At 40.2% G+C, this 144,179-nt stretch overlaps 4 protein-coding genes, 1 long non-coding RNA gene and 2 pseudogenes across 6 annotated transcripts; all 7 read left to right on the top strand.

Moving 5' to 3' along the window:
* Positions 1-5,703: 5,703 nt before the first annotated feature.
* Positions 5,704-7,346, top strand: LOC118501491 (interferon-induced very large GTPase 1-like). The gene has a single exon (XM_036030204.1). The coding sequence runs from the start codon at positions 6,181-6,183 to the stop codon at positions 7,039-7,041; it is 861 nt and encodes a 286-aa protein (XP_035886097.1). The 5' UTR covers positions 5,704-6,180; the 3' UTR covers positions 7,042-7,346.
* A 43-nt stretch (positions 7,347-7,389) lies between these two features.
* On the top strand, positions 7,390-8,654 carry LOC118501490 (interferon-induced very large GTPase 1-like). Its single transcript, XM_036030201.1, has one exon. It carries the CDS (start codon positions 7,496-7,498, stop codon positions 8,453-8,455), a length of 960 nt encoding a protein of 319 aa, XP_035886094.1. The 5' UTR covers positions 7,390-7,495; the 3' UTR covers positions 8,456-8,654.
* A 92-nt stretch (positions 8,655-8,746) lies between these two features.
* Positions 8,747-9,496, top strand: LOC118501446 (interferon-induced very large GTPase 1-like). The gene has a single exon (XM_036029993.1). The coding sequence runs from the start codon at positions 9,083-9,085 to the stop codon at positions 9,494-9,496; it is 414 nt and encodes a 137-aa protein (XP_035885886.1). The 5' UTR covers positions 8,747-9,082.
* Positions 9,497-9,849: 353 nt separating this feature from the next.
* Positions 9,850-12,404, top strand: LOC114498943 (annotated as a pseudogene).
* A 20,487-nt stretch (positions 12,405-32,891) lies between these two features.
* On the top strand, positions 32,892-91,522 carry LOC114499991 (interferon-induced very large GTPase 1-like). 2 transcript variants are annotated; one of them, XM_036030144.1, is made up of 2 exons: positions 32,892-33,030; positions 84,044-91,522. In XM_036030144.1, exon 2 carries the CDS (start codon positions 84,046-84,048, stop codon positions 91,333-91,335), a length of 7,290 nt encoding a protein of 2,429 aa, XP_035886037.1. In that variant the 5' UTR covers positions 32,892-33,030; positions 84,044-84,045; the 3' UTR covers positions 91,336-91,522. The 2 variants fall into 2 exon arrangements, with proteins under 2 accessions (XP_035886037.1, XP_028372351.1); XM_028516550.2 differs by lacking the exon at positions 32,892-33,030 and adding an exon at positions 69,832-70,002.
* Positions 48,551-50,228, top strand: LOC114498942 (annotated as a pseudogene).
* Positions 91,523-91,531: 9 nt separating the features above from the next.
* Positions 91,532-109,173, top strand: LOC118501494. Its single transcript, XR_004904118.1, has 3 exons — positions 91,532-91,917; positions 102,386-102,389; positions 109,162-109,173. It is a non-coding gene; the product is annotated as an uncharacterized LOC118501494 (long non-coding RNA).
* The last annotated feature ends 35,006 nt before the right edge of the window (positions 109,174-144,179 follow it).

The raw sequence follows: 144,179 nt of genomic DNA, 5'->3' as shown, positions 1-144,179 counted from the left end.
AATGAAATAAAATAAAATAAAAGGTCAGGATGACCAAAGGACAAACACAAAAAACATGCCCAGATGGAGTATTAGAACACTGTATCCCAGAACAATCTCTCATACCCATACATACTGATCAGTAATTCTCTCTTCTTCCCAAGAGTTTACACTAGTCACTATTCTGACTTCTCAATTAGAAATTAAAATTTGCCACTTCTTTAACGATATTTATGTAGAATCACATTGCATGCATTTTTTTGTGTTTGGCTTCTTTCTCACAACTTAATAGTATGAGATTTTAGTTGTGATATTAGCTGTGATATTTGTTTACATTATCATATAACATTCCATTGTTGGAATACGCCACAACTTATTTACCCATTTGACTGTGAATGGACATCTGAGCTGTTTCCAGTTTGTGACCTTGATGAGCAGTGCTGCTATGAACATGCTGGCTGATATGCCTCGATGCACATGTTCATGCAGTTCTATTGGCAAATATGTAGGAATGAAAATATTGGCTTATTTCTGTCATTTTATTTTGTTGATGTCTATTACATCTTCTTTTGTTTAGATTTTTTCCTGCCTTTGTGGTACAGATTGATATTTATTTAATGTTATTATTGCATTAGTTAAGAAGCAATCACCCTTTTTTGTCATAACTAATCTCCATTTTAACCCAAAAATATTTTTTATCAACCTGGCACACGTTAACTCTCACTATGCATGCACACACAATTTTCACACATGCTACAATTTTCTATGTAGAACCAGTCAGAATTTTAATTACAGATTAATCTAAACTTACACTTTACACAAAGATATTTACAGCACTAGTTTTACTGGCTTCTCTACTAATTTGGTTGACATATAATCTTAGGTTTCAAAGCATAGTCCTTAAGAGTATTAAAAATAGTGGTGAAATATGTAGTATCCCATTTTGCTGCTGAGAACTCTGATATTACTTTGCTTTTAACTCAATGATTTTCAACCAGTGTGCCACAAGAAATTTTAAGACATGAAATAACTATTTAGTTAGGGATGTCCCTTATGTTGTCAAATAAAAAAAAATGATAACAGCCAACACAACAATAGTTCTCTGGTGTGAATGAATCAAAATTAAACCTATTTTTGTAAGATCAACAATAAAATAATGTATTTTTAGTAGCTGCAGAATTTTAGTGATTAGTTTACGTGTGCCATGAAATGAAAGAAATTGAAAATTGCTGTTTTAACTACTCTGTAAATAACACAATTTGCTCATTTGATTTTTCTGTTTCTCTTTGTTTTAATTAATATGTAATTGATTTGTTCATTCATTTATTCAATCTTTTTTTTCAAAGATTTTATTTATTTATTTTTAGGGAGGGAAGGAAGGGAGAAAGAGAGAGAGAAAGAGAAACATCAATGTGCAAAGTTTCCCCGTTGCTGGGGGCCATGGCCTTCAACTCAGGCATGTGCCCTGACTGGGAATCAAACCTGCGACACTTTGGTTTGCAGCCCATGCTCAATCCACTGAGATATATATGCCATCCAGGGCTCATTTATTCAATCTTTAAACGCTTTACTCTTTAAGAGAATGAAAATGTTGCAAGGACATATCTAAATAGAGTTGATGATGATGAGGATGAGGATGATGATTTATTATTTTATAAATTCTGGTCAACATTTGATGTATATTTTCATTATAAAGAATTAGGCCATTGCAGCTCTGAGAAATGTTCCGTTATTTTTTAGTGATTTTTCTTCAATTTTCTTTCTAAACTCTCCTTAAGGAAACTGTATTGGAGTCAGTCAGATTTTGGCAACATTTCTGGTTCTAGCATACAGGTTTCTCTGAAGCAATTAATAGCTCTTTGCACCTTTTATATTCCTTTATACTTTGAAGCTACATTCTGTAAAATCTTCAGTTAAACATTCTAGCATAATAGTTAAACCTTCAGGTGTATTCATTCAAATATTAGGCCAGAAAGAAAGAAAGTCTTCAGATGGGCTATTCTGTTTATTGGTGCTGTTATATCTGGATTTTCTCTGCCTTTCTATGGGTACACCTGCTCCACTCTTCTTGGTCTCTCTTTTAGCAAAATTCTTTTTGTAAGTATACTTTACTGACTGTGCTACTAGAATTTTCCCAATTTTCCCCCTTATCCCCACTCTGCCCTGCACCCCCCAACCCTCCAGTTCCACACCTTTAGTTCATGTCCATGAGTTGTACATATAAGTTCTTTGACTTCTGTTTCCTACACCATTCTTAACCTCTCCCCATCTATTTATGCATACCAATTATGCTTCTTATTCCCTATACCTCCCCCCACCCAGTTCTTCCCTTCCCTCTCCCCACAGAAAACCTTCCATGTGATGTCCATTTCTCTGATTCTGTTCCTATTCTAGTTGTCTGCTTAGCTTAGTTTTTTTTTTACTTTTTCAAGTTCAGTTGTTGATAGTTATGAGTTTTTTGTCATTTTACTGTTCATAGTTTTTGATCTTCTTCTATTTCTTAAATAAGTCCCTTTAACATTTCATATAATAATGGCTTAGTGATGATGAACTCCTTTAACTTGACCTTATCTGGAAATCACTTGATCTGCCCTTTCATTCTAAATGATAACTTGGCTGGAGAGAGTAATCTTAAATGTAGGACTTTGCCTTTCATGACTTCAAACACTTCTTTCCAGCCCCTTCTTGCCTGTAACATTTCTTTTGAGAAATCAGCTGATAGCCTTATGGGCACTCCTTTGTAGGTAACTGTCTCCTTTCCTCTTGCTGCTTTTAAGATTCTCTCTTTATTTTTAATCTCAGGTAACTTAATTATGATGTGCCTTGGTGTGTTCCTATGTGGGTCCAATTTTTGGGGGACTCTCTGGGCTTCCTGGACTTCCTCGAAATCTATTTCCTTTACCAAATTGGGGGTGTTTTCCTTCAGTATTTGTTCAAATAAGTTTTCAACTTCTTGCTCTTGTTCTACTTCTGGCACCATATGATTTGGATATGGGAAAGTTTATAGTTGTCCAGATGTTCCTAAGCCTCTCCTCATTTTTTGAATTCTTGTTTCTTCATTCTGTTCTGGTTGGATGTTTATTTCTTCCTTTTGTTCCAGATCCTTGATTTGAGTCCTGGTTTCCTTCGCTTCATTGCTGGTTCCCTTTATGTTTTGCTTTATTTTTCTTTGGGTAACCTTTATTTGTTCCTTCATTTTACAACTGAGCTCAATCAGTTTTTTGAACATCTTGATTACCAGTGTTTTAAACTCTGCATCAGGAAGGTGGGTTATCTCCTTGTCACTTAGCTTGTTTTCTGGAGTTTTGATCTGTGATTTCATGTGTGCCATATTTTTTTTGTCTCAGCACACCTGTGATGTTGTAGGGGGATGGGGCATTAGGTATTCACCCAGGCGGTACAATACTTTCTGCTGCATTGTGGCACTGGCTGTGGGTAGGGGTCAGAGAGGGAACACTTTGGCTTGTTTGCTCTGCTCTAGCCCCACTTTCCAATGAACTCTATTGTGTAAGACTGGGAGTTTCTCCACCATGACAACCCCTGCAGTGGTTTACAGCTTCCTTGAGTCTTTAGTTTCCCATTCAGCCAGCTCCACCTCGCTGGAGCAGTTCTGGGTCCTCTCAGCCAACACCACCTCACTCTCTTGGGCTGTTGCTTTGTTCCCTTAGTCCTCTGCCTTTCCAGGGGTCCTCTCTGCCTGCCCAGTTGCCCATCTCTGCCTCTCCTACCAATTTGGTGAATGTTTCTTTAACTCCTTGTTGTCAGAGTTCCATGCAGTTTGATTTTCTAGCACTTCTGGTTGTTTATTGTTTTTAGATTGGTCATTATCTTCCTTTTGGTTGTACACAGAAGTGAAGGCTTTCAACCTACGCCTCCAAAATTCTTAACCTTTTATGTCATCTATTGTTCTTATAATTCACGTTGGCAATTGGAAACTTCTCTTGTTCAACAGAAGGTGGTGCTATAATCCAAGTATGTGTTTTCTCCCTAGCACACAGATCCTAAGGTGTTTTTCTGATCCCACTGCATTTTCCAGATTACCTTTCACTGCTGAACACAAGGGGGCAGTGACAACTGGGGGAGTTCTGAGTTTAGCACTGGGGTTATTGGTAGTTCTTGCAGCTCCACTGGGGAGATCTTCAGGTGAGGTTCTCTCACAGGGACATGGGATGCCTTCCTGATGAAGTCCTAACCAAAACCACCAAAAACCTTGACTTTTTAATGCCTTTTGATATTCTTCTCTTCTTCCTTGGCATCTCTTCCTTTACCCTGGTCATGAATGTCCTGCCATAGTTATCTAGGCGCTGCTGGAAGGCAATGTGTTTCTCTAACCATACCCCACTCAATTGAGGTAGCCCGTCAGTCACTAACCACTTTCCTTTTTCCCCACTGGATAGACTGCCATCATCAGATATGGCAGCCAATGCAATATCAAGAAGACTGAACTTCTGTAACTAATTTTCTCCCATCGTTGGTTATCTGCCTAGATCAGGATTCTAAGGGTTCTTTCCAACCATGCCAAGGTGGCTGGGGCAGAATCACTGGCTCTGCTGCTTCTACTTCCCACACTGAGGTCTTCTGCCCATTACCAGAAGCACAGTGGAAGAGACTCCTTTCACATATAAGGGAGGTCCTCAATTAAACTAGGTACTATTTATAAAAAATTGTGTATTTTTTCTTAAATGTTTAATTTCAGTTACCATCAAAACACTTTCCATATGATACAATCTGAGCATTGAGACATTTTTGAAACAGTTTTTGAACTCATCAATTTCTACGCCTTTTAGTGTTTGTCATTTTTCCTTTTACCTCTTCTTCATCAGCTAAACATTTCCCTCTGAGGAGTTTTTTCATTGGGGGAAACAAACAAAAAAATCTCACAGGGTTAAATCTGGTGAATGGAGAGGGTGGGGCACAAGGGTCATGTCATTTTTGGTCATAAACTGCTGAACACTCAGTGCAATGTGGGCAAGAACACTCAAATCACCCATCATGAAGTGGGCAAATGCACTGAAAGTAGGCAAATTCACTGAAGCCAGTTGTGATGGCACACTGATACAGATGGGTTTCTAGAACACTCACTACCAGGGAAAGCCTGTACCACAAGGGACCTGCCCTCCAGAAAATACTTCTGGTGGGGTTTTTTATGTTGTTGTTCCCCTTTGTACCGGGCATTTGGTGCTAGATCCACCAATTTCCACAGGGGCATATTTGTTTGTGAAAAAGTGTCTAATTAGATGTAATAGAATGGAGACAAATCAGGAGAAATATACCATCATTATGCAGAGGTCAAGAACTGCATTTTAAAGGACAGGGGAATAAATAAATACTATAAGATAGTATGATAAGAAGGGACAGATAGAAGAAGGAAAGTGTTCTAAACACATTTGATAGAAACTAATGGAATAATAATAACTAGTGTTGTCCCTTTTGTTTTTAAAGTAAACATCAAGCTATCAACTGCATGTATATTTTTTACCCTGCAACCTACAGCTTAAAATTGCTTCATGCAATTGATTCTGTTTAAATTGGAAGTACAAAAAGCCGAGCTATAGAGCTTCAACTCATCTTGACAACTAAAAACATTGTTCACCTTGAAAACACCCACAAAGATGTTTTGTGCATGTACGTACACCAAAATTTTAAAAATATTAACATATTTATTGAAGCAATGAAATGAAATGATGACAAAGCCTTAAAGGATTGCATTTTTAGTACTCTTTACCTTTTTGCCATGTGGCTGACACTTCTAAGTCCATGACACAAACTGACTGTCTTTTCTTTCCACAGCCATAAACACAAGAAAGTCCCTCCCTGATGAGCCCTTTCTCAGAGGAAATAGGAGGAAAGATCTCCAAGACATGCTGAGAGAAGTAGGACATGCTAATGAGTTCTGGTTGCCCAAGCTGCAAGAACAGCTGGGTGTGACCTGTATCCAGACCTTACAGCACCTAGAAGAAAAAGACCTCCAGAAGCTGAAATCCCAGGCACAATATTCCTGGGAGGAAAGAGCCCTGGAGAAGCTACTCAATCTGTCACACGCACGTAGACTTTCAGAGTTTCAGCACTCTCAGGAGAAAATGATAAAGAAAAAGCTGAAGAATGCAGATCAGGCACTGCAGGAGATGAGACTTACTGTCAGGAGGGAGGCAACAACAGGAAGAGATAGTGGAGAAAAAAGAGGCAGAGCAGAGGCAGGCAATGGAGATCCCTCAAGGGGACTGGCCACACCCTGAAAAAACCCTAAGAGAAGTCAAGGAAAATTTGCAAGGTCAAGTCAACCTCATGAAGGGGACACTGTCTCACAGGAAAAACTTCTCAGATACAAATCTGGTGAGATGTGCATCTGGAGGGCTGCCTCTGCAGGGAATGTACAAAAACAGCCACCAAAGGGGGCTTATAGAGAAGAGAGAAGAGCAGGGCACACTAATGGAAACAAAACAATCTACATCTTCTCAAGCAGAATCCATGTTTACCCAGACAGTAGAGGAGGGCCTTAATGTGACTACTTCAGTCAAGAATGGAGGTTGGAGATTTAACTTGGAAATTGGTAGGGACCACAGAAAACATTCAGAATCCAAAGCTCATTCCATCATGTCATGGATGTTCCAGTCAGAGTCAGAGCAAGAGCACATCAGCATCTCCCAATTTTCTGAATTAATTAAAATCTTACGAGAAAATGAGAATGACCTCATGAAAGTGAAAGCCAAATCTGCTTCTGCAGAAATAGTGGAGAAAGTACAAAGAAAGACCACTTATGATGTCAGTTTGTCTCTTGGCCCCTTTTGGCAATACTTCCAAGAAACCAAGAAGCCAGACACACAGCTCTTGCTATGTTTTATTGCAGCTGGTGCAGGATATCATGTGGTAAGCAGTACTTTTCAGTACCTCCTGGGATGTGATGAGTTGAACTTTCTACTGAATGAAATGCAAAGTGCCCAAGATAAATACCAGGAGCTCAAAATTATTTGTCCCTACAGGACTCAGGCATTCCTGGTGCTCACAGGTCTGATAGCTACTGTTGGAGTTACAGCTATTTCACCAGAAGAGAAAACAGAATGACTTGCATTAATAAAAGAACACATGGGCCAATCTTTGTAGAAGGAAGGTGTATATGTCCTCTCCAAACCTGGAGCAAATCATGATTGGGAACACTTAGAGAAGGATTTGAGATTGGTCATTGATGGCAACACTGAAGCCACCACCTCTTTGTTGCAAATGGATGAGGTAAGAAAAATCTTGCAAAGTACTTTCCATGAAAAGAAACAATCCCATGGACCACAGGATAAGGAAAATAGCAAATTCAAATTCAAAGATACAGTCTTTCTAATATTACTACAGCATCTAGGCCTAGAACAATACTACCCCAAAAAGATGACCAGAGGTAACTTCCATCTAATCTACAAGACGTCTGTGTACAACAGCCAGCCCAGCTCTGAAAGGGAGCTTCCCTTGTATTTCCTGCAGAAGCTACTCATGCTGGATTATAAGCTGAGATACCTGGTCTTCAAAGGGGATGGAAACACACAAAATCAACTTCATCCAAGTGTCTCAGATAAAGAAAATGAGGCCTTTAATCCATATGAAGACTTGTTTGAAGGTAGTGAAACTCCCACTATTCCTAAAGCCACTACTCCTTGGCCCCATATTTACCCTATGGATATTCAGATGGCAATTTTGCAGTGTGCAGATGATCCTGCCAGACAATATATTTTCTCCAAACTTTCCATATGCCAGTTTCCACCCCCTTCTCACACCCAACCCCTTCAATTCTGAAATTGAATTCTCTCTCTGGTCTCTCAGGCAAATTAGAAAAAGCTGGCAGGAAGCAAGTAAATCACCAAAATATGAGAATATCAATTACAAGAATAAGCAGATGTGTTGTGTCTCAACCCCCATTGTGTCCTTTATTAGAGTTGGAAATAACTTCTCTTCTTCCAAATCTCAGATCATGAACAGTCTTCTCAGTAAGCATAAACACGATGTCTTTTTTCACCTACATTGCAGAGGGAGCACTAAAGACTGTCTCTTGATGAAGGGTGTGGTGGAAGTCTCCTGGTTCTGTCCTGGAGGGGAAGATGAGGACAGATTTGACAACTGCTTGACCTTCACCAATCTTTATGGAGATGCAAAGGAACATAAGAAACAACTCAGCTTCCTGCAAGAGGTCTCTTCTCTCATTGTGGTCTTCGTGTCATCTTGTGATTACAATAAAGAAAATTGTGAAATTGTTTGTGACCCGGGTCAGTCACCAAAACCTTTGATTTGTTTACTTGACAACAAAGAAAAAACCATGGTCAATAATGCTAACCAAAAAGTGAGAATAGGAATCAAAAACAGAAATGAAGCAGAATTAACACAGGAGCATGTTGCTACAATTAAATTTTTGCTAGAGTTGTCAGACACCATTCTCAGCTTAGAGGACTGTGCCCCATATGCTCACAAGCAGGGATTCCTTATTGATGAAGACCAATGAGAATGCAAGGAAACCAAAGAAAATGCAGAGGTCATAATGGCCCTGCTGAAGGAAACAGATATCTCAGGTGAAGGAAAAATTTCTACCCCTTCAGCGACACCTGTGGCATCTCTGGTGTAAAAAGAACAAAGAACTCTACCACCTGAGAGAAAAGGGGAATCAGAGCATTGAGCAACACAAGAGTGAAGTTGACACAGAATACAATGTCAGCAGTTGAACAGAGCCATTCCTCTCAATGATTTAATGGGAGCTATCCTTCAAATTGTCCAAAATCATTCATAAACGCTAATCACACTCTACTTTTTGGAATGGTTGGGCAAGTTTTTGGACAACCTGACATCAGGATATTTGGGTGATCTAAATACAAACAAAAACACTTTGCGGTCACTGATACAAACAGAAAAGCAAAAGAACCCAAACAGTGGCAATCTACAATGTTTGCAAAAAGAGGTAGAAGCTACCTCGATAGAAATTGGTGACTATACATTGGAAATTGAGCAACTTCTCAGAGAAGTTGGCCAAATTTATGAAGCTCTAGAAGAAGTTTCTGCCACAAAAGATAAACTTTTCCTCTCCCTTCCCCAGATTGCTGCAGATCTGCTGATATCTGGTGTTCCCATTGAGCTGATGGATGGGGATGCTGCCTATGTGCCTCTAAGGTGGGCAGCAGCCCTTTTTGACAAGGTCTCTGAGAAACTTGGAAACAAATGGCTGTTTATTCTCTCCATCCTTGGCCTACAGAGTTCAGGGAAGTCCACCCTGCTGAATGCACTTTTTGGGCTGCAGTTCACTGTCAGTGCTGGGAGGTGCACCCGGGGGGCCTACATGCAGCTGCTGAAAGTAGAGGAGACTTTCACAGAGGAAATGGGCTTTGACTTTGTGCTTGTTGTGGACACAGAAGGACTTCAGGCTCCAGAACTCAGCAACAAATCCAAGAATCATGAGAATGAGTTAGCAACCTTTGTCATTGGACTTGGAAACTTGGCTCTGATCAATATTTTGGGGGGAATCCATCAGAAATGCAAGATATTTTACAAATAGTTATCCAAGCCTTTATGGGGATGAAACAAGTAAAACTCTCACCTAGTTGCCTCTTTGTCCATCAGAATGTGGGGGAATTCACAGCTAAAGACCAGACTATGGAAGGACAGAGGCAGTTAGAGCAGAGACTGGATGAAATGGCAGCAATAGCAGCTGAGCAAAAACAGTGCCCATGTGTAACCCATTTTACTGATGTCATTAAGTTTGATATCAATTCTCATGTTTACTACTTTGCCCACCTCTGGGATGGCAATCCCCCTATGGCCCCTCCCAATCCTCGCTACAGCCACAATGTCCAGGAACTGAGAAGTAGAATTTTCAAAACTGCTCAATAAGAATCTAGGGAAAGCATCATGAAGATATCAGATGTAAAGCTCCAAGTTCAAGATTTTTGGAGAGCCCTAGAGACTGAGAACTTTATTTTTAGTTTCAAGAACACCAGAGAGGTCATGGCCATGAGCAAATTAGAAACTATATACAACAAGTGGACCTGGGAGCTGAGGAGTCATGTGCTAGACTTGCAGAACCAGCTGATCAAGCAGGTAAAGAATGGAATGATCCAGACACTCACAACAAGTGCAGTTGAGGTTCAAGTTAGAGTAAAATATGAAGCCATTGAGCAAGAACTTGAAAAATATTTTAATGAAGATCCTCATAGTGAAATATTAATTCAGCAGAAAGCAATTTTTGAAAATAAGCTAACAAATCTTAAAGATGCAGTTATTTTAGAGTGTAAACCTAAAGCCAAAAGACATTAGTTATAAGAAGAATCAAGAAATACTGGATAACAGTCAGGTTATGAAAAGGAATTGTTGCAAAGAAGCAGAACATTGGCTTTAACTCTAAAGGGCAAAGAACTGAGTGAAAAAGCGCTACGTGAGAAATTCAATGAATTTTGAAAAACATGGGTCAATAATTTGTCTCCGACTCTCCCTCCAGTCCCAGAGCCTGAAGTTGATGTGCATGCTGTAGACATTCTTTTAGAATATTTTAAAAAGGAGACAGGCATGGGGAACATAATAAATGAAAATTATGGGAAAAAATTTCAAATAAATTATGATGAACATGTCAAAATGACAAAAAAATCACATGTATAGAAGGCAATTAGAAGTACGTGATAAAGAGTCCATAGATAAGACCACTGAACACATTGCTTCAAAATTTCATGAAACTATTAAGAACATTGAGAAGGAACAGAGTGATTATAATAAAAGTTATTTTATGACATCCTGAGAATAATAGAGGATGAGGTGAAATCTGCACCCACTGAGGAAAGATACAAATTTACAAATAAATATCTAATTGACTTATCTTTGTGTTTATTCCAAAGAGCATCATAAACATTTAAAAAAATGCACAAGGCATTCAAAAGAGCAAATGATCCTGGAAAGCAAGAAAGGCGATTTCTTCATGAGTTTTAAGATCTCTTGTCAAGGAGCAAGCTCAGTCACCACATTTGTTGATTTTCTGTGGCTCAAACTCACTTCTGCTGTGTCTACCACCATTTGGGGAAAAATGGTTTTTAAAATTGCTGGGGACATGCAAGCTAAGTGCCCAGCATTCATAGGTAACAGGGCTAACCTGGAGAAACATTCTTATCTCTCTGGCAGAAAAAGAACATTTTGATGATTACTGGCAGTACATTAATCACCCAGAATCATTTTTTAAGAATTACATTCAGCCCTGGCTGGCATAGCTCAGTGGATTGAGCACGGGCTGCAAACCATACTGTCACAGGTTCCCTTCCCAGGTGGGGTACATGCCTGGGTTGCAGGCCATGACCCCCAGCAACCGCACATTGATGTTTCTCTCTCTCTCTCTCTCTATCTCCCTCCCTTCCCTCTCTAAAAATAAATAAAATATTAAAAAAACACTTTAAAGAATTACATTCAAAACCATATTAAAAGGTATTGTTCAGAAGAAGGAAGTGAAAAAATAGAGAGTTTTTTAAAATATAAGTTTAGATGACATCAAGACTACCATCCTCTATGCTATTCATGAGTCCACAGCAAGAGCTAAAGATCAAAACTGCACTGTATCTGGGTGGTTGGATTTGTTCTGTGATCACCTGGGAAGTAACTTGATCTTTCCAAGGAAAGACTTGATAGGCACTGAACACCCAGAGATAAAAGATACTGAGTTTCTCAAAGATGCCATGAGTGAAGGATCGGATCCCACAATGAACACAGTAGAAAAGGAATGTTTGAATCCTCCTGCAGAGGAAATGTTTCCTGAAATCCAGAAATTGCTCTCTGAACAACTCTGTGGCTGCTGGAAACAGTGTCCCTTCTGTAAAGCAATTTGTACAAACATAATCCCTTCACATGATGGAGATCACAATGTTCCCTTCCACCATCCTCAGGCTGTCAATGGATGGAAATGGAGGAACACAGAAGAGTTCATAATTGAGTACTGTACTACTGATGTTGCAAGTGATTGTGTATTTTATTTGAGACATGATCGTAAGTTCCCGTATAAGAAGTATGAGAGGCAGGAGGGCAATATGCCACATGGAGCATCACCCCAGACACATCCACCCAGCCATACTGGAAATGGTTTGTCTGTAGCTTCAGATCAAACCTTGAAGAAAAATACCAGAAACAATTTGCAGGTAGAGGTGAAATCCCTGAGGCCTGGACCAAAATCACAAAGAAGGATGTGCTGGATGACTTGAAAAAGCAATAATACTCAATGACCACAAAAGTATACAGAATCTGATCAAGACTCACTATAACCAAACAATCCTGAAATACATCCTTCTCGTAATGACAATCTTCATTATTTATATTTTTCAAGTGAAACATTTAAAAATAAATCAATTGACATTTCAAGAGTTCAAGATTTCTGTGACAGGACTTTATTTTTTTGGTGTCAACATTTTCTGGTTGAAAAACAAATTATTAAAATATATGAACATTACTACAAAAATCATATAATAACCACTTAAGTGACCTATTTCATATTTTAAACTATTATTCAGAATGATTTTTATTTTATAAAACTCATTGAAAGTTAATTTCTTTTTTATGTGTGTGCTATTTTTATTGCATTTTTCATTACCATTTATCCCCCTCTACCTTCTTCCACATGAAAGTCATTTTCATAGAGATAAATAAAAATCATTGCAGACTGTAGCAAATTTTTATAGATTAACTATATGGATATTTTAAGCCATAATACTACAGTTCTTGGCTAGGAGCTACAAGTTGCCTTTATTTTTCTTTTCTCACCTCTTAAACTTAATAATCCTAGAATGGAAAAATATTCATGGAAAGTTGATTCCCAAACACAGTGAAAATTTAGACACATTTTGTTCTGGGAAAGAATGACACAGACTTGATCAAGTTAAAACCTGCATCAATTCAGGAAACACTATCAAGCAAATATAGAAAATAACAATAAAATAACTTTTTCTTACTGAACCATCATCCTATTCTTCCTTGTTGTTTTCAAAGTTCTCTCTTCATGCTTAAATAATGGATCATAAAAGCTTAGTTATTCAAATCCTGGTATTCACACAAGTCTAAGAAAGATGAGCTTTTGGAATAAGATTTATGAGCAGGTACAAAGGGCCATTTTAATCAATGCTGTGAAAATGGTCAGATTTGATTAAGCCATTAATGATTTTAAAAACTATTTCTCAAATAATTAAATGTCAAAAATATACAGTTTTTAGGTTCTGACATTTTGATAAGATTTTTTTTTGTATTTAACTGTAAGGAAGTGATTATATTCAAAACAGACACCCATGTTATTGAGACTTCATGCTATTTAAGCCACAGCATTATGATGAGAATAAAAAATGAAAGATACTCTAAAGCCAACCAAGAACTTCAGAGGAAGATGAAATCACCCTCCTGCAAACCTATGCTTCCTGAAGCAATAACATACTAGATTCTCAAAGCTGATGAGTTATAGTTACAGGAGTCTTGATACAAAGAAGAGAATTTCTTTATGGTGGACATAAGAATATCCATTAGCTTCCACTTACAGAAACACTCTCTCTCCCTCCATAGCTAGTGAAAACTGATGGTGCAGAGACCAACAGCCTAAGACTTGGATCTTCAGAGCTGGGTGACAGTGCTGATTCTTCTATCTTTGTTCCCTGAAAGAGCTCAACCATACTCACAGTTTGAGGTCTAATGACCCATGTCTTCAGAAGAAATCTTGGAATAGAAAATTTATAAAGGTAACAAGTGTTCTTGAACAGTATGGTTTCCCTTCTGTTCTCTGGCATTTAGTCTCAGTAAGGATTGGAAGTACCTCCTAATTTGATCACATGCAAATGGTGACAGAAGAAAGACCCCTGCAAGCATGGTGCCTTTCACATTACTGCATCCTCACAAACTGTACTGTTATTTTTCATATTTACCAACTGCTTTTTGTCTTTGTTTAATGAATCCATAATGACTTTTAATGAATACCTATCATATATCATATATTCACTTTGATTTATCAACCCCAAACTTTTGTGCATAAATAAAAATGATTTTTGATAAATTCTTCTGATATTTAAGCATTATGATTATTATATGAGGTTCCGAGTCTATTCCAAGTGATCAAAAGATTGGTATAGAGAGAAGATGACCATAGAGAAATGGGGGTTCTGCAATAGTAGTAGAGACAGTAAAGCTGCCATCAAGATGGGATCAGGAGAAGGGGATTACAGTGTCATTGGATTGGGGTCACTAAAGGGGAAGCCCTAAGGACCAGTGAAATAGGAGGAAAGGGAGTCAGTAAAGATGAGAATCACATGATTATCAAGAGTAGAAGACACTGGACTCAGTAATATTTCACAGGATTAGCTATACCAACTCTGTAACGTTAGTACAGGTAAGGTTCACATGATTAGTGAAACAGGTCTCTTAAGGGTCACTGAAAGTAGAGAACATAGAAACACAGAAATCGGGTGACCACAATAGTAGATTAAAGGAATTTCCACAGTAAGTTAAGCAAGAGATCTCAAGTGCAATGAGAAAGAATGAATCACGAGAACTTTGGGAATGGGGTTAGGAGAGTGATACATTCTAATACCACATCAAATGATATTAATAAACTGCAAGTTTCCTAAATTAACTGAAAATTTGCACTGAGAAATTGTAAAATAGTCTCTCAGTGGAAAGGGATAAAAATGTGAGGAAGCCTAGGAAGGGGGTGTGTTATGGACTAAATGTTTGTGCTCCCCAAATTCATACATTGAAGCCCAACGAGAAATCATTAGGGTGAGATGAGCTCATGAGATTGGAGCCTTCATGATAGGATTGGTGCTCTTATAAGAAGAGACTTTAGAGATCTCTCTCTCCTCACTTTTATGAGTACCCACATGAAAAGAAAGTGGCAAGCAGCAAAAAATGTGGCCAGATAAAGAGCCCTCACCAAAAACTGAATCAACCAGAACCTTGATCTTAAGTGCTCCAGAACTACGAGACATAAATTACTGTTGTCTAAGTCTATGGTTTTTATGTTATGTCAATCTTAGTTGATTATGAAACAGTATGAATAAAACTTCATCCTGAGCTTCTGGCCAAGATGGATGCATAGGTAGACACACTGTGCCTCCTCGAACAACCAAGATTAAGAACAACAAACATTTAGAAACAAAAAACAACCAGAACAGACAGAAAATTGAACTGTATGGATGTCTGACAACCATTCATCCACACTGGTAAGAAGGGCAGAGTCGTTGGCTGGCGGAGAAGGGTCACGGCAGTAAAAAGCGGTGGCTGGCAGACTCAGGCACACAGGGCACAGGCAGCTGTTGGCACACCCCAGATGCACAGATGGTGGCTAGCAGACCCCAGGCATATGGAGGCAATGAGCAGACCTAATGAGGTGCACAAGGCAGCTGGCTTTCCACAGTCACACATTTGCAGGCAGATAAACCAGGTGAAAACAGGCAGTGAGATAGACTGTGCAACCCAGGGATGCAGCGCCTGGAAAATAAAGCCTAAAAGCACCGATTGAAAACACTTGTGGGAGTTGAGGTGACAGGAGAGAGTCCCAGCCTCACAGGAGAGCTCGTTGGAGAGATGCACAGAGTCCTAGAAGTTACATAAGCCCACTCACCCAGGAACAAGTGCCAGAAGGTCCCAATGTCCCAATTTGCTTGCGGGAAGGAGCAGAGGAAACTGAAATCCGACAGAGAACAGAGCAAGCACCATCGTTCCCTCTCTGACCCCGACCCCACATACAACATCACAACCCAGCAACTGGTTTGTCCCACCCTGGTGAACACCTAAGGCTCCACCCCTCATATGTAACAGGCGTGACCAGACCAAAAAGAAAAAAAAAAGATGACTCAAACAGAAGAACAAATGAAAACTCCAGAGCCAACACTTTTAAGTGACTAAGAGATAGCCAACCTATCAGATGCACAGTTCAAAACACTGGTGATCAGAATCCTCACAGAATTGGTTGATTTGGGTCACAAATTAGATGAAAAATGAAGGCTACAATTAGTGAAATTAAGAAAAATGCACAGGGAACCAATAGTGATGGCGAGAAAACTGGGTCTCACATCAATGGAGTGGACCAGAAGGAAGAAGAAAACATACAATCAGAAAAGAATGAAGAAATAAGAATTCAAAAAAATGAGGAGAGGCTTAGGAACCTCCAGGACATCTTTAAACATTCCAACATCTGAATTATAGGGGCAACAGAAGGAGAAGAGGAAGAGCAATAAGTGGAAAACTTATTTGACCAAATAATAAAGGAGAACTTCCCCAATCTGGCAAAAAAAAAAAAAAAAAAGACTTCCAGGAAGTCCAGGAAGCTTGGAGAGTCCCAAAGAAGTTGGATCCAAGGAGGAACACACCAAGGCACATCATAATTACATTAACCAAGATTAAAATAAAGGAGAGAATCCTAGAAGCAGCAAGAGATAAGGGGACAGTCACCTACAAAGGAGTTCCCAACAGACTGTTAGCTGATTTCTCAAAAGATACCTTACAGGGAAGAAGTGATTGGAATGAAGTATTCCAAGTCATGAAAGGCAAGGACCTACAGCCAAGATTGCTCTATCCAGCAAAACTTTCATTTAGAATGGAAGGACAGATAAAGTGCTTCTCAGATAAGGTCAAGTTAAAGGAGTTCATCATCACCAAGCCCTTATTATATTAAATGTTAAAGGGACTTATCTGAGAAAAGATAAAAAGTATAAAGAGTAAAATGACAGCAAATTCACAGTTATTAACAACCACACCTAAAACAAAAGCAAACTAAGTAAACAACTAGAATAGGAACAGAACCACAGAAACGGAGGTCACATGGAGCAACAGAAGAGTGCGAGGAGGAGAGAGGGGGAAAAGGTACAGAGAATAAGTAGCACAGATGTTAGGGAGAAAATAGACAGGGAGAGGGCAAGAATAGTATGGGAAATACAGAAGCTAAAGAACATATGACACATGGACATGAACTAAAGGAGAGGAATGTGGGTGGGAGGGGGTGTGCAGAGTGGAGAGGAATGAAGGGGGCAAATGGGGCAACTGAAATAACATAATCAATAAAATATATTAAAAACACAAAAACTTGAATCTCTTAAATTTTGACATGCTCTTTACTGGCCTATGGGGGAAGACATATAAAACATACAACCTTTTCCCCCTTCCCTCAAAATTACAATTGTCTTTAATCATTCTGAACCTTCTCTAAGGTCTGAAAAAGCCTTTTAACACTGTATTGTAGCACTGTGGTGAATGAGTAGAAAGTGCAGTGAAGAAAAGCATCTGTAGTAGTGTTAGACAGGATACACAGAAAACTGATGCAGGGAGGAGAAGGAAGATATGTCTCACTCATTGACCCAGAAATTCTAAGCCCAAAGTCCCCAAAGATTTGCATTCCTTGAGGGGGGAATGTTACATGGCAGCTAGGAGTGAGTGGCCAGAGGGGAAATAAAGGCAGGGTCCTCACCATTGCAATCCAACAAAGAAGGAGGATAAAAGCAAAGGAAGAAATGCCTCACCCATTGAAAAAGTCCTCCTGAGCCTGGTTCAACAAGACTGCCAGGCATTCTGAACAACACAAGCAAAACTATGATAGTACAGATAGTATAGATAGTACAGAAGGTGTGGGGGTATAGCCCTTGAAAGTCTGAGTGTATCATCTCCACTACATGGGAAGAGTAAAACCTTGAGACTCTGTTTTCATCCAAAAGTCTAGGAGGGTAGGAGGAACAGAGTGCCCAAAGAAAAAGCCCAGAAAACAACTTTGGTTAATTAAATTGCCTGCCTCCTGTCATGTATGTAAAATGAAAAAAATAGAATCTGCAGCAAGATAAGGATTTGGGCTAACAGACCTCCACACATAACTACATTTGCGTGGTCACATCCCCCTGGAAGAGCTGGCACCACTTTTACCTGTCAATCAATATGTAACTCCCTTACCCTCATCTCACCAATTATATAAGTCCTCAGAACAAAGATCTCTCTCTTTCCTTCGGACCTTTTGCCACCTGGAGGGCCCCTGTTTGGTCAGCCTCTAACCAGGGGTCCCTGGCCAAGGGGCCTCTGGCCAGGATATGTCTGGTCACCTGGGTGCTGGTCACCTGGCCTCTGGCCACCCTGTTCCTGCCACCCTTGCTTTCACTCTCCCATTAGAATTCAGCACTAATAAACTTCACTTGCATGCTAATAGGCTTGCTGATCTGTAATTCTTCACTGCATTGGTAAGAAGTAGTAGTTTCTGGGGTTTCTCCCATAACATTATTGTTGAAATTTTTGTGATTTTTACTAAAACTACTATCTTTGTAACAGTACTCTGTCAGAACTTGGCCATGTAATGTAGCCTCTCTGTGCTCAAGTGCCCTGTCTGTAATGGTACATTTCTCATGCTGTTGTTGGGGAAGAATAAATGAATTGCTATGTAGAAAGCATTCAGGAGAGTACCATACACTGAAGAAGTCTTCTCTAAGTTATTGTAATATCATACTGTTTCTCCCAAGTTCCATATTCCTATGCTTCTGTGTAACATCTTATTGGAACCACATTGATAAGTTGAGATAGTCTCATCTGGTCTTCACTTGCAGAAATATTCCCAAGGAGTCCTGGGGAATGCACACTAGAGAACATAGTGAGTTCTTCAAAATAAGACAAGCTAGTAAGCAAGGACAAGGAGAATAGGGAAACTGAGACAGATAGTTAAACAACCAAGCATTTTAAAGTTATGTAGTAAATTTAAACATTTCATCTGCTATAAACAAAGACACTAAAGAGTAAATGGTTTAAATTTCACCCCAATCAGAGGGTAAGTAGCTTAAGTGACCCTACTCAAGGAGACAGAGAGTGGAAGTCCAGTTAGTGCCACTTACCAACCACACCCAAGGACAGATGAAGTTAAGGGAATGAAGCTCATTTTGACACATCAGCATAAAACTGATGAACATTCTATTTAGAGCCTCCCCTAAGACATCCCCTAAACACCCAGACTTTAAAAAGCCCTCAGAATGAAGGTCCCAGCACACCTGCACCTTTTCCTTCTTCCTCTTCTTCCCCCAGGAGCATGCATCTCCTAAACTCTAAAGGTTCCCATGAAGTTTGCAAGCAGGAGAGCAATGGGCAGCAGCAGCTTATGCTGGACTAATCCACTGAACCTGTCTCCAAGGCCCCCTTTTCTCTGACTTCCCAGTGAACTAAAGCACCCCACATAGGCTCATTTCTTTCCTAGAACATTTTCAGAGAGATGTAGCAGCTGCACCTAGTCTTTCCTGTTGCTTCTTCCACACTAAGCCCTTCCTTGTTTCACTGTCCCCAGCTCTAATAACCATACTCTCAAAATCACCTAAACTTGTATTATGAAATCTTTCCTGCACTAAGTCAAGATCCAAACAGTATTGTATGGCTCCAGACAGACCCACTAAGGGCCAGGTCCTCTTTGCAGTAAGAGAACCATGTTGTAAGGTTGAGATAGTCTCATCTGGGCTTCACTTGCAGGAATATTCAACAAGGAGTGTTTGAAGAAAAACATTGGAGAATATAGAAAGTTCTTAATTATGTGAGATTTTTAATTTATACCTCAAAATATACCTCAAGGTATTAATGTCCTTTGGTACTTTATCAGTAGTTACAACTATTTTAAGCAGTAATCTACCAATCAAAAACATAGAGAATCACTGTGACAATTCTTTAGCAGACTGGGAAATAATAAGTCTTAGGTTCCTCAGAATCATACCTGAGACATGGATTGACAAACCAATGATTAATTAGAAAAGCTATACCACTAAAATTAAAAAGGGGACACAAGAAGATGTAAGTAATTTAAAGTGAGGGGATAAATTAATAGATACAAGTCAAGTTTTGAGAATTAGGAAATGCCAGCATGCAGAAGTGGTAAAAAACACAAGCTCAGAAGTTAGATTGCTTGTTTTTGACTGGAAAGTTTAAGGAGACTTGAAGATTAGACAGAGAGAGACTGGAAAACAACTGCCTGGTTTTATCCCATCATCCTGGTCTGGCATTCTCACAGAAACACCCTTCTTTATTTCTAAGGTCCCTTCATCAACATTAAGAATCTTCACCATTCTTTCAATATACATTCACAGAGCACCTTGTATGTACAGTGTACTTTGGCAGGTACAATGTACTATCAACTGTTAATGTCCTCTTCTTATTGAAACAAATTACCACAAACTCTGAGACTTAAAAAATAAGTTAATTATCACCTTGGCTGGTGTAGCTCAGTGGATTGAGTGCCAGCTTCAAACCAAAGGGTCGCCAGTTTGATTCCTAGTTAGGGCACATGCCTGGGTTGTGGGACAGGTCCCCAGTATGGGGCATGTGAAAGGCAAACACACACTGATATTTCTCTCCCTCTCTTTCTCCTTGTCTTCTCCTCTCTCTAAAAATGAATAAATAAAATTTTTTTAAAAAGTTAATTGTCTTACATTTTTGGAGGTGTAAATTCCCAAACTAGGTCTTATAGGGCCAAACACCAATTTTTCTCAGGGCTGCATTCCTTTTGGAGGCTCTAAGAGAAAGTCTGTTTCCTTGCACTTTCCTCCCAAAAGGCAGGAGAGGCAATTGCTGAAAAGCAATGGTAAAATCATCAAGGGACACAGACAAAAAAGAAATCAAATTTCTCTTTTCTGCTAACTTGTACTGAAGACTTGAGGGAAAAAAGCAGAGCACTAGGTTGGGGGTGATGGAGGGGGAAGAGAGATGGAATACTAGAATCAGAGTCCTTATCTGACCGTGTAGGTATTTATAATCTCTGCAGCAAGGAACTCATGTCACTAATAACAAAATGAAATGAAGAAAGGAGGGGAAAAAACACCCTCATGAAGAACTTAAGTCAGGTTGAGAACAGCCAGTTACTATTTCAGGAGAAAAACATGAACACAGAACGTTATGTTGATTTCTATCCAAACTCCATGCCCCTCCACAGCCCTGGACCACCTCAATTTTAGCTGGATATAGATGCAGGGTTTCTTGTTTCCATTTGGGATATGTTAGATTTATTGTTATCATCAATATTCTAGTGATGATTCTAATAGTTGAAAACTCACTTTGAGCCTAATATGATTGCAATTCTATGTTACCAGAGACAAACTCTGACTTTGTCCAGTATTTTCAAAACCATTGGATCCACAGAAGTTTTCAGACACCTCCCTGCGAGTAAAAAATATCAAGAAGGAGGTAGTTCCTCTACTCTACGCCTTCACAATGATAGAGAAAGAGCCAAAACTTGGCTTGAGGTCCAACTGACAGTTGATTCCTCATGTTACAGAACAAACAAGGGGGGCCTGGGATGATATACTATTACTGAAAGAAGCCCCCAAGTCCATTATGTCTGCTGCCAGAGGAAAGATGTCCTCAATGCCAGAGATTTGTGAAAAGGAAAGGAAACATTTATTTAATGCTATACAAACTTAAAGTAGGGACCTAATGTCTTCACCAAAAATCCTAAAGTCCCTTAAAGCACCCACAAACAGACACAGTCCTTCCTTCCTTCCCCCTTTGCCCAGTCCATAGTACCGTATCTCCTAAAGCTATGGGGGTCCCTACTCTGGCAAAGGCACGTCGTCCTCTCTCCCCGGACCACGGGAGTCTCTACTCCATCAAGGCCACATGGTTCTCTCCCTCAGGGCCACTAGAGTCTTCACTCTGCTAAAGCTGTGTGGTTCTCTCTTGCAGGGCTGCGCAGGGTTCTCCTCCTTCAGGGCTGCACAGGGTTCTCCCCGCTCAGTGGCTGCCATGTTTCAGTTTAAATCCCAGTGCCAATCTACCTCTGAAGCCCCATTTCTGGCTCCTCTCACAATTGGCTACAGCTGCCAGATTCTGGGCAGGTGTGGCCCTGTGGTGTGGAGCCAATTATCTCCAGGCTCTTCCGGAGCTTATTACAGATCCCTATTTGAGGCTCCCCTCTTGGCTGCACCCTGTTACACTCACATCACCTCTAAATCTCTATGTGAACACTTGCTAGTGTCCCTGTATTGGCTCCAAGGACACTGCTTCATGAAGGCTTCAGCTCAATAAGATGCCGTCATTCAAGGTAAAGCAAAAACCTTGTTTCTTCACTTACATCACTTCTGACACCAAACCCCTGGGTTCTCCACACCAAAAAGTTCTCCAATTCTTTCTAGGTGTCCTATAATTCAACTCTAATGCTAACTGCCTGGGATTAACACAGATCCCACTTTCTTTTCCCTTTTGTTTCTCTCTGTAATAGTTTGGTGGTATTCTATACTCTTTCTCCTATTTATTTTCTTTTTTAAATGTGTGTCAGTGCTCAATTTTTTTGTTACTATTTGGTATATGCCAAAGAAACTTCCATATACACAGTGATCCTTTCCCTTCTGATTGCATCTAATCTCCATTCACCTGTGCAAGTTGAGTTCTTGACTCCCTCCGTTTTTGTTATTTTTGTCACAAGTCATCACTTTTTATGGGTGTGAGTTTATTTTAAAGTTGCAGTATCTATTGTGTTCTTTTCTTTAAAAATGTTTTTACCTTCTTTAATGTTTCTGTTATATGAAGTATTTAATATTCTATTCTGAATAAGGGCTGATATTTTCTGCATTTGTCAATCTAAAATCATACTAATGGTCTTGTATCCTTTTATCTTTTTCGTTGCAGGTAGAAGAACATGGTGGCAAATTTCCTCAGCCTTTGTATGTCTCCAATATATTTATTTCTCCTTGAAATCTAAAGGACAACTTTGATGAATATATTATACTTGGCCTATGATTTCTTCCTTTCAGAAATGTGAATATTTGATCCTTCTCTGTCTTAATTTTAGGGGCTCTGCTGAAAAACCCATAAAAACCTCATGGAATTTCCTTGCAAGTTACTTTCTCCTTTTCCTTGGCTTCCTTGAGAATTACTTGCCATTATCTTTTGACAGTTTTGAATAACATGCATTGGAGAAGACCTTTTTGGATGAGATAGTTAAGTGTTCTGTTACCTTGTTGATTTCAAAGATCCAGTTCTTTCCATTACTTTGGGATGTTCTCACTGATGATTTCTTTAAATTGGCTTCTCTGTTCCCTTCTCTGTCTCTCCCTTTTCTGGTATACCTATTATTGTTATATTGCTCTCTCTGATGGAGTTAGGTAATTACTATACAATTCTTTTAATTTTTTACCCTCAAACCTCTCTCTTCTTCCATTGGAATCATCTTCAATATCACAAATTCTTTCCTCCATCTGGTCTGCTCTATTTCCTAGGCTTGCTACTTTATTCCTCAGCTTGGTTATTGAGTCCTTCAGCTCCACAATTTCTCTTTGTTTCTTTTTTTTACAGCTTTCATATCTTTAATAAGGCACTCTTTTGTTCTTTGATTATATTTCTGAGTTTATTAATTTGTCTTTATGAGCTTTCTGTATCTTGTTTAGTTTCTTCAGAACTACAATCTTGAATTCTCTATCATTTAAATCAAGTCTTCCATGTGAAGTTTATTTTCTAATATTTTTTATTTTCCTTCTGAACTACCTCATTACCTAGGTTATTCACAGTATTTGATGGAATGTTTCTCTGAGTAACTATTTACTGAAATGTAGTCTTCTTTTTAAAAATTATTTGACACTTCACTTTTCACCAGGTTGTAAGTAGAAGTATTTGTCTTGTTTCTGATATAAGGTGCAGAAGTGAAAATTTTTACTTTCTCTTACCTGCACTGCTGGAAATTCTGGGATCTTTGTGGAGTTGTGTGCCTCACCTTAGGGAAATGTGTCATATTCCCTGGAGAGTTGAGCACCCCACTGTTACCAAGTCACCTCAGTCTCAAGTCAGAACCCCCATGGGAGAATGTGGTGGATGTTTGGGTTCTGGACCTGCAAGTTCCCAGCGCTGCCTTCTGTACATAGATGCTGTGTGTGGTGCTGTGCTTTCTGAAGTAGCCCTGCTACCTCACAATACTCTCTTCTAAAGAGTGAGGATAGAAGAGAACGTAGGTAGGAAAATCTCAGATATTTCACGCAGAAACTTTTTTACTGACTTGTCTCCTAGAGCAAGGGACATAAAGGAAAGAATAAACAAATGGGACCTCATCAAAATTAAAAGCTTTTGCACAGCTAAGGAAAACAGTATCAAAATAAAAAGAGAACCAACTGTATGGGAAAACATATTTGCCAATGATACCTCAGACAAGGGTTTAATCTCCAAAATATATAAAGGACTTACACGACTCCACTCTAAGAAGACAAGTAACCCAATTAAAAAATGGGCAAAGGACTTGAACAGACACTTCTCCAAGGAGGACATACAGAAAATTCAAAGACACATGAAGTGATGCTCAATATCGCTAGCCATCAGAGAGATGCAGGTTAAAACCACAGTGAGATACCACTTCACACCAGTCAGAATGGCCATCATAAACAAAGCAACAAACAACAAGTGTTGGAGAGGATGTGGAGAAAGGGGGTCCCTAGTGCACTGTTGGTGGGACTGCAGACTGGTACAACCATTATGGAAAGCAGTTTGGAACTTCCTCAGAAAACTAAAAATGGATCTGCCTTTTGACCCAGCAATTCCATTGCTGGGACTCTATCCTAAGAACACTAAAACACCAATACAAAAGAACCTTTGCACCCCGATGTTCATAGCAGCACAATTTACAATAGCTAGGTGCTGGAAGCAACCTAGATGCCCATCAGTAAATGAATGGATCAAAAAACTATGGTACATTTACACAATGGAATTCTATACAGCAGAAAGAAAGAAGGAGCTCATACCCTTTGCAACAGCATGGATGGAGCTGGAAAGCATTATGCTAAGTGAAACAAGCCAGGCAGTGAAAGACAAATACCACATGATATCACCTTTAACAGGAATCTAAACAACAAAACAAAACAAAAAACTAGCAAAATATAACCAAAGACACTGAAATAGGGGATAGTCTGACAGTGGCCAGAGGGGAGAGAAGAGGGAATTTCAGGGGGGAATGGGTAGGAATTACAGGAACAAATTTGGAGGACACATGGACAAAAACTAGGGGTGGGGGGTAATGGGGGGAAGAGGGGAAGGGTTGGGTGGAGGGGCTGGAACGGGAGTAGGGGGGAGAAAACTGTACTTGAACAATGATTGAAATAAAAAAAATTAAAAAAATTAAAATTAAAATTAAAAAAAAAGAGGGAGGATAGGGTGGGCACTGGAGGAGGCTGTTTCATATCTCTGCAGAAATTCCTTTTTCTTAGTAATGTTGGTTGCCAGACCTTGCCTGGCACAGCTGTACATCTCCTTCTTGTCACAGGGTTAGCCACAGTGTGTGCCTGCTGTTCAGAGAGAAATGATTCTGCCCCTCCAATTCTCAATGCTGAGTGTGGGTGCTCTATCCTGACTCCTCCACATCTACAGATGTGCTGGGGTTGCCACTAGCCCTGTGAGGAAGAGGGGTAAAGCCAAGGGTATAAGTCTTTGTTTTCTGACTGGTAAATGTGGCAGCTAGACCACAGCTGCCAAACATTTGTGTTCTGTCTCTGTCCCTGTTGCTGTCTGTGGAAATGAGACCATTCCAGGGAGACACAAGAAAAGCTTTTCTGGGATTCACGCATGGGAGGAGGAGGTTTAGTGGTAAAGTTTATTGGGGTTGCTATAAATGGCTCTTCCCCAGTTACCGATGTCTTATTTCCATTTGTTCCTCTGTGGAAAATGTCCAGCCTTCTCTGTATCAAACTCAGAAATAGGGCCAGTGTCCAGAAATTTCATTCCATTCATTCAGCCCAGTTCACTTTCTGTTCCCATCACACCAGCATAGCTTCTATTTCTGGCTGTATTCTACCTAGTGTTTCATTACTGTTTCCAGGCCCTGCTTGGCATCTGCACTTGGAGACTATTTGTATGCAGACCTCATGGCACCTGCACTTGGAATCTGTCTGTTAGGTCCACATGGCTGCCATAGAAAGAAAACATGTAGTACACAAATGTTTGAATGCACAAATGCCTGAACAAAAGCATTTTATGAGGCCAGAGAAAGACAGAGTTTCTTTTTATTAGCTGATTATTCTTTCTCAAGCTTGGAAAGGACTAGATGCTTTCTCAAAATAACCAATCAACTGCCAATAAACTGTATCCTAGCACTGGGCCCTCACAATAACCAATCTATTTCCTGGAACTTCTGGGGTTCTTTGTCCTTCATCCTATCTGACATTTTCTCAAGCTAGACTCCTCTTCTTTCGGGTCACCATCTGGACTCCTACTGTGCATGCCATGTAGTAGAAGTACCTCCCACTGCACTCTCATGACTTCAACTGTGCATGTGCTTATCTCCCCCTGACCCTACTTGGCTGAGCCAAAAAATATTTATTGGACCCCAAATATGTTCTAGCTACTATTCTAAAAGTTCAGCATCATGATGATACCTCAGACAAAGGTTTGATTTACAAAATATGAAAACAATTCATAGGACTCAACATCAGGAAGTCAATCCAGTTAAAATAATGGGCAAAAGACATGAACAGACATTTCCCCAAGGAGGCCATACAGAAGGCCCAGGGAAATATGAAAAGATGTTCAACATCACTAGCCTTCATTAAGAGGCAAATTAAAACCACAATGAGATACCACCACCCACCAATCAGAACAGACACCATTAACAAAGTAACAAACAACAAGAGCTGGCCAGGTTGCAGAGAAATGGGAACCCTACTGCACCAGTGGTGGAAATGCAGACTGGTGCAACCACTATGGGAAAAAGTACAAAATTTCCTCAGAAAACTAAAAGTGGAACTGCCTTTTGATCCAGTGATTCCACTGCTGGGAACACACCCTAAAACCTGAAATACCAATTCAAAGGAACATATGCAGTCTTATGGAAATAGCAGTGTTATTTACAACAGCCAAGTGCAGGAAACAACCACAGTGCCCATCAGTAAACCAGTAGATCAAGAAACAGCAGTATATTTACATAACACAATACTACCCAGCAGAAAGAAAGAAGGAGCTCTTAACTTTCAAAAAAGCATGGATGGAACTGAAGAGTGTTATGGTAAGTGAAATAAGCCAGGCAGTAAAAGGCAAATACCATATGATCTCACCTATAACTGGAACATAAAGAACAAAACAAACACATGAGGAAAGTAGAACCAGAGGCATGGAAACAAGAAACAGACTGAGTGACCAGAGGGAAGGAGAGAGGGGGATAAGGGGAGAGAGAAGAGGAAGGGTCTAATTAAAGAACAGGTATAAAAGACACATGGACAAGGACAAAAGAGTCGGGACTGACTGTGGGAGCTGCATGCTGGGTGGGCCAGGGAAGAATGAGGGGAAAGAATTGGGACAACTATAATAGGACAATAAAAAAAAGTTTGGCATCAAATAATAATTTTAAAAAACATAAAGTTTTTATGTTCATAAAATTGACACTGTAGTAGAAAGAGACAATAAATAAACAATAAAGTAAATACTGTATTAAATTGTGGTAAATGCTAAGAACTCTTATTGCAAAAAGAATAGTGAGTTCTAGGCATAGAAATTTGCTACTTAACAGAGGGTCATGAAGGAAGAGATTTTCAGGTAGAGTGAGTGAAATTTGAGCAGAATTCTGGGGAAAGAGTGGGTATGGCTGGGAAGAAGGTTTTTTGAAGAAAGGGCACTACAGCAAAGACGCCAAGGTGGGACTGTGGCTGGGGTGACCAAGGACCATCAAGGAGGCTTGTGTGACAGTAACACAATACACAAGGGAGAGAGTGGTCAGAGATTAACTTGATGTGGAGCCTTGTGAGACATTGGAAGGATTGCCACTTTTGCTGAGAGTTAATTGCAGAGCAATTGGAGATCTGTTAGCAAATAAGAGAACTTTTACTTTCAATTTTGAAAGATTGTTCTCAATACTGTGCAGAGGACAGACTGAGAGAGGAGTGGGGTAGAGTACATTGGCAATGACAACTCAGAGGACTGAGTTAGAAGACTAGTACAACAGTCCAGGGAAAAGATGGTAGTAGCTTGGACTAGGATGGTGGTTAGTGCCTTACACAGGCAAAAGTGGTCTAATTCAGGATATATTTTGTGGTACAACCAATAGAAGTTGCTTAAATTGGGTATATCAACAGTATGCCTGGGTTAAGCAGCTTGAGAGTTCAAAAATGTTTTTCTAAAATTGCATCACAAATAGCATCATTTCAAGTCTCTCTTTGACCAAACTAACAAACATCCTGAATAAGCTTCCTTCTCAAATATGACCCCCAAACCAGGGGTACTTTTCATGTTCCTAAAAAGTTTTAAGGGTTCCTAAAGAGGTTTAGAGGTTCCAAAAGGGGCTTAGAAACCTCTTTAATGATCTCAATATTCATCAGTGGTACTTTTTTGGTCCAAGAGGGTCCACAAATGCTGCCATATTGGTGGTATCTCTTCCCTGAGCCCCACTTACCACATCCCTGGTGCCCACTTTTGTGAGATAAGCTCCTGAGTTGATTGCTCTTTGTACTGTGCCTGGTCATGTTGAATATTGTGGCAGCTTCTTTGAACTTCAGTTTCTCTTCTGCACAATTTATTTTAAAATCCCCACATGAGGCTGAGCTAGAGTTTATGCAAGGTGTCCCTTAAGTAAGTTTTAAATGGGAAGAAGGGTGGAAAGAATTATCGTATTTTGCCATGTATAGTATGCACTTTTTTGCCCAGATTTTTTATGAAAAAAAGGGTATGCATTATACATGGGTAGTACTGATTCTGTATCTATATAAATATTTTAATTCTTTTATTTAAATGAACAAATAAAAATGTAACTCTAGAAAGCAATAACAATGTCTGTACACAAAGTAATACCTGGAATGTGATAACCAGTTTTGTTTCTAAATATAAATGAATAAAAATTGACTTAAAAATGGACACAAAGATTATTTTTCTGAAAGTCTGGACCAAAAACATTAGTCCACATAATATACAGCAGTGTATTATACATGGTAAAATATGTAATTTCTTGAGCCCCTACTCCAGGTTAGGCACTGGAATTATCTCATTAGACAAATACAACTATAAGTGTTAAGATAAAAGACTGAGAGATTAAATGAGTGACCCAAGATGACACAGAAAGTACTGAGAAAGGATTCTGAGTCCTTTTCCATGTAAATACAGGATTTGAGATGACTAGTGACAATAGTTCTCTCTTAGGGGGAAAATCATCCCAAATTTTCCTGTCCTTGTCATCTGCAAGGGTAATGCTCCCTGCAATCTTGCTGAGAAACTCATGGCTCATGAAGTAAGCAGGATGGAGTTAGATCAGACAGCAGAACCAGGAAAAACTCAGAGTTTATGAGGGAAAGAAGATGTTTTTTCTTTCCATCTCCCCTAGCAAGCAAAGCCCTACTGGTTACAGCTGGGTGCTGTTGAGAGGTAGGAAGAGAAGTCCACCAAAAGCAGGATCTAATACCTCTGTGTCTTTCTCTAGTGGGATATTATGATATAATAAGAAATGTACATTTAGTCTCCATCCCAGTTCCTGACACAAGGCTTCTCAAATCCTTGTAAAACTTCATATATTATGAGCTTACTTGGAGCATCATTTGATCTAATGAGGTTACTCGAGGTGAGTTTCTGGATGGCTCCTGAGTGGGGCTGGTCACCAGAAAGTCAAAGCCATGATTAGAAGCTTGGTACCCTTAGTTGAACTCCCATTTCCCCTCCCAAGAGAGGACAGGGTTGGAGATGGGATTCGTAGTATGTTTAGCCTACTAGAGAAAGTCTCCATGAAATCCCAACAGCATGGGCTTTAGACAGTTTCCAGGTTGGTGAGTACAGCCCTTTACTGGGAGGGTGATGCAGCACACCTGCATGGACACAGAAGCTCCTACAATCAGGACCCTCCCAGACGCTGCCCTATGTGTATCTTCACTGTATACTATACCATATCCTTAAATAGACTGCTTAATATAGGAAAATGTCTTCCTGAGTTCTGTGAAACATTCTAGAAAGTTCATAGACCCTGGGAAGGGGTTTGTGGGAAGCTCTGATTTACAGTCATGTTGTTCAGAAGTTATGAGTACACCCAGGGCACCTACTCCTTGGGGTCTGAATCTGAAGCAGTGAGGAAGTACCAAGGACTGAATCCTTCACTTGTGGGATCTGACACCATATCCAGGTAGATACTATCAGAATGGGCAAAATGTTAGGATGTCTGGCTGGTGTTGCAGAATTGCTTGGTGAAGACAAAACACTTACACAGCTGGTGTCCAAATAAAGAAAAACTAAATTGTTACAAATACATACTGGTTATCTGATTTTTCTTCCTCTTTTCCCTGTCTTTCTTGGTTGCCAAGAATCTTCCAACAGGTTTCAGAAAAAGGCTAAGAGAGTCTCTTGGAATATATGTTTTCTTGGCCCAAGATGAGCCTACTGAAAAAGAAACAGTCAAGGGGAAATGCCAGAGAGTAATCAGTGATCTCAGCTCTCCTTTTCTCTCTAATTAATAGATTAGAGGTAGATTGCCCCTCTCCACAGGACTCTCAAACAAAGCTGGGAGTAGGATTGAAACCAGGGTGAGGTAACTGAGGGACCTCGAGTGCAAAACTTAAGGACTCCCTCACTCTCAATTACCCTTGCACCCTAAGTATCTCTCTGACCTCTCCCTCCACCCAGCCCTTGGTAGGACCCTTGCATTGGCTCTCTCTAATATCTCTAAGGGGGTCCAGGTGAATTCTTGTTCCCTTATTTTATTCAGAATGAGGCTAGAATTTTTAAATGGAAATAATGTTAGGAAATTGGCAGGAAATCAAGAAAGCTAAAAATAAGGGCCTACAAAGAACATTCATTAAACACTTGACAAACATTCCTTCCTGTGGAAAACAAACATTTCTGGGAATTGAATGAGAACCAGAAATGAAAACAAAAGTCTTTTCTCAGTACTGGGCATTGACCTCAGTCAAAAGGAGGCAGCTGTGTCAGAACAAACCCTTTTGTGAATCTGGTTTTTGAGGCCAGTAGAAATTTACACAATATCTACTAAAATTTCACCATACACAGAAAATGTGTTCAAATGTGACAGAATCTGAGGTGGGTGAGACACACACTCTATCATCTGGAGACTCACAGACTCACAGAAGGTGCTTTCTGCTGCCTGCTGGGATGAACTCCTGAGACAGATGCTACTGAAAAAGAGAAAAGTTGATTCAGATGCTGGTGACCTGAGAAGATGACAAACTCCTTTCCTAAAAACCATCTTAATATATGTGGTTGAGCCGGTCACTTGCACAAGGAGACAGAAGGAAAGTGGGGATATGGAGGCAGTTTTCTTGCTAGTTTCAGTAAAAGTTTTCTCATCAGCACTTTACATAGACCTACATCAGCCTGACTTCTGTGGTCAGTCATCTCCTATATGGACAGGAGCTGACACTGCTGATCCCTGCCATTACTACACAGAGGCCCAAACAGAGGTTGTTAACTAAATATCTGGTTGCTGTTTTGTTCCCACAGGTTTGTTAGTTTATTTAATTCTGGTTAGTACAGTATTGTGCAAAGATTGTATACTTTTTATTCTCCATCACAATAGCATAGCAACAGACAGGATATAGACATTGATACAATACCCAGAACATGCCTGCAGAAAAATGAAAAGAAAATCTCCCCATGCTGTATGACAGTGGCACTCATATAGAAAACCTCAGAAACGTGAATTACACACTTGGGATATTGTAGCTGGTGACATTCCCTCAATGCTTCTTGTTTGATTGATATGATCTTCAAACAAATTGTGTGCCAGGAAAAAAATCAGAATTTGAATCATTACTTTAGGCTAAGCATTTTATCCTCATTAACATTATGTGAGGTAGGTAGTACTACTGGCAAGAATTTACACCATTACTCAGCTGTTCTCATTCCTTGTCTTGTCCTCCCCACACCCAAGATTTAATAAATATAGCTATTTATGGCTGGGTGCTGGATTCAAATCTGTCTTTGACCAGCTTAAAACTCTTCCTTATCAGAAACACCAATACTGCAAGGGAATATAATCAATAATATTTTAATAACTGTATAGCGCCCAGTGTGTACTTCAGTTATTGGGGGATCACTTCATATATTATGTGATCATCTAACCACAATGCTGTGTCCCTGAAACTAACATGACATAATGTTTACTGTCAACTGTAATGGAAAGTAAAATTTAAAATAAAGACAAAAATACGAATGCTATATCTAAGGGAAAGAGTAGAAAAAGGGATGATGTGGGTAGGAATTGTGGAGGAACTGAAAAGAATGAGTATGGAATTCACCTTGGAGAACACCTGCACATCCGACTATAAAAGATTGAAATGCAAGAATAATAGGACAGGGGATAGTGGTCTGCAATCAGTACTATAATGCATTATATTCAGAGAAAGATAATAAAACAAAATGCTTTATGTGGGTTTAAGTTTGAGGAACAACTGTCAGAAATAACATGACTAGGAAGCTCTAAAAGATAAAGAAGAGTAAAATTATCTCTTTCTCACCATAAACACAGAATATGCTCTTGCATAGATTTCTTGCACAGCACACATTTAAGAGCTTCGCCCACCTTAGAGTTAAAACATCCGAACCAGGTAATAAGATGGAAGATTTGTTCACTTTCAAGCTAACCATTTTTGGAACCCAGAGCTTCACGACTTGAAACTAATTCTAGCATAAAGGTCTTTTATAGGAAACACAAACTAACAAATTGCATTAGCACTGGGATCATGAGATTTAGAACAATAAAGCAGTTAAAGCACATTCCTGAGGTAGACACTGCTCTAGCAAATGTGTCCAGGTCTCTTCTTCCAAATTCTTTCCTATCCTGTTTCTGCTGTGTTCATTATTTGTGCTCACCCCTGTCCCCATTGGCACACACATGCACACACAAACACACACACCAACCTTAGTCTTTTAACTGCAGGAATTTGAAAAGCCAAGGAAATGCAACAAGAATAAATGAATAAATGAGTCCTCTTAATCATCTGAATTACTGTAAAAAGAAAGCAAAAGTGAAACAGTTTTGAACTTCTTGCTTGGTGTATAAATTCAGGCACCTCCACCACAGCCAGAGTCCAAGTCTGGGCTGCAGATGGGAGTCAGCAGCCTGCCAGAATCTGGGAAGGAACCTACATGCAAGTTTCTCTGGAGTCACCTGAAGACAGGAGGTTGACCTCAAAGAAACAGGTAGGTGAAGAGGAGGGGAGGAAATGGGTAGACATACAAATATAGATTCAAAGACATAAACAGAAACAAAAAATAATGGAAAAGATCAGAGATACAAGCAGATTAAGCCATGTTAAGAACACTGCCTGAATCTGGTGTTGTCATTGGACAGAAAAACAACTCCCAATCCGAAGGAAAGGGAATACAGTATCTCAACAGACAATTAAACAACTTAGTTATTTGTATTATCAATTAGAAATAACTCTAGACTTAGGTTAAAAAAAGACTTTCTTTGAAAAGGTTATGATAATAAGGGAAAGAAGATGACTGCAATCAGGAAGACAGTTCAACCTTGGAGCTACAAGCATCTCACAGGCCAGGCAAAGGAATTTTCATTTCCAGGGTAAGGTCAAGGAGGTTGAGCTAAAAAGAGCAGGATATGGAGTGAGTGGGGTACTCAGGGGTTATTTTCCCCTGGTTTTGATGATTCTTAGGCAAGATCTTTTGGGGGCAGGCTGTTGTTTGCTGCGTCAGAAGGAGAGTGGATCAAAATTTAAGGACATGGAGAAAGAAGAAAAGTTGAATTAAGGTTTGATAACAAGCCCTATGTTTCAATTGATAAGTAGAGGCCAACAACTCAGCTCATTTTCTTTTTGAAGCCACAAAAAGGGGAGCAAGTGGAATTTAAAGGGTCAATGCCTGGCCTCATCATAAGTGAGAAGGAGACATGTCCTTGAGTCTTACTTTTCTAAGTCAAATGCAGAAGGGTGGTTCTTTGCAGTAAGCCATATTTAGAACACAAAAAGGTGGATAGGTATTTTTAACTGTTTTCCTGAAGTAAAGGGCTCAGGGAAGCTTAGCATGGTGATTAGAATTAATATAATAGGTGCTGTTGTAAGCACAGAGAAGAGAGGTACTTACTCAACCTGGAAGGTAAATGGAAGGCTTTGCAAATGAGGAGAAACTTGAACTGGGTCTGAAGTATAAACTCCTGAACAGGGAAGATGTAGAAAGACTCATGGGATATAATATCATAGGAAAGGATAATTTTTCCCCTCTTTCCTTCCATTTTGTTGGCTGTTCTAATAATCAAATTGACTTAAGACAGGTTAACAAGAGAAAAATATAATTACATACATTCAGGAGCCTCATAAAGACATGAAGACTCAAAGGCAGTCCAGCAATTGACACTTATATACTATCCAGAGTCAAGGAGAAGAAGCTAGAAGCCTGGAGCTTCAAAGAAAACAAAGAAAATTCACAGAAAATGAAAAAGAGCAATTGTTTGGTAAACAAATGTTTGCCCAGCTATGCCAATAAGTCTTTCAGATATATAAAGTTGTCTCTGCTATAGTTATCTTCCTGGTATAGGCCCCATATCTAAATTCTTTCAGGCAGTTAAGGAAAAGGTTAAAAGCTTTTCCTCAGTCTGCTGGGTCTTAATTGCCTTCAGCTCAAACCAATCCACCTGCCAAAGTGGCACATGTGTCCTGCTCCATGGGATCAATACACCAGATAAAGAAACCTCTGAGGTTGAGGGATAGCAGAGTGTTGGTTCTAAGGGAAGAAAATAAAGTAGAAAGTAAGAAGAAGAAAAAGAGTGGTTGTGAAACAAATTAGGTTAACTGTTGCCATATTATGAGAATTCTTAAATGTCAGGGCCAAGTAATTTTATTATGTCATAAACCAATAAAGCATTTTCAAATTTTTGTGAACAAATATTTTGATGAGTTTTAGGATGCAATATGAAAGATGGACCACACTAGGGAGAAAGATAACAAATTCAAGAGCTTTTCATTCAGAGAGTCAAATAAATATGGTAAACTAATGCCCCATATTTAGAAAGTATTCAACAGGGACTACAGTTTAGGGGAAGATATAAAAAAGGGGGTGCCAAGACATAAAGGGGTCTACATCACCATTACCCCATCAGAAGTGGATGGATACCCCACGAGGGCTAGAGCCAGGAAGTATGGATGAGTTTCTAATTGCATCAGCCATTCTACATAGTTAATCCAACAAGTGCAAAGAGCAGCTCCAAATAAAAAAGACCAAATAAGATCTAGGAGGGAAGGCAGAGATGTAGAGGACAGAGAAAATTTTTTAAGATTTCTATTGGGGTATAAATGACATGTAACATGATAGTTCTTGTTGTACTATGTACTGATTTGGTGTATGTATATAACAAAATCATAACCACAATAATTCTTACTTGATATTCATCACCATATATATTCAATATTTTTTCCTCTTAATGGGGACTTTTAGGGTTTTAGTCTCTTAGTAACTTTCAAATACACAACACACTATTGACTATAGTCACCATGCTGTATATTACATCTTCAGGACTCATTCATTTTATAACTATAATTTAGTACCTTTTGACCTCCTCCACCCATTTGGCCCCCACAACCTCCATCCCTGGAAACCTCTGATCTCTTTTCTGTGAGCTCAGTTGTTATTTTATTTGTTTTTACTTTTTACATACAAGTGAGAACATTACACCTGTCCTACTCTGACTGACTTACCTAACTTAACATAATGTCTTCGAGCTCCATTAATGTTGTTGCAAATGGCAAGATTTCCTTCTTTTTTGTGGTTGAACAGTACTCCACTTTTTGTGTTCACTTATCCATTGGAGGACACTTAGGTTGTTTCTTTGTTTTGGATATTGTACATAATACTGCAATGAATGTGGGTGGCATGTCTTTTTAAGTTAGTATTTTCATTTCCTTCAGATAAATACCCAGAAGTGGAATTTCCAGGTAATAAAACTTGAAAGACACTGGACAAGGTTCAATATGGCCAGAAGGGTCTAAAGCAGCTCGTGATGAGCACCAGAGTCACAACTCTTTATCCACATGTTCTCTAACCACACAGTCAAAAGTAGCCTCAAGTTACTCTCCATCTCATTACCTGCTATTTTCTTTATTAGCACTTAAAACATTCTGAAATTATTTTGCTTATTCAAGTATTTCCAAGTTAATGGCCTGTTTCCCCCTATTAGAATGTAAACTCTCAAAGAAGAGGAATATAACTGATATTATCCACCAATCTCCCTACAGCACCTACAACATTTCCCAGTGTGCTGACATCCTTACAGATGTGTAGAATAAATACTGGAATTTTAGACATATCTTTGCTAAGCCTTGATTTACAGTGCCTGTATGAGCTTCTTTGTTTGGACACACATTATCATGATGGGGACAAGAGAGGAGAGATAGCCAACACAGAGAAGTTCCCTAGATGAAACAGCATGAATATGATGGAGAGGACTTCTGGACAGGGTAACTTGAGTATGAGTATGGGGCTCCCAGAGAATTTTTCTTTAAAAGAAGAGGGCAGAAATGAGACAAAATGATAAGTAGATGGGATACATTCTCTAGTTTATTTTATAAACAAACATTTATTGAGCCAAAAGTCCTATTTTTTTTGAGAAATCTGATAATAAATGGTCTATAAAGAAAGTAAAAGTACATGGAGGAGTCAGGGTTCAATCTTTATTTAAATGGAATGGGGAAGCTTCAGCCTGCTTTCTTGACCAAAACAAAGCAACCATGAAAGGGAGGTACTCAAGATATTTTAGATATGGGATACAGAACAGAAGACCCAAGGGGAGGTGAAAAGGAGCAAGGTTTAGAAGACAGTATTGCAAAGACATTAGGGACACTTCTTCCTTGGGGCTCAAAGAAAAGAACACAAGGGTGGAAATACATTCTTAATCTGAAGGTGAAAATATTGAAAGGTGACAATTGCCTGACAATGTGATTTCTGTGTGGTATAATCCTTTCTGCTGTCCTAGCCCCATCTCTGTGCTTAAGGATGGTGGGTTCAAAATATTCCTGGATAAGAATCAGTCAGAGTTGTTCTGCCTCAGGCCTGTCTGTAGTGTATGAGTGACTGACTTTGTGTAGAAAAGATTTCACAACAGTCCAGTGATTTTGGTTGTATTTTTACTAAGGGCAAGGACAGTTAAACAAAGGAAGGGCTTAGGGAAGAAGTAGTAACAGGAAAAAGCCTAGGTGGTGCTCTGCTTTGATTCCCTAAAAATGTTATAGGAAAGGAGTGAGCCAAGGCAGGGCTGCTGTTAGCTCACTGGGAAGTGAAGGCACAGAGACAGAAGTGAGCCAAGGTCAGGCTGTTTCCACCTCACTGGGAAGTCAGAGAATGAGGAGCCTTGGAGGCAGGATAAGGGGATAAGCCTGGGTCGAACTGCCATTGCCCACCACTCCCCTGACAGCAAGTGCATTTGGGCCCATTTGGAGTTTAGGAGGAAATAGAAAGTTCATGTCCAGAAAGGCATACAGGCATACATGCTCCAGAGTGAGCCCACAGTGAGGGCTTTTTATCTTTTTTTCTGTGGTAGAATCTTAGGGGAAGTTTTCAGCAGAATATTCATCAGCTTTCTGGGTGCATTTTTAATATACTGATGCATCAGAATGAGCACATAAGGAGTTCTGGGAATATTCTTTGGTCTGCTGTACTGGTTTACTTTTATCTTGGGTCTGTCTAGCTTTTAATGGGGTTTTTGTTATTGGTTCCCTGACTTCATCTCTCCTTGGGTTTAGCTGACATAAATGACATTAATTGAGTCACTATTGTTTATTTTTCAGGCCTGGGAGACTTAAGCTATGTATTCTTTGATTAGGGAGAAGTATAAACCATTTGGTCTTGAGTGTCCTTGGTTATGGGAGATAAGGTCTTGCTGTTCACCAGTTGGCTATAAGTTTCTCAGACTGTTTGGCCTTGTTTAATTTTTTTTTATGTCAGTTTCTGTATTCCACTTGCCCAGGAATTTTCCTAGCTTGTCACTATCCTGTCACAAAAGGATGCTCTCAGAACATTTCTTATTTATTTCTCTAACCACATTGTTGAGCAAAGTGCCTGCAATTAGGAGAATATCAATAAGTATGAGTCAATTACATTTAAAATTATGAAGATGTGATATCTGATTGTGTAACCGGAAGACACCGGTGTTCAGGCTGCCTGTCACTACCAAATCCAATAAGCAATGACAGTGATTGAATCTTTTATAGGCGCTTTTCAGATGGCCGGCAATCCAAGAAGTTGGCGGGTTCATACCCTAACAAACCATCTTACTCTCTCTTTCCCAGCCAGATCTTTTTTAAGGGGGTTGGGGAAGGGCAAACAAGGTGTCAGCAAAAGCCTTTGAAATTTAACAGTTGCCTCCAAGGAGGGAAGGGTGGTCCCTTGCTTCTTCCTCCTACAGATGTCTCCAGGAGGTCAGCTGCTTATTCTCAGACGCCAGGATGGTCCTTATCTGTAGTTACTGAAACAAAAACTTAACACACACATTACTTGCTAGATTTATGACTATTTGCCTTAAGCTAAATTTTCCCAAGTCTTAAGCTCCTATCAATTGTGAGGAGTGAAAGAGAAAAAAGTCAGAGATGATTCTCTTTGAGGTCTGAGACACTGGGAAGATTGGAGTAGGATGAGTGTGTTGAGGCAACAGAATGAAGAGATTTGAAAAGAAGGAGATGGGTGCAATTTGGATGCATTTATTTATATCCCACCTCAAGTTCCCCTGCTGTTGAGAACTACATCTCTGTTCCAGGCTGGTCCTGAAGGGGTTTCATTCCCTTGGGCCTTTGGGATTCTCATTTCTTCCTTACTCTCCTCAATTATCCATGAATACCCTCCACACTCTCAGATGTTTCGGTCCAAGGTCCAATTCAGTTCTTTTCTGTCCTCAGAATAATGCCTCCTGCTTCAACTGTAGTTCAAGAATTTACTACTAATCATGAGATACACAAAGACAAAAATGTTAAAAAATGGGAAAGGAAATTATTCCCCTGCTAAGTGCCTTCAGAATACATCAGATACAGTCCCAGAGCCTCTCTACTCTGGGAGCAAGTTAGAATATAAGGTTTACTGGTCTCAGGAATGTCATGTGTAAGTGTAAGCACACCCCCCCCCATGTAAATGAGCCCTGTGTTCTCTCATTGGAAGGTCTCATAAAACATGGTGTCAATTGACTTCCTCTCTCCTGCCTTAAAAATTATTTTTTATTATTTTATGTCAACATTGTTGAGAAATGATTCATACACAATGAAATGTATCCATTTAAGATACAAATTTTAATGAATTTGGCTGATTGAAACCACTGAAACCTTGCAACCATTTCCAAAATCAAGACATAAAACTCCTTCATCATCCCACAAAATGCCTAGTGTTCTATTGCTATCTATGCCTCCCTTTGCCCCATCCCCAGGAAACCACTGGTATGCTTTTTGTTATAATAAATTAGTTTGCATTCCATAATGGTGGGGTAATACAGCTATGTATTATTTTATTGATGGCTGTTCTCATTCAGCATAATAATTTTTAAAGGTTTTATTTATTTACTTTTAGAGAAAGGGGAAGTGAGGGAGAAGGAAGGGAGAGAATCATCCACGTAGAAGAGATATATCCATCAATTGCCTCTCTCATGGCCCCAACCAGGGACCTGGCCAGCAACCTAGGCATGTGCCCTGTTGGGAATAGAACTCGCAACCTTTTGGTTCACAGACCAGCGTTCAGTCCACTGAGCCACACCAGTCAAGACTCATTCAGCACAATATTTTTTAAATTCATCCATGGTGTTGCATGTATGAGCAGTTATCCATTTTTATTTTTGAGTATTACATCATTGTGTACTGTATTTTCTTTATTTCTATACCTATGAGTAGTCACTAAGGTATTTCCAGTTTAGATTATTGTAGTGGACTATTCTGCATGGTGTGGGCCCACCTCCCACTAGGAGATGCACAGGACCCATGCCCACAGATAGGTTCTCCTGTGGAGAATCAGACCTGCAATGTACTTAAGCCACTATGAGTCTTGCTTTTTGCTAAAACTCCCTCACCTTGAATTGAGGACATTTACTTCAAAGTAAACTTCCTAAAATCCATGCTAAACTTTCCAAGGATGAGTGTAACTGGTCCAACTACTTTTACGTTTTCATTTGCAAATATCCCTCTTCTGTGATGTGATTAGTGGTGTCACCTCCTTTGTTTTCTATAAAAGGTAACCACCTATAGTGAGCCTGTGCATAGTTAATGAGGACCTTCTTGTAATGTGTCCAGTAAGACAATAAAAGTTCATTGCAGCAAGGGTGGAGGCTTTTGCTCCCCTTGAGAGAAAAGCCGTGCCTTCTCTTTTCCTCCACTGGATTTGGTTATCCTTGTGAATGTTTCATTTCATCCATAATGACACAGACACTGCAAGACAGCGTCTGCATCAGATTATTATAGAAAAAAAGCTACTATGAATATCTATAAGTAAAACTTTGTTTGGACACATATTTTTATTTTTATTGGGTGGATACGGAGAAGTAATATATCTGACTTTTATGGTGGATGCATTCTTAACTTTTGAAAAAATGTCAAAAAACTTTCTAAAATGGTTACAAGAGTTTATGAGAGTTGTAGTGGCTCTACATCCTCCCTAATATTTTATATCATCTGTCTTTAAATGAAAGCCATTCTAATGAATGTGCAGTATTATCTATTTGCAACTTTAGTTGGTGTTTCCCTGATGACTATCCTGACCATCTAGCCATGTGTTTGTTAACCACTTATTACCTTCTTTTATGAATAGTCAGTTCAAACTTTTTTCTATTTTTTATTACATTAGATTAGAGCTATAGGAGTGTCCTTTTCCAGATATAACCATTACAAATAATTTATTTTATTTCTTAGTTTGGCTTTTAATTCCTTTTTAAATTATATTTCATTGATTATGCTATTACACTTGTTCAGATTTTCCCCCTTTCCCCCCCTCCACTCATTACCCCATACCCCTTCAGGCAATTCCCTTATCATTGTTCATGTCCATGGGCCATGTGAGCATAAGTCCTTTGGCTACTCCATTTCCTATACTGTACTTTACATACCCATGGCTATTCTGTAACTACCTATTTGTACTTCTTAATCCCCTCCCCTCTTCACCCATTCTCACCATCCCTCCTCCAATACGGCAATCATCTGGTAACTAACTTCTTTTCTCTTGCCACTTTAAGAGTCTCTCTTTATCTTTAACCTTTGCTCAGTTAATCATAATGTGTCTTAGAGTGAGTCTCTTTGTATCCATCATAATTGGGATCCCCTGTGCTTCCTGGACTTGTATGTCTATTTCCTTCCAGCAACATAGGGAAGTTTTCTTTCACTATTTTTTCAGATATATTTCCAATTTCTTGCTCTTTCTCTGCCTCTTAGCACCCCTATGAATCAATAGCATCCCTATGATTCAAACTTTGGACCTCTTGATGTTGTCCCAGAGGCTGTTAATACTATCCTAACTTTTCAGAATTATTTTTTCTTTTTGTTGTTTTGCATGGCTGTTTTTTGCTTCCTTATGTTGCAAATCATTTATTTGATTCTCAGCTTCATCCACTCTACTGTTGTTTCTCTGTACATTGTTCTTTATCTCAATTAGTGTATCCTTCGTTTTTGACTAAATCTTTTTTATGCTGCTGAAGTCCTAAGTTCCTTGAGCATCCATATAACCAGTGTTTTTAACTCTGCATCTGATAGATTGCTTATCTCTATTTCATTTGGCTCTTTTTATGAAGTTTTGATATGTTCTTTCTTTGGCACCACGTTTCTCTGTCTCCTGGTTTTCTCTCCTCATTTTGTCTCCTGTGTTTGTTTCTATGTATTAGGTAGAGCTGCATTGATTCATTGACTCATGTGTTGGTAGTGTGGCCTAATGTAGTAGGTGTTCTGTAGGATCCAGTGGCACAGCCTCCCCTATCACCCAAACTAGGTGCTCAAGGTACACCCTTCATATGGGCTGAGTACACCATCCTCTTGGAGTTGAGCCTTGGTTGCTGTTGGCAGACCAATGGGAGGGGTTTACCCAGGCCAGTCAGATGCAAGGACTGGCAATGACCATTGACCACCAACCTCCACCATCAGCAAAGGATCAGCTGTGCAGGGACAGGGTGGTGGTGCTCCCATGTGGTGTGTAGCTGTCCACTGGGTGCTCTGGCCCTGGGGTTTTGTGGGTGGTACAGGCCAAGGTCAGCCCATTCCTTTGTTTTGCCTGGGGTACTCTTCATGAATTGTAAAGCAATCTGAGAAAGCTGCTAGTCATGCTGTGCTTGAGATTCCCAGGCAAAGGCAAGCTGTGAATCTAATCTGGCTGCCACTAGGGCTTACCAAAGCCAGCTATGCTTATTTGATAGGATTTAGGAGCCAATACCAGACATTCCTGTGGAAAAGCAGCTTGAGTAGGCCCATATTTGGTGCAGCAGAGCCTCTGGGGATCTCTGTGGAAGATCAAACAATGTTAGCCAGGTTGATGAAATCTCAGATATGGCACCATCTTACTGGCTCTGTGAGGGAATGATTTAGCAAAGGGACAATGGCTTCTACTCACTTTGATGCCAGACACTTCAGTTTCTCCCTGCATATAACTGGTGCTTTTCAAGCTGCTACCTGGGTGCTGGAGCTCAGAGAGAGTGAGTCTGAATAAGTAAGTCCACGTATAGGTTCCTGAGGCAGACACTGGCCAGCAGTATCCATTTCTGCTGTGGATGCTCATCGGAAACATAAGAAAAACATACACAGAGACAACCAGGTCCTGTGGGGAAATAGGGACAGAATGGCCACTCTCTCTAGTGGAGAGCAGGCCATCTTCATTCCCAAGCAGATTTTTATTGAGAATACAGACTTAGTTTGTGGATTCACAGTCTGGCAGAAAAGATCAAAAGAAGTAGGTGACTTACAAAGGTGCAGGTAGAACCCCTGCTGTGATTCTGGGCACAGCTTGGAATTTTATCATTTGAAAGGTCTAACAGGGCTCAAAGGGCTAGTTTTGGTTTCCTGTCTGTGCCTTCAAATTCTAATCTAATAACATCCTCCAGCAAACAGATCTCACAGGATCTTGCATATTCTATGTCTCAGGCCCGATTACCCTGGGGGTCCACTGTTTCTAGTCTGGGCTGCACCGCCCCTGCTGTTTCCGCAGGCCTGAGTTAACAGAGAAGACAAGGGTAGCCAGGAGACTTGGATTACTCACTTCTAAGAACAAGGACTCAGGCTTTGACAAAGCCAAGGGGGCAGGGGTTGATGTCCATCACCCCTTCATTTCCACATCCACAGGTCTCTTTCCAGAAGCCTCCACATGATCATACCTGTCTTAGGCGATTCCCTCCATGGGAAATCTTACCCATCATTGGCTAACTGATCAAGCTTAGGAGGACAGGCACAGAACAGGCAGCATTCATGCCAGGGAAATAAATTTTGTCTCCTTAGTGGCTCCTGGTCCGGAGGTCTCTCACTTAACCTAAGTCATGGGGGGGTTACAGCTTCCTGAGACCAGGCAGGGTGCTCCCTAACAGGTTCCTTAAGAGGAACTACTTGGGGCTTCAGCAGTTTTTTTCCACTGACTCAATTTCCACTGGTCTTTGCAGCCAGAAGTTGTGGGGACTTATCTTCCTAGCACTAGAACCCTACCAGCCTGGATGGATGTGGTTTTTTAAAGTCCAAGGTTGTCAGACTTCCATTCAGCTCAGTTTCTGACTTTCCTAAGTGATGGTTGTTTTACATTTTAGTTGTAATTTTGATGTGGTTGTGTGAGGAGGTGAGCCATGTCTGCCTTCACCGCTATCCTGACTGGAAATCGCGCTTCTGAATTTTCTTAATGGTATTTTTCAGAGCAAATTTTTTCATTTTGTTTAAATAGAACTGATCGATTTTTTGGTATGGTTTATAATTTTAGGGTCCTAAGAAAGTTTTGCGTACTGCAAGGCCATGTACATTACTTACTATGTATTCTTTTACAAGTTTTATAGCCTAGCTTTTACATTTAAGCCTTTGGTCTCCTTTGAGTTTTTTGTGTGTGTGGTATGACATAAGGTCAACATTCATTATTTTCCACCCAGATATCCTGTTGTCCCAGCACCTTTGTTGAAAAGACTTTCTTTTCCAATTTGAAAATCAATTTACCATATCTGTATGTGTCTACTTCTGTTGTTTTATAGTCAATCTAGAAATAAGACAATGTAATGGACTTTTTTTTTATAAGCTCACTTGGCTACATATACATATCCAATTTCCTTAGAGAACACAAAAATCTCAAAAGCAAACTTCCTAACTATGTCAAAAGAAATCATTTTGACTTATGATTCTTCATGTCTCTTGTTAATATCAGGAAATTGGAATTAACATTTTTCTTGTTAAACAAGCTATTGATCAATGTTTTACAAAAACAAGCGATTATCTAAAATTTTATAACATCTATGTTATGAAGTATATCCTTCCTCCAGGCAAATTTCTGCTGAGTAGAGGCCAAGAGGCCTATTCTCCCCTTTGTTCCTCTTTACTCACACAACCTGAGAAGCTTAGGTTGTGTAACAGGAAACTTGGAGTTAGGGGATGTGAGAGAAGATCACTGAACAAATTCTTATCTCATGCAAAATTCTGGCACATGGGTGTCCATGCTATTTTTAATGATTTCTTAAATAACAAGAAATTAAAGAAAGAACTCTGAGCCCCTTTTCAGAGAGGGTAAGTCACTTAATAAGAAGCCTGTGCATATCTACCATTATCTGAAAAATTACCATTTCCCAGGGGCCTATCCCAGTGGCCTATAAGTCTTTCTCTCCTTCCAGAAAACATTATCTTCATATCAATCTCAAGACTTTCCAAGCCCAGGCTTCTCAGACAACTCAAAAAATAAGATACAGCTCTAGCCAGGTGGCTCAGTTGGTTGGAGCATTTTCCCATGCACCAAACTATTGCAGGTTCAATTTCTGGTCAGGGCACATACCTAGGTTGTAGGTTCACTCCCCATTTGGGGCAAGTATGTGAGGCAACCCAATGATGTCTCTCTCTCTGTCTCTCTCTCCCCCCCTCCCCACCCCCATCCTTGCTCTCTAAAATTAATAAACATACCCTCAGTGAGGATTTGAAAAATGAAAGAAAGAAGATACAAGTTCTTATATAACTTCTCCATATAAGGTCTGATGTTGCCTGCTTTTTGTTTGTATGGTTACAAAAGTTTTGAACACCATAATTACAATATATGTGCCTGCAAAATTACTAAATTAGAGAGGACACAGATTAACTTGATCATCCTGGAATCAAAACAAACACAGCTTTGGTACTCTCCCCTGATCTTTGTGATCAATCCTACCCCTGCCAATGACTTTACAAGCCATAAGGAATATCATCCCAATCACAGTAAAGCCTACTAGGATTTACAGGTCAATAAATTACCACAAATTAAATGAGCAAGTAACATGCCCAGATGGAGCATGAGAACACTGCCTGTATCCCAGAACAATCTCTTATACCCATGTATACTTATTATCATCAATCCTATCTACTTCCCAAAAGTTTATATTGGTCACTAATCAGACTTCTAACATTCTATGTTAAATTTTGCCGCTTGTTTAACTATCTTTATGTAGAATCATATTGCATTCATTCTTTGTATTTAGCTTCTTTCTCACAACTTAAATTGTGAGTTTATTGTAGTACTGTGATATTTGTTTTCATTATCTTTTAAAAAAACTAATAGATAGAACATTTTCAAGGTGGGCAGCTGAGTAGGAGGATTGAGGGATGGTGACAAAGACAAAAGGATTAAAATGTGCAAATTGCCAGTTAGAAAAACAGTCACCAGGATGTAAAGTACAGCAGAGGCAAAAGAGTCAATAATATTTTAATGGGTATGTATGGTGTCAGATGGGTACTAGAATTATCAGGGTGATTGCTTTGTAAATTATATAATGTCTAATCACTATGTTGTACACCTGAAGCTAATATAACATTGTATGTCAATTATAACTGAAAAATTAAAAATTAATTAAATAAATAAAATATCAAAAAATCTCCCAATGAAAAATAGTCCAGATGACTTCACTGGTGTATTTTACCACATGTTTGAAAAATAATAAACACCAACCCTTCTCAAATGTTTCCAAAAATTCAAAGAGGAAGAAACACCCGAAACTTTTCTTTTGATGTCAGAATTATCCTCATACTGAAACCAGAACAGGATACTGTTAGAAGAAAAAAATACAAGCCAAAATCCCTGGTGTATATACAAGGGAAAATTATCAGTAAAATTCTACAAATAAAATTCAACAGCACATCAAAAGGATCATTTATCATGATCAAGTTAGATTTATCTCTGGGATGCAAGATGGTGCAATCTATGCAAATAACAGATATATCATATGAACAGAATAAAAGAAAAACAATCATAGAATCATCTAAGTAGAAGAAGAAAAAGTATTTGACAAAATTCAACATCCATTCATGATTTAAAAAAAAAACCTGTTAGCAAACCAGTCATAGAAGAAATGTAGCTCAAAATAATAAACACCACGTGTGACAAGTCCACAGCTAAGATCACGTTCAATGATGAAATGTTCAAAGCTTTTCCTCAAAGAACAAGAGAAGGATATCTATTCTAACCACTCATATTCAATATAGTACTAGGTGTCTTAGCTAAAACAATCAAAAAAGAAAAATAAATAAAAGTTGTAACAATTGGGAAGAAAGTTGTCTGTTTCTATTTGCAGATAATATGACTTTATATATAGAAAATTCTAAAGATTCAGCCAAAGATGTTAGATGTCATCAATAAATTCAGTAATATAGCAAGACACAAAATTAATGTACAAAAATCAGTAGTATTTCTATACACTAACAATACATTTTATGAAAAAGAAATTAAAATTAATCCCATGTGCAATACCACCAAGAATAATAAAATGTTTATGAATGATTTAATTAAGGAAGGGAAAGATCTGCACTCTGAAAACTATGACATTCATAAATGAATTTTAAAAAGACACAAATAAGTGGAAAGGTATTCTACGTACACGAATTGGAATAACTAACATTGTTAAGATGTCAAAACTACCAAAAGTCATCTAGATATTCAATGAAGTCCCTATCAAGATTTCAAGGGCATTTTATCAGAAGTAGAAAAAGACACTCCTAAAATTTAGTGGAAGCACAGAAAACCATGACTAGCCAAAGAAATCCTGAGAAAAAAAGAACAAAGAAGTAAGCATCACACTTCCAGATTTCAACCTATACTATAAAGCTATAGTAATCAAAACAGTATGGTAATGGAATTAAAAAAAAAAACAACAGAAAATTGACAAACAGAATAGAGTCAAGAATTCACAAATAAATCCAAATATATATGGTCAACTAACATTTGACAAGGGATCCAAAAATAGTAATGGAGAAAAAACAGTTTCTTCAATAAATGATGCTGGGATATTGGATATTCACATGTAAAAGAACTTAACTCCTATTTTACACCACTCATAATAATTAACTTGAAATTTATTAAAGACTTTAACACCTGAAACCATGACGCTCCTAGAAGAAAACATAAGGATAAATGCCCTTGATATGAATCTTTGTAATTATTTTTTTGAATTGATGCTTAAAGCACAGCAATAAAATAAAAACTACATCATCAGACTACATCAACTACATCAGACTAAAAAGTTTCCACACAGCAAAAGAAACTATCAACAAAGTAAAAAAACAACCTACACAATGGGAAAAATATTTGCAAACCATATATCTGAGAAAGGTTTAACTCCTAAAATATAATATTATAAAACTATATAGCAATAAAATAAAATAATCCAATTTAGAAACAGGAAAAGACCTGAATAAACATTTCCTCCCCCCAAAAAAGATACATGAAAGGCCAACAGACACATGAAAAGATGCTAAACATCACTGTTCTTTAGGGAAATGCAAATTAAAACCACAATGAGATAGTATGTTAGAATGGCCATCATCAAAAAGACAAGAGATAACAAATGCTGGGGTGGATGTGGTGAAAGGGAACTTTTGTGCACTGTAATGTCCATGAAATTTGGTAAATTGGTATATCTGCTATGGAAAACAGTTTGTAAGATCCTCAAACAATAAATGTAGAAATACCATATGTTTCATGCAACATGTCAGCAGGACACAGTCTCTGCCTACCTTCTTTCTAGTACTTGCATCTCTTCACCTTCAAGGTGCCTGAGGAAGTGAATCATAGAGAAGAAATATGGAGACTTTTGCCTTTAAGAAAGAAATTACCCAATTCATGTTAATCATCATAAATACCTTCTATTCCACCAAGAAAATTTTCATCCTAAAGTTAATCAGTAATGCTTCTGATGCCTTACAATATACACTATGACTGACCCTTACAAGTGGGACAGTGGTAAATAACTGAACATTGTGATACTCCTTGATCTCTGGGAACACACCTAGACTTGGTGGGCACAGGCTTTGGCCTGACCAAAGCTAATCTCATAAATTACCTGTGAACCATTGACAAGTCTGGTACTAAGGCACTTATGAACGCTCTTCAACCTGGCACAAACATCTCTATGATTGGACAAGTTGATTTGGGTTTTTATTCTACCTACTTGGTTATAGAGAAAGTAGTTGTAATTTCAAAGCACAATGATGATGAGCAATATACCTGAGAATCTTCTGCTGGGGGTTCCTTTGTTATACCAGCTAACCACAGTGAGACCACTGGCTGGGGTACCAAAATGATCCTCTACCTTAAAGAATGCCAAACAGACTACTTAGAGAAGTTGGTAAAAGAAGTGGTAAAAAAGCATTCACAGTTCATAGGTTATCCAATCACCCTTTAATTAGAGAAGAATGAGAGAAAAAATCAATGATGATGAAGAAAGGTGAGAAAGAAGAGGAAGATAAAATTGATGACAGAAAGCCAAGATTGAACACATAGGCTAGTTGAAGATAACAGTGCTAAGGATAAGAAAAAGAAAACAAAAAAGATTAAGGAGAAATATATAAGTCAGGAAGAACTAAATACCAAGACAATTTGTACCAGAAACACTGATAATATCACGCAGGAAGAATATGGAGAGTTCTACAAGCATCTTACCAGTGACTGGAAAACCACTTGGCAGTCAAGCACTTCTCTGTAGGAGGTCAGTTGGAATTCAGAACATTGCTATTCATCCCATCAGGCTTCTTTTGACCTCTTTGAGAACAACAAGAAGAAGAAGAACATCAAACTCTATGTCCTATCTGTGTTCATCATGAATAGGTGTGACAAGTTGATACCAGAGTATTTCAACTTGATCCATGGTGTAGTTGACTCTGAGGATCTGCCCCTGAACATCTCTGGAGAAATGCTGTAGCAGAACAAAACCTTGAAGGTCATTCATAAAAATATTGTTATGAAGTGCCCTGAGCTCTTCTCTGAGCTGAAAGGAGACAAGGAGAACTATACACAAATTCTATGAGCTTGGAATCCATGAGAACTCGGAATCCCTTCTGAGCCTCTGTGCTTTCACACCCCATATTCTGTATAAGAAACAACTTCTCTTTCAAAGTATGGATCTCACATAAAGGAGACCCAGATTACATCTATTACATCACTGTTAATAGCAAAGAGCAGGTTTCCAGCTCTGCTTTATTGAAGCCAGTGCAGAAGTGGGCTACCAGGTACTACATACCTTGTATATGATGAAGCCTAAGAATGAGCAGTACTACATGCAGCAACTAAAGGAGTTTGATGAGAAGAGCCTGGCCTTAGTTAACAAGGAGGGCCTGAACCTACCTGAGGATGGAGAGGAGAACTAAATAAAAGACAGTAAGGCCAACTTTCAAAACATCTGCAAATTCATGAAAGAAATCTTGAATAAGAAGGTTGAGAAAAACATCTCCCATTGTTTCTTCATCCTAGGCTTGTATCTTCACCCTCCTTCATTGTGACCAGCACTTGTGACTGAACAGCCCACATGGAGCATATCATGAAAGCCCAGGCACCTCAGGACAACTCTATGATAGCCAAAAAACACCTGGAGATCAACCTCAACCACCCTATTATGAAGACTCTGCAGCAGAAGGCAGAGGCAGATGATAATGACAAAGCTGTCAAGAACTTGTGGTGCTGCTCTTTGAAGTTTCACCACAGTCTTCTGACTTCTCACTTAAGGATCCCAGATCCACTCCAACTCCATCTACCACATGATCAAGCCAGGTCTAGGCACTGATGAAGATGAATTGACAGCAGAAGAACCCAGTGCTTCTCTTCCCAATGAGAACTACCCCCTTGAGAATGATGAGAATGCCTCTCTCTCACCAGGAAGAAGTAGAGTAAGAGTTTCTATCTACAGACTTTGTTCCCTCTGTATAGTATCTTCATGGCTCCCCCAGGAGCCCTCTGTTGCTCCTGCAGGTTTCCTCTGCTGATTTCTTGTGTTTTTTTTCTATCCCATCTTTCTGCCTCAGGCAGGAATCAAGGGCCTCAAGGCACCACTTCTCACATCTGACATAGGATTTGGATGTTGTGTATGGCAATTTTTTTGTTTATTTTGTTCTGAAATTAAAGTATGCAAAACAAAAAAAGATGCACCTTAAAAAAATACCATATAGTCCAGCAATTCCATTTCTAGGAATATATCCAAAGGAAACAAAACACTAACTTGAGAAGATATCTGTACCTCCATCATTATAGCAGCCTTATTTCCAATTGCCAAGATGTGGAAACAATGTAAGTGTCCACTGATTGATGAATGAATGAAGAAGTTATGCAATTTGGACTTCTGGCCAAGATGGAGGTGTAGGTAGACATACTGTGCCTCCTTGCACAACCAAAACAAGGTCAGCGACAATTTAGAAACAAGATAACAACCAGATCTGATAGAAAATTGAACTGTATGGAAGTCAGATGACCAAGGAGTTAAAATGTAAACATTCATTCAGACCAGTAGGAGGAGTGCAGTTGGGCAGCTGGGTGGAGAGGGGTTGAGGCACAAAAAATGGTGGCACCAGGCACATAAGGCATCCCAAGTGCAAGACTGCAGTGGGTGGACCCTGGGTGCACAGGCAGCCGGCAGACTCAGAGAGGCAGCGACTGTGAAGAGATACACTGTGCACAGGGCACCTGGCTGTCTGGGCCACATTCGTGCACAGATAAATGGGGCAAAATTGGGCAGTGAGATAGACCTCGCAACCCAGGGTACCAGGAAATAGAGCCTCAGGGCACTGATTGAAAACACCTGTGGGGGTTGAGGTGCAGGAAAAGACTCCCAGCCTCACAGGAGAGTGCGTTGGAGAGACCCACAGGGACTTGAACTTGTACAAGCCCACCCACATGGGAATTAGCACCAGAAAGGCCCAATTTGCTTGGGGGAAGTGGCATAAGGGACTGAAATATGATGGAGCGAGGAGCAAGCACCATTGTTTCCTCTCAGACCCTACCCCCACATACAACATCACAACAAAGCCACTGGGTTGCCTCGCCCTGGTGAACACCTAAGGCTCCATCCCTCATACAAAACAGGCACAACCAGATTAAAAAAAACAAGGCTCAAACAGAAGTACAAATCAAAACCCCAGAGCCAATACTTTAAGTGACCAAAAGATAGCCAACCTATCAGATGCACAGTTCAAAGCACTGGTCATCAGGATGCTCACAGAAGTGGTTGAATTTGGTCACAAATTAGATGAAAAAATGAAAGCTATGATAACAGAAATGAAGAAAAATGTAGAGGGAACCAATAGTGATAGAAAGGAAATGTACTCAAAACAATAGAGTGGACCAAAGGGAAGAAAGAAACAATCCAACATAAAAAAATGGAAAAATAAGAATTCAAAAAAATGAGGAGAAGCTTAGGAGCCTCCAGGACATCTTTAAACATTCCAACATCTGAATTATAGGGGCAACAGAAGGAGAAGAGGAAGAGCAACAAGTGGAAAAGTTATTTGAACAAATAATAAAGGAAAACATCCCCAATCTGGCAAAGGAAATAGACTTCCAGGAAGTCCAGAAAGCTCAGAGAGTCCCAAAGAAGTTGAACCCAAGGAGGAACACACCAAGGCACATCATAATTACATTAGCCAAGGTAAAAATGAAGGAGAGAGTCCTAGAAGCAGCAAGAGACAAGGGGACAGTCACCTACAAAGGAGTTCCCATCAGACTGTCAGCTGATTTCTCAAAAGAGACCTTGCAGGCAAGAGGAGGTTGGAAAGAAGTATTCCAAGTCATGAAAGGCAAGGACCTATATCCAAGATCGTTCTATCCAGCAAAGCTCTCATTTAGAATGGAAGGGCAGATAAAGTGCTTCTCAGATAAGGTCAAGTTAAAGGAGTTCATCATCACTAAGTCCTTATTTTATGAAATGTTAAGGGGACTTGTCTAAGAAAAAAAAGATAAAAAACATGTATAGTAAAATGACAGCAAACTCACAATTATTAACAACCACACCTAAAACAAAAACAAAAGCAAACTAAGCAATCAACTAGAACAGAAACAGAACCACAGAAATGGAGATCACATAGAAGGTTAGCAACAGGGGAGTGGGAGGAGGAAAGAGGGTGAAAGGTACAGAGAATAAGTAGCATAGATGGTAGGTAAAAAATAGACAGGGGGAGGGCAAGAATAATATGGGAAATGTAGAAGCTAAAGAACTTATGACACATGGACATGAACTAAACAGGGGCAATGTGGGTGGGAGAGGGTGTGCAAGGCAGAGGGAAATTAAGGGGAGGAAATGGGACAACTGTAATAGCATAATCAATAAAATATATTTAAAAAGAAGTTATGCAATTGAATAGTATTCAGCCATAAAAAAGCAAGGAAATCCTTCCATCTGTGACAACATGGATAAATCTGGATGTCATTTGATTGTTTTTATATGTGGAATGTGAAAAAATTCATAGAAGAAGAGGTCATACTTGCAGTTACCAGAGGTGGAGTGGGGAGAAGGAACTGGGGGAAGGTAGTCAAAAGGGACAAACCTATAAGGTACATAAGTACTAAAAATATAACGTACAACATGAAAATTATAGCTAACGCTGCTATGTGCTATATAAAAAAGTTGTTATGAAAGTAAATCCTGAGTTCTCATCACAAGGGGAAAATGCTTTTCTTATTCTTTATCTTTTCTGTTTTTTATATCTATGTGAAATTATGAATGTTAGCTGAAACTATTGTGTAAATCCAAATATCATGCTGTATGCCATAAGTATATACAGTCATGTATGTCAATTATTTTTCAGTAAAACAGAGGAAAAGAGAAAAAAAACACCTTCTTGCCCACTAGAAAACATCTTTGCTCCTATACTAAAGGGGGAAAGTAGGAAAAAGGTCAGTCTCAGTGCTAACACACTAGGCCAGCCCCCTTATATCCTCTTTGTTCCTCATGTCAACTCACTGAAATAGCTATTGAGTTTTCAATATATGTGTAAAAACAGGTTCATACAAATATAATAATTTTCTTATTCAATCTTCACAAATTTCTTGAATGAATATATATATGTAGGGAGACACTCAAAAAACAGAATTTATTTATAAAAATTGTGTGTATATTCTTACATGTTTAAACTTCAGTCACCTTCAAAGATAATAATCAAAGATGGCAGTGAGGTAGGAGCAAGTGGATTCCACTTACCCCTACAGATGAGAGAAAAACCTAGCCAATCTATGGAACAGAGCAAACAGCCAACAGTACCCCAACATGTATGAAGATAGGAGACCAAAAAGTGTAGTAAACATTGAAAAACCAGATGGTAAGGAGAGTGCTTCAGGACAATAAGGTCCCTGGGACTAGGACACCTGCAGGGTCTACCACAGGGTTCTTGCGAGACAGCTGGGTCAATGGCTCCCTCCCCTGCCAAACAAGTTTTGAGCAGGACTGGGAGAGACCTGATTGCTTGAAGTCACAGAGCAGGGAATAAGGACTAAGTGGCAAACACACAGGGGCTGTGAGCACCCACAGAGTCTGTGGACACTGGCTGGGGACAGTGGAGAGCTGGGCCATGACAAACCCTGAAACGGATAGTCCCTGCTCTGGTTGGAGAATTGGGTAGTTTGAGAGGCCAGGCCTCTATATGGAACAGCTCGCTTGAGTAGGAGGAATTTCTCAAAAAGAAAAAGTGAAAAAAGAGACACTGTTTAGGGAATTATCCTGCAGGAGCCACTACGGCCTCCTCTCTACCCAGCTGGGCAATACTCCTGAGGTAGAAGGCCCTGAGCACCCCCATAGTTCTGGGAAGAGAGTGCACCTGAATCTCAGGGACCAGAGGCAGTCTGTCCAGGTGAGCACACCTGCAACCTGGGGAGAGTGCGCTCTGCGGAAGGCCCTGAGCCCACACCTGTAACACCAAAGAGAGTGCACTCTGAGGAAGGTCAGGATCCCACACCCAAAACCCTGAGGAGAGTGCACCTGAGGTTGACTGAGTGGGATCAGGAAGGGAGAAAATTGAAATCAATTGCCCCTCAGCCTGCTGCAGCCAGCAAGACCAGCAAAACAGGTTTGGCCAGTTTGAAACTAGCAAGAGGCTTTTTATTTTTAAAGTAATTCTTTTTTTTAAGATTTTATTTATTTATTTTTAAAGACAGAAGGGAGGGAGAAAGAGAGGGAGAGAAACATCAATGTGTGGTTGCTGGGGGTCATGGCCTGCAACCCAGGCATGTACCCTGACTGGGAATCGAACCTGCAACACTTTGGTTCACAACCCGCACTCAATCCACTGAGCTATGCCAGTCAGGGCTTAAAGTAATTCTTTATTTTTTATTTTTATTATTATTTTTTATCTTTCAATTCCTTTTTCCTCCCTTTCCCTCTTTCTTGTTGTAGTCTTTCTTCCATTCTTCCCAATATTATCCGCTCTATCTTCCTTCCTCTTCTTCTTATTGTTTTTTAAATATCCAGAAGTGAGACAAAAAAAACTTGGAACTGTGAAAAGACCAGAGTTGGACCCAAAGAGGGGAAATCCGAATAGCTGAGGCACTGAGACAAATTTCACTTTGCTATTACAGAGAACCTGCAAATTATTGCATATTTGTATTATTATTTTTTTCATTATTCTTACATCTTTTATTTTTTTAAAGATTTATTTATTTATTTATTTTTAGAGAGGGAAGGGAAGGAGAAAGAGAGGGGGGGAGAGAGAGAGAAACATCAATGTGCGGCTGCTGGGGGCCATAGCCTGCAACCTAAGCGTGAGCCCTGACTTGGAATCAACACTGCGATGCCTGGATCACAGCCCATGCTCAATCTACTGAGCCATGCCACCCAGGGCACATCTTTTATTTTAATAACATTTTTGTATTCCTCTTCTTCTGTTTAGTCTTCTTTGCTTGGCTGGTTAAATTGTATCATTTGACAGGTTTCCCCTGTTCTCTCTTTTATAGAGTATTGCAAATTAACTGTCCTTCACTTGTGTTCCATTAGCACACTACTCAAGGACATATACTCCCTATCCTTGTTATCCAGATCACATAGATTCTGCCATATGATTGTTGCTCCATTATATTATTGTAAATAATTGCTGTTCCATACAAATGTCAATACTACACAACACCCCTGCAAGACCTTAGCCAACTTCACAGTTTCCTGAACTCTATTACTGTAGTGGTTAACTCCATTCTTTCACACACTACACCTATTTACTATCCTTTCCTCTCACCTTACCTCAGAATCTGACCTCCCACAACTTCACTGCTTTCTAGATCCAACTCACAATCCTTCCCTCCCCAACAAGAGTCTTATCTTCTTTCCATCCTTTCTAAAAATCAGCTAGTTGGGTGGAATATCACGGTTAACATTCTACATAGCCAAAGGATCTCCTATCTCTTCTCTACTGGCTGCTACTCTAAATATCATAGAATACACTCTTGCTGTCTTAAACCATTTTTCCTTCCCCCTCCAAATAATCACAAAAAAAGAGTAGGTGGAAGCTGTGAACACAAGGATACCTGATGGAAGAGAAAACCTAAGAACAAAGGAACCACTAACAGATAACAACAGAAGAAGGTGAAGGAGGGAGTGGAAACCACACAAACCTCAATCCAGGACCCATATGGAAATACAACTAAATAGTGGAAAAATTACCCAGAACAAAAAACTGAACAAGAGCAAGAGAGAATCCTTAAAAAATTGCACACATGGAAGAATCAGCTTCAACACAACCTGCCCACACCAGCACAACAAAATACAAGAGGCAGTGGACAGAGTGACCCTCAGTTAACCAGCTGGCGGGAACAGCCCACCAAAGAAAGACCCAACAATAATCAAAACCCAAGACAAACACAGAGCCAACTTAAATGACAGGCCACAACCAGTGAGCTCGAGAGATCAAGGAGACTGCACTACTGAATCTCACAGGTATTCTACCATACAAGTTCACACCATAAACCCAGGAAGTCAGAAAGATCAATTTAAGAAGCTGAGGGTAACAAGAAGAGTCTCACGAACAATGGAAAGAAAAAGAAACAATCCCCAAATGAAAGGAAAGGGGGAAGCCTCAGAAATAATGGTAAATAAAATAGAGCCAACTCAGTTATTAAAAATTGAGTTCAAAGCAATGGTTATCAGGAAGTTCAATGACCTCATGGTGAATTACCAGAAACTACAGTGAAACTACAATAAACTCACTGCAAACTATATTGACATGAAATAGGAAATAGAAACTACCAACAAGGGCCAAGAGGAAATGAAGAATACAATTTCTGAACTGAAGAACACAGTAGAAAGAATCAAAAGCAAGACTGATGAAGCAGAAGATCGGATCAGTGAGCTAGAGGACAAAGTAGAAAAAAAAAAAACACCCAGAAAGAGCAAGAAAAGGAAAAGAGTTTCAGAAACAATGAAGAGGGATTAAGAGAAAAGCAAAACAATATGAAATGTAATAATATCCATTTAATGGGGATACCACAAGGAGAAGAAGAAGAGCAAGTGATAGAAAACCTATTTGAAAAAGTAATGGTGGAAAACTTCCCTAATTTAATGACAGAAAAAGTCACATGAATCCAGGAAACACAGAGAGTCCCAAAGAAGAGGAACCCAAAGAGTCCTATTTGAAGACATATCACAATTAAAATGGCAAAATACCAAGACAAAGAGAGAATCTTAAAGGCAGCAAGGGAGAAACAGGAAGTAACATACAAGGGAGCCCTGATAAGATTAGCAGCTGACTTCTCAATGGAAACACTGCAAGCCAGAAGAGAATGGCAAGAAATATTCCAAGTAATGAGAACCAGAGTCCTGCAACCAAGCCTACTTTACCCAGAAAGACGCTCAATGAAGATAAATGGCCAAATAAGGAGCTTCCCAGACAAAAGAAGTCTAAAAGAATACACATCCTCCAACCCTGCTCTGCAGGAGAGGCTAAAGGGACTGATCTAAGGAAAGGAAGGAAAAGAGAGAGACAGAGAAGAACACAGGTATGAAAATGGCAGTGAATAAGTACCTATCAATAATAACCTTAAACTTAAATGGATTAAATATTCCAATCAAAAGACATAGAATAGCTGAATGGATAAAAAAGCATGACCCACATATATGCTATCTACAAGAGACCCACCTCAGAACAAAAGACCTAAGCAGACTGAAAGTGAAAGGCTGGAAACATATTTTCCAAGCAAATGGACAGGGAAAAAAAGCTGGGGTAGCAATATTCATATCAGACAAAATAGACTTCAAAAAAGGGCCAAAAAGAGAGGCCCAGAATGTCACTTCATAATACTAAAGGGAAGAATCCACCAAGACAACATAAACATTAAAAATATACAGGCACTCAATGTAGTAGCACCCAAATTTTTAAGGGCAATCTTGGAGGACTTCAAGAAAGATAATGACAGCAACACAATTATAGTAGGAGATTTTAACACCCCACTATCAAAAATGGAGAGATCTTTCAAACAAAATATCAACAAAGATATTGTGGCATTGAATAATGCCCTAGAGGAAATGAACTTAACTGATATATATAGAGCCTTCATCCCAAAGAGGCTAAATACACACTCCTTTCAAATGCACATGGAACATTTTCAAAGATAGACCATATGATAGGACACAAAACAAGCCTCAAAAAATTCAAGAAAGTTGAAATCGTATCGAGCATTTTATCCAACCACAAGGGACTGAAACTGGAAACGAACCCAAAGGAAAAAAACCAAAACACTCAAACTCATGCAGATTGAACAGCATGCTATTAAACAATGAATGGGTCTAGAATGAAATTAGGGAAGAAATCAAATCTGAAAACAAATGAAAATGAACTCACAATGACCCAAAACTTATGGGACACAGTGAGGACAATCCTGAGAGGGAAGTTCATAGCAATACACGCCTACCAAAAAAAGATAGAAATATTTCAAACAAACAACCTAACCCTATGCCTACATGAATTCCAGGAAAAACAACAAAGACAGCCTAGAGCAAGCAGAAGGAAGGAAATAACCAAGATCAGAGCAGAATTAGATGATATAGAGAAAAAAAGCTCAATTCTAAAAACCAATGAATTCAGGAGCTGGTTCTTTGGAAAGATAAACAAAATCAACAAGGCTTTCAGCAGGCTCATCAATAAAAAAAGAGAGAAGACCCAAATAAATACAATCAGAAATGAAAGAGGAGAGATTACAACTGATACCACAGAAATAGAAAGGATTGTAAGAAATTACTATGAAGAATTGTAGGCCAAGAACTTTGAAAACCTAGGTGAAATGGACAAATTTCTAGAAAAATATAATCTTCCAAAACTCAATGAAAAAGAAGCAGAAAGCCTGAACAGACCAATAACAACAAAAGAAATTGAAGCAGTAATCAAAAAACTCCCAACATACAAAAGCCCTGGACCAGATGGTTTCACAGGAGAATTCTACAAAGCATTTAAGGAAGAGCTAACCCCTATCCTTCACAGACTATTCCAAAAAATCCAAAATGAAGAAAGACTCTCAAACTCTTTTTATGAAGCCAGAATCATCCTAATCCCAAAACCAGATAAAGGCACGACAAAGAAAGAACACTTCAAACCAATATCGCTGATGAACATAGATGTTAAAATCCTCAACAAAATACTGGCAAACCACATCCAACAATACATTAAAAAGATCACACACCATGACCAAGTGGGATTCATTCCAGGGATGCAAGGATGGTTCAATCTTCACAAATCAGTAAATGTAATACATCACATAAACAAAAGCAAAGACAAAAACCACATTATCATATCAATATATGCAGAAAAAGCGTTTGATAAGGTACAGCACCCATTTATGATAAAAACACTCAGCAAAATGGGAACAGGGGGAGTATTCCTCAACATAATAAAGGCCATATATGAGAGACCTTCAGCCAACATCATACTCAATGAGCAAAAACTAAAATCTTTTTCCCAAAGATCAGGAACAAGACAAGGTTGTCCACTTTCACCACTTCTATTCAATAAAGGATTGGAAGTTTTAGCCACAGTGATCAGACAAGAAAAGGAAATAAAAGGCATCCAAATTGGAAAGGAGGAAACAAAACTGTCTACAATTGTTTGTAGATGACATGATAGTGTATGTAGAAAATCCTATAGACACCACCAAAAAAACTGCTCAACCTAATAAATGAATTTGGCAAAACAGTGGGATAGAAAGTCAATATCTAGAAATCAAAGACATTTCTGTATACCAACAATGAAACAGCAGAAGCAGAAATGAAGAAAAAAAAACCCATTCGTTATAGCAAAAAGAAAAATAAAACACCTAGGAATAAACCTAACCAAAGAGGTAAAAGACCTGTATTCAGAAAACTGCACAACACTGAGGAAAAAAATCAAGGAAGACACAATCAAATAGAAACATATACCATGTTTGTGGATCAGAAAAATTAATGTCAACAAAATGTCCATACTACCCAAAGCAATTTACACATTCAATGCAATACCTATTAAAGTACCAATGGCATATTTCACAGATATAGAACAAACACTTCAAAAATTTATATGGAACTATAAACAACCCCAAACAGCTGCTGCAATTTTGAGAAAGAAGAGCAAAGTAGAAGGGATCAAAATAGCTGGGCCCAAATTGTACTACAAGGCCAATGTAATCAAAACAGCCTGGTACTGACATAAAAATGGGCACATGGACCAATGGAACAGAACAGAGAGCACAAAAATAAACCCAAGTCTCTATGGTCAATTAATATTCCACAAAGTGGGCAGCAACATAAAATGGAGTAAAAATAGCCTCTTCAACCAATGGTGATGGGAGAGCTGGACAACTATGTGCAAAAAAATGAAACTCAAGCACCAACTTACACCATACATAGAAATAAATTCAAGGTGGATAAAAGATTTAAATATAAGTCGTGACACCATTAAAGACCTAGAAGAGAACATAGGCAGTTAAATCTCAGATATTTCACACAGCAACATTTTCACTGATATGTCTCCCAGAGCAAGGGACATAAAGGAAAGAATAAACAAATGGGATCTCATCAAAATTAAAAGCTTCTGCATGGCTAAAGAAAACAGTATTAAAATAAAAAGAGAACCAATCATATAGGAAATCATATTTGCCAATGATACCTCAGACAAGGATTTAATCTTCAAAATATATAAAGAACTTAAATGACTCCACTGTAAGAAGACAAGCCAATTAAAAAATGGGCAAAGGACTTGAAGAGACACTTCTCCAAGGAGGACACACAGAGGATCTAGAGACACGTGAAACGATGTTCAATATCGCTAGCTATCACAGAGATGCAAATTAAAACCACAATGAGATACCACCTCACACCAGTCAGAATGCCATCATAAACAAAGCAACAAATAAGAAATGTTGAAGAGGTTGTGGAGAGAAAAGGACCTTAGTACACTGTTGGTGGGATTGCAGACTGGCACAACCACTATGGAAAAGAGTATGGAATTTTCTCAGAAAACTAAAAATGGAACTGTCTTTTGACCCAAGATTCTACTGCTATGATTATATCCTAAGAATTCTGAAACACCAATCCAAAAGAACCTATGCACCCCAATGTTCATAGCAGCACAATTTACAATGGCCAAGTGTTGGAAGCAACCTAGGTACCCATCAGTAAATGAATGGATCAAAAAACTATGGTACATTTACACAGTAGAATTCTATGTATAGCAAAATGAAAGTAGGAGCTTCTACCCTTTGTGGCAGCATGGATGGAGCTGGAAAGCATTATGCTAGGCAAAATAAGTCAGGTTATGAAAGGCATATACCATATGATCTCACCTTTAATAGGAACCTAATCAACAAAACAAACAAACAAGCAAAACATAACCAAAGACACTGAAAAAGAGAGCAGGCTGATAGTGACCAGAGGGTAGAGGGGAAGGAATTTCAGGGGAAAAAGGGAAGGGTTTGCAGGAACAAGTATAAAGGACACATGGACAAAAACAAGAGGGGAGTGGAAAAGGAAGGGAGGTGGAGATGCCTGGGCAGGTGGGCTGGGGTGGGAGTAAAAGGCAGAAAACTGTACTTGAACAACAATTAAAATAAAATTTAAGAAAAGATAATAATCAATAAAAAACAAACGCTTCAGGTGGTTCTGGGTTTCACAGTGTCAAACAAGAAAGAACTGAAGATACAAATAAAAAAAGTTTATTTGGGGTCTTACAAATTTGAACCCTGGAGACACAATTTCACAATGGACTTGGAAAGTGCTCTGGGTGCAGAGAGATGTGGGAGAAACAGGTTATAAAGGCAAAGCCACAGGTTTACATGACTTGCTTTTGAAAGAATTATGACTGGTGTAGGCAAAAGTAACATTAGTCTATATAGGATAGGTCATTATGTTAGCTGCTTGGTTGGAGTTCAGTGAAATCAGCCTCATTCTGAGAACTCCAACAGGATATAGCCGTTTGTGGCTTGCACAGTTGAAAAGTTCACATTCCATCTCAGTGTGAAGGTGAATAAAACCAACTTCCCCAGTGATTTCACAGCTTCACTTTGGGGCCTCTTGACATTAGTGACTGCATTTCTTACGTTTCTGTTCATGAGGAAAAACAGTGAGAAAGAGAAATAACATTACTAAATAGATCTAATGTTAAAAGAGAACAGTGAAATTCTTTCTCACAATAAGCACTCATTATGCTTTTAGCTCACTTTAATGCTAAATCATCCAAGTCAGCTAATATGATATTAAAAACTTTGTTAGTTTTAAAATCAACCACTGTAGAAAATGATTTTTTCTGCAGCTAAGCCCAGGAAAAATGCCTTTTATGGGAAATAAAAACTAACAAGTTTAATTAGTACTCAAACATGCTCCTCTCTTTGCTTCTGGGTGACCTTAGAATTTGAATATTAAAGCACTTAGTGTAATTTCCCAGAGAAAGAAACTATAATGTGCCCTTATCTCTTCTCCAAAAATCATTTGCTATCTTGTTTATGCTTTGTTCATTATTTGTGCTCACCTGACTCCACCACTGACACATAAACACATGTCAACATTAGTCTGCCATTTGCAGTAATTTTAAAACCCAGAAGTCAAAATAAAAAAGAAATAAGTAAGCCAACAAAAATATCATTTTAATTAAGTAATTTAAAAAAATAACCAACAAAAAGTGTGAAACCAGCCCTAGCCAGGTAGGTCAGTTGGGTAGAGAAATACCCAATGCTCCAAGGTTGGGGGTTTGATCTCTGGTCAGGGCACATACAAGAAGCAATCAGTGAATGCACAGATAAGTGGAAAAACAAATCAATGTTTCTCTCACTTTCAAAACAATAAAAAAGTGTGAAACCAGTTTTTTTTACTTCCTGCTTAGTAGATAAATTTAGCAACCTCCACCACTTTAGCAGAAACCTCAGTCTGGGCTTCAGATGTGAGTCAGCTGCCTACCAGGCACTGTGAAAGAATCTACTCTACATGCAGGTCTCTCAGAGTAATCTGAAGACATGCGTTTGACCTCAAGGAGATAGATAGGTGAAGAGGGAGGGAAATGGGGTAGACAGACAGATGTGACAACAGATTCAGAGACTAAAAGAGAAACAGAAATTGATGGAAAAAGTTTTAGGGAACAGTTAGAGACACAAGGAGATTAAGACATGCTAAGAACACCAAGATGAACCTGGCATGGTCATTTTCCAAAAACAGCTCCAAATGTGAAGGAAGGGGAGTATATTATTTAAACATACAATTGAACAATTTAGTGATTTATATTATCAAATAAAAATAAGTCTAGACTTAGGTAAAAAGAGACTTTATTTGAAAGGATTATTTCAATGAGGAGAAAGAGACTATTGCAATAGGGAAAACAATCCCACCAGAGAGCTGCAAGCATCCAAACAGCCAGGAAGACAATGATTTCTTTTATGGGAAAGGGTCAGCGAGGTTCTAGAAAGAACAGGATATGGAGGGAGTGGGGTAATAAGGGAGATATTGCTCCCAGAGGTCTGCTGATTCTTAGGAGGTATTAAGGAAGGGTTGTATGCTGAGTTAAGAGGAGATTGAGTCCAAGTTCAGGAGCCCTGAGAAAGAAGAGAAGCTTAACTCATGTTCAGGTCATATTATGAAAATTTAGTTACAGAAGTAACTTTGTTTCAATTGATCAGTCAGGATAAACAGCTTCAGCTAATTTTATTAGTAGGACAAAAAGTGGGAATTTCAGGGATTTGTGTCTGTCCTCATTGTAAGTGAAAAAGGGAGACATTGTTGAGCCTTATCTCTCTAAGACATAAGGGAGAGGATGCAATTACCTATTTATTAGAACACAAAAAAATGGTGTGTTGCCACCCTACAAGGCCAGGCAGGTTCATGGTATTCATGCAAAGGGAAAAAATAGTTACAGAGCCATTGGGATATCTGGTACCTTTTATTCATGGGTGGGCAAGCCATGCATGCTGCAAGCTGCGTGTCTATCTGCATGCCTCATGTCATGGCCCCTGCTCCCCAGCATGGCACCCATCATAGCACCTGTCCCCTTGTGTGTCTCTTATCATCATTATCCCCAGCAGGGAGTCCCTACCTGTTTCAATACTAGAGGGGAACAAAGCCGGAAAGTTGCCATAACACTGTATAACATAACATAATTCTGTGCGTGTGAGCCCACTTCATGTTATGGGAACAGTTTATCAGGCCCAATCTCAAGGCTATGAGAACACTGGTTATCAGGCCACTCCAAGGCTATGAGAACACTTTTCCCTTTAGTTACCCAGACACCTGGATGTGGAAGCCAGACTGCCTCCACTTACCCTACAGATACGCAGATTTCTTTAACTGTTTTCCAGAAGTAGAGGGCTGAAGAAAAGTTTAACATTGTTTTTATGGTTCATGTACATAACAAGTGCTGTTGTAAGCATACAACAGAGGGGTACTAATTAAACCTGGAAGATAAAAGGAAGGTTTCACAAATGAGGAGAAACTTCAACTGGGTCAGAAGTATAGAAACCTGAGTGAAGAAGATGTGAAAAGGCTCGTGTGATATAATATTGTAGTGGAGGATAAAAATTTTCCTACTTCCCATCTACACTCATTGGCTGGTCTAATAATTAAATTGACATAAGACAAATTAATAGGAGAAAACCATACATAATTACATACACATGGGAACCCAAAAAAGACGTGAAGATGCAAAGGGAGTCAAGCAATTGAGGCTTATACACCATCCTGACCTAAGGAGCAGGGGTGGGAGTCTGGGGCTTCCAAAGGAAGAAAGACAATTCACAGGAAGATGATAAAAACAAATGTTTGGTAAACAAATGTTTGTCATGACATGTAGGTAAATCTTTCTGATATATACAGTTATCTCTGTAATAGCTCTCTTCCCAATATAGCCAATACTATAATAGCTGTTTGATGTCAATGAATCATGACTAAAACTATTTTTTAAGTTTTACCAAAATACAATAATTTCATAGTGTGTGTAGAATTTTAATAATTAGTTTATGTGTGCCATGAAATTAAAAATGTTGAATATTGCTATCTTAACTTACTCGTAAATAACAAGATTTGCTCATTTGGTTTTTCTACATTTTAATTGTTTTAATTAAAGTATAATTGACATGCTAATTCATTTGTTTACTCTTTAAACTCTACTATTTATTCTAAGAGAATGAGAATATTGAATGAGAATATTGCCAGTATATATCTAAATAAAGTTCTTATTGTTGTTATTATTATTGTCATTATTACTAATTATAAATGCTGGTCAACACTTAATGCATATTTTCACTATAAGGAATCAGGTCATTGCAGCTCTTAGAAGTCTTTCAGCTTTACCTTGACAATTTTTTGATCTCTTCTTGTAGAATTTGTATTAGTCAGTCAGATTCTGGCAACAATTCTGGATCAAGCCTACATGTTTCCTTAAAGATCTTTATAGCTCTTTATAGTCTTTTAAATTTCTTTATACTTTGAAGCTGCATCTGAAAAATTCTTAGGTGAACATTCTAGCATAGTACTTGAAACTTCAAGGATATTCATTCAGATATTCAGCCAGAAAGAAAATTTCAATTGGAAATTAGATGTAAGCAATCTCAAATGAGTTTATTTTTATATAAATTTTATATGTACAAGTTTATAATATAACATCTGTATACTCTGTTGTGTGTACCCGAAATCCAGTCTCCTATAACCATGTATTTGACCCCCCCTTACCTTTGTCATCCACCACCCAACACTTCTCCACCTAATAAAATGGTAACTACCATTCTATTGTCTCTACAAGTGTGTAGTTTTTGTTTGCTTATTTATTAGTTTTATTTGTTCATTGGGTCCTTTTATATCCCACATCTGAATGAAATCATATAGTTCTTGAATTTTCCTTCTGACTTATTTCACTTAGCTTAATACTTTCAAGACCCACCAATATTATTGTAAATAGCCATGTTTCCTTTTCTATGGCTGAATAATATTCCATTGTATACATGTACCACTTATCTTCCTTATCTGATCACTCATCAAAAAACACTTATATTGTTTCCATGTCTTGCTTATTGTGATAATGTTGCAATGAATATAGGAACACACATATCTTTACAAGTAAGTGTCTTCAAATTTTTCAAGTAGATACCCAGAAGAGGGATTGCCAAATCATATGGTAGTTTTCCACAGTGGCTAAAAATTTACATTCCCAGCAGCAGTGTACAAGTGTTCCCTTTTCTGCATATTCTCTCCAACACTTGTTATTTCTTGTCTTACTGATAATAGTCAGTCTAACAGGCATAAGGTGGTATCTCATTGTGGTTTTGACTTCCATTTCCTTTATAACTAGTGTGGTTGAGCATATTTTATATGTCTGTTGGACATCGGTATGTCCTCCTTGGTAATGGGTCTATTTAGGTCCTCTGCCCACTTTTAAATCAAGTTGTTTGCTTTTTGTTGTTGGTTGCATGTGTTCTTTATACATTTTGAATATCAGACACTTATCAGAGGCATCATTTGTTAATGTCATCTCCCATTTGGTTGGTTGCCTTCTTGTTTTGTTGATGGCTTCTTTTAAAGTGCAAGAACTTTACAGTTTGATGTAGTCCCATTCATTCATTTTCTTTTTTCACTTTTTTTGCCTTTCGGGACAAGTCCACAAAAATCCCTCTGAGACCAGTGTCCATAATATTAATGCCTATGTTTTCTCCTATGTATTTTATTGTTTTGGATCTTATATTCAAGTGTGTAATCCATTTTGAATTAATTTTTGTGTATGGTATCAGATAGTGATCTACTTTCATTCTTTTACACATGTCTTTTTGTTTTTCCAAACACCATTTATTAAAAAAGCTTTCCTTCCTTCATTGCATGTTTTTGGCTAATTTGCCAAAAATTGATCACCTGAATCAATTAATATGATACATACATTAACAAAATAAAGATAAGAATCACATGATTACATCAATAGATGCAGAAAAAGCATTTGACAAAATACATCTGTTTATGATTAAAGCACTCAATAAAATGGCAAAGAGATAACATGCCTTAACATAATAAAGGTCATATATGACAAACCCTCAGCTAATATTGTATTCAAAGGTAAAAAACTAAAATCTTTTCCTCTGAGTTCAGGAGCAAAACAAGCATGCCTACTCTCACCACTAATATTCAGCTTACTAGTAGAAGTTTTATTGAGAGCAATAAGATAACAAAGAGAAGTGAAAGACATCCAAACAGGGAACAAAGAAGTAAACTTGTCACTGTTTATAAATTACATGATTATGTATATAGAAAACACTAAAGAGTATGAAGTTGTGAGTACCTAGGGGACCTGCTACTTGTGATTAGAATCTGAAAGGGGGACTGACCCCTTAACCTGTGGGGCCTGACACTGTATGTACAGGTACGTAGTATCAGGATGAGTTACACATATATTGTAGGATACTCGGTTGGGGTTGCAGAATTGCCTGGTGAAGAAAAAACCATCCACATATGTAATGTTGAAAAGAAAGACTAGATTATTGCTAATACACCTGGATTATCTGATTTTTCTTTCTCTTCTCCCTCTCTTTTTTGGTGACAAGTATCTCCTATCAGATTTCAGAAGAGGCAGTTAGAAGGAAAAAATTAGATAAATTCCAGGCAGGATAGACTCAGTGATCTCAGCTGCCCTTCTCTCTCTAATCAATGGTTTAGAGGTGTGATGCCCTATTGCAGAGAGCTTTTGGCCAAAGTTGGGATTAGAGTGGAAAAAGGTTTGAGGCAAATGAGGCAACTAGAATGCAAAATTTAAAGATTTTCTCTCTCTTAAGTTCCCTTGCACACTAAGTGCCTCTGTGGTCTCACTTTTCTCTCAGTCCTTGCTGGGCCATTGGGTCATTGGCTTTCTCTAGTATTTCTATGGAGGTCTGGGTGAATTCCTTTTCCTTCTGCTTACTCAGAATAAGGCTAGAATTCTTCAAATGGAGTGTAAGTTACAAAACTGGCATGACAGCAGAAAAGCCTAATTGTTTAACAATCATTCTTGTCAAGAATAAACATTTCTGGGAATTGAAATGAAAATGAGAAATGAAATCAAAAGTCTTTTCTCAGTATTGGACATTGACCTTAGTAATAAAAGGCAGCTGTGGTGGAATGAACTCATTTGTGAATCTGATTTTTAGGCCTCAGTCAATACAACATTTAACTGAGATCTTACCATACACAGAAAATATGTTCAAATATGGCAGAATTGAAAGTGAATCAGACAGAGACTCTATCATCTTTAGACTCACAGAATAGCAGTACACAAGACATAGGCACTGATACAAGACCCATCAATGAGTGCAAAAACATATGTATCTCCCAAGAACTGTAACAAACAACAAACAGAAAATCTCATAAATTCAATTACACACTTACTGGAACATTCCAAGTGGTGACATTTCCCTTGATGCCTTTTTTAAATAGCTTTGATCTTTAAACCAAATATGTGCCACAGAAAATATTCTGAATTTGAATAAGTACTTCAGGCTACACATTTTATATCCATTAACTTTATGTGAGGTACTACTGGCAAGAATTCATTCCAATATTTAGCTGTTCTCATCCCTTTGGTGGCCTTCCCCACAACCAAGACTGAAGTAAATATAGCTGTAATTGTTGGGTGCTGGATTCAAATCTGTCTCTGACCAGCATTAAAACTCGTGCAAGCCCTGGCTGGCATAGCTGAGTGGATTGAGCACGAGCTACGAACCAAAGTGTCACAGGTTTGATTCCCAGTCAGGGCACATGCCTGGGTTGCAGGCCATGACCCCCAGAAACCGCACACTGATGTTTCTCTCTCTCTTTCTCTATCTCCCTCCCTTCCCTCTCTAAAAATAAATAAATACAATCTTAAAAAAAAACAACTCGTGCTTATTTGTATATTACGTAATTGCCTAACTGCAATGCTGTGTACCTGAAACTAATACAATATTCAATGTCAACTCTAATTGAAAAATAAACTAAAAAAAAAGAAAAAAGAAAGATAACACCAATGCTCCTCTCTAACAAGAAAAGGATAAGGAATGATGTAGGTAGGATATCTGGAGGAACTGAAAAGAATAAATTGGAAGTTTGCCTGGAAGAATGCCAGTTTGACATAAAAGAATAATAGGACAGGGGATACTTGTCACCAATCAATATTCTAATACTTTATATTTAGAGAAAGATAACAATACAAAATGCTTTACATGGGTTTAAGTTTGAGGAACACTGTCAGAAATAATATTACTATTAAGCTCTAATATAAAATATTAAGGAGAATCAAATTCTCTCTTTTTTACCACAAACACAGAATAAACTTTTTAGATTTTTTAATACGACACACCTTTAATATCTTAACCCAATTTACAGTTATATAATCTAAATGAGGTAATAAAATGTTGGAAGTTTTGTTAATTTTCAAACTAGCCATTTCTAGAAAACAGAGCTTCAAGACTTGAAACTGTCTAGTCTAAAAGACTTTTACAAGAAATAAAAAATAAATTTCATGAGCACTGAGGGCATACTTCCCTCTTTCTTCTTGGGTAACATTGTTACTGTAGACAGTCAGTCAGCTGGAAAAATCTCCCCCAAATGGACAAGATGGGGCATGGAAAGGCTCTTACAGAGACCATGCCAAAAGCTAGAGATATGAATGGATTGCGCCAAAAGCTAAAAAGGAAATTAGACAGGAAAGAAGTACTCCCCTCCCTATCCTAGGAAAAGTTGCAGGCTGGGGCAGAGAGTAAAGATGGTATTTGAGGTGGGAGTCCACCATTCCTCTAGGTTGTTTGGCACCTGAATAAAAACCCTTTTCTCTAGCATCTGCCTCACAAGTTTGGCTTTTGTGATGTCAAGCAGCCAAACCTCCATTTTCGTTCAGTTACAACATAAGAATTAGAACAGTGAAGCATTTAAAGCACATTCCTGAGAAAGACACTGCTCTGAAAAATGTGCCTGTTTCTACTCCCAAATTCTCCCCCTATCCTGTTTCCACTCTGTTAATTATCTTGTGCTCACACCTCCTCACAATGGCACACACACACACAGAAACACACACCATTTATCTTCTAACTGCAGTAATTTTAAAACCCAGGAATCACAATAAAAATAAACAAAATTAAATAATCTGAGTTAATTTATAAAGAAAAAGGTAACAAAAGCAAAAATGAAACCAGTTTTTCAATTCTTGATTGGTGTATAAATTCAGGCACCTCTCCCACAGCCAGACCTTCAGTGTGGGCTGCAGAAGTGAGTCAGCAGCCTGCCAGACTCTGGGAAGGAACCTACTCTACATGCAAGTCTGTCTGGAGCCACCTGAAGACAGGAGGTTTGCCTCAAAGAGGCAGGTAGGTAAAGATGAGGGAGGGAGATGGGTAGACATACAAAGACAGACTCAAAGACTAAAACAGAAACAGGAGTTTATGGAAAATGCTGGATAAGCCAGCCAGAGACAAAAGCAGATTAAGACATGCTAAGAAAACTACTTTAACTTGGCATTGGCATTATTCCACAAAACAGCTCCAAATCTGGATGAAAGTGAGCAAACTGGGTAAACAGCCAGTTAAACAATTTGGCAATTGGTATTATCAAATAAAAATAAATCTAGACTGCAGAAACCTCTCCAACACTTGTTGTTTTATTATCAAATAAAAATAAATCTAGACTGCAGAAAACTATTGCAATGAGAAAAACTCTCCAACCTTAGAGCAACAACCATCTCACAGGAAGGTTCTTTTATAGCAAAATATCAATGAGGTTCTGCTAGAAAGAACAAGGAATGGAGGGAGTGGGGTAATCAGAAAATGCTTTTCACTGAGGTTTGCTGATTCTTAGCAAGATTTTTATTTTTCTTATTTTAATCATTGTTCAAATACACTTTTCTCCTTTTTACTCCCAATCCAGTCCCCCCTCCCACCCTCCCCACTTCCCTCCCATTACCACCCTCCCCTTAGCTTATGACCATGTGTCCTTTAAGTTTGTTCCTGTGAACCCTTCCCACTGTCCCCTTAAATTCCCTCTTCTCTCCCCTCCGGTCACCGTCAGCCTGTTCTCTATTTCAGTGACTTTGGTTATATTTTGCTTGTTTCTTTGTTTTGTTATTTAGGTTCCTATTAAAGGTGAGATCATATGGTATTTGTCTTTCACTGACTGGCTTGTTTCACTAAGCATAATGTTTTCCAGCTCCATCCACGCTGTTGCAAAGGGTAGGAGCTCCTTCTTTCTTTCTGCTGCATAGAATTCCATTGTGTAAATGTACCATAGTTTTTTGATCCATTCATTTAATGATGGGCATCTAGGTTGCTTCCAGCATCTAGCTATTGTAAATTGTGCTGCTGTGAACATTGGGATGCATAGGTTCTTTTGAATTGGTGTTTTAGTATTCTTAGGATAGAGTCCCAGCAGTGGAATTGCAGGGTCAAAAGGCAGATCCATTTTTAGTTTCCTGAGGAAGTTCCATACTGCTTTCCATAGTGGTTGTACCAGTCTGCAGTCCCACCAGCAGTGCACTAGGGTCCCCTTTTCTCCACAACCTCTCCAACACTTGTTGTTTGTTGCTTTATTTATGATGGCCATTCTGACTGGTGTGAAGTGGTATCTCATTGTGGTTTTAATTTGCATCTCTCTGATAGCTAGCGATATTGAACATCGTTTCATGTGTCTCTGGATTCTCTGTATGTCCTCCTTGGAGAAGTGTCTGTTCAAGTCCTTTGCCCATTTTTTAATTGGGTTGTTTGTCTTCTTAGAGTGGAGTCATGTAAGTTCTTTATATATTTTGGAGATTAAACCCTTGTCTGAGGTATCATTGGCAAATATGTTTTCCCATACAGTTGGTTCTCTTTTCATTTTGATACTGTTTTCTTCAGCTGTGCAGAAGCTTTTAATTTTGATGAGGTCCCATTTGTTTATTCTTTCCTTTATGTCCCTTGCTCTAGGGGACACGTCAGTAAAAAGTTTCTTTGTGAAATATCTGAGATTTTCCTACCTACATTCTCCTCTAGGACCTTAATGGTGTCACGTTTTATATTTAAGTCTTTTATCCACCTTGAATTTATTTTTGTATATGGTGTAAGTTGGTGCTCAAGTTTCATTTTTTTTGCACGTGGCTGTCCAGTTCTCCCAACACCATTTGTTGAAGAGGCTATTTTTATTCCATTTAATGTTGCTGCCTCCTTTGTCAAATATTAATTGATCATAGAGACTTGGGGTTATTTCTGGGCTCTCTGTTCTGTTCCATTGGTCTATGTGCCTGTTTTTATGCCAGTGCCAGGCTGTTTTGATTACAGTGGCCTCGTAGTATAGTTTAGTGTCAGGTATTGTGATCCCTCCTACTTGCAGCACAATTTACAATAGCTAGATGCTGGAATTTAGACACAGATTGCATTAAATCTGAAGATTGCTTTGGGTAGTATAGACATTTTCATGATGTTAACCCTGCCTATTCATGAACATAGTATATGCTACCACTTAATTGTATCTTCTTTAATTTCTTTCTTTAGTGTCTTACACTTTTCTGAGTACAAGTCTTTTACTTCCTTGGTTAAATTTATTCCTACATATTTTATTCTTTTTGATGCAATAGTAAATGGGATTATTTTTTTAAATTTCTGGTAGTAAGTTGTTGGCATATAAAATGCAACCAACCAATTTCTGAGAATTAATTGTGTATTATGCTACCTTACTGAGTTCATTAATTAGTTCTAATAGATTTTGGTGTAGTTTTTAGGGTTCTTTATACACAGGCTGGACAAAAGTAGGTTTACACTTGTTCATATGGAAAGACATGCAGGTTGTGATTATTACAATAGCTTTGTTAACTCAAAGGAATGTGACAATGTGTTTTGCACACTCACAACTGTGAACCTACTTATGCCCACCCCTGCACAGTATCATGTCACCTGCAAATAATGACAGTTTACCTCTCCTTTACAACTCAAATGTACTCATTTCGTTTGTCAGATTATTATGGCTAGGATTTCCAATACTATGTTGAATAAAAGTAGTGAAAGTAGGCATCCTTGTCTTGTTTGTGATCTCAAAGAAACAATTTTAGCTTTCCTCTGTTAAGTATGATGTTAGTTGTGGGTTCGATATATATGGCCTTTATTATGCAGGGGTATGTTCCCTCTAGCCCCACTTTGCTGAGAGTTTTAACTATGAGTGGATGTTGAATTTTGTCAAATGCTTTTTTAAAATCTATTTATGTGATCATATAATTTTTATTTTTCATTTTCTTTATGGGGTGTATTGTATCATGTTAATTGATTTTAAAGTATTGAACCAACCCCAAATCCCGGGAATGAATCCCACTTGATCATGCTGTATGATCTTTTATTGTAGTAGTGAATTCAATTTGCTAATGTGTTATTGAGGATTTTTGCATCTCTGTTCATTGGGAATACCGTCCTATAATTTACTCTTTTTTTGTAATGTCTTTGATTTTCTACCCAAGTAATGCTAGCCTTGTAAAATGAGTTTGGGAGCCTTCCCTATTTTAGGAGTACTTTCAGAAGACTAGGTACTATTTTCTTTGAATGTTTGGTAAAATTCATTTATGAAGCCATGTAGTATAGTACTTTTTTTGGAGTTATTTGATTACTGATTTTATTTCTTTATCAGAGATCAGTATGTTCAAATTTTGTGTTGCTTCTGGACTCAGTTTTGGAAGGTTGTATATTTCTCAGAATCCATCCATTTATTTCAGGTTGTGCCATTTGTTGGCATGTAATTGCAGTATTTTCTTATGATGCTTCATATTTCTGTGGTATCAATTGTCATGTCTTCACTTTCATTTCTGATTTTATTTGCCCTCCCCCCTTCATTCTTTAATAATTCTGGCTAAAGTTTTATCTTTTCATCATTTTTATTGTTATTCTATTTGAGTTGTCTTAATTTTTCCCCCTTTGCCTTCTTCCACCCATCCCTCTGCAAAATCCCATACTCAGTTACCACACTTTTGTCCATGTCAGTGGGTCATTCATACATGCTCTTTGTCTAGTCCCTTCCCCTTCTTTCTACCATTTCCCCCCTCTCCCACCCTTTCTGGTCACTTTCAGTCTACTCCATGTTTCCATGGCTGTGGTTCTATTTTGTTCGTTAGTTTATTTTGTTCATTAGATTCTACTTATAGGTGAGATCATATGGTATTTGTCTTTCAGTGACTGGCTTATTTCACTTAGCATAATATATTCCAGTCCCACCCATACTTTTGCAGAAGGTAGGAGTTCCTTCTTTCTTTCTGCTACACAGTGTTCCATTGAGTAGATGTACCATGGTTTTTCATCTGCTCAATTCTGATGGGCACTTAGGTTGTTTCCAGCTCTTGGATATTGTAAATAGCACCACTATGAAGATAGAGGTGCATAAGTTCTTTTGAATTGGTGACTCGGCATTCTTAGACTATAATCCTAGCAATGGAATGATCTATTTCTGTGTCTTACCAGAGAACCAGTTCTTGATTTCACTGATTTTTTTTCTAATTTTAAAACTATTTTATTTATTTCTTGTCTGATCTTTCTTATTTTCTTCATCTACTCATTTTGTGCTTTGTTCTTTTCCTAGATTTTTAAGTTATAAGGTAGACTGTTTCTTTATAAATATTTTATTGTTATTCTATTATAGTTATCCAAGTTTTCCCCCTTTACTTTCCTCCACCCAGCCCATCCACCACTACCACAGTCAATCTCTACCCTGTTGTCCCTGTCCATGAGTTATTTTTTCCTTTTTTAATATATTTTATTGATTATGCTATTACTGTTGTCCCACTTCCCCCCTCCTTTTATTCCCCTCATCCCTGCACACCCCTTTCCACCTTCATTACCTCCTTTAGTTCATGCCCCTGGGTCATACATATAAGTTCTTTGGCTCCTATATTTTCTATAGTGTTCTTAACCTCCCTGTCTATTTTGTACCTATCATTTATGCTATTTATTCTCTGTACCTTTTGCCTCTCTCCCCTCCTCCCACTCCCCTGCTGATTACCCTCCATGTGATCTCCATTTCTGAGATTCTGTTCCTGTTCTAGTTGTTTGCTTAGTTTGTTTTTGTTTTAAGGGTCAGTTGCTAATACCTGTGAATTTGTTGTCATTTTACTGTCCATATTTTTGGTCTTCTTCTTTCCTGTAGATAAGTCCCTTTAACATTTCATATAATAGGAGCTTGGTGATGATGAACTCCTTTAACTTGACCTTACCTGGGAAGCACTTTATCTGCCCTTCTATTCTAAATGATAGCTTTGCTGTATAGAGTAATCTTGAATGTAGGTACTTGCCTGTCATGAGTTGGAATACTTCTTTCCAGCCCCTTCTTGCCAAAGTAGGCCTCAAGGAACTGTGAGGAAATCTGAAAGCCAAGGAGTTATAGAAGAAATATTCATCCAGACCAGTAGGAGGGGCAGAGACATTTTGAAAAATCAGCTGATAGTCTAATGGGTACTCCTTTGTAGATAACTCTCTCCTTTTCTCTGGCTGCTTTTAAGACTCTCTCTTTATCTTTAATCCTGGCTGATGTAATTATCATGTGCCTTGGTGTATTCCTCCTTCAATGCAACTTCTTTGGCATTCTTAGCTTCCTGGACTTCCTGAAGGCCTATTCCCTTTGCCAGATTGGGGAAGTTCTTCTTCATTATTTTTTTCAAATAAGTTTTCTATTTCTTGCTCTTCCTCTTCTCCTTCTGGCACCCCTATGATTCAGATGTTGAAATGTTTAAAGATGTCCTGGAGGTTCCTAAGTGTCTCCTCATTTTCTTGAATTCTTCCTTCATTCTGTTCTGGTGGAATGTTTCTTTATTCCTTCTGTTCCAAACCATTGATTTGAGTCCTGGTTTCCTTGCCATCACTGTTGGTTCCCTGTAGATGTTTCTTTATTTCAAATAATGCAACCTTCATTGCTGCCTGGGTCTTTTTTATGCTATCGAAGTACTCAGTCAGTTCCTGGAGCATCCTGATAACCAATGTTTTCAACTGTGCATCTGATAGGTTGGCTACCTCTTCATTGCTTAGGAGTTTTGTTTTTCTGGAGCTTTGATCTGTTCTTTCATTTTGGGCATTTTTTTTCTCTTGGTGCACCTGTTATGTAGTAAGAGGTGGAGCCTTAGGTGTTCACCAGGGTCGGGCAACCTATGTGGCTGTGCTGTCACAGTGTATATGGGGGAAGGGTCTGAAAGGGAACAGTGCCACTTACTCTGCTCTCTGCTGGTTTTCAGTTACTCCCCTGGCTCCCCACATCAAATCAGGCCCTTCTGGTGCTGTTTTTGGGTGGGTGGGCTTGTGTACATTCTAGGACCCTGTGGGTCTCTCCAATGAACTCTCCTGTGGGGCTGGGAGTTTCTACCCACTGCTGCCTTAAGCCCCATAGGTGTTTTCAGTCAGAGGCTTCACAGCTCTATTACCCCACACTGAAACCCTGGGTTGTGTGGTCTATCTCACTCCCTAGTTGTTCCTTCCAGTTGATCTGCATGTGAATGTGGGACTGCCCAGTCTTCCAGCCACCACCTTGCCTTGAGTCCTCTGCACCCAGCTGCCTGTCTCTGCCCCTCCTAATGGTCTGGATGAATGTTTCTTCATTAACTCTTTGGTTGTTGGACTTCCATACAGTTCAATTTTCTGTAAGTTCTGGTTCCTTTTTGTTTTTAAATTTGTTGTTGTCCTTTTTTCCATTGTAAAGAGAGGCACAGTGTGTCTACCTACACCTCCATCTTGGCCAGAACTCCCCATGGGTTATCCATAGATTATTTATTTGAGATTTTTCTTGTTCTTGAGATAAGCTTTTATAGCTAAGAACTCCCCTCTAACAGCTACTTTGACTATGTCTCAGATTTTGGGTTGTATTTTTTGTTTCATTTGTCTCAAGGTATCTTTTGATTTCTTCCTGGATCTCATTGCTAATCCATTCATTGTATAGTAGTATGTTATTTAGTCTCCATGTATTAGTGTGTTTTTGGTATTCTTCTTGTAATTGGCGCTAGTATTATACCATTGTGGTCAGAGAAGATGCTTGATATCATTTCAGCCTTTTTAAATGTATTGAAACTTGCCCTAACTGGTATGACTAAGTCAACTGGGCATCGTCCTACAAAGCAAAAAGTCATCACTTTGATTCCTGGTCCACTTACATGCCTGAGTTTTGGGCTGGTCCTCAGTTGGGACACATACAAGAGATGATCTGATGGAGGTTTTTCACACACACGTGTTTCTCTCTCTCTCTCATTTTCTTTCCCATAAAAATATTTTTAAAAAATAAAAATACATTTATTGAAACATATTTTGTGGCCTACCATGAGGTCTGTTTTGGAAAATGCTTAATGTATACTTACAGAGAATGTATATTCTGCTACTTTGGGGTGAAATGTCCTAAAAATATCAATTATGTCCATCTAGTCTAATGTGACATTTAAAGGCACTGTTTCCTTGTTGATTTTCTGTTTGGATGATCTCTTTTTTGTTGTCAGAGGAATGTCCTATTATTGTCTTACTGTCAATCTCTCCATTTATGTCCATCAATATGCTTGCTTCATATATTTAGCTGCTCCTACATTAGGTATATAGGTGTTTACAAGAGTTATGTACTCCGGTTGGATTGATCACTCTATCATTATGAAATGTTCTACTTTGTGTCTTGTTACTACATTTACGTCTATTTTGTTTCATGTAAGTATTGCTACCCAAGCTGCTTTTTCATTTCCACTTGCATGAAATCGTTTTTTCCATACCTTTACTTTCCACCTGTGTGTCTCTTGAATTGAAATGTGTCTCTTGTAGGCAGCATATGTACAGGTCTTGTATTTTTATCCATACAGCCACTCTATGTGTTCTGATTGGAGCATTTAGTCCATTTGCATTTAAAATAATTATTTATAGGCATATAATTATTGTCATTTTATTAATAGTTTTCTGATTGTTTCTGTAACTTTTCTAAGGTTATTCTTTATTCTCTTGCTCTGTTCTCTTGCATATCATGATGCCATATGTTACATTTAGATCAGTTTTTTATGCCATATAATTTTATAGATTTTTCTTTGGTTTGTGGTTACCATGTGCTTCATGTACATGTTTATAGCAGTCTATTTTAAGTTGATGGATACTTAAGTTCAAACATTTCTAAAATCCTACAATTTTAACTCCTGCCCTCCACTGTTAAGTTTTTGTCATTATTTTTCCTTTTTTTCTGTATATATCCTTTTGTTGTAATTACACATGATCTTCCTATGTTTGTCTTTGAACCTTTGACCCGTTTTATAGTTGGTTTAACTACTGTTTTCACTGTTTGGTCTTGAGCATTTATCTTTCCATGTTCTCTGATTCATAATTTTTATCTTTCCTTCCCAACGAATCCCTTCAACATTTCCTAGAAGACTGGTTTGGTGGTGATAAATTCTTTTAGCTTTTTTATGTGTGGGAAACTCTATTTCTTTCCCCATTTTTTTCACTGTTAATGGGCATAATATTTTATTATATTGTTTTTAATTTTTTAATGTCATTCAAGTCCAGTGGTCTCCATTATCCCCCAACCACTTCCCCCACCCTACCCATCCCGAACTCCCCACCTCAATCCTCTGCCCCTTGGTTTTGTATATGTGTCCTTTATACATGTTCCTTAACAACTCTTCCCCCTTTTCCTCCATTATCCCCTCCCCACTCTCTTTTGGTTACTGTCAGTTTGTTTTTTATTCCAGTGTCTCTGGTTATATTTTGTTTGCTTGTTTGTTTTGTTGATTATGTTCCACTTATAGGTGAGATTATATGGTATTTGTCTTTCACACCCTGACTTATTTCACTTAGGATAATGCTCTCCAGTTTCATCCATATCATTGTAAAGGGTATGAGCTCCTTCTTCCCTTCTGCTGCATAATATTTCACTGTGTAAATATACCATTGTTTTTTGATCCACTCATTTATTGATGGGCACTTCAGTTGCTTCCAACACTTGGCTATTGTAAATTGTGCTGCTATGAACATTGGGGTGAATAGGTTCTTTCAAATTGGTGTTCCAGGATTCTTAGGGTATAATCCCAGCAGTGGAATTGCCATGTTAAAAGATAGTTCTATTTTAGTTTTCTGAGGTAATTCCATATTGTTTTCCACAGTGGCTGCACCAGTCTGCATTTCCACCCACAGTGGAAGTGGAAGGTACTCTTTTCTCCTCAACCTGGTCAGCACTTGTTGTTTGTTGATTTGTTTATGATGGCCATTCTGACCTGTGTGAAGTGGTATCTCATTGTGGTTTTAATTTGTGTCTTTTTGATGGCTAGTGATGCTGAGCATCCTTTCATATGTCTCTGGGTCCTCTGTATGTCCTCCTTGGAGAAGTGTCAGTTTGGGTCCTTTGACCATTTTTTAATTGACTTATTTGTCATCCTGCAGTAGAGTCACGTGCTTTCTTTTAAAAGATTTTATTTATTTATCTTTAGAGAGGGAAGGGAGGGAGAAAGAGAGAATGTGCTTTCTTTACATATTTTGGAGATGAAACCCTTGTTTGGCGTATCATTTGCAAGCATATTTTCCCATATGGTTGGATCCCTTTTCATTTTGCTGATGTTTTGTTTAGTGGTGCAGAAGCTTTTTATTTTGATGAAGTCCCATTTGTTTATTCTTTCCTTTATGTCCTTTGCTCTAGGGGACATATCAGTGAAAATATTGCCACATGTAATATCTGAGATTTTTCTGCCTATGTTCTCCTCTAGGACTTTTATGATGTCATAACTTAAATTTAAGTCTTTTATCCATCTTGAGTTTATTTTTGTGTATGGTGTAAGTTGGTGGTCAAGTTTCATTTTTTTGCATGTAGCTGTCCAGATTTCCCAACACCAATTGTTGAACAGGCTGTTTTTACTCCATTATATGCTTCTTCCCCTCTTTAAATTATTCATTAAATATTAATTACCCACTAAATATTAATTATCCATAGAGACTTGGGTTTATTTCTGTGCTCTTTATTCTCTTCCATCAATCTATGTCTGTTGTTTTGTCAGTACCAAATGGTTGGATTACTGTGGCCTTGTAATATAGTTTTATGTCAGATACTGTGATCCCTCCTACTTTGTTCTTCTTTCTGAAAATTACTGCAGCTATTCAGGGTCATATATAGCTCCATATTAACTTTAAAATATTCCAAGCATATGGATAGGAAAAAAAGCTGGGATAGCAATACTTATATCAGACAAAATAGGCTTCAAAACAAAGGCCATAAGAAGAGACACAAAAGGATATTTCATATAACTCAAGGGAAGACTCAATCAAGAAGACATAAACATTATAAATATATATGCACCCAACACAGAAACACTCAAATATATAAGGAAAATTTTGGAGGACTTCAAGAAGGATATAGACAGCAACATACATATACTAGAGTATTTAAACATTCCATTGTCAAAAGTGAGTAGACTTTCCAAACAAAATATGAACAACGATATTGTGGCATTGGACAATGCCTTAGATCAAATGGACTTAACCGGTATGTAGAGAACCTTTCATCCTAAAGAAGCAAAATACACATTCTTTTCTAATACACATAGGACATTTTCAGAGATAGACTACATGATAAGACACAGAACAAGCCTCAGAAAATTCAAGGCAATTGAAATCATCTCAAGCATTTTCTCAGACCAAAAGGACCTGAAACTAGAAACCAGGCTCCTGGAAAAAAACTCAAAAGCAGTCAAATTCATGGAGATTGAATAGTGTGCTTAAACAATGAATGGGTTAATAATGAGATCAAGGAACAAATCAAAAAGTGTCTGGAAGGAAATGAAAATGAACACACAACAGTCAAAAACTTATGCAGCACAGCAAACGCAGTCCTGAGAGTGAAGTTCATAGCGATACAGGCCTACCTAAAAAATATAGAAACATAACCCTACATCTACAACAACAAACAAAGCCCAGAGCGAGTAGAAAGAAAGAAATAACCAAAATCAGAGCAGAATTAAATGATGTAGAGACTAAAAGAACAATTCAAAGTATTAATAAATCCAGGAGCTTGTTCTTTAAAAAGATAAACAATATCTGCTTCCATTTTAAATGCTAGGTAGAGCATTCTTGGTTTCAGATTCTTGCTTTTCATCACTTTGAATATTTTGTGCCAATCCCTTCCTGCCTGAAATTTTTCTGTTGAGAAATCAGCTGTCAGCCTTCTGGGATGGGATTGCCCTGGTAGGAAACGCTCTTTCTCTTGCTGCTTATAAGGTTCCCTATTTGTCTATAACTTTGGCACTTTAATTATGAAGTGTCTTGGTTCTGGGGCCTCTTGACAGTAACTTCAATGCAGGTCAATGTCAGGCCCTGCTCATGACCAGCCCTGGGCTACCTGTTTGAAGCTACAAAGTGATGATCCCCAGTTTGTGCCAGCCTCTGCTAACCTGAGCATGTGTGGGTGTGGCCAAGCTGTGTACTTAAGATGGCTTTCCTCAGCACCGGACCCAAGGTCAAAACAGCAAATGGCCCAAGGCACTATAGATTCCCTTTCATCCGCCAGAGTTTTGTTGGCTTGTTCACTGAAAGAGCCTCTGGCTATATGCAAGTTGAATGAGGTAGGTTGTTAGAGTCACCAAATAGAAGTGACTTGTGTTCAGCAGGAAGATACAGATTCAAACTCAGTGCCCAGGCTGGTTTCATGATGCCACTCAGTATGTTTCAGTGTACACCAAGGCCTGCAGCCACCTGAAGTGGGCTTGCAGACCTTTGTGGTGGGACAGGTCTCCAGGATTCATCAGGGTGAGGCCAGTAGAGTTCATTAATGTAAAACAGACCAGATTGGTCCATGTAAATGGAGGGATCTGCACAGGAATAGTGGTGCCAGTTGGGCATGTGAGGGAAATAATCACCCTTGTCTCGGAGCCACACAATTCAGTCTGCTACCATTAGTTTCCACCACCCTGAGTCTGCCCAGAACTCTTTGAGAGTCCTCCATGAAAGTCTGAACCACAGGCCCAGGCTGGCCACAGGCAGCTGACTCTTACACAGGGTATGTGCTCAATAGGTTGTGGCCACCCAGAGTGCAAGAGTGGATCTAGTGGATTTCCCTGGGGGAGGTGGTGCTAATCCATTATGCAGGAGGAAAAATGACCCTTTCCCAGAGCCATACAACTCAGTCTCTCCCCATTTTCTCTGCCAACCCGAATCTGCTCTGATCTCCTGAAAAGCCACAAAAAAGTTTGCACCAGAGGCTCAGGCTGGCATCCTTGAGATGTGATGCACCTCAGCAGAGACCTATGCAGCTGAGATACTCCTTCAGATTCTCAACTACTGCATTTGTGTATGGTGCCAGACCTTTTCATGCCTCCTGCTTGTTTCAATGTGGCATTTTCTGCATATCCTTAGTTTTAAACATTCTATCAGCTAGACTTCAGTTGGTTTATTGTTGTATAATTCAGTTGCTATTTGGTTTGGTCCTTGGAGGAGGTGAGTGTAATTTCCACCTGCTCTGCTGCCTTCTTAGATCCCTCATTCTTTTTTCTTTATACCTCTTTAATTAGGTCATTTATAAAGTGCTGCCCTCTACCTCACTCACTCTGTCTTTTATTTGCTCTAACGTGATACAGATGTTCTCCATTCCATTTTCCATTTTATTCATTGAATTTTTCATTCCAGAATTTCAGAATTATTTCTGCTGCTTTGGTAAGTATCTAATTTTTTTTCCCATATTTTCCCCTGATTTTGTTATTTTGTCTTTCTGAGTTTTCTTGTTGATAAGTTTCTTCAAAAATAGTTATTATGAATTCTTTGTCAGGCAGGTCACAAAGTGTCATGCCTTTAAGCTAAGTTATTGAAAAATTAATATGTTTTGGTGCTAACATGCTTCCTTGATTTATCATGTCCTTGTAGTTTTGAATTTCTGCTTTTGCATTTGACATAGCAGACACCTCTTTAAATCTTTACAAGTGCCTTCAGATGCACTATTCTATTTATTGATGCTGTTATTTCTTGGTTTTCTTTACCTTTCTATGGGTACACATGTTCCACACTTCTTGTTCTCTCTCGTAGCAAAATTCATAAGCTTTTATGTCATCTCTATTCTTACAGCTCACCAGGCTGGCTACTGGGAACTCCTCTTTTGTTTTCCAGAAGGTAGTGCTGTAGCCTGTTTGTGGTTTCTCCTTTGCACACAGTCTCCAGTGTGTTTTTCTCATTCCCTTCCATTTTCTGGATTAGCTCTCACTGCTGAACACAAGGGGGTGGCCACAATGTCCAGGAGTTATGGGGCTTAGCACTTGGGCCACCTGTGGTGCCTGCAGACCCAGTGGGGAGACCTACAGGGGAGGCTCTCTCAGAGGGACATGGAAGGCTGTCCTGCTGAAGTCCTGAGCACAGGTGGCAAGAAACTTATCCTTCTAATGCCCTTTGATATTCCTCTCTGCTTTTTCCCCTTTCTTCCTTTTCCCTGGTTATGGATGTCCTGCCACAGCACTCTGAGTGCTGCTGGAAAGCAATGTGTTCTCCAGCCATATCCCATAAAGCTGTGGTAACCAGGCATTCAATAACCACTCTCCTTTTTCCCCAATAGAGAGACTGCCACCTTCAGATACTTCCCCATGCAATATCACCAAATTCATGCTAGAATCTTCCCTTGGGAAGCCTGGATTCCAAAGCAAATCTCTCTCACCTTTGGACATCTGCCCAGGTCAGCATTCTGAAGGATTTTTCCAACCACGCCAAGATGGCGGGGTCACACTCACTGTCTCTGCTGATTCCATAACTCATATTTTGGTCTTTAGCCAGTTACCAGAAGCACAGAGACTCCTTTAACACCCCCTGGCATGTGGTTAAGTCCCACAATTTGCAAAGAGGCATGTTTGTTTGTGGATAGGTGTCTCATTATTGAGATAATTGTTTAAAATGAAGACAAAAAATGAGGAACATCTTAATGCCACCATAATGCTGATGTTAAGAACTGCATCTTAAAGAACAGGGGAGTAATAAATATTATAAGATGGCATCAGAAGTAACAGAAAGAAGAATGAAACTATTCAACATAGGTTTAACAGAAAATAAGTGAGGAATATAACTGGTATATAAGAGGAATATACACCTTTTTAAAGTAAACATCAAGCTATCAATTGCTTGTATATTTTCACATTGCAACCCACACCTTAATACACTCCATACAATTGATTTTCTTTAAATAGGAAGTGCTAAAAGCCAGGCTACCAAGTTGCAAGTCATCCTGGCAATTAAAAAAGCAGTCCATGTAGGGAACACCCACAAAGATGTCTTGTGTACACACACATACATACTGAAATTTTTTAAACACATACATTTGTTAAAGAAATGAAATAAAAAGATGACAAAACCTTAAACACTGGAATCTTTAGTACTCTTACCCTTTTTGCCATGTGACTGACACTTCCTGAGTTGATGACACAGCCTAACTGAGTGTCTTTTCTTTCTTCAGCCATGGATACAGCAAAGTCTACCATTAATAAGCCCCTTCTCAGAGGCAACAGGAGGCAAGATCTTCAAGAGATGCTGAAGGAAGTAGGACTTGCAGATGAGTACTGGTTGCACAAGCTGCAGGAACACCTAGGTGTGACCTGTGCCCAGGCCTTACAACACCTAGAAGAAAAAGACCTCCACAAGCTGAAATCTCAGGCAAGATATTCCTGGGAGGAAAGGGCCCTGGAAAAGCTGCTTAACCTGTCACACTCAAATAGACATTCAGAGTTGCAGGGGTCTCGAGTGGAAATAGTCAAGAAAAACCTGAAGAAAGCAGAGCAGGAGCTACAGGAGCTAAGAGACTTGTTGTCAGAAGGGAGGCAACGACAGGAAGAGGCAGTGAAGAAAAAAGAAGCAGAGCTGAAACAGGAAATGGAGATCCCCAAAGAGGACTGGCCACACCTTGGGAAGTCTTTAAGAGAATTCATGGAAAACATGCAGAGAAAACTCAACCCCGTGGAGGGGACACTGACTCACAGGGAGAACCTCTCAGATAGAGATGTGGTGAGATGGGCATCTGGAGGGCTGGCCCTGCAGGGAATTTACAAAACCAGCCACCAAAAGGGGCTTATAGAGAAAAGAGAAGAGTTACTCAGTGTCCCCAAGGAGTTCTCTCTCTGTGGCCCTGAGCAGGGCACACGGATGGAAACAAGGGAATTTACATCTTCTCAAGCAGAATCCATGTTCACCCAGATGATAGAGAAGCTGGGGGTCAGTGTAATTACCTCAGCCAAGGGTGGAGGTTGGGGATTTAGCTTGGAAGCTGGTATGGACCACAACGAACATTCAAAATCCAAGGAAATTGAACAATCACAATCTGAGCACTCTTATTTCTGCTCTGCCACATTCATCTATGTCCCTCTTGCCTCCTTCTACTTCCCCATTGATCAGCTCCAGTTCTCCAAGGCTGTGCTCCAGGAAATGAAGTGTATTGAAGACCTTTTGGGTCAGCCTGCAGGACTAGACAGACTCACATGGCTGAGACACAGGGCTGAAGCTTTCTTCCAGAGATTTGGCTCTCATGCTAACCAGGGCCCTCTGCACCTGGGAGGAATCTACTGGTGGAAAGCCATTTCACAGGGATTCCAAAGTGAGCAGCTGGCAGAAGTAAAACAGCAGGCAGCAGAGGCCCTGAATGGTTACATAAGAGGCAACTACAGTGACTTTGGAGTAGAAGTTAATGGAGGTGTGGAAGTGTCATCCTCTTATGCAAAAGCTGCCTCCCAAAGTACAACCTTTCAAAATCTCCAAACCAAAGTCCAATTATCAGTAGCCCAGACAGGTGGCCCACCTGAAGCAAATGGATTTGTCCAGTGGAAAGCTGGCCTAGTTGCCAGTAATCAAACCTGGTGTGTCATTGACCGGGGAATTCAGCTGGTGCCCATTTGGGACATCATCCTCTCCAGCCACAGAAATGATTTTAAGGATCCACTTCAGCTAGCTAACTTTCTGAAAGACAGCTACACTGCTCTGAAAGGTCTCCCTGCCCAGATCCAGGATGGGGAAGAACTATTCAGTGTTGGAAAAGTGGCTAGGGATTTCCTAGAGGATGTTAAGTCCTGGGAGGTATCTGATCCTGAAGAGCAACTTCAAAAACTCATAGATTTCATGCACATACTGAGTCAAAAAACAAAAAGTTATGACACTTGGGTTAACATATGCCTGACTGATTGGGGTCTGCAAAAGTTTCTGGTAAACACCGTTAACTTTTGCAGAATGTCTTCCACTCATAAAACTAAATTTGTTAAATCTCAGATGCAAAGACTTTTGGATCCTCACATCTACAAAGTGAATAGCTTTCCTCAGACTCATTCTATCATGCAGTGGATCTTCCAGTCAGAGTCTGACCAAGAGCATATTAACATCTCCCAATTTTCTGAATTAATTAAAATCTTACAAGAAACCCAGAATGACCTCATGGAAGTGAAAGCCAAATCTGAATCTGCAGAAATAGTGGAGGAAGCTCAAAGGAAGGCCACACACAAGGTGAGCTTGTCTCTTGGCTCCTTCTTGAATTACCTCCTAGAAACACAGCAGCCAGACATACAGCTCTTGCTACGTTTTATTGCAGCTGGTGCAGGATATCATGTGATAAACAGTACTTTTCAGTATGTCTTGGGATGTAATGAGTTAGACTTCCTATTGAATAAAATGCAAGCTGCCCAAGATAAATACCAGGAGCTCAAAAATATTTCTACCTACAGGGCTCAGGCATTCCTGGTGCTCACAGGTCTTACAGATACTGCTAGAGCTACAGCTATTTCACCAGAGGAGAAAACAGAACGCTTGGCATTAATACAACATCACATGGGCCAATCTTTGTTGAAGGAAGTTGTACAAGTCCTCTCCAAACCTGGAGCAGATCATGATTGGGAAACCCTTGAGAGAGACTTGAGATTGCTAATCGATGGTAATTATGAAGCCATCACCCCTTTGTTGCAAATGAATGAAGTAAGAAAAAACTTGCAAAATGTCTTCCATAAAAAGAAACAATCTCATGAACCAGAGGGTAATGTAAATAGCAAACATGAAGTCATAGAAGACTTGGCTTTCCTGGAATTACTCCAGCGTCTAGACCTAGAACAATACTACCCAAAAAAGATGAGCAGAGATAATTTCCATCTGATCCAGAAGACTTCTGTGTACAGCACCCAGCCCAGCTCTGAAAGGGAGCTTCCCTTCTACTTTCTGCAGAAGCTACTCGTGCTGGATTATGAACTGAGATACCAGGTGTTCAGAGAAGCTCGAAACACACAAAATCAAGTTTATCCAAGTGCCATGACTCAAGAAAATGAGGTTTTTGACCCATATGTAGACATGTTTGAAGGCAGTGACACTCCCACTAATAATTTCGCCACTACTCCTAGACCCCATATTCACCCTATGGATATTCAGATGGCAATCCTTCATTGTGCAGATGATTTTGCCAGACAATATATTTTGTCCAAACTTTCCATTTGCCAGTTTGCCCTACCTCTTCTCATACCTAATCCCTGCAATTCTCAAATTGAATTTTCTCTCTGGTCTCTCAGTCAAATTAGAAAAAGCTGGCAGGAAGTAAGGAAATCAAAAAAGATCAATTACAAGAATAAGCAGATGTGTTGTGTTTCAACCCCCATTGTGTCCTTTATTAGAGTTGGAAATAATCTCTCTGCTTCCAAATCTCAGATCATGAACTGTCTTCTCAGTAATCGTAGACATGATGTCTTTTTTCACCGACATTGCAAAGGGAACACCAAAGACTGTCTCTTAATGAAGGGTGTGGTGGAAGTCTGCTGGTTCTGTCCTAGTGGGGAAGATGAGGACAGATTTGACAATTGCTTGACCTTCACCAATCTTCATGGAGATGCAAAGGAACATAAGAAGCAACTCACCTTCCTGCAAGAGGTCTCTTCTCTCATTGTGGTCCTAATATCAACTTCTGATAACAATAAGGAAAACAAGAAAATTGTCCATGACCTGAGTCAGTCACCAAGACCTTTGATTTGTTTACTTGACAACAAAGAAAAAACCATGGTCAATATTTCTGGCCAAAAAGTGAGAATTGGGATCAGAAATATAAATGAGGCAGAATTAACAGAGGAGCTTGTTATTACTATCAAACATTTGCTAGGACTCTTGAACACAGACACTGCTCTCAGCTTAGAAGGTTGTACCCCACACGCTCGCAAGCAAGGATTCCTTATTGATGAAGACCGGCGAGAATGCAAGGAAGCCAAAGAAAAGGCAAAGGTACTAATTTCTCTACTGAAAGAAATGAAGATATCTCAGGTGAAGGAAAACTTTCTACCCCTACAGGGACACCTCTGGCATCTTTGGTGTAAAAAGGACAAAGAACTCTATCACCTGAGAGAAAAGGGGAATCAGAGCATTGAACAACACAAGAGTGAAGTTGAGACAGAAAAACAAAAAATACGGCATCAACAGTTGGACAGAGCCTTTCCTCTCAATGAGTTAATGCATTCTATCCTTCAAATTCTCCAAAATGATTCAGAAACTCAAACCACACTCTGCTTTTTGCAATGGCTGGGTGTCTTTTTTGACAACCTGACTGCAGGACACTTGGAAAAACTGAATGAAAAGAAAAGCTCTTTGTGGTCACTTATAAAAAAACAAAAGCAAAATGCACCAAAGAGCACCTCTCTGAATAAGTTGCATAATGACATAGAAGTTATTTCCAAAGAGATTAGTGACTGTACATTGGGTATTGAGCAAATTCTCAGAGAAGTTAGCCAAATCTATGAAGCTCTGGAAGAAACTTCCTCCACAAAAGATACCTGTTATCTCTGCCTTCCCCAGGTAGTCGCAGATCTGCTGATATCTGGTGTTCCCATTGAATTGATGGATGGGGATGCTTCCTATGTGCCTTTAAGATGGGTAGCAGCTCTTTTTGACAAGGTCTCTGAGAAGCTTGGAAACAAACGGCTGTTTGTTCTCTCCATCCTTGGCTTACAGAGTTCAGGGAAGTCCACCCTGCTGAATGCTCTCTTTGGGCTGCAGTTCACTGTCAGTGCTGGGAGGTGTACCCGAGGGGCCTACATGCAGCTGCTGAAAGTAGAGGAGACTTTCACAGAGGAACTGGGCTTTGACTTTGTGCTTGTTGTGGACACAGAAGGACTTCGGGCCCCAGAACTCGGTAACAAATCCAAGAATCATGACAATGAGTTGGCAACCTTTGTCATTGGACTTGGAAACTTAACTCTTATCAATATTTTTGGGGAAAATCCATCAGAGATGCAAGATATTCTACAAATAGTTGTCCAAGCCTTTATGAGGATGAAACAAGTAAACATCTCACCTAGCTGCCTTTTTGTCCATCAAAATGTGGGGGAACTTACAGCTATTGACCAAACTATGGAAGGACGGAGGCGGTTAGAGCAGAGACTGGATGAAATGGCTGCAACAGCAGCTGAGCTAGAACAGTTCTCAGGTGTAACCCGCTTTACTGATGTCATTAGGTTTGATTTCAATACTCATGTTTACTATTTTGCTCACCTCTGGGATGGCAATCCCCCTATGGCCCCTCCCAATCCTCGCTACAGTCATAATGTCCAGGAACTGAAGGGTGAAATTTTTGAAACTGCTCAACAGGAATCTAGGCGAAGCATCATGAAGATATCAGATGTAAAGCTGCGAGTTCAAGATTTGTGGAGAGCCCTAGTGAATGAGAACTTTATTTTCAGTTTCAGGAATACTCAAGAGGTCATGGCAATGAGCAAATTAGAAATCATGTACAACAACTGGACCTGGGAGCTGAGGAGTCATGTGCTAGACTTGCAGAACCAGCTGATCAACCAGATTAAGAATGGAATAATCCAGACACTCACAACAAGCACACTTGAGGCTCCAGTTATAGTAAAATATAAAGCCATCAAGCAAGAACTTGAAAAATATTTTAATGAAGATCCAGATAGTGACATACTGACACAGTGGAAAGCAAATTTTGAAAATAAGCTCACAAACCTTACAGAGGCACTTATTTTAGAGACCAAAAATAAAGTCAAGGAACATACAAGTTATAAAAAGAATCAAGAAATATTGGATAAGAGAAAGTCAGATTATGAAAAAGAATTACTGGAAAAAAGCCGAAAATTGGCTTTAAATTTAAAGGGCAAAGAACTGGGTGAGAAAGAGCTACATGAGAAATTCAATCAAGTTTGGGGAAAATGGGTCTGTGCTGTGTCCTCAACATTCCCTCCAGTCACAAAGGTTAACATTGATGTTGATGCTGAAAACATCCTTTTGAAACATTTTGTAAAAGAGGCAGATGTGGTGAATAGAATGAAGGAAAATGAAGGAAGAAATTTTCAAATCAATTATAATGAACATGTCAAAATGACCAAAAGATTTCACATAATTTCACAGCAATTAGAAGTACAGGATACAATATCCATAGATAAGACCACTGACCACATAATTTCAAAATTTGAAGAAGCTGTTAACAGCTTTCAGAGACAACAATGTGATTACAATCCAAATTATTTCCATGAAATCCTGAAAATAATAGAAGATGAGGTGAATTCTTCACCCACTAAGGAAAGATACAAATTTACAAGTAAATATAAAATTGACCTATCTTCTCATTTATTCAAAAGAGCATCAGCAAATTTTAAGGAGATGCATGAGGCATTTGAAAACTCAAATAATCCTGTAAAATATCTGGAAAGTAAAAAGGATGATTTCTTCATGAGTTTTAAAATTTCTTGTCAAGGAGCAAGCTCAATCAAAACATTTGTTGATTTTCTGTGGCAGAAACTCACTCCTGCTGTCTCTGCCACCATTTGGAAAAACTTGATTCCTAAAATTGCTGGTGAAATGCGGGCTACATATCCAGCATTCAATGGTAACAGGGCTAACCTGGAAAAACACATTCTTATCTCTTTGGCAGAAAAAGAAGATTTTGATGATTACTGGCAGTACCTTCATAATTCAGAATCCTTCTTTAGTATTTACATTAAAAACCGTATTATGACATATTGTTTAGATCAAAAAAGTGGAAAAATAAAGACTTTTTTAAAAATAAGTTTAGATGGCATCAAGGATACCATTCTTTCAGCCATTCATGAATCCATAGCAACAGCTAAAGATAGAAGCAGCACTGTTTCTGGGTGGCTGGATTTATTCTGTAAATACTTGGGGAGTAACTTGATCTTTCCACGAAAAGACTTGGTAAGCATTGAACACCAGGAGATAAAAGATTTTGAATTTCTCAAAGAAGCCATGAGTGAGGCTTTGGATCCTGCAATAAACACAGTAGAACAGAAGTGTTCAAATAGTCCTATAAAAGAAATGGTTCCTCAGATTCAGAGATTGCTCACTGAACATCTCTGTGGATGCTGGAAACAGTGTCCCTTTTGTGGAGCAACTTGTACAAACACAATCTCTTCACATGATGGAGACCATAGTGTTCCTTTTCATCGTCCTGGGGCTGTCAATGGATTGAAATGGAATAAAACTGACAGCTTTTCCATTGATTACTGTACTAGTTCAGTAGCAAGTGAATGTTCCTTCATTTTGAGTGATGGTCGTGAATTCCCATATAAGAAGTATCGAGAGGCAGGAGGGGAATATGCCAAATGGAGCATCACCCCAGACACATCTACTCAGCCATACTGGAAATGGTTTGTCTGTCACTTCAGATCAAACTTAGAAGAGAAATATCAGAAAAAATTTGCAGGTAGAGGTGAAATCCCTGAGACCTGGACCAAAATCACAAAGGAAGATGTGCTTGATGACTTGAAAAAACAATAATATTCAATGACCACAAAAGAGTACCAGAATCTGAACAAGAGTCACCAAACCCAAACAATCCTAAAATACCTTTTTCTCATGACAATTTTCATTATTTACATTTTTTCAATGAAACATTTTTTTAAAAAATCAATCAATATTTGGAGTTCAAGATTTTCTGTGAAAGAACTTTTTTTTTTGTCTCAATTCTTTTCTGATTGAAAAAGAAATTACTAAAATATATGAACATTATTATAAAAGTCAAAAAATATCCATTTAAAATATCTGCTTCATATTTTGAACTATTATACAAAATGGTTTTTTATTTTTAAATATATAATGTTATGTAAAAATTTCAGAAGAAGTCATTTTCTTTTTGTGTGTGTGCTGTTTTTTATTATATTTTTCCATTACCATTTATCTCCCCTTTACCCTGTTCCATACATAATAAATTCATTTTCATAGAAGGAAATCAAAATCATTGCAGACTGCTATAAATTTTTATAGATCATCTGTATGGACATTTTAAACCAATATACAGTTCTTGGATGGAAGCTACAAATTGCCTTTATTTTTTTAAGTGTGCTTTTCTCACCTCTTAAAGTGTGACAAAAAGTCACCAACCCTTGAATGGAAAATATTCATTGAAAGGTGATGCCAAAGCATAGGAAAAATTTAGACATATTTTGTTCTGGAAAAGAATATCACAGACTGAACAAATTAAAACCTGAATCAATTCAGGAAACACTATCAAGCAAATATAGAAAATAGAAATAAAATAACTTTTTCTCATTGAACCATCACCTTGTTTTTCCCTGTCATCAACAAGATTTATGAGCAGGTAAAAAGGGCCATTCAATTAAAGTTGTGAACAAGGTCAGATTTTTTACTTATTTATTTTTAGAGAGAAGGGAAGAGAAGGAGAAAGAGAGGGAGAGGTTGCCTCTCACATGCTCCCAACTGGAGATCTAATGTACAGCTCTGTCATGTGACCTGGATATTGAATCAGTGAGCCTTTGGATCACAGGACAGCAGTCAACCCACTGAGCCACACCAGCCAGAACACAAGATCAAATTTGATTACACCATTAATGATTTTTAAAACTATTTCTTAGATAATGAACTATAAAAAATATATAGATTTTAGGTTCTGTATTTCAATAAGAAATTCTTTTTCTGTATTTAACTGCAAGGAAATGCTTATCTCCAAAACAGGCACCCTTGAGACTTCTCACACTATTTAAACCATAGGAGTATGATCAGAATAAAAATGAAAAACTCTGTAAAGCCAACCAAGAATCTGAGAGGAAAAAAGAAAATCACTCCTCTGAAAATCTACATATCCTGAAACAATGACTTATCCTAGATTCTCAAAGCTGATGAATTAAAGGAGTCCTGATACAAAGAATAGAATCCTTCATGTTGGACACAAGAGCATCCATTGGCTTCCATTTATGGGAACACTCTCTATTTCTCCATAGCCAGTGAAAACAGACAATCCAGAGAACAGCAGTCTAAAACTTGGATCTTCAGAGCTGGGTGATAGTGCTGATTCTACTATCTCTGTACTCCCAAAGAGCTTCAAGCATACTCTCAATTTGAAGTGTAATGACCCATGACTCTCAAAAAAATCCTAGCATAGAAAATTTATATAAGTAACAGGTGTCCTTCAACAATACATTTTCCCTTTTGTTCTCTGGAATGTAGTCTCAGTAAGGGCTGGAAGTACCTCCTAATATGATCATATTCAAATGGTGACAGATGCAGAAACGCCACAAGCATGGTGTCTTTTGCATTACTGCATCCTTTAAAACTGCAATGTTTTGTTAACATTTACCAAATGCTTTTTGTTTTAGTTTAATGAATCCTTTGAGGCCTTTAACTAAGAAGTGTCATATATCATATACTAACTTTGATTTTTCAACCCAAAATTGTTGTGTATAAATAAAAATGATTTTGATAAATTCTTTAGCATTTAAGCATTGTGATTATTAAATGAGATTCAGAGGCTGTGCTCAAGGGATAAAAAGTTGGCAAAAAGTAAAATGGGATAAAGAGAAGATGACGATGTAGAGTTGGGGTTTTCTTCAATAGTAGTGGAGAGAGTAAAGCTGCCATCAAAGTGGGATCAGGATCATGGGAATTTCAGTGTCATTAGATTGGAGTCACTAAGGGAGGGGCCCTAAGGACCAGTGAAGCCAGAGGGAATGGACTCAGGAAAGATAAGAATCACAGGATTGAATGGGGACTAAACAGTAATGGAAAAAAAATACAATGAAGAGTAATTTATTTTTAAAATCACATTATCAAAAGTAGAAGGAAGACACTGGGCTCAGGAATAGTCCACAGGATTAGAAGTACCACAGTTTTAAGTTTAGTAGAACTAAGGCTCATATGGTAAATAAAAGGGTCTTCACTAAGGGTTATTGAGAGAAAGGAATATAGAATCACAGAAATTGGGGGTCAGCTCATCAGTAGACTAAGGGGATTTCCAGCATAAGTTAAGCAAGAAATCCCAAGTGCTGTGGGACAGAAGGGATCACAAAGCCCTTGGGAATGGAGTAAGGAAGATGATAGATTCTAATTCCACATCAAACAACATTAGTAAAATATAATTCTCTTGTTTTTTTTTTAAGGTTTTATTTATTTTCAGAGAGAGGGAGGATAAGAGAGGGAGAAAGAGAGGATGGGAAACATGTGTGAGAGAAATATAGACTGGTTACCTCTTGCACAGCCCAAACTAAGGACCTGGCCTGCGACCTAGGAATGTGCCCTGACTGGGATTTGAGCCAGCAGCCTTTTAGTTCACATGCCAGTGCTGAATCCACTGAGCCACACCAGCCAGGGCCATAGGTTTCTTAAATTAAAATTAAAATTTGAACTAGGATATTCTGAAGTAGGTCTCTCTCTCAGAGGAAAAGAATAGAAACATGAGAAAGTCTAGGAAATGGGGTGTGTTATGGACTAAATGTTTGTGCCCCCGAAAGTCATATGTTGAAACCCTAATTTCCAAACTGGTTTAGAAAGGAGGGCCTTAAGAGATAATCATGGTGACATGAGTTTATGAAGATGAGACCATCATGATCAGGTCAGTGCCCATATGAGAAGAGACATCAGAAGGAGACTGAAGATGGTAGTGAGGTAGGAGGGAGCAGATTCCACTTCTCCCTACACATGGGAGAAAAACCTAGCCGATATATGGAGGAACAGAGCAAACAACCAACAGTACCCCCAGCATATATGAAGATAGAAGACCAAAAACTGTAGAGGACATTGAAAAACCAGACAGTAAGGAGAGTGCTTCAGGACAATAAGGCCCCTGGGACCAGTGCAGGGACGAGGGTGGCTGCAGCCCCAGGCCCGGCACCCACCAGGTCTGCCACAGGGTTCTTGAGAGAGAACTGGGTCAACAGCTCCCTCTCCAGCCAAACAAGGTTTGAGTAGCACCTGGAGAGACCTGGTTGCTTGAAGTCACAGAAAGGGAAATAAGGACTAAGTGGCAAACACACAGGGGCTGTGAGCACCCACAGAGTCTGTGGACACAGAGGGCGGCTGTGGACACAAGCACAGTGATTACAAAACCAGTCTCAATTTTGCCTTTTCTATACCTGCACCTTTAGATCCTTATGCAGGTGGACAGAGGGAAAAGCAAAACTGAAGGGACCACCAGAGGGGGCTTAAAAAAAAACAATTTGCTGAGATGTTTGTAAATTGTCCTGTAACTAGTTGATGTTTTTAAAGTTGATTAAAGGGGAAATCTTTGCTCTTTCTCTCAAGCCTAGACCTAGTTTGGGGTTGTGCTGTGGGGATTGGCTTGTGGGTGTTTTTACAGCATTGCAGCGAGCACCCCTGTGGCTCTTAACTGCTCGACCTGTGCCTGCAAGGTTGCAGCAAATACTTGGGAGAGAGTACAAGACTTATTAAAGAAGGTACAGTTCCAAAGCAGTCACAAGAGAGAGCAACCTAGGAAGAAAACCCTTTTCCTCTGAAATCCAACAAACCCTACGACCTAATCAAAAAGCACCTAGTGTTGTTGGCCCTTACCTGGGCTTATGCGGGAGTAACTCCAACCAAGTTGTTATGTTGTCCACAAGGACGACTTGTAGCCCTGGGTCCCTCTTCCTGGGCACCAGCTGATTCGGACCCCAGGTCCTGGGGTCCACCGCACTGTGGATGAGGCATGAGACATTCACAAGGACTACTGAGTCCTGTGGAGGAAAAGGGACAGCATGGCATTTCTCTCAAGGGGAGAAAAAGCCTCAGCCCTTGCTGTGGCCAGCCTTTATTGGGTTTCTGGACATATTACATTATGGTCCTCATTTGGTATGCACAGGTTCAACCTCGGTGGTTACCTTTTAGAGAAAATGAAGGACATGCTGCTGCTAATCACATCACAGAAGAAGGATATTTGCAAATGAAAAGGGAAAAGTGGTTGAACTGATTACACTCATCCTTGGAAGGTTTAGCATGGATCTTAGGAAGTGACAATAAGCACTTGCTGTCTCAATTCAGGGTGAGGGAGTTTTAGCAAAAGCAAGTTTCATAGCAGTCTAGGTACAATGCAGGCCTGATTCCCCATGGGAGAACCTATCTGTGGGGGTGGGTCCTGTGCATCTCCGAGTGGGAGCTGGGCCCACACCATGCAGAACAGTCTCCTACAGGACCCAAATAAACACAATCAGAAATGGAAGAGGAGAGATTACAACTGATACCACAGAAATACAAAGGAATGCAAGAAATTACTATGAAGAACTGTATGCCAAGAAATTTGAAAACCTAGGTGAAATGGACAAATTTCTAGAAAAATATAACCTTCCAAAACTCAATGAAGAAGTAGTAGAAAGCCTGAACAGACTAATAACAGCAGATGAAATTGAAGCAGTAATCAAAAAACTTCTGACACACAAAAGCCCTGAACCAGATGGTTTCACAGGAGAATTCTACAAAGCATTTAAGGAAGAGCTAATCTCTGTCCTTCACAAACTATTCCCAAAACTCCAGAATGATGGAAGTCTCCCAAGCTCTTTTTATGAAGCCAGCATCATCCTAATCCCAAAACCAGATAAAGATACAGCAAAGAAAGAAAACTTCAGGCCAATGTCACTGATGAACATAGATGCTAAAATCCTCAACAAAATTGGCAAACCGCATCCAACAATACATTAAAAACATCATGCACTATGACCAAGTGGGATTCACCCCAGGGATGCAAAGATGGTACAATATTCGCAAATCAGTAAATGTAATACATCACAGAAACAAAAACAAAGACAAAAATCACATGATCATAGCAATAGATTTGGAAAAAGCATTTGATAATACAGCACTCATTTATGATAAAAACACTCAGCAAAGTGGGAATAGAGGGAGCATTCCTCAACATATATGAGAGACCTACAACCAACATCATATTCAATGGGCAAAAACTAAAATCTTTTCCACTAAGATCAGGAACAAGACAAGATTGTCCACTTTCACCACTTCTATTCAACATAGTATTGGAAATTTTAGCCACAGTGATCAGACAAGCAAAGGAAATAAAAGGCATCCAAATCAGAAAGGAGGAAACAAAACTGTCATTTGTTGGCAGATGACATGAGAGTATACATAGAAAATCTAATAGACTCAGCCAAAAAACTGCTCAACCTAATAAATGAATTTGGCAAAACAGCAGGATACAAAGTCAATATCCAGAAATCAATGGCATTTTTGTATACCAACAATGAAACATCAAAAGCAGAAATCAGGAAAAAAATCCCATTTTGCCAAAAGCCAACCCAGCCCTGCTGTCTGACAGAGTCACAGAGGGAGCTGTACGTCCGCACAACAGACACATCGGGGGAAAGTACTTGGCACTCCTTTGTTTAATCATTATATTACTACCCGTGCTTAGGGTCTATGTGATTTACCATGGGACTGGGACAAATGGCAATTCCACAGAAGAAATACAGTTCTTTGGAAGTAAGAAAGAAAATGACAGGTCATTGGAGAGAGACTCCCCACCAGAGTGTCCTTTTAAGTGGGTTAGAGAGTTCAAAGAATGGAAATGGAAAAGACTCCTAGGATTACTCCCTACAAAAGCCCCTACACCCACCCTTATTACATAGTTCCTTAAGACCGGGGCTCCGGGAGCTAGACATAGATTCAAAAAACACATTTGGTCAGCATAGTACCAGTCAGTATCCATGATCTGTTTCCTCTCTAACTCTTAGGCCCACTGATCCCTCTTTACCTATACCAGAATCTATCATAAAGGAACATGATGGGTAAATATAGATATTGGAAAGATTATTATACACTCCCCTTCTATGAAATGCTTAAATAATCAGGGGCCCCATGGTGTTTATTGCCTAAAAAGTCAGACATGAAAGATAGAAACAAATAATAAAAATACATCAACACCAAGGTAGGTGGCAGGCAGCCGAATGGACTGAGCAAAACAAAGCTTATTACTTGCACAAGATGACAGGGTTCTGGCACTGAAGTGAGAAGTGAGAGACAGATACTAACCACATTGACCATGAAAGCCTTCTGCATGGCCTTTGCCAGTGAGCTAAAACAGTCCTGTGCCCAGCTATATGCCCAGCTTGCAACTTTAGAATATATAGATTAAAATTAAGTTGAGCTTTAAGAAATTAAGGCGTTATATAATGTGGGAAAATGTGTTACTGATTAATTGCAAAGATTAGGAGCTAAAAGCTTGCACAATAATATGCAATAGAGAGCTGCTTCCTCTTTTCTGCAGAATAAGGATAAAGCAAATATGCCTTAAAAAACTCATTTTTTTATTGCTTTCATATATGCCGCATGTACACACTCAACTGTGTAAAAATAAAAAACTCAAGAGCCCAGGCAGAGATGCCTGGCTGTTGAGCTTGAAACTGCACCTCTAGTGTCATTCCTTCGCTGATGCCATCCATCCATTGGGAATCCCTGGACCTGCTGGAGCTGGACTCCAGCACCATTTGATATAGCAACAAGAAAAATAAATTACCTACTAATAAACCTAACCAAGGAGGTAAAAGACCTGTACTCAGAAAACTACACAACACTGAAGAAAGAAATCAAGGAAGACACAATCAAATGGAAACATATACCATGTTCATGGATCAGAAAAATTAACACCATCAAAATGTCCATACTAGCCAAAGCAATTTACACATTCAATGCAATACCTATTAAAGTACCAATGGCATATTTCACAGACATAGAACAAACACTTCAAAAATTTATATGGAACCATCAATGACCCTGAATAGCTGCTGCAATTTTGAGAAAGAAGAGTAAAGTGGGAGGGATCACAATACCTGATACTAAACTATATTACAAGGCCACTACAACAGCCTGGTACTGGCATAAAAACAGGCACATGGACCAATGGAACATGGTCCAGAATAGAGAGACCAGAAATAAACCCAAGTCTCTACAGTCAATTAATATTTGACAAAGGGAGCAGCAACATAAAATGCAGTAAAAATAGCCTCTTCAACAAATGGTGTGGGGAGAAATGGACAGCTACATGCAAAAAAATGAAACTCAAGCACCAACTTACACCATACACAAAAATAAATTCAAGGTGGATAAAAGATTTAAATATAAGTTGTGACACCATTAAAGTCCTAGAAGGGAACATAAGCAGGAAAATCTCAGATATTTCACACAGCAACATTTTCACTGATATGTCCCCTAGAGTAAAGGACATAAAGGAAAGAATAAACAAATGGGATCTCATCAAAATAAAAAGCTTCTGCACAGCTAAAGAAAATAGTATTAAAATAAAAACAGAACCAATTCAATGGGAAAACATATTTGCCAATGATACCTCAGACAAGGGTTTAATCTCCAAAATATATAAAGAACTTACATGACTCCACTCTAAGAAGACAAACAACCCAATTAAAAAATGGGCAAAGGACTTGAACAGACACTTCTCCAAGGAGGACATACAGAGGATCCAGAGACATGTGAAAAGGTGCTCAGTATCTCTAGCTATCAGAAAGATGCAAGTTAAAACCACAATGAGATACCACTTCACACCAGACAGAATGGCCATCATAAACAAAGCAACAAACAACAAGTGTTGGAGAGGTTGTGGAGAAAAGGGGACACTAGTACAGTGGTGGTGGGACTGCAGACTGGTACAACCACTATGGAAAGCAGTATGGAACTTCCTCAGAAAACTGAAAATGGATCTGCCTTTTGACCCAGCAATTCCACTGCTGGGATTATATCCTAAGAACCCTGAAACACCAGTCCAAAAGAACCTTTGCACCCCAATATTCATAGCAGCACAATTTACAATAGCCAAGTGCTGGAAGCAACCTAGGTGCCTATCAGTAAATGAATGGATCAAAAAACTATGATACACTTACACAATGGGATTCTATGCAGCAGAAAAAAAGAAGACGCTTCTACCCTTTGTGACAGCATGGATGGAGCTGGAAAGCATTTTGCTAAGCGAAATAAGCCAGGTGGTGAAAGCAAATACTATATGATCTCACCTTTAACAGGAACCTAAACAATAAAACAAAGAAACAAATATAGTCAAAGGCACTGAAATAGAGGACAGTCTGACAGTGACCAGAGGGGAGAGGGGAGGGAATTTCAGGGGAAAAGGGAAAGGGTTTGCAGGAACAAGTATAAAGGACACATGGACAATAACAAGAGGGGGGCGTGGAAATGGGAGGGAGGTCGGGAGGGCTGGTGGGGTGGATGGGATGGAGGTGAAAGGCAGAAAACTGTACTTGAACAACAATTAAAATTAAAAAAATAAAAAAGAAGATACATCAGAGATCTCTCTCTCTCTCCTTCCACTTGTGTGAACCAAGGAAAGAAAGTGGCAAACAGCAAGAATGTGGCCAGAGGGAGAGCCCTCACAAGAAATGGAATCAACCAAAATCTCGGTCTTATATGCTCCAGAATTATGAAAATAAATTTCTGTCCTCTAAGACACCTAGTCTATGGTTGTATGTTATGAAGTCCTGAGATGATTATGACATGAAGTGAATAAAACTTGACCCCTTTAAGTTTTGGCAGGACTTTCCTTTGGACTATAGGATAAGACATATAAAACATACCATCTTTTCTGCCTTCCCTCAAAATTGTTAGTTCTGTTTAATCATTCCTAACTTTCACTGAGGTCTGAAAAAGCCATTCATTCCTTTATGCTAGCACTGTGGTGAATGAGTGGGCAAGAAAGAGAAGGAAAGCATGTGCTATCATTGAAATTGCTATATTTACTAAAACTTCTATCTTTGTAGTGGTACTGCCTGTCAGACGTTGGGCATGTAATGTAGCCTCTCTGCACTCAAGTGCCCTATCTCTAATAGTACATTTCTCAATGCTGTTGTTGGGAAAAATAAATGAATTGCTATGTGGAGAGCACTTAGCACAGTGCCATACACTGAGTAGGTATTCTCTAAGTTATTAGAATGTTACACTGCTTCTCCTAAGTTCGGTATTCCTTTGCTTTTGAGTAACATCTTATTAGAACCACATTGATAGGTTGACATAGTCTCATCTGGCCTTCATTAACAGAAATATTCAACACAATTTTTTTGGAAATTAGAGTTGAGAACATACTAAGTTCTTAGAACTAAGACAGGCTAGTAAGTAAGGACAAGCATAATGGAAAAGCTAAGACAGATAATTAAACAGCCAAGCAGTTTACAGCCATCAAGCAAATATAAAAATGTTATCTTCTGTAACCAAGAACACTTAAGAGTAAATTTTGCACTTCCACCCAACAAGAGGGTAAATAGCTTAAATCACCCTACTCTTGGAGATAGATAGCAGAAATCTGATTAGAAAAAGTGCCATTTGCCAATCACACCCAAGGACAGATGAAGTTCATGGAATAAATCTCAATTTAGCACATCAGCATAAAGCTGATAAATATTCTATTGAGATCCTCCCCTAAGACCTCCACTAAACACCTAGGCATTAAAAAGCCCTCAAAATAAAGGTCCCAGCATACCCTCACCTTTCCCTTCTTCCTTTTCTTCCCCCAGAGGCATACATCTCATAAACTCTGAAGAAGCCCACAAGGCTTGCAACCAGGGGAGCAATGGGTAGCAGCAGCTCATCCCAGGATAACCAACCGAACCTGTCTCCAAGGCCCCCTTTTCTCTGACTTCTCATTAGCTAAGGCACCCCCACCTAGGCTCATTTATTTTCTATAACATTTTTAGAGAGATGAAGCAGCCCTGCCTATGCTCTCTCTTGTTGCTTCTTCTACCCTAGCCCTTCCTTGTTTCACTGTCTCCAGCTTTAATAAACATACCCACATACTATCGTACAGCCTTAAGCAGATTCGCTAAGGGTCAGGTGCTCTTTGCAGTAACAGAGCCATGCTGATAGGCTGAAATAGTCTCATGTAGACTTCACTTGCAGAAATATTCAACAAGGAGTTTTTGGAGAATCACATTAGAGAACATAGGAAGTTCTTAATAAATGTGAGTTTAACTTACAGCTCAAAATGCACTTGAAGGTATTAATCTCCTTTGGTACTTTATTTTAAACAGTAATCAACCTAAGACATAGAGAAGCCTCTGTCACAATTCTTTAGCAGTGTGGACAATAATGTCTTAGGTTCATCAGAAGCAACCCTGAGACATAGTTCACATAGCAATAACTAATTAGAAAAGTTATGCCAGTGAAAATTAAAAGGGGGAAGCAAGAAGAGGGATGTAATTTAAAATGAGGGAATAAATTAGTAGATATATGTCCAGGTTTGAGAGTTAGGAAATGCCACCTTGTAGTTGTAATGAATAACACAAACTTGGAAGTTAGAGTGCTTGCTTTTGCATAGAGCCTTCACCATTTACTAGCTGTATGACCTGAACTTGTACACAGGAAAACTAGGCTCTTCCACCAGATCACAAGGAAGGTGTTCCAAAGACCCACACACAAGAGACTGTGGTGTGGCTAGGTTTATTTGTGTGGAAATAGAAGCTGCCCCTAGGTTTCCAATGTCCCATCTTCTTCTGTGTCTCAGTGGAAAAAGTCCAACCTGGACCTCAGCTAGGCCAAAGCAAAAGCCAGTGTCCAGAGTTTCTGCTTCATAATAAAGCTTAGTTCTTTGGCACTCACAACACCTTGCTACAGGCCACGAAAACTGCTAGACCCACACTGACACATGCTCCTGCACAAGAGAGTGCATGAACAAATAGGATGAGTGCATTTATCAGGTGGGCAAGAGACAGCTTGTCTTTTTCCCCTGGGATTATATTAGTTTGGGCTTGGGAGAAACCTGGTACTTTTTCAAAAGAACAAATCAATTTCTCAAGCCTTCTTGGGTTTTAAATAGGTTTACCTCCCAACAAATCGCTTTCATCCCCAGGCTAGATGGACAGTCCTCTCTGGTCAAACACCTCATGTTGAACCATTTTCACTGCTATTGCACCTGTGCTTGCCTTCTCTTACCCTCATCTGTCAATCTGGCATGAGAGCAGAAAAGGGAGGAGTGTTAATTCATTTGGCAGAGCACAAAGCTATTATCCCCTGGAGTGTGAAGCTGCTGCTTCCTTGTGAAGCAAACATGTTCCTGCATCCCATTTTTTTAAGTGTAATGTCTATTTCCTCCTGTTCCCCACTCCTAGCTAAATACCAATGGTAGAAAACTGAGTTACTTAATCTGTCTTTTTTTTTTCATCTTTTTACCTCTATAGAATGTCACTTCAGGGAGGTGTGAAGATTATTTGAGATAATTCAAATTCTTGGGAAAAAGTATGTGCTCCAATATGTTAGATGGTGCTAGTAGTGATACAGGGTAGCACCCAGGAAACCCAAAGGAGTTCTCAACCTGATACCAGGTGCAGCTTCCTGTCACATCCCAAGAAAGGATTCAAGAGCATTACAGAAAACTTTATCAGAGCACAGTATGTTCATTGAAGTAGTAGTAGTACACACTGGAGATGTGAGAGCAGGTGACCTCAAAGAACCAGATGCCCTGATGGGGTGCATTCCTGATGGAAGGATTTATTAAATGAGGACAGGGAAGGGGAATAGGATGGTCCTTGGCTTCTGGCACTGATGAGGTAACTGCTGATGCAGCTCGTCCTTGTCCCTCCTTTTTAGATTGCACATGTTTTTGTTCCTCTAAATTGCAGAAAATCAGAGAAGAAGAATCAGGGAAAGAGGTGTCAGTGAGGGTCACATGAACAATATTCCAACCAAGATGGAGAAGGGGAAAGGTAGAGCTTAGGGCCTTTTTGTCCTATTCTAACTTTCCTGCCTCAGTAGAAGTAAGAGGAGGAGTAGTAGCAACAACAGCAAGAGCAGAAAAAGTCATGATGATAGAAGGAATTATGGTCATTATTGTTATTGTTATTATATTGGAATGCCATTATATTGGAATGTAAGGGTGATTGCATCTTATTCTCACCTGATAGCTCCTGAAAAGAAGGTCCAAGTCCAGTTCATCTCCACATGCTCCGCACCTATTGTGTTATTTACTTCCAGTGGAAGTGATGTGTAATTGACAAGGGACTCAAGAGTTGGAAAATTTTAGTTTAACTAATAGCTAATAACCTTAATAATCAATGGATGTAAAAGCTATTATTCCAGGAACTGAATGTCTGACCCACCCTGGCTCTAGAAAACCATAAGCAGTTCCACTTTGGGGCCTCAGAAGGACTGCAAGCAATCAGGATGGTATCTGGCTCATTGTACTACAGAGTAAGCTGACTACCTCCCAGGACACAGCTAAAGACCACTGATCAGGGTTAGAATGCTGCAGTTTTTAAAATCCAATTAACTTTTCCTTGAATTCTGAACCCCTTACCTACACTTTGTTCTCCTTATAAAAAAAGACCATTTTAAAATGGAATTTAAGATGGTCTGTTAGGGTATGAACCTGCCATCTTCTCAGATTGCCGGTCATCTGAATAAAGGGCTCATAAAGATTCAGTCCCTGTCTCTGCTTATCGGGTTTGGTATGTGACAGGCAGCATGCACATGATCTTTCCAGTTTCATGTTGACAAGACAAATAAAGTGAAATGAAAGTGGTAATAATGAGAAAGATATTTAAACATCAAAGATATTTCTGAAATTTTAAACATAATGCAGCTGGCATTAATGAAATAAAGTGGACCAGTGGCCTTTGTTGTACTTAATCTAATTTTTTATCCTGTTATCTACTGAACCAGCATCATCTCTTACCACTCTGTACTCCTTGAAACACTCTCTTCACTTGGATTTGAGAATGTTGTACTTTTGCTTTTCCTCTTATATTACTCTGCTTTATGGGTTCTTACTCTTTTTATAGGACTCTGAATGCTAGCATGCTGCAAAAGCTCAATTTTTGGTCCCCCTTCTATATCTAGACTCTTTTTTAATGTGTCACCCATCCCTATGGCATTAAATACCACCTACACATTGATGACTCCTAATGCATATATATCTCACCCACATTCCCCTTCAAATGTCAAATGCATGTCTATTTAACACATTCACTTGGATGTCTTCAAGATATCTCAAGCTCAACATGCTGGAAACTGGATTCTAAATACGCCCTCACACAAAACCTGCTATATAGACAACTTTCCTCATCAGTTAAAAGGAAATCCACTGTTTTTCATTCATTGTTCTGATTTTACTGCTCTCATGGAGTTATCTGTCTCCCCACAATGCTTGTGACTTAAATCTCTTTTGTTTCCAAGAACACCCTTAGGCTTAAACTTCCCCACATTCTGTTTCAAATAAAGTCAGTTTCTTTTAGGTAGAGCCTCAGGAGTCTCTGTTATTATCAACTTCTTTTTCCCCTAAGAAGAATCTCCAAGTAGTGCTATGTCACTGGGTGAGGGAAGTAGCTCTAGTCTTCTTGGTTTGCCTTTCCCAGCATGGAACCTCTCTGCCCTTCAAGTGAGCTGTGGCAAAAACAACTGTGATCCCAGTATTTTCATACTGACAGTTCTGTAGGATTTCCACAACTAGGAGTATGAATGGGTGAAAAAAGGGAGCCCCAACTTCCCTGCAGCACTCTCCTGCAATTTAGCCTCTGCAACCTAGAGTTGGTAGTGTTACCGGGTGCAGCCAAGAGGGGGGACCCCAAATAGGCATTTGAAATGGGGTCCAGAACTCAAGGTGTCCAGGAGATTTTAAGGTGTCTTCACCTCTTCCCCCACAGGTGTGAGTTGGGGGAAGGGGCACACAGAGCAAGAACATGCAGGGCAGCTTTGCAGCTAATCCATGGCATGGTCATTTAGCATACCTGTAGCCTTTGGCTGGTCACTTAGATATGCTAAATAGCTATGGCCATGCTCAAGGCCAGGGGGATGGAAAGGGACCTCCCCCCTCAAGATGGGACCTGGGGGAAGGTCCCCTGAGTTACCGCACCTGTGTGGGAGCTGGGAGAAGATTGGCTCCATGACATGGGGTGACACCTGCCCAGACCCACGATGGTGACCAGAAAAGCTGGAGAAGACAGCAGATTAAGGGCAAGTGTGCCCAAGTGTAGGAGGAGTCGGAAATGGGGCTGCAGAAGAAGATTGGCGCGGGGGATTTAAACCCAGACACGGCAGCCATAGAGGGAGAACCACGTGGCCTGGACAGAGTGGGGACTCCCGTGGCCCTGGGAGAGAGGACCACGTGCCTTTGCCAGAGTGGGGACCCCCCCCACACAGCTTTAGAAGGGGGAACCACCACCTGGTTTTAGCAGAGATCCCGGCGATTCAGCTGAGGGTGCCGGGAACCCAGGGAGGTCTCTCAGTCGAGATGGAGTACTAACTGGGGATAACCAGAGGACTGCCTGAGCCATGGACTTCTATTTCCTTTCCTGAGATATGGTACTCTGGACTGGGCAAAGGGGGAAGGAAGGAATGACTGTGTCTGTTTGTGGGTGTTTTTAGGGACTTTAGGATTTTTGATAAAGACATTAGGTCACTACTTGAAGTTTGTATAGCATTAAATAAACATTTCCTTTCCTTTTCACGAGTCTTTGGCATTGAGAGACGTCTTTCCTCGGGTGGCGGACATAACGGACCTGGGGCCTTCTTTCAATAGTAGTATATCGTCCCAGGCTCCCCCTTGTTTGTTCTGTAACAGTAGGGATGAGAAATTCTGGCTGCCTGACACTCCCAGTAAGATACCCTATTACTTGATTGGGAGGTGAGGGGAGAGAAAAACCAAATTCTTTGCCACACTTGCTCAGAGTGTAGGGAAAGAGCTGTCATGCCTCATGGCCTAAACCTCTTTCACTGTTCTTAATGAGTTTAATTAATTCTCCTGAATAAATATTCCTTCCTTTGCTTTATGGACAATTTCCAAGAACTTCAATGGGTTGGCTTTTTAAATATTTCTCACCAGTTATGCTGTTTTACTGAGGAATCACTACATGAAGCTCTTTACACTAAATTGCAAAAACAGAGCTCTCCTAAAAAGGAAGAAATTTGAAGAAAATGTAAGAAACATATCCTTAAAATGTCATTTAGAACATACTGTTTGGTTTTCTCTGTTAGAAAATTTCATAATTTTTTTAATTAACCTGTCTGACCACTTCCCTGAGCTTCTCTCTTCATTCTCAGGAGCTCCGTAGTAATTCAATTTGCTTTCATGTCTACTTCCATGAGCTTCCACCTGGAAGAAGGAATGGACATCTTGGTGAGTATGCCCAGGATTTTATCTCGGCAGGACCCCCTGAAACTTCAGAGCTTACAGAGCAAGCCCATCCCTGCACAGTAAGAGCTGGCAGGTCTCATGCCTGGGATAATGTAACAAGTGTGAAACAATGTTTAGAATGAGGTGCTGAGATAGTGTCTCCCCAAACCAGAGAAGCCCCCAGAAATATGGAAAAATGAAAAAAATCCCAAAGCCTCCACAGCCATAGCTGGGGGATGGGAAAGTAAATAGACCAGTTGAAAGAGAGAGGTCCTTTGCATATCAATAACAGCTGGCCAGTGTTATAGTTACCTGAAATAGCTGTACTGTAAGGGAGATGGGCATAACTTTGTCTAGTGATGTGGCTCATTAAGGAAGAAGCCAAGAAAGCCCACCACACCTGCCTGGAAGCTTGGGGGTGGTTCCCCAGCATCATGGGGAGACACCAGCCCAGACTAACAATGGCATCCAGAAAGAGGCAGAAAATATGGGAGGGCTGGAAGATGTAACCAACTGTGGGAGAAGTTGGAAATGGGGTCACACCAGAAGAACTAGCCCTGGACTTAAACTAAGTGCAGCAGCCATTCAGTGTCTTGGCCATGCTTTCTGGGAATAAGGGATTTTTACCATGCAGCTTGGAAGGCAGAAGTAAACAAGCAGTTATGTAGTTTATAATGAAGAAGGAGGCCATGCAGCCTAAACTGAAAAAAAAAAGAAAATAAAAAAGAAAATGCTGCTGCTGTGAATGTGCCTACTCTGACTCCAAAGCTGCAAAGGACTTCCTTGCAAAATGCTGCCTTATAGACTTGGACTTTACTGGACTTTTAACATCTGTTCCTTTTCTAAGTTTCACCATGATCCAAAGTATCACAGCACATGATTTTCTGGACTATAATATGGAGAATAATGAACATGTATCTCAAATCATGGAGAGAGATGCTGTGTAAGAATGGCAACTTTGGTACCTTCCAGAGGGACTGGGGAGCTGTTTGCACAACCAAATTAAGACCAGGTAAGAACATGGAGAACTTTTGGGGTAAGAACATGGCTCATTGCCTGGTGGGAAGCATGGGAAGTGCTGGGTCTCATGAAGAAACTGGGCTCACAGCTTGAGTGCTCTAAGCTCCCCCAGGGTTGGAATGTTGTAAATAAAGGCATGCTTCCACCAGCTTTAATTGTTGGGTCATACACCATGGCACCATCAGGACAGGCCCCGATCTGCTTACTCATGCTTTTGGCAGGCTGGCTAACAATAACACTGCAGAAGCCACCCCTTGAAAATGAAACAGTCAGCGAGGCAGCAGATAAAAGCGATGGAGGAGCTCTGAAACTGTGCTGCTGTTGCTAGCCAGAGTCTAGCATCCTGGTTGCCAGGAAATGCCTTTTAGCAGCTATGTCAAGACCACAGCTATGCACAGATATTTAGTAGTAGTTAACTCCTGTTTTACCTAACTTGATTATCATACTATTATAATGAATTAGCACTGCCATTTGACCCTGAGAGGGCAATCAAAGGGAATTGTGGGATAGGCACCTGTGCATAGGCTTGAAGGCTACAGAACTAATTAGTTACATGCAGTAAGAAGTCTGCAAATTGAAACAGAAAAATTCATCTCTTTGTTCATGCACAGTAAAAAGCCTGGAACTAAGACAAAGAGATTTAGAGAAACCCTTTCCCTTTATAAACCATGTCCCTTGGGAAGTGGGGGCCATTTTTCTTTCAGCAAAGAAGCTGGCTCGGAAGTGACCTGCTCTCATATTGAAACCGGAAAAGATACCGGAGTTCGGGCTGCCTGTCACTACCAAACCCAATAAGCAGAGAAAGGGATTGAATCTTTATAAGTGCTTTATTCAGATGGCCAGTGATCTGAGAAGATGGTGGGTTCATACCCTAACAGAGCATCTTGTCTTTTCTTTCCAAGCCAAGTTTTTAATAGCAGGGAATAAACAAGGTGCAGAAAAGGGGTTTGAAATTCAGGGTAAAGTTAAATGGATTAGAAAAAACAACTTCAGCATTCTTGTCCTGGGTGGTGGTCTTAAGCTGTGCCCCAGGTGGTGTCCTTTAGCTGTGTCCTGGGTGGTGGTCACGTCACCCTGGAGTGCAATGGCTCAGATACCATCTTAAGTTGCTTGCACAAAGTCACAAAGTCACAAAGGAGGAACTGCTTATGGTCTCCTGGTGTCAGGGTGGGTCAGACCTTCAGTTCCTGGAACAAAAGCTTACCTGCATTGATTACTAAGCTTCCTAGCTATTACTTAAACTAAAATTTTCCAACTCTTAAGTCCCTTATCAAAATGACACTTACTTTAGCCAAACTTGAACAGTGCTGAGATGGATCTCACTTCAGTGATGTCATTAAGTTTGATGTCAAGACCCCCATCCATTACTCTGCTCACCTCTGGGAAGGTTCTCCCCAATGGCCCCTCCTAACCCCTGCTATAGCCACAATGTTCAGGAGCTAAAAAATAGGATTCTTAAACATGCCAAAGAAGAATCCAAGAGAATTATTCTGTAGTTATCAGAACTTAGAGTATGAATATGGGCTTTATGGAAAGCCTTAGTGAATGAGAACTTTATTATTATTGTTTTTTGTTCAAAACCACTCAGGAGGTCATGGCTAAAAATAATTTGGAGACCAAGTACAACAGCTGAAGCTGGGAGCTAATAACTCATGTGCTGGACCAGCTGAAATTAGAATGGAGAATTTCAGGAGATAAAAAAAAAAAGCATAATGACCATCTAGTTGAGAAAGAACATGAAGCCATTAAACAAGCACTGGAAAGGTATGTTCAAGAAGACAGGCCCTGGCTGGCATAGCTCAGTGGATTGAGTGGATTGAACGCTGGCTGGGAACCAAAGTGGCCCAGGTTCGATTCCCAGCCAGGGTACATTCCTGGGTTGCAGGCCATAACCCCCAGCAACCGCACATTGATCTCTCTCTCTCTCTCTCTCTCTCTCTCTCATCTCCCCCTCCCTTCCCTCTCTAAAAATAAATAAATAAAATATTTAAAAAAAAAAGAAGACAAATAGAGCTATCTTAGCTCAGGGGAAAGGAAGATATGAAGATGATTTGAAGATTTTAAAGAGGAACTTACAGTCAAAACTATGAGAAAATGTGAGTGTCTAATTAGTGGAACAAAAATACAAGGTTTTTTGAAAGAGCAAAAAGTAAAATTTGAACATGAGTTATTAGAAAATATCATGGGGTTGGCTGTGTCCCCAAGTGTGAAAGAACTACATGATAAGGAGCTAAGAGGTCTGTTCAACAAGACCTGGTCAGAGAACATCTTCATTCTATTGCCTCCTGCACAACCATCTGCTGTGGGTCCAGACATCAGTGTTGAGTTAGAGAACATTTTCCTGCAGCATTTTAAACACCATCCCAATATTGTGAACAAAATTAGGCATCAGTGTTGTGATGAAACCAGAAAAAACAGCATTCATGCTTTTTGTAACTACCAGAACCAATAAGGAGAGACAGGGATTGAATATTTATGAGTGCTTTATTTAGGTGGCCAGTGATCTGAGAAGACAGAGGGTTATCTACCCTTCAGAACTATTGGGAGTCATCCTGCCTGGTTTTGGGGACTGTAGCCTCATTAACAGACAAAAAGGTCTGAAAGCTAGGGCTGATTGAAAAGGCCTTGGGGACATGGGTCACTAAGGAGACAGGGTCTATGCTCCTGGCAGGAGCACAGCCCCTGCCTCACTCACTTCCCCCTGCTTGTCCCAGGCAGATAACTGGTTAGCCAATGACAGGTAAGACCCCTCAAGGGAGGTGAAACCTAAGACAGGCACAGTCACAAAGGGACATTGAGGAAGGACTTAGGGGTCTACAGAGAAGGGGCAGAAAGACCCTCACCGCTTGGCTTTGTCATAGCCTGAGTCCTCATTCTTTCTGTAAAAGTGTCCTAGTCTCTTGGCTGTTTTGCTCTCCCCACCTGACTCAGCCTGGGAACTATGCCAGAGGCAGCTGTGACCTTGTACTGGAACAGATGGTTCTTGAGGTGAATCTGGGCAGAGAAAAAATATACGCTGTTTCCTTTGAGGCTTGATCTGCCCTGTTGCTATGAAAGAGATAACTTGAGCTAAAGCCAACCCTGACCAGAGACGATCCCTGTGTTTCTTCAACTATTATCTATAAATGATGTCAGTTTTTCATGACTGTAGCTTTTGGACACCGGTTGATGAGCTTTCTATGCATACTGTATATCTCTCTGTGTGAGCTGAACTCAATAAAGATGCAGGGAAGGAGATGTTCAGGACCCTTCTCCTCTGAGAGATGGGTCACCTTTCCCCCCTCAAGCAGATCATCTCTTGTTAGATTTATTCTCATCTGTGATGGTGGGGGTATTCTGCGGGCAGAGCCTCCGCCACATCTGGTGCCCAAACAGGGACAGAGGCTATGAGCCATTTGTCCTGGACAGCACACCTGAGAGGATGGGAATCAAAGCAATTATCCCCACAGAGACGGCAATGCCACATTGGTGTTTGGTAGGCTGCCAGGCGTGTTAAAGATAAGAGGAAAGGTTTATCTTGTGCTGCCCCTTGAGCAGTTTTCTTTTCATTTCTCTCCTCTGTACCCTCTTCAGTGAGTAGGAGTCTTGCTCTCTCCCAAGCATTTGCCGCACACCTCGGGTACAGGTCGAGCAGTTTAAAAGCCACTAGGGTGCTCCCTGCTAGAAGACACCTGTGAAAGGATAACCTGGAAATGTGGACCAGGACAGAACACTAGATTTCCTGCCAGCTGCAAGCAAAAGTCCACCCAACAAGAAGCACACAGTAAGAACTCTCACAAGCCTGCCTCCGTAGCACAATCCCCACCTAGGTTTAGCCTTGGCAGAAAGAACAAAGACTTTCATTTTAATCAGTTTTAAAAGGCAGCAACTAGTTGCAGAGTTCTTTATGGGTATCTCAACTTCCTGTTGAGTGCTGAAGAGGCACTTCCTCCCTCTGGTCCAAATTCTCAGGCATCCCTATATGACTGGGGACCTTGCAGAGGTGTCTGGGGTCACTCCCTAAGATGTGCAGGGGCCTCATAGGGAATTCCAATCCTGCTAATTTAATTTTGGCTTGTCTGGGGAAGTGCACATGAAGTTTGGTCAGCCAGCACTCTGAGAGCCCCTGGCTGTTCTAGACAACCAATGGGAAAAACCACGGCACATAAGAGAGGCAGGGATGACCAAGGAGTGACAGCCTTGGGAGCCCTCCTCACAAGCAGCACACTTTTGACCCACTACATTCTTCTCACTAGCAAGAAGTATGATTTGGGGATTCAGATGGAGTGAAGGTGAAAGTGAAACTAGTTTCGTAATTGCCGTGCTTGTGGTGGGAAAAGTTTCTGAAACAGTTCTTTTATATATTGGTTAAGAAATTACTTTAAGCTCTGGGTGGCGTAGCTCAGTGGATTGAGCGTGGGCTGCAAACCAAAGTGTCCCAGGTTCGATTCCCAGTCAGGGTACATGCCTGGGTTGCAGGCCATGACCCCCAGCAACTGCACATTGATGTTTCTCTCTCTCTTTCTCCCTCCCTTCCCTCTCTAAAAATAAATAAATAAAATCTTTAAAAAATTAAAGGTTTTCTACAAGCCCCTCCATCACAGGAAATGGGCTCTCTAAGGAACAAGAGCAATATTTCAGGCTCATACAACAGCTCCTTAAGGCTTTGGGCTATCAGATCAAAGAGCAGAATTTAATTAATTTGCTTCAAGTTGTTAAGGAATACTGCCCCTGGTTCCCTGATAATGGATCTTTAGACTTAGCTATTAGGAAAAGGTTGGGCAGAAGTTGAAATGGCACCAGGAAACTGGGACTCCTATCAGTCATCAAAATCTCCTTACTTGGGAGATGGTCAGGACTGCCCTGATGCCTATTTGTATCCCTGACTCAGCTACAAATATTAATAAGGCAGGGGAGAATCCTTATGAAAGCAGGAGAGGCTACTTCGATTGCCTCTAATCAAGAGGACTTAAGTCCACTCCCTAAAGAAAAGAGAAAGCTTTTACTGCATTCATCTCCTCCCTCTGCGCCTAAATGGGAGGAAAATTTTAAGAGTCAAGGTCACCTCATTAATTTTCAGGCCCCTCTACTGGTAACTACTTTCATGTATCAATATCTTTAGAAACACAGGCAGGAAGGGGGACTAACAATCTTTTACTGCCTTCTCTGTCATCACCTGGCAGGGTAGAAAAAATCCACAACATAAGCCTCTACCTTATGAAATGTTCAAAGACTTAAAAAGAAGTATAAAGGAAAATGGACTCCAATCATCTTACACAGTAGGTTTGTTAACAGCATTAACAGAAGCATTTCAAATGGCTCCCTGTGACTGGGTTGTCTTAGCCAGAGTAGCTTTACTCCTGCACAGTTTCCTGTCTGGCATTCTGAATACATGGTAAGATGTTGCCATCAGGCAGATGAAAATGGATGGACAGGGAATCCAGTCACTCATGATATGCTTGTTGGGTTAGGACATTATATTAGGCAGGACCAACGGGCAAATATGGACCCTCAGACTTTTTCTCAATGCTCTGCCATGGCTCCCTGAGCCTTTAAGGCTGTACCTAAAGCTGAGCCACACAGCTCAAGGTCCTTTATCAATATTAGACAAGGAGCCAATGAGGCTCATTTGGACTTTGTTGATAGATTACAAAAGACAATTGAAAGACAAATTGAAAATCAAGATATTGCAGATGCCCTCTTGTTACAGCTAGCTTTTGAGAAAGCCCATAATGATTGCAAGGCTGTCCTTCAGTCCATTCAGTTAACCTCTGCCAACGTGAGTCAGTTTATCAAAGCCTGTTGAAATGTTGGAACAGAACAATGTAAGGCAATGTTACTTTCTGAGGCCTTAAAAGAAGAGATTAAATACTTTAATTGCAGCAACACAGGACACATTTGGAAAGAGTGTCATAGTAATGTTACAGAACAACAACAAGGGGGGCCTGGGATGATATACTATTATTGAAAGAAGCCCCGGGTCCGTTATGTCCGCCGCCAGAGGAAAGATGTCTCTCAATGCCAGAGATTCATGAAAAGGAAAGGAAATGTTTATTTAATGCTATACCAACTTAAAGTAGTGACCTAATGTCTTTACCAAAACCCCAAAGTCCCTAAAAACACCCACAAACAGACACAGTCCTTCCTTCCTTCCCTCAGTCCAGAGTACCATATCTCAGGAAAGGAAATAGAATTCCATGGCTCAGGCAGTCCTCTGGTTATTTCCAGTTAGTACTCCATCTCGACTGGGAGACCTCCCTGGGTTCCCGGCACCCTCGGCTGAGTCGCCAGGATCTCTGCTAAAATCAGGTGGTGGTTCCCCCTTCTAAAGCTCTGGGGGTCCCCACTCTGCCAGGCCGCGTGGTTCTCTTCTCCAGGGCTGCCGCGTGGTTCCCTCTCTCTGGGATGTGGGAGTCTCCACTCCGTCAAGTCCGCGTGGTTCTTCCCTCCTAAAGCAGCATGGTTCTCCTCCTCTCAATGGCCGCCAAGTCTGGGTTTAAATCCCTGCAGCCAATCTTCCTCTGCAGCCTCATTTCCAACTCCTCCCACACTCGGCTTCACATGCTGGAACCCGTATCCTTCCAGCTTTACTGGGCTGCCATCATGAGTCTGGGCAGGCGTGGCCCCATGTCCTGGAGCCAATCCTCTCTGAGCTCCCATACAGGCACTGTAACTCAGGGGATCCACCCCCCAGTTACATCTGGGTGGGGAAGTTACTTCCATTCCCCTGGCTTAGAGCTGATCACAGCTATTTAACATATCTAAGCAACCAGCCAAAGGCTATAGATATGTTAAATGACCAAGCCAGAGGTTAGCTGCAAGGCTATTGCTATGCAAAACAGCTCTCAATGGCCCTGCTCCATTTGTCCCTTCCCCCAACCCACACCCTGGGCTGGGGGCGGGGGTGGGGGGGGGGTGGGTTGGAGACATCTTAAAATCTCCTGGACACCTTAAGTTCTGGACCGCATTTCAAATGCCTATTTGGGGCCCCCCTCTTGGCTGCACCCTGTAACAGTAAGAAGAAAAAAACTCCCAATGAATGAGTGCCCTCGTTGCCATAAAAGCAAACATTGGGTCAATCAGTGCAGGTCTTCCCATGACAGGGATGGGAAATTACTGCCTCCCCTTGCAGGGAAATGAGAAGAGGGACGTGAGCTACGGTGTCCCAACACAAACAGGAGCCCCAACAACAGCAATCAGCTGTTCTAGGCTCAGGAAAATGTCAGGTCTCCAATCTCTGCACCATCATTAGGGGGAGTGCAGGCCTGGACCTGGACACCACCATGGAACTCATTTTAAGCAAGAAGATGTGGTAGTCACTGCTCCAACAGGAGTGTGGGGGCCGTTGCCCCCTGGGGTAGTAGGACGAATTTTAAGACAGTGTAGTCTTAAAATTTGGGCATCCTTGTCCAACCTAGAGTCATTGATTGTACTTATCAAGGAGAAATAAAAATTATGCTTAGGGCACTCAGGTATCATAGTATTCTAACTCAGACCCTCATTGCCCAGCTCCTCCTCATACCTTACAAGGTGCCAAATACTCAGGAAGTAACTAGAGAAAACAGGGCTTTGGCAGCACTAACAACCAGTAAATATTCTGAACTGTTTCCATTAACTTAAAAAGCCTGTTAAAGATAAAAATAAAAGACAAAGAATTTCATGGCTTATTAGACACAGGAGTATCATGATGTATCTGTTATTTCTAGCCAATATTAGCCCCCGAATGACCATTAATTGAAACAGATATTTCTGTAACTGGGATAGGGGGTGTTTCTAAACCCCAGAAAAAGATGTGGTCTCTCAACTGTTTTGGTCCAGAAGGTCAAGTCGTGATGCGTGGGTCACTGGCCAGCAGTGATCACGGAACGCTAAGGATGGCTCGCCAAAAAACACGTGAGAAAAAACATGCACAGAAACAAACTAGTTTCTGTGGAGAAGTAGGGACGCAATGGCCACCCCCTCTAGTGGGGAGCGCGCCAATTTACCATACAAACCTGCTTTTGTTGGGTGTAAGGAGTAGGGATTAACTTAGACCATGAGGAAATAGGAACCTAGCTAGTTAGAGCCAGGAGATTACTAGGTTACTAAACAAACATCCTGCCTTCCCGCCTACTGTAAGAATGCTTGGTTTGAAATTCCCGCGCGCGGTCTCTGTAAGCAAATAGCTGACCACAGCGTCAGTTTTTATGGAATGCTTGCTTTCTCGCGCCAAAACCCCTATATAAGGACCTGGATATGAATATTGGCGCGCCACTCTCTTGTGCTCCTCTGTGGGCACTGTTTCACTCGACAGAGAGTTCGCCCCTGCGCAGGTTAAACTTGGCCAATAAAGTAACATCTTCGATACCCTAAAGGCTCCGATATCTGTATTTGCATCCACTGGGTGCTACATTGGGCTCATTTTGCATAATAATTCAGGTAAAGTACAGTACTCATTATGAGGAAGTAAGGAACAATAGATAACAAGGAACTCTGCCAGTCTATTTTGAGTCAGGGTCAAAGAGCTGTAAGACTTTGAGGAACAAACTAACTTCCTCCCTGGACCCTTCTCATTCAACTGAGAGCATTCTAAACAAAGCAGGTTTCACAGTAATTTACATGTTCTTTCTTAGGCCTGATCACCCCAGGGAATCCGCCCTTTTCAGCACAGAGCTGCACCACCCTGTCATTGTTTCAGGCTTAGGTGGAGCAAGGGAACTAAGGCAACCAAGAGATAAGGAGATTTTCTCCCAGACGATGAGAACTCAGGCTATGTCAAAGCCGAGGAGCGAGGGTCCATCACCCGCTTTTGCTGCAGCCCCCCAAGTCCTTCTTTTGGGGGGCCTCCCAAAGTGATCATGCCTGTCTCTAGGTTGTCCCCCCCTTGGGGAATCTTACCTGTCTTTGGCTAACCCACCAAGCTTTGGGGTTCAGTTATGAATGAAGCAGCAGAAGCAGCATTCCTGCCAGGAAGGTAAGCTTTTGTCTCCTTGCTGGCTTATGGTTCCAAGGGCGTTCCCTTGGCCTTAGCCTAGGCGGGGATTACAGCTTCTGATACCAGGCAGGGCGGTTCCCAACAAAGTCGGATGAATCCAGATCCAGCCTTATGTCCTTGTTGCTCTGCTTAATATTTGGGGGAGGGATCTTCTCACTCAGTGAGGGATGCAGGTCTCCCTGCCATCTTTTCCCTAGTGGCCACTGTCCACACTTCTCCCCTACCCCTCACTTGGCTATCTGACATACCTGTGTGGGTTGACCAGTGGCCGCTAAAGAGGGAGAGGCTAGAAAAGCTCCAGGAGCTTGTACATCAGCAACTGGAGGTAGGACACACAGAGTCATCCAGCAGCCCATGGAATACTCTCATTTTTATAGTCCCAAAGAAATCGGGAAAATGGAGACTTATTCATGATCTCAGAAAGATTAATGATATATTACATCCCATGGGGGATTTACAACCAGGAGTTCCAAACCAGGCATACATACCAAAAGAGTGGCCCTTCATTGTTATTTAAGGAGCTGTTTATTTACCATTCCCTTAGCTAAAAGGGCTCATGAGAGATTTGCTTTTTCAGTCCCTGTGTTTAATAATTCACAACATTTAGAGAGATTTCATTGGAGGGTTTTACCTCAAGGGATGTTAAATAACCCCACCATTTGTCAGCATTTTGTCCATCGGGCTGTTCAACCAGGGAGAAATTCATCTCCCTAAAGTGTTATTTATTGTTACATAGGTGATATCTTAATTACTATAGCATCTCAGAAAGAGTTAAAGCAAGTTTACCTTTGTCTTAAAGACAATGTTTCTTCACAAGGATTATTTATAGCCCCAGAAAAAGTACAACAGTGTCAGCCCCAGCAATATTAAGGGTACGTTTTATTTCATCCCACAGTTAACCCCCAAATTTGAAATCATTGAATGGCTTTTCCTCCCTCTCCAGTCACAAAAAAAAAAAAACAAAAAACCTTGATTTACTAACTTAGGGAAGAGGGTATGCTTGTGTTTCCTTTCCAGAATAACCCTTGCACCTGCCAGTGAAGAAAGCAAAGCCATATCATAAAAAAGCTATGCCACTCCATAACCCACCTCCATTCCATTGGACTCCTCTCATCCAGGAAGAAATAGTATGGATGAGAAAGATGCTCTTGTCACTTGCCAACAGCTCACTTGTGACCCAGGCTTCTCCAAGCTGAGTGTCACTCCCATGAAGTGGAACTCCAGCCAGCATTCATGGGAGGAGGTCCAACATTGCTTGCCTGGGGCCTTTTCCTCCAATCTCAAAGGACAAATTAGTCAACTCCAGCTTAAGCTACATCAGCAGCTTCAGGACATTAAATGAATTACTGAACTAGAGGTCTTCCAGACCCTGTATAATAACTTACAATGTTACAGAACACAACAAGGGGGGCCTGGGATGATATACTATTATTGAAAGAAGGCCCCGGGTCCGTTATGTCCGGCGCCAGAGGAAAGATGTCTCTCAATGCCAGAGATTCGTGAAAAGGAAAGGAAATGTTTATTTAATGCTATACTAACTTAAAGTAGTGACCTAATGTCTTTACCAAAATCCCAAAGTCCCTAAAAACACCCACAAACAGACACAGTCCTTCCTTCCTTCCCCCAGTCCAGAGTACCATATCTCAGGAAAGGAAATAGAAGTCCATGGCTCAGGCAGTCCTCTGGTTATCCCCAGTTAGTAGTCCCTCTCGACTGGGAGACCTCCCTGGGTTCCCAGCACCCTCAGCTGAGTCGCTGGGATCTCTGCTAAAACCAGGTGGTGGTTCCCCCTTCTAAAGCTCTGGGGGTCCCCACTCTGCCAGGCCGCGTGGTTCTCTTCTCAGGGCTGCAGGAGTCTACACTCCATCAAGTCCGCGTGCTTCTCCTTCCTAAAGCAGCATGGTTCTCCTCCTCACAATGGCCGCCAAGTCAGGGTTTAAATCCCTGTGCCAATCTTCCTCTGCAGCCTCATTTCCAACTCCTCCCACACTCGGCTTCACATGCCAGAACTCGTATCCTTCCAGCTTTACTGGGCTGCCATCATGAGTCTGGGCAGGTGTTGCCCCAAGTTCTGGAGCCAATCCTCTCCGAGCTCCCACGCAGGCACTGTAATGCTGCTGTAATGTGGGGGACCTGCCCCCCAGTTACATCTAGGTGGGGAAGTTACTTCTGGGTGGGGAAGTTACTTCTGTTCCCCTGTCTTAGAGCTGATCACAGCTACTTAACATATCTATGCAACCAGCCAAAGGCTATAGATATATTAAATGACCAACCCAGAGGTTAGCTGCAAGGCTGTTGCTATGCGAAACAGCTCTCAATGGCCCTGCTTCATTTGTCCCTTCCCCCAACTCACACCCTGGGGTGGGGAATGGAGACATCTTAAAATCTCCTGGACACCTTAAGTTCTGGACCCCATTTCAAATGCCCATTTGGGGTCCCCCCTCTTGGCTGCACCCTGTAACAACAATGGCTCAATCCAAAAACTTGATTTGAAGGACTGAATTTGCATATCCAGGTTATGGGGGCTGTAGGATGCCTCCTAATCATTGTGGCCTTTTGTGCCTTGAAATGTATATACAAATTGTTTTTCAGGAATAATGTATGCAAAGGGCAAGTAGCAGGCTTCATCAGACTTACCACCGTGTTTGCAAACACAGACCATCTTGCATTCCATTTCAAACCAAGTCTTTTCATAAGAAAAAAACTGTAGGTGAGGAGGTTGGAATACATGGAAAGGTTAAACAGATCAAAAGGCTGCAGCATTCTTTCAGCTGTGTCCTGGGTGGTGGACTTATCTCCCTGGAGTACAATGAGTCAGATACCATCTTGATTGCTTGAAGTCTTCCTGAGGCACTAAGGTGGAACTGCTTATGGTCTCCTGGAGTCAAGGTGAATCATACATTCAGTTCCTGAAACAATGGCTTTTTACATACATTAATTAGTAAACTTATTAGCTACTAACTGAAACTAAAATTTTCAAACTTTACATTTCTCATCATTCTCCCACTGTTAGTTTAAACTATTTTATTTCTATGAGATCAGTTTCATATGGAAGTACTCATTTTGCTGTTGAGCATGTATATTAGCATTAGACCATCTGGGATGGGGCTTAGGAATACATTTAACTGCAGATCCACATAAGGGGACACATTGTATGCAACAACAAGCTATAATAAAGCACGAAACATTTTTTAGCACAGTTGACAAAAGTTGCACACTCTCTAGCTGGGACTACATTAGTGACTTTTAAGGGAAACCTTTCCCTGTCCTTTAGGGTTGCCAAATGTCCCCAATTATAAATATCAGAATAGGTTATTTTCTCATTGATATGTTTAACCAAAATATAATGAAGGCTTTCCAGGGGAGTACAAACACCTATAAGACATGCAGTAAAAGTTTGTTCAACATAAGTTCCTCCTGTAAGACAAAATTCAGAGATGTTTAGAACACTTTTGTTAAATATACCCATATATTTTCATCTCATTTGAAACAAATAAGTTCTCCAACACGGGATTAAACAAAATGTAATGAAAGACTATAAATCACTGCTTTCTAAAGATGACCTTCAGATTTTCCTGAGGTTCAATGGTCCATTGTTCCTCCGGTGCTTTCTTACTCTGGTGTGATGAATCCAGGGTTTTATTTCTTCCAACTTCACTGCAGTGGAGGTGGTGAGCAGTCCCTTCCAACATTAAGTTCACTTTTTTTTCTAGTTTGCTTTCTGGAGATGCCATCATCTAAGTCTGGAGTAGCACCTTATCCCCAGGCTCAAAGGAATGTAGTGAACCTGTAGGGTAGAGATCTCTCATACAGGCAAGGTCATTCCTTACAGCTAAGGTCTGACTTACATGTTGTACATTTCCTTTACCTTCACTTCTTGATCTATACCTATATCTCTGACCCCAGTCATAGCCTGAAATTCTTGCCTGCACACAATTTCCTAAGGACTCAATTGAATCACACTTTGAGGAGACACCTTTATCCTGAGCAGGGAGATAGGTAAAGCTTGATCCCAATGGAGATCAGTTTCCTGTCACAGCTTGGCTATATTTTTCTTCAAGGTGAGATTCATCTTCTCTGCCTTCCCAGAGTCCTGAAGTCTCCATGCCATGTGGAGTTTCTGATTGATATCTTAAAATTTACTAACATTCTGTAATTTCTAAAACAAAAGCAGGTCCATTATCTCTCTGGATGCTTCTGGGTAGGCCAAAACAAGGAATTACTTCCTTCAGTAAGTCACTGCCTCTGAGGATTTCTCTGCTCTAGTAGAATAGGCTTCTACCCATCTTGAAAAGCTATCAACAAAGACTAACAAATATTTTCACCCTGACTCTTGGCTCTGGGTAGTCTATTTGCCAGCCCTCAAATGGGCTCTGTCCTTGGTATTGTTTCCTTTCTTCCTTTTGATGAGGATCTGTCTTAGAGGGGTTTTTTTTTTGGAAGGGGGGTTTTGTTTTGTTTTTTGTTTTGGGGGGTTTTTTTGGCATGCAGCACATCTAGCAATTACTTTTCATATGGCTTTGGAAATTCCAGGACTTGTGAGCTACAAGTTAATATATGTAGTTAATGCGTCCCCTAAATAAAGTGGCCTCATGCAAATGCTTCATGACTGGCTCTGCTAAATGTTCAGAAAGCAGTATAGCTCCTTTCTTACTCTTTCTCCATCCACTATCAGCTCCTTCTTCATCAAAACCCCAACTCTTGGGTTTCTCTAAGTCTACAGTCAAATATTAAGGGTCAAATTGTGACAAGTCTAGAACAGGTACCAAAGGCATTATAAATGTTCCTTTAGCAGCTTCTTTTGCTGATAGATAAGCCAGATTGTTTCCTCTAACCACTTCAGTGTCCTCTTTCTGATGCCCAGGGCAGTGCATAACTACCACGTGTAAAGGTACCTGACCAGCCTCTAATAATTTTAAGTGTTCTGTTACAAGCTTAACTTCCTGTTTATTGGAGGTTAGCAGTTCTTTTTCATTGCAGATGGAACCATTCGACTGCAAAATTAGGAAAGCTTACCTTGATTTGGTATGATGGTGGACTCAAGAGTTGGAAAATTTTAGTTTAATGTAACAGTCAATAAGCCTAGTAGTTAATGCACATGAGAAGCTATTGTTTCAGGAACTGAAGGTATGCCCCACCCTGACTCCAGGAGACCACAGGTGATTGACCTTCATGTTCCAGAAGAGACAATAAGCAATCAAGGTGGTATCTGAGCCATTGTGTTCCAGGGAGGGACAGTCTGCCACCCAGGAGGCAGATAAAGTAAATCACCCCAGACACAAGAGACAGGACACAGTTAAAGAAAATCACTGGTCAGCAGATGAAAGAATATCAGGGAAATTTCCAGATTGTACCTTTTATCTGATTAACCTCTTTCCTGAATTCCAAATCCTTTACGTACACTTTTCCCCATATTACAAAGGCTGGCTTGAAAAGCAATGTAAGACCTTCTATTAGGGTACAAACCCACTGTCTTCTCAGATTGCTGGCCACCTGAATAAAGCATCCATAAAAATTCAATCCATCTCTCTGCTTACTACTTCTGGTAGGTGGCAGGCAGCATAAATGCCGGCTATTCTGGTTTGAGGTATACACATTAAGTATCTTTTCATGTGACAATTCCAGTGCCCTTGACAATGCAATCAGTTCAGCTTTATGAGCAGAAGTCCCCTGCAACAAGGCCTTGACCTCTATTTTACTTCAAGAATCAAACTGCATACCCAGCCTTTCTCTTTCTTTTGTCCATATAACTGCTTCCATCTGCATATAGAGTCCAGTCTGCCTCGTGTAGAGGGTGGTCCTTTAATCAGTTCTGCTAGAATAAACTTCGTGAATTATCTCAGCACAGCCATGTATTAGTGCAGCCGAGTCAGGCCCAAGGAGAAGAGAGGCAGGATTTAACTTAGAGTTTTGAGGAAGACGTTGGGATTGTTTGGTACCTGCCTGTTCTTCCAGCAGTGAGCCACAAATTTCCCTTTTGTTCCGGCAGGCTCAACACTTGGTGGGGTGCACAAATAATGATAAACTGTCCCAAGGAAAACTCTTCAGCTTCCTATAAGAGCTCGCAGATGGCTGCCACAGCACTCAAGCAGGCTGGTGCAGAAACCAGGTGTGCCTTCAGGGACTCAAAAGCCTGGGTGCACTCCATCTATTCTAAAGGGATGTACTCTGGTCCTTTCAGAGTTTTTCCAGTTTAACAGATCTGATGTAGAAACTGGAGTATGTGCCCAATAATATCCAGTGGGCTGGTCCTCTGGCTCTACTCCCACTGGAAGTCTTCACAAAGGCTGTTGTCCTGCCCTGGTAGGGGATTGTCCTCGACCAAACGAGGTTCCTTGACAGGTTTGAGATGATAAGACCAGTTCAGGCTCACTTTCCCCAGTTCCCTCATCTGAGTAAGGAGGAAGATCCCCCAGGGCTACAGGGGCTGTGGGAACCCTGACCTTGCTCTTCTTGGGCCCTCTCCTCTGAGCATCTTCTCTCTTTCACAGGCAAATTCCCTTTTCTCTGAACTATTAATCTATTTTCTTTTAGTCCTGCATCCTGATTATGTAAACTCATGAAAGTTTCTAGTAAAGGCATTTTGTCCTACTTCTCTGACCTTTCATGAGGCAACTCTAATTGCAGTATAATACAGTAATTTAAAGGCCCATTCAGTGGCCAGTGCTCTTCGGAGTCTGGATTACACAATACATAAGCCAAACAGTATTACAATAAAAACCACTTTCTTTTTGGTCATAGGTTTATAAGCATGGACTGAACAATCAGACAAAACTCTCCCCAAAGGGCTCTTTCCTCACCAATTCCACCAGACAGCTCTTATATCACAAAACCAGAAGGCACCTTAATTAAACCGGAAGACACATTTTAACCAGACAGAGCTCTGTAAACCAGGAGGCACCTTTATTCCTGACAATCTAAGTTGTGGCCCAGGATTGTAACCTGAACCAGATAGTACAGTGATTCAATCCAAAGTGAAGATGACAGGAAGAGCTGAGAGTTGGAGGAGGAGAGTCCCCAAGGGAAATCACATGGCAGCTGTTAGGAGTCCCCCTGCACCCCAGGTTATCCCAGTCCAGGCAGCCAAGGAGACTCCCTGCCAAATATTCAGACTTACCAGAAAGTCCCAAAGTTTCTCCTGGAATGGAGGCACCAGAATATGAAACTGGAAAAGCTGGCATTCGTGCTGCCCATCACCTACCAGACCCAATCAGCAGACACAGGGATTGGGTCTTTATGGGCACATTACTCAGATGACTGGCGATATATGAAGACAATGGGCTATGTACCCTAACAGACTGTCTTAAATTCCATTTCAAACTGACCCATTTCCTAAGAAGAAAAGTGTAGGTAAAAGGGTTGGAATTCAGGGGAAAGTTTAATCAGATCAAAAGACTGAAGCATTCTTTCATCTGTGTCATGGGCCGTAGACAACTCTCTTTGGAGTTCAGTGACTCAGATCCCATCTTCATTGCTTGCAGTCCTCCTGAGGCATGAAGGTAGAACTGCTTATGGTCTCCTGGAGTGAAAATGGGTCAAACCTTCAGTTCCTGAAACAATGGCTTTTTACATATATTGACTACTAAAATTATTAGCTATTACCTATAACTAAAATTTTCCAACACTTGAGTTCCCCATCAGTAATGCAAAGAAAACATTTTCTGTCAGTTTTTCTAAAGATGTTATTACCTCTCAAAATTCCAAATATTAGTATCCTCTGTGGGAGAGTTTGAAAAAAATGTAATAAACAAGACAATAGCTCCTATTATGAAATTGGTTAAAGAAAACATACCCATAAGAGAACATAACATAAGAGAAAACAAAACATAAGAGAACAACCAATGAGAGTTACAGTTCTAGTTACTTTCATGAAATGTTGCAAGTGATCATCCACATTGAGGCTGAGGCTGCATCTCTAAGACATGGATTCATGCTGACAAACAGATAAAAGCTAGAATTTGTTCTTAAGACTATTCCAAGAGGCAGCAAACTTTTAAAAAGATGTGCATTGTATCAAGAAAGCAATCAGCACTGTCCTGATGCGCGTGGGTCACCGGCCAGCAGTGATCACGGAACGCTGAGGATGGCTTGTAGAAAAAACATGCGAGAAAAAAACATGCACAGAGACAAACTAGTTTCTGTGGGGAAGTAGGGACGCAATGGCCACCCCCCCTAGTGGGGAGCGTGCTGATTTACCATCCATACCTGCCTTTATTGGGCTCATTTTGCATAATAATTCAGGTAAAGTACAGTACTCATTAGGGGGGATTAAGGAACCATAGAAAACAAGGAACTCTGCTGGTCTATTTTGAGTCGGGGTCAAAGAGCTGTAAGACTTTGAGGAACAAACTAACTTCCTCCTTGGACCCCTCTCATTCAACTGAGAGCATTCTAAACAAAGAAGGTGTCACAGTAATTTACATATTCTTTCTTAGGCCTGATCACCCCAGGGAATCCGCCCTTTTCAGCACAGAGCTGCACCACCCTGTCATTGTTTCAGGCTTAGGTGGAGCAAGGGAACTAAGGCAACCAAGAGATAAGGAGATTTTCTCCCGGACGAGGAGAACTCAGGCTATGTCAAAGCCAAGGAGCGAGGGTCCATCACCCCCTTTTGCTGCAGCCCCCCAAGTCCTTCTTTTGGGGGGCCTCCCAAAGTGATCATGCCTGTCTCTAGGTTGTTCCCCCCTTGGGGAATCTTACCCGTCTTTGGCTAACCGACCAAGCTTTTTGGGGTTCAGTTATGAATAAAGCAGCATAAGCAGCATTCCTGCCAGGGAGATAAGCTTTTGTCTCCTTGCTGGCTTATGGTTCCAAGGGCGTTCCCTTGGCCTTAGCCTAGGCAGGGGTTTCAGCTTCTGATACCAGTCAGGGCGGTTCCCAACACTGTCCTGTTTCTAGAAAGCAAAACAGGGGAATTTTAAAATAATTTTACGTTGCCGTACAGTAACCTCCAAACCATTGAGGATTTCCTCTGGTGTGACGAGTTTCTGGTATCTATGAAGTCACATGTACTCAAAAAGCATGTCAGATTCTCACCTAGCTTTTTTTATCTCTCTGTAGGTTGTATTGTTTCCTGCAATTGTTACAGAACAAACAAGGGAGGCCTGGGACGACATACTATTACTGAAAAAAAAGCCCCCAGGTCCATCATGTCTGCCACCAGAGGAAAGACGTCTCTCAATGCCAGAGACTTGTGAAAAGGAAAGGAAATGTTTATTTAATGCTATACAAACTTCAAGTAGTGACCTAAAGTCTTCACCAAAATCCCAAAGTCCCTTTAAAACACCCACAAACAGACACAGTCCTTCCTTCCTTCCCCCTTTGCCCAGTCCAGAGTACCATATCTCAGGAAAGGAAATAGAAGTCCATGGCTCAGGCAGTCCTCTGGTTATCCCCAGTTAGTAGTCCCTCTCGACTGGGAGACCTCCCTGGGTTCCCAGCACCCTCAGCTGAGTCGCTGGGATCTCTGCTAAAACCAGGTGGTAGTTCCCCCTTCTAAAGCTGCAGGGGTCCCCACTCTGGCAAAGGCACATGGTCCTCTCTCCCAGGGCCACGGGAGTCTCCACTCTGTCAAGGCCACATGGTCTCCCCCTCTCAATGGCTGTGATCCTCTCTGCACTTCCACAGCTGCATGGTTCTCCCTCCAATGGCTGCCGCATCTGGGTTTAAATCCCCACGCCAGTCTTCCTCTGCAGCCCCATTTCCGACTCCTCCCACACTCGGCTTCACATGCCAGAACTCACATCCTTCCAGCTTTACTGGGCTGCCATCATGAGTCTGGGCAGGTGTAGCCCCATGTCCTAGAGCCAGTCTTCTCCAAGCTCCCACGCAGGTGCTGTTAACTCGGGGGACCTGCCCCCCAGTCACATCTTGGTGGGGTAGTTACTTCCATTTCCCTGGCTCAGAGCATGGCCACAGCTATTTAACATATCTAAGTGACCAGCCACCAGCCAAAGGCTATAGATATGTTAAATGACCACACCAGAGGTTAGCTACAAGGCTGTTGCTATGCAAAACAGCTCTCAATGGCCCTGCTCCACTTGTCCCTTCCCCCAACCCACACACCTGGGGTGCTGGGGGGGGGGGGGGGTTGGTGAAGACATCCTAAAATCTCCTGAACATCTTAAGTTCTGGACCCCATTTTAAATGCCCATTTGGGGTCCCCCCCTTTGCTGCACCCTGTAGCACAATGAGCACTTTTCTTAAACCACATAATTAAACCCAACCAATTAAACACTATAATTTGCATATTCTCTGGGAGTTTTAGAATTAGTATATGGCTGTGTAAGTAAATCTCCAAACCAAAGATTTGTCAAAAGCTTCAATTGAATACTTGTTAAAAATAACACAAAATATGTCATTCACTTTTTTGATTAACCAACATCTCAAGTACTAAGAAGTGATAGAGCATGGACAAATAAAAAGAGTAATTCTAGAACCAGGGAAGCATTGAACTTTGTTTTCTTCCTCTTTTCCTTTCTTCTTTACTTGATACCTTCCTTAATTTGCTTATCAATTGAGTCCCTGCTCTTTGCTAGCAATTTTCAGTTTGGGGATGTAAAACAATATAAGACATGGCCTCTGGATGTTACATTAATGAACAAAAGATGCTCTTAAGCTGTTTTTTTCTTCACAGCACCCTGGGACCCATTGGCTGAAAAGTCTGCTGGTGCCAAACTCAAAATGTTACATAGTCAATTGATTTTAATATAAGCAAAATAATCATTGAATCATTTAGTGCCTAGTATGCTTTACACACCTTGCAAGAATTGACCCCAGCTCTAACTGGCCATGGAAAGATAACCTCCAAAGTTCTAGAGACCCCAAGCTGCAGATACCCTTTGGAGCTCTCTGATTCAGACTCCCCACTGGACTGTTGACTACATCACCTAGATCTCTAGGCCCCTTTTTGACCCCTATGAGTTCCCTTGTCCATTTCCCCTTCTGAGTGGCTGCCCACTGTGGATGGTCTCATGCAGTGAGGGACTTTTCCCTTCATCTCAGGAGACCAACACAGACCAGCCTGCCAGTCACCCAAATACAGCTAATGTTCTACTGCCCTCTTGTGGTCATGTGTTTTTTCTTGATCGACTCTGAAACCACTCAAACCTGAACTGGGATAGATGAGTTTCATTCAAGGACTGCTTGAGAAGTAAATTACTATTGACTACAACAAATTATATAATCTGTTATTATTGAAGTAATTTAAAAGAAATATGGGAACCCAGAGACAGTAAGGCTTATCTTAGCCTAGGTTGGGAAAACCAATAGAAAAATTGTTAAGATAATGGAGATGAAGCCTGGGCCAAATCTAGAAGAATGAGAACTGTCCAGTAAGGGGGGGAAAAAAACTCAGAAAAAAGGAAGAGGTTGGACACTCTGCAGAAGTAAGAGTCCACTGGTATGGTTAGGACATGAATTTAATGTGGGGACTGGTAGGAGGTTACATTAAATAAAAAAGCAGATGTCATGTTACATAGCTCTTGTTGACTCAAATTAAGATATAATATTTTATCCTAGGTAAGAATATTAAAAGATGCATAATTTTGCTTAACAAGATTATTTTGTCTCTTCAGGATCACTCTCACCTTTCTACACTTTGCATCAAATACCATGAGGCTAATCTCAGTGGTTTGAATCACCCAGGCTTCTGCTACAGGTTGAGTTTGGCCAATGGGAAGTTTTTGTAGGTGACTGGCAGGGAAGAGAGGTTGGGAGAAGATCAGAATATTTGTCCTTTTTGTTCCCTGTTTGGCAGACTCAGTTACTGGTAACCCTTTCCTGAAAGACAGTTATCTGAAGATTTTCCCTTCTGCTCCTTCTAGCCTATGGTGCTGTGGACAAAAAGGTCCATATACTAACTCTGATAAGCTCAGGGAAGGTCTGTGTGGCAGCCTTACAGACTCAGAGAACTAAAGTAACCACACAGAAATGTCTGAAAAGAAAACTTATTAACTAAAAGCAGGTTATGGTGGGTAGATATGTCCTAGGCTAGAATCCTCCCTGGCAAAAGTCAAAATTTACCTTAACTGAGCCTGTCTAGTGTCTTTTGCATCTAGGATAAAATACCTTTGGAATGTCAACATAATCTCCTTTTTCTGGACCCCTCAACACACAGGTATGCAGCAGAGGGGAGACCACAAATCCCCTCATTGTTATTGTTATCGTGTTGAGTGTTGACTATCCTGTACCCACCTGTGTAAAAGAAGTATGTGTCTATCATTTTACTTTATCCATTTGGGATTATCCAATCCCAGAGGTTTCCCAGCTTTGCTTTTCCAGCCTCCCTAACTTATTACCAGTGGATTTCATGCAATCTACTTACCTCTTTTCATTTAATTGTAATGTATAAAATAAGATGCAAAATGGCCATTTTTTCAGGACATTCTCTCAATATGTGGGAATTTTGCTTCCCAGCAATTGTCATCAGTTTTGTTCAAATAAATTCATAGAAATTATCTACAGGTTCAAATGTTTCTTGCATTCAGAGCGCTTCAGTATCACTGAGGCCTGGCCCTACCTTCATAAGTTTCCTTTATTTATCCCTTTGGAATGTGTATATTTTTACAGAAATCTTGAGTACATTCCATTTCAGAGCTGTAACTATCCTTTGGAAGTAAGCCACTCTTTGGCCACCATTGTAAACTCTGCCAAACACCTTTTGAAATAGATTTTGCACATGGGAGACTGAGCTGCTATTTCTCTTGCATTAGATGCTGATGAAGAAAGGGCTCACTTGTTTTTATTCAGAACTTTTAGTTAGCTGAATATTTTTGCACAGGTATGGAAAAAGGAAAATTCTCAATCTGTTAATTGTTTAAAGACAGTGTTATATAACATATACTCTGAATAAGAAAATAATAACTGCAGTATTTCTGAAGCTGATAATGTAGATTATGCAAGCAAATTTTGGTTCATTGTATGAAAGTATTAAAGTTTTTCTTAATTTAATACCATTTCCTGGGTAATGGTCAATGATGTTATAAAAGGGCCTCCAGCTGCTTGTGCTCCTTGTATGATGTTATTGTTGGATGAGAAGACTCAAGGAAAGTTATTGTGGATCTCTGCTCAGCTCTCCCAAATATGGCTGAATGATGGTGAAAACGTTAAAACTGTTCAGAAGAAAGGAAACCATAAAAGTCAAATACATGGGAAAACCTCAGAGCAATTGAAATGGATGAATTAAAAATGGGATGATAAATGAGAAGGGACAGTAGATAGTGCAATTACTGAAACTGAATGGATCATTGTGAGAGATGACATAGTCTGCTTGGTCTCCCAAATGATCAAACTGTAAAAGGATTATGATACATTCACTCAAATGTACTCCAGCCCTGAGGAACTTTTAAATGAGATAATTTCACAACAGATGAATCTACAATCCCTTCAGAAGCAGAACAAACTAAAATTACGGTACATGAGAAGAGATCCCACATTGGCGGTGGGGAGCCAGGGGGCAGGGAATGGTCTCTTGGCACAACCTCAATCAGAGGACCGGAAGTCTGTATATTGGTAAGGATGAAATGGCCTATGGGTGATAAAGTCCATTGGGATTTCTGGATACTAGTGTATAAAGTACTGTTATAACTCAGTCTGAAATAAAATGTTAAAGGGAAATATTATTCAATTAACAGAATATCATGAAATAACTAGAAATTTTATAAAAAGTATTGCTCTAAGCAGCAATTTATATAAGAAAGTTAAATGTGGTTGAAGAAGGGGAAGGGATTAGTGAAAAAACATATATGAATGCCCCCATGGACATGGACAACAGTGTGGAGATTGCCTCTGGGACTTGGGTGGCTGGGTGGAGGTGAACAAAGGGAAATATTGGTCAACTGTAATACCATAAACAATAAAATATTTTTCAAAGAAAAGAAATTTATGTATTGTCTGTTTCCTTACTCCTACCATAAAGAATGTGATGTCTGAGTAGAAAATCTTTCCTTTGGTCACTTGCAGTCAAGATGGCAGTGTAGGTACACTTAGCTTGCCTCCTTGTACTATCACATAAAAATTGCAACTAAAATATAGAAAATTCTTCATCAGAACCATCAGATATCAAGCAGAATGAGAGAGAGCCCTAAAACTAAAGAATTAAAGAAGAAACTACCTCAAGACAGGTAGGAGGGGCTGAGATGTGGAATGGGCTGGCCCCACACCTACAAGTGGCTGATAAAGATTGGGAGGGGTATATGAGGAGCAAAGGGTCCCAGCCCCACACCAGGCTCCCAGCCCAGGATTCTAGTGCCAGGAAGGGAAGATGCCAAGGGCTGGAAAAACCAGTGGGGATTTAGGCTGTAGGAGACTGTAGGAGACAGAAACTGCTGGACAACCTGGAAGTTCTTCTTAAAGGGGCCACCCACAGACTTTGACTCTTTCCCTCTGAGCTCCAGCATGGGGGCAGCAAATGGAACGACATCAGAGAATACAGGGAGGACTGAAGTGCCTGGCATCAGGACAAGAACTTGAGGGCAGCTTTCTTCCAGACAGAAGTGTTGGCAGAGGCCACTGTACCTTTTCTGAGCCCTCCTGCCACAGAGCCACAGAGCCACAGAGCCACAGAGAAGGCAGGCAATTGCCATATCTGACACTCCATCAATCTTACTCACACTGTTTGCCCTACCCTAGTGATTCTCTTAGGCCTTATCCCATGCAATATTTGGGCCCACCCTAGCTGTTTCCAGTGGCTTTTCCATACAAATGGTTTATCTTGGGCCATGCTTTAGATTTTCCTAAATTCTCTCAAACAACCAATATCTGGCTTTAATGAGCCCTATACCTCTTGTTAAGTTGCCCCAGGCTCAGCACTAACAGCAGCCAGCCTTGGCTCACAAGCCTGGCCTCACCTGGGCACTTCTAAGCCCAGCACTAGTAGAAGCCATACACAGATCATTTTGCCACTTATGCTGTGTGACCCCAGACAAAACACAAGCAATGGCTGGCCTTGGATGTCTCAACAGCAATCAAGGCTTAACTATACCAGGAGAGTATACACAGCCTACACACTGAGTGTACCTCAAGTGCCCACCTTGAGTAACAGGGGAGGCTGTGCCACTAGACCCTACAGGACACCTACTACATTAGGCCTCTCCTCCAAGCCTGGAAGATATAGCAGGGCTACCTAGCACATAGATACAAATACAGGGAGGCTGCCAAAATGAGGAGGCAATGAAACATGGCCCAAATGAAAGAATAGAACACAATGTCAGAAAAAGAACTGAAGAAAATGGAAATGAGAAAGGTACTAGATGCAGAGTTCAAAACACCAGTTACAAGAATGCTCAAGGAACTTCGTGAGGACCTCAACAGCATAAAAAATATCCAGTCATAAGTGAGGGATACATCAGTTGAAATAAAGGTCAATTTATAGGGAATCAATAGTAGAGTGGATGAAACTGAGAGTCAAATCAGCAACTTGGAGTATAAAAAAGCAAAGAAACATCCAATCAGAATAGCAAGAAGAAAAAAGAATCTAAAAACTGAGGATTGTGTAAGGAGCTTTTGGGACAATTTCAATGGTACCAACATTAGCATCATGGGGGTGCTAAAAGGAGAAAACAGAGAAAGAAATTGGAAAATGATTTGAAAAATAATGAAAGAATACTTCCCTAACTTGATGAAGGAAATAGACATACAAGCCCAGAAAGCACAGAGTCCCAAACAAGATGACTTCAAAGAGGCCCACCCCAGGACACATCACGATTAAAATGCCCAAAGGTTAAAAACAAAGAGAAAACCTTAAAAGCAGCAAGAGAAAAGTAATTGGTTACCTAAAAGGGAGCCCCTGTAAGACTGTCAGCTGATTTCTTAAATAAAATTTTACAGGTTAGAAGGGATTGGCAAGAAACATTCAAAGTGATGGAAAGCAAGTACCTATAGCCAAGTTTACTCCAGCCAGCAAAGCTATCATTTAGAATTGAAGGACAGATAAAGAGCATCCCAGACAAGAAAAAGCTAAAGGAGTTCATCACCACCAAACTGTCATTATATGAAATATTGAAGGGTCTTCTACAAGAATAAGAAGAAAAAATATATGAACAATAAAATGACAACAAATAAATATCTATCAACAATTTAACCTAAAAAAAATAAACAAACAAGCATAAGAGAAACAGAATCATATATGCAGAGAGAATGTTGATGGTTGCCAGAAGAGAAAGGGCCAAGGGGATGAGCGAAAGCATGAAGGGACTGAGAAGTGCAAATTTGTAGTTACAAAATGTCCATGAGGTTGTAAAATACAGCACAGGATATAGAATAGCCAAATAATATATATGCATGACCCATGGATTGCCTGGGGGTGTGGGGGAGCTGGGTGGAGGTGGGCAAAGAGGGAAAGACTGGAACAATTGTAATAGTGTAATCAATAAAATAAAATTTAAAAAAAAGAAAAAATCTTTCCTTTGTTCCATTCTCTTTGGACATGCCACATGGCAAACTTTTAAATCACCTAAGAGTAGTCAAGGAGTTACATTAAAACAATGTAGGACCCTGTTGGGAAGAAGACATCAAGAAAATTGAAATCTAGGATTAAATGCAAGTAACTCATTATTCAAAATTTCCTTGTTTAATAGTTCTATATGTTGTATAAGAAAAGATGGTGAATCATAGAAACTTAATAAAGTAGTATCGCACAAAGAAAGCAGTAGCCATGTGCCATATTCTATTAACAATTACAGATGTCACAACACTGAAGGAAGAAATTAAGGAAGACAGAAACAAATGGAAACATATACCATGTTCATGGATTAAAAGAATTAACATCATCAAAATGTCCATACTACCCAAAGCAATTTACAGATTCAATGCAATACCTATTAGAGTACCACTGGCATATTTCACAGACATAGAACAAACACTTCAAAAATTTATATGGAACCATCAATGACCCTGAATAGCTTCTGCAATTTTGAGAAATAAGAGTAAAGTAAAAGGGATCACAATACCTGATAACAAACTGTATTACAAGTCCACTGTAATCAAAACAGCATGGTACTGGCATAAAAACAGGCACATGGACCAATGGAACAGATCAGAAAGTCCAGAAATAAACCCAAGTCTCTATGATCAATTAACATTTGACAAAGGAGGCAGCAACATAAAATGGAGTAAAAAGTCTTTTCAACAAATGGTGTTGGGAAAACTGGACATTTATGTGCAAAAAAATGAAACTTGACTATCTGGCTGGTGTAGCTCAGTAGATTGAGCATGGGCTGCAAACCAAAGTGTCGCAGGTTCGATTCCCAACCAGGGTAAACGCCTGGGTTGCAGGCCATAATCCCCACCAACCGCACATTGATGTTTCTCTCTCCATCGCCCTCCCTTCCCTCTCTAAAAATAAATAAATAAAATAAAAAAAAAAAATGAAACTCAAGGCCCTGGCTGGCATAGCTCAGTGGATTGAGCACGGGCTGTGAACCAAAGCATCGCAGGTTCGATTCCCAGTCAAGGCACATGCCTGGGTTGCAGGCCACGGCCCCCAGCAACCGCACATTGATGTTTCTCTCTCTCTCTCTCTTTCTCCCTCCCTTCCCTCTCTAAAAATAAATAAATAAATCTTTAAAAAAAAATGAAACTCGAGCACCAACTTACACAATACACAAAAATAAATTCAAGGTGGATAAAAGACTTAAATATAAGCCATGTCACCATTACGGTCCTAGAGGAAAACATAAGCATAAAAATCTCAGATATTTCACACAGCAATGTTTTTACTGATACATCCCCCAGAGCAAGGGACATAAAGGAAAGAATAAACAAATGAGATCTCATCAAAATAAAAAACTTCTTCACAGCTAAAGAAAACAGTATTAAAATAAAAAAGAGAACCAACTGTATGGGAAAACATATTTGCCAATGATACCTCAGACAAGGGTTTAATCTCCAAAATATGTAAAGAACTTACATGACTCCACTCTAAGAAGACAAGCAACCCAATTAAAACATGAGCAAAGGACTTAAACAGACACTTCTCCAAGGAGAACATACAGAGGGTCCAGAGACACGTGAAAAGCTCAGTATCACTAGCTATCAGAGAGATGCAAATTAAAACCACAATGAGATACCACTTTACACCAGTCAGAATGGCCATCATAAACAAAGTAACAAACAACAAGTGTTGGAGAGGTTGTGGTGAAAAGGGGACCCTAGTGCACTATTGGTGGGACTGCAGACTGGTACAACCACTGTGGAAAACAGTATGGAACTTCCTCAGAAAACTAAAAATGGATCTGCCTTTTGACCCAGCAATTCCACTGCTGGGACTATATCCTAAGAAGCCTGAAACACCAACCCAAAAGAACCTATGCACCCCAATGTTCATAGCAGCACAATTTACAGTAGCCAAGTGTTGGATGCAACCTAGATGCCCATGAGTAAATGAATGAATCAAAAAACTATGGTACATTTACACAATGGAATTCTATGCAGCAGAAAGAAAGGAGCTCCTACCCTTTGCAACAGTGTGGATGCGACTGGAAAACATTATGCTAAGTGAAATAAGCCAGGCAGTGAAAGACAAATACCATATGATCTCACCTTTAACAGGAACCGAAACAACAAAACAAAGAAACAAGCAAAATATAACCAAAGACACTGAAATAGAGAACAGGCTGACAGAGTTCAGAGGGGAGAGGAGAGGGAATTTCAGGGGAATTTCAGGGGAGAAGGGGAAGGGTTTACAGAAATGAGTATAAAGGACACATGGATAAAAACTAGGGGCAGGTGGAAGTGGGAGGGAGGAGAAGAGGGCTGGGTGGGTGGGTGGGATGGGAGTAAAAGATAGAAAATTGTACTGCAACAACAATGTAAATAAATTTTTTAAAAAATACAAAAAAAATCTCCTTTATATTAAAAAAAATTCCAGTTGTGCAACAAGTCAAAGGACAGTGATATTCTGCGATCAATTTGGTTAATAATTTATTTTCTATTTTTATTTTGAAGGAAAACCATGTGAGAAACCAATTTTTGTTCATGTGAGATGGATCCCAGTAGACACTTACTAGGCTCCCATGTTGTTATTAAATTATTTTGCTTATTGCCACAACTGAATGAGAAAAGACTTAGATTTAATTCAGTTAAAAGTATTGATGGTATCAATACCATGTTAATCTTTTTAAAATATATTTTATTGATTATGCTATTAAAGTTGTCTTATTTTTTCTCCCTTTTAATCCCCTCTGCCTTGTACCACCCCCAACATCATTCCCCTACTTTAGTTCATGTCCATGGGTCATACATATAAGTTCTTTGGCTTCTCCATTTCTCATACTAATCTTAACCTCCCCCTTTCTATTTTGTACCTACCATTTATGCTTCTTATTTTCTGTACCTTTTCAGCCATTCTACCCCTCCCTTTCCCCACTGATAAACCTCCATGTGGTCTCTATTTCAGTGATTCTCTTCCTGTTCTAGTTGTTTGCTTGGTTCATTTTTGTTTTTTTAGGTTCCATTGTTGATAGTTGTGAGTTTGTTGTCATTTTACTGTTCATAGTTTTTGATCTTCTTTTTCTTAGATAAGTCCCTTTAACATTTCACATAATAAGGGCTTGGTGATGATGAACTCCTTTAACTTGACCTTATCTGGGAAGCACTTTATCTGTCCTTCAATTCTAAGTGATAGCTTTGCTGGATAGAGTAATCTCGCGTGTAGGGCCTTGCCTTTTATGACTTCAAATACTTCTTTCCATCCCCTTCTTGCCTGCAAGGTTTCTTTTGAGAAATCAGCTGATAGTCTAATGGGAACTCCTTTGTAGGTAGCAGTCTCCTTTTCTCTTGCTGCTTCTAGGATTCTCTCCTTATCTTTAATCTTTGCTAATGTAATTATGATGTGCCTTGGTGTGTGCTTCCTTGGGTCCCACTTCTTTGGGACTCTGTGAATTTCCTGGATTTCCTGGAAGTCTATTTCCTTTGCCAGATTGGGGAAGTTCTTCATTATTTGTTCAAATAAGTTTTCAACTTCTTAGTCTTCCTTTTCTCCTTCTGGCACCCTTATGATTCTGATATTGGAACATTTAAAGTTGTCCCAGAGGTTCCTAAGCCTCTCCTCATTTTTTTTTTTTTTGCATTCTTATTTCTTCATTCTGTTCTGGTTGACTGTTTATTTCTTTCTTCTGCTGCAAACCACTGATTTGAGTCCTGGGTTCCTTCCTGTCATTGATGGTTCCCTGTACATTTTCCTTTATATCACTTTTCATAGCCTTCATTTTTTCTTCTATTTTGTGACCATACTCAACTAATTCTGTGAGCATCCTGCTTACCAGTGTTTTGAACTGTGCATGTGATAGGTTGGCTACCTCTTCATCATTTAGTTGTATTTTTTTCTGGCACTTTGATTTGTTCTTTCATTTGGGCCATTTTTTGTCTCTAGTCCAGGAGTTCTTAAATCCTTGTGGCAACACAGTCCAGCAATATCGGAGCATGGGCTTAGTCTCTGGGTTCTGTCATTCAAAGGCAAATAGCTGTTGATCCTGCTCATCTATTCAGATGCAGAAAAAGACTTCCTTCAAAGTTTAGGACTGAAAACCATTTGCTGTTCCCAGGCATCATGGTCAACAGGGTGTAAGGGTTAGGCACCATAGGGTGAATATCCTGAACAATATCATTTATGGCCCTGGGATCCTGTAAGAACCAATATTCATCAGAGTGCTGTGGAAGATGGTGAAGGCTGGCATCATACAGCCGGAACCTGCAGGAGTTAAGAAGGAGATAGTTAACCACAAGCTTCAGCTGAATGTGACTGTAACTTTTGCAGAAGAAATGTTTATCATTTAGATAGTCTGGGAATGGAGCAATTATGCCTGCAGTTTTTCCCTGAGTCTGCAAAACATCCTTGAGCTTTATCTAACTAACCCTTATAAAATAAACATGGAAATCATGTTCAGGATCACTGTCTCTCCATCAGAGGATGATGTCCCACCTGGTCCCCATTTTTCCTTAAGCTGTCTGTGTCTGTGTCTTTCTTAATCTCCCATTGACCCCCGCTCAGGGACCTCCACCCTGAGCTGGTCCCAGCAAGTGCGGCTTTTTGACTGGCAGAAGGGGAATATTGTAGGGTGATGAGCACGGCTGAATTAATCCTGATTTAAAATCTTTTGCAACACCAGCTAGATTCTCTCTAAAGCCCCCTTCTGGAGGGTATACTGCTTCTGTCATGGGACCTGTGCCTGTTCTTTTATATTTTTTTTATGGGTTGCATGTTAACTGCTTTACCTGAAGTTCCATCAGCCCAAACAGTTTGAACAACCTGTTTGCTGATTTCAGGTAGGAAGGGTTCACCTGTGTGACCTTACGGACAGGTCAGGAACACCTGCAGCCAGAGGGCATGTTCCAGTGGGACTTCTTTCTACACATGACTGCTGTCTCTCAAGAGAAAAGGTTATATGCGCATATAGTTTACAAAGCAAATCTCAGCCCAACAATGGAGTGGGACAACCTGGCTTATACAGAAAGCTACGTGTGAGCATTTGATCACCCAGCTGGCACTCCAGTGGTTGCAGGAATGTCTGTTTTTGTAACAGGCCAGACACTCCAATAACCATTATTTCATTCTGACTTTTCCCAGATAACTTTGTGTTCAACACTGAATACGTAGCTCCCATATCTACAAGGGAATCAATTGGCTTGTTCCCCAGAGTCACCTGCACCTGGGGTTCTCGTGGGGAAATGGTAATAGGTCAAGAGATGTCCAATGAAGGCCCTGGGCTTCCTCATTCACCATCAGCCTGCAAACTCTGTTTTAACTTTGGCCTGAATTCTCACTCCTATTTTCCATTTTGTGATTCAGGCACTCATTCCTCCAGTGACTCTCCTCCTTGAAATAGGCACATTGATTGATGTCTATTGGGCCTTTCCTTGTCTCTTTAGAGTCCCTCTTTCAACAGACACAGTAGCTGGCACCAAATGAGTCTCCTTTCTCTGTTTTAGGGTTCTGCCTCTTCTTTTGGTCTTCTGGGGCTGTTTCTAAAAACACCATGGCCTGTTTTGCCTTCCTTGTACCCCGGGCATCGTAGACTTCAAATGCTATGTCCACCAGCTGGGATGAACTCATTCCCAGTACCCCATCTACATGCTGGATTTTGTTTCTGATATCTGGTGCACTCTGCCCAATAAAAATCATGTTTATCACTCTTACATTTTCCGGTGACTCTGGGTCTGCATCAGTGTATTTTCTATAAGTCTGATTGATGCTGTCTGAAAATTCAGAGGTATCCTCACCTGGCCTCTGCTGAAGAGTCTGTATCAACTTCAGGCTCCTCTGCTTGGATACTCCTTTTCTAAGCCCTTTTAATATGCACCTTCTGTAATGTTTCAAAGAAGCTAGGCTCCCACTATTACTCAGGTCCCAGTTAGGGCTCACCCAAGGAATTGCCCCAGCTGGATCAGGAATCCCCTGGCAATTCTCTTCATAGAGGCACTGGGCCTCCTGCTCAGCCCTACTTAGAATCAGCCATCTCTCATCTGCCGTTAGCAAAATGCCTAGGAGAGCCTCTACATCTGCCCAGTTTGGGTGGTGAGTGGCAAAAATGGAGGCTATGAGATCTGCCATTTTCTGAGGATCATCCCTGCATGAAGAGGTGGAACTCCTCCAGTTCAGTAAGCCCAAAGTGGAGAATGGAGTGTGGGCCCAGTAGTAGCCAGTGGCTAGACTTCTTCATTTATTCCACCTATAGAATAATGCCTCAAAGGGCATTGGCTTGCTACAATTTTGGAGGAGGGTACCCTGGTTATAGGGGGTGCCCTAGTGAATTTGGGGGTTGAAACACATTCCTCAGCAGCTGGAGGTGGAGCAGTTGGCTTCACAGTCTCCACTTCACTTTAGGGGTAGTTCCCAGAAAAGGCAGTACTCAGGAGACCCCTACTTGTGGAGGGGATGGTGCTTTAGAGACCCCACCCACTTGCAGAGTGAGTGGTATGGTGTGGACCCCTACCACCTGAGAGGGTGGCAGTGCCATGGTGGCCCTCACTACCTGTGGAGGGGGTGGTGCCACAGTAGTCCCTAACACCTGGGAGGCTCTAACCCCTGGGTTCAGAGCATTAGTGAGGTTTGTCTAATCATCCTTCTCTTCCTGTATTCTACTATCAGGGAGGGGTTTTGAGACCACCTTTTTTTTCTGAACCAACACATGATTCTGTGTCTCCCACAAAATGCTTTTATGCAATGATAACGCATTGAGATAGCATTGCTTCTCCCAGTTTTCCCACTGTCTTTGATACTGTTTCAATTGCTTAATGATGCAGTAACTGAGGGAACCATTCACAGGACACCTTTTCTCACCATTGAAAACATATGTAGGCCCTGGCTGGCGTAGCTCAGTGGACTGAGCACGGGCTGCAAACCAAAGTGTCGCAGGTTCAATTCCCAGTCAAGGTACATGCCTGGGTTGCAGGTCATGACCCCCAGCAACTGCACATTGATGTTTCTCTCTCTCTCTCTTTCTCCCTCCCTTCCCTCTAAAAAACAAACAAACAAACAAAACACACACACACATACATAGGCCAAACTGTGTTACAACAATAAACCTTAGACAGGGGATCCTTAGATGTCAGATTACAGCAGTAAGGCTCCCAATCCTCTAGAATTCTAGTCAACAAGCTCACCTTAGGTGACAGCTCAGAACTATTCATACTGTCCTAGCAGAACATTCAAAAACCCATAACAAAGAAAATATAGACCACATAAAAACCATGTATATCCCAAGCTATTGTCCATAACTCCAATCCATTACTCCACAACAGTGCCCAGAAACAAATATTCAACCAGACAGCTTCACTTTTCTGATCTCTTCCACATTCTGTTTCCTTTTCAGCCTTCTGGGGGTGATTAGGTGACCGATGACCTCACAAGGGGTGCAGAGAATTTCTAGAGACTCGAAAAATCCCACAGTCTCACACTCCCACACCTGAGGGGGTCAGTCTGCCACGGGCAATTCTCAGCCACACTTTGGGCACCAAAACTGTTACTGAAAGGAACCCATTGGGAGGAGAACCCAGGTACTGTTATGAAAACAATCCCACTCCCCCAAGGTCTTTCTGTCACTGTAGGGTTTTTGCCCACTGCCAGGTGTTAGGCACTGTGGCTCTCAGTGCCAGAGTTTGGTAAAAAGGAAAGGAACTCTGTATTCAAAAGTTATACTGTAACAGGGTGAAGCCAAGAGGGGGACCCCAAATAGGGATTTGGAATGGGGTCCAGAACTCAAGGTGTCCAGGAGATTTTAGGATGTCCTCACTGCCCGCCCCCCATCCCTCAGGTGTGGGTTGGGGGAAGGGACAAATGGAGCAGGGCCATTGAAAGCTGTTTCGCATAGCAATGGCCTTGCAGCTAACCTCTGGCATGGTCATTTAACATATCTATAACCTTTGACTGGTTGTATAGATACGTTAAATAGCTGTGGCCATGCTCTGGGCCAGGGGGATAGAAAGGAACTTCCGCACCAAGACATTACCCCACAAAGTTATAGCACCTGCGTGGGAGCTTGGAGATGATTGGCTCCATGACATGGAGCCACGCCTGCCCAGACTCATGATGGCAGCCCAGTGAAACTGGAAGGATATGAGTTCTAGCATGTGAAGCTGAGTGTGGGAGGAGTCGGAAATGGGGCTGCAGAGGAAGATTGGCACAGGGATTTAAACCCAGACTCAGCAGCCATTGGAGAGAGAACCACGTGGCTTTGGCAGAGTGGAGCCTCCTGCAGCCCTGAGAGAGAGAATCACATGCAGCTTTAGCAGAGAACTGCCACTCGGCTTTGGCAGAGTGGCATACTGCCCCCCCCCCCACCCCGCCCCACCACTTGCAGCCATTGCTCAGAGAGAGAAGCACTCAGTTTTGGCTGAGTGGGGACTCCCATGGCCCTGAGAGAGAGGACCACATGTCTTTGCCAGAGTGGGGACCCCCACAGCTTTAGAAGGGGGAACCACCACCCAGCTTTAGCAGGGATCCTAGAGACACAGCTGAGGGTGCCAGGAACCCAGGGAGGTTTCCCAGTCGAGATGGATTACTGGGAAGAACTGGGGGCTGCCTGAGCCAAGGACTTCTATGTCCTTTCCTGAGATACGGTACTCTGGACTGGGCAAAGGGGGAAGGAAGGACTGTGTCTGTTTGTGGGTGTTTTAAGGGACTTTAGGATTTTGATGAAGACGTTAGGTCACTACTTTAAGTCTGTACAGCATTAAATAAACATTTCCTTTCCTTTTCACGAATCTATGGCATTGAGAGACATCTTTCCTATAGGCGGCGGACATAACGGACCTGGGGGTTTCTTTCAGTAATAATATATTGTCCCAGGCCCCCCCTTGTTTGTTCTGTAACAATACAGGTTTAGAGGAATGGCCAATGTCGCTGTTAAAATTTTAAAATCACACACAAACTCACACACACAATCCTGCCTTCACCCCTTAACACAGGCCAGTCAGGAGTACCGTATCTCAAGGAAAGAAATAGAAGTCTGTAGTTCAGCTAGACTCCCAGGTCCTCCCAGTAATCTGTGCTCAGCTGGGCAGGTCTCCTGCAATCCCCAGCACCATCAGCTCTGTCACCACAATCTCTAGTTCTTAATCCAAGACCAGGTAGAACCTTTTCATGGCCCACCAGCAAGAGTCCTTTCACTTTTTTTCTTCCTGCATGGTCTCACATTGTCCTCTCGTCCCTCCTGGCAGACCACCTTTAGTTTAAATCCCAGACTAGAACCTCCTCCATAAATCCATTTCTGACTCCTCCCTCAATCAGCTACACTTGCTAGTACTCCTGTATTTTCAGCCTTTATGGGCTACTATAGTTAGTCCAGGCAAGTATGGCCCCTGTGGCATGGAGCAAACTGTGTTCAAGCTCTCCCACAGCCATAGTAACTGAAGGAGATGATTCCCAGTTACATCATGGATTAAAGTCATGCATACTTTTCTGTTTCCACTCAGGCTGGAAGACTAGTCTGCTTTATTGATATGCAAAATAACCATTCTGCATATAGGTATGAAGCTTGCCTGCTGTTATTGATATGACAAATAACTCTCAATGGCCCTGCTCCATGTCTAAAGGGGTACACTTCGGGGTGAGGGTAAGATGAGTGGGGTCAAATAAGAAAGTCTAGGTCTTACAAATTGTTAGCTTTCTTGCCTCAGCACCTAGTTATTCTGGGTCTCTGGAGTCACCATGCCACTGGAAACTGAGATCTTAATGTAGAGGGTACAAATACAAAATGATAGCTTCACAATCAAATGCTGGACTTAGTAATAGCATCACAGACCCTCTCAATCACACATTGCTTTTGCTCTTCCTCTGCTTCTTGGTCAACCTACTATCCATCTTGTGGCCTCCCACCTTATTTCTGAAGACCTAGTTCAGTCATCTGAATTATCTCTGAAGCTACAGGGGAAGCTGTAGGCTGTTTGCTTAAAAACAGGTTGTGGTAAAGAACCTCATCAGATTAATTCTGATAGATCTTGAAACTTCACTGTTGCATTGAGGCCAGATAATTATTTTTAGTGGGAAAATATCTTGTGCATAATGGGGAAATACAATTAGATTTTAATAACCATTGAAAAACATCTTTGTTGTTGCTTTTTTAGTAAAATTTACTTATTTATAAAATTTTTAATGTGGCAAAACATACAAAAGGAAATTAAAAACACACAAAATCCAACCCATCGTATAAACTTCTGTAAACATTTTAAAGACTGTACTACCAGGAATATGAACACATAGTTAAATATGTATAATTTTGCACATATGATATTGCATAGTATATATGAGGTCTGTCCAGAAGTTATCCAGCCATATAATATGTAAAATAGAGACATGTATGGAAGCAGATACAAGATACAAGAAATATTGTACATAGGACAATGGCACCTCAGTCTCAAAAGCAGGCACCTTGGGGCCTCACAGAGTTTTCCCAGAATCTCTTCCATTGTTCAAAGCATGGTCTTGATCCTCTTGCAACTTTGCTCTGCCTTTTTTGGGCACTGAGAACCATTTGACTTCCACTGGGGTGACTGGGCCTTTGTTCCCAGATCATAACCATAGACCCCCAATTTGTCTCTGTTTATGACCTTCTTGAGGAAACCTGGTTCATTGGTAGTGGTTTAAATCAAGTCATTAGCAACTGCAGCATGACTTTCCTTCCACTCTGGTGTTAGAAGCCATGGAACGAATTTAGCCATGACATGTTTTTTTTCCCCCTTTTCCCCAGCACCACTTACTCCCTCCGACAATGCCCCCTCCTTTGTTTATGTCCATGGGGCATGCAGGTAAGTTTTTAGCAACCCCATTTCCTACACTTGCTCTTTTTATTTTATTTT

The sequence above is a fragment of the Phyllostomus discolor genome, chromosome 6 (genome assembly GCF_004126475.2).
Source record: "Phyllostomus discolor isolate MPI-MPIP mPhyDis1 chromosome 6, mPhyDis1.pri.v3, whole genome shotgun sequence".
Lineage (NCBI taxonomy): Eukaryota > Metazoa > Chordata > Mammalia > Chiroptera > Phyllostomidae > Phyllostomus > Phyllostomus discolor.
The sequence above is the reverse complement of the archived record's forward strand: the minus strand, read 5'-3'. Positions and strand labels throughout refer to the sequence as shown.

Bases quoted from the DNA above. Each gene is read 5' to 3' on its own strand.
- LOC118501490 (XM_036030201.1), top strand. From the start codon at position 7,496: ATGGAAACACACAAAATCAACTTCATCCAAGTGTCTCAGATAAAGAAA.
- LOC118501446 (XM_036029993.1), top strand. From the start codon at position 9,083: ATGGATGGGGATGCTGCCTATGTGCCTCTAAGGTGGGCAGCAGCCCTT.
- LOC118501491 (XM_036030204.1), top strand. From the start codon at position 6,181: ATGGAGATCCCTCAAGGGGACTGGCCACACCCTGAAAAAACCCTAAGA.
- LOC114499991 (XM_036030144.1), top strand. From the start codon at position 84,046: ATGGATACAGCAAAGTCTACCATTAATAAGCCCCTTCTCAGAGGCAAC.